The following is a 144,179-nucleotide window of genomic DNA, read 5'->3' on the forward strand; positions in this document are numbered from 1 at the left end:
CTTGGACGGTTGGACAAAACTGAAGCTTTCTTTGTTAGGCCGAATTGCTGCTATTAAGATGAATGTATTGCCAAAAATGTTGTTTTTGTTTCAAACACTACAGATTGTGGACAAGACGGAGTGCTTCCGGAAGTGGCAGAAAGATATATCTAGATTTGTCTGGCAGGGCAAAAAGCCCAGAATTAAGTTTAAGATATTAACAGACGCGAAAGAAAGAGGGGGCTTTGCCCTGCCAGACTTAAAGTTGTACTATGAAGCCGCAGCTTTCTGCTGGCTAAAAGACTGGCTACTTCTCGAAGACACTGACGTACTGGACCTGGAAGGTTTTAACAATGCTTTTGGTTGGCATGCATACTTATGGTATGACAAGGTTAAGATCAATAAGGCCTTTAAGAACCATATTGTCAGGAAAGCAGTATTTAATGTCTGGACAAAATACAAAGACTTATTGGAAAACAAAACTCCAAGGTGGCTTTCACCTCTGGAAGCTAAGGCCTGAAAAAGACCCAGTATGGAGGCCAAATGGCCAAAATATTGGGAAATATTAGAAAAAGATGGAGACAATTGGAAATTGCAGAGTTTGGAGAAAATGAAGGACAAAGTGCGAGACTGGTTACATTATGCTCAGATTAAAGAAGTTTTTAAAAATGACAAAAAGTTAGGGTTCCAGGTGGAGAAATCGAAGTTAGAAACAGAATTGTTAGAACCAAAGACTAAGGTACTATCTAGAATGTATAACTTGCTGTTAAAATGGAACACACAAGACGAAATGGTTAAATCGGCTATGATAAAGTGGGCACAGGACATTGGGCATAACATTATGTTCGAGGACTGGGAAAGGTTATGGACCACTGGGCTGAACTTCACTGCATGTAATGCTCTGAAGGAAAATGTAATGAAAATGATATATAGATGGTACATGACCCCAGTTAAACTTGCCAAAATATACCATTCGTCTGATAATAAATGTTGGAAATGTAAAGAAAATGAAGGAACATTCTTTCACCTCTGGTGGACATGCCCTAAGGTGAAGGCTTTCTGGGAAATGATATATAATGAGCTGAAAAAGGTATTTAAGTATACCTTCACTAAGAAACCAGAGGCCTTCCTTTTGGGTATTGTCGGCCAGAAGGTGCTAAAGAAGGACCGAACATTTTTTATGTATGCAACAACGGCAGCAAGGATACTCATCGCAAAAAACTGGAAAACTCAAGATCTACCCACACTGGAAGAGTGGCAGATGCAGCTGATGGACTACATGCAATTAGCCGAGATGACTGGCAGAATCCGAGACCTGGGAGAAGAGAGGATTGAGGAAGACTGGAAGAAATTTAAGATGTATTTACAAAAACATTGTAATTTGGTTGAATGTTAAGAAGGATGCAGGATTATAAAAAATTGGCCACCACTAAATTAGATTTTGAATTTGATGATAAGTGAGATTAAAGAAAACATAAATTTTATGGAGAATTGTTAGATTATACTTGAATGAGTGGATATAAGATCGTAAACAAGTTGATAATTTGCTTGGAAAAATCTTTTAACGATGTAAATGGGAGCGGGAGACGTGAGGGAGTCCAAAGAAGTGATGAAACTACGTTGTGATAGAAGTAAGATTGTTTATTATTGGTGCATTTGTATTTAAAAACTCTAATAAATATTTATTAAAAAAAAATACAGCAAAAGTGATAAGCGTAACCAATGCAAATGCATGCAGAAACGGGGAAAAATGGGGAGGAAAAATTGGAAATAACTGAGAATACAATACAGCATTTAACTATCAAATATATTTTTTAAAAGAAAAATAGGCAAGTCAATTCATCTCTCAATAAAGCCTCTCCACGTGCTTATCTGTAGAACAGGGGGTTTAGTGGGCCGTTCAGTTGAGTTAACATAGGAGAATCTTTAAAAGATTCTTTTAAAAATTGACATGGTTTAAGTCTTTATCTCACCATAGTGTGGAGCAAAATGGTGACCAGCTATTTCCTGTTTCTGAGGAACTTCAAGCCCTCCTAACTTATCTTCCTTCTTAGAGTTCTTCATCTTTAAACCAGATTTGGATTGGTGCACAGCCTTCCAAACAGAGAGCTGTCCTTTGTAGAATTTGACACATGGTCACTTCACGCTTTAGCTCAGTCTTGCCCAATCTGTTGTCTTCTAGATGTTTTGAACCACAGCAACCATCAGCCCCAGCCAGCATTGCCAATAGTCAGGGATGATGGGACTTGTAGTATACAGTGGTACCTTGGTTCTCAAACGCCTTGGTACTTGAACTTGGAACCAGAACGCTGCAAACCCGGAAGTGAGTGTTCCGGTTTGAGAACTTTTTTCGGAAGCCAAACATGCTCCATTTTGAGTGCCACGCTTCCGATTTGAGTGCTACGCTGAGGTCTGTCTGTTTTTGCTATTTCTTTTGCATTTTTGTTTTTGTGGTTTTTTTGTTTTGTTTTTGTGACTGTGTGGAACCCAGTTCAGCTACTGATTAATTGTGTGACGGCAGTACATTGTTTATTGCTTTCATTTTATGGATCGGTGGTCTCGTTAGATAGTAGCATTCATGTTAAATTGCTGTTTTAGGGGTTGTTTTTAAAAGTCTGGAACGGATTCATCCGTTTTGCATGACTTTCTATGGGAAAGCACGCCTTTGGTTTTGGAATGCTTTGGTTTTAGAACAGAGTTCCGGAACAGATTAAGTTTGAGAACCAAGACACCACTGTACAGTCATACCTCGGGTTGAAGTTGCTTCAGGTTGAGCGCTTTCGGGTTGCACTCCGCAGCGACCCGGAAGTAACGGAACACGTTACTTCCAGGTTTCGCCGCTTGCACATGCACAGACAGTCAAAATGACGTCATGCGCATGCGTGGAAGTGGCAAATCGTGACTCGTGCAGACGCGGGTTGTGTTTACTTCAGGATGCGAACAGGGCTCCGGAATGGATCCAATTCATATCCAGAGGTACCACTGTATATTTAAAAATACTTGGAGAGCAACAGGCAGTGGAGAGCTGCTTTGAGCTGTTGCTCCACGGATGGTGGTCCTTTATGCTACTTGGCAAATCAGTTTTGAAGCTAAGAGGTTCTCCCCAAGCACAACTCCGTGATAGAGCAATCATTTTGCATGCAGGAGATCTGGACTTCAATCTCCATCATCTTCATTTAAGAGGATGGAGTAGGAAGCCCCACTGGACTTTCCCAAATAGCCCCCTGGATCTCTGCCCAGGTCTGCTAATGGCAATTGTAGCTGTACTTTGGCACCTGCTGACAAGTCCCACTGCAGATTCTCATTGTTTCCTCAAGGAGATAAGAGCTTCGATTCAGACAGATGGAGGGAGTGGAGGTGTGAAAAGTGCACTGGCAAGGAAGTGACAGGGCAGTCATAGAATCATAGAATCATAGAATCATAGAATCATAGAGTTGGAAGAGACCTCAAGGGCCATCGAGTCCAACCCCCTGCCAAGCAGGAAACACCATCAGAGCACTCCTGACATATGGTTGTCAAGCCTCTGCTTAAAGACCTCCAAAGAAGGAGACTCCACCACACTCCTTGGCAGCAAATTCCACTGTCGAAGAGCTCTTACTGTCAGGAAGTTCTTCCTAATGTTTAGGTGGAATCTTCTTTCTTGTAGTTTGGAACCATTGCTCCGTGTCCGCTTCTCTGGAGCAGCAGAAAACAACCTTTCTCCCTCCTCTATGTGACATCCTCTTATATATTTGAACATGGCTATCATATCACCCCTTAACCTCCTCTTCTCCAGGCTAAACATGCCCAGCTCCCTTAGCCGTTCTTCATAAGGCATCGTTTCCAGGCCTTTGACCATTTTGGTTGCCCTCCGCTGGACACGTTCCAGTTTGTCAGTGTCCTTCTTGAACTGTGGTGCCCAGAACTGGACACAGTACTCCAGGTGAGGTCTGACCAGAGCAGAATACAGTGGCACTGTTACTTCCCTTGATCTAGATGCAATACTCCTATTGATGCAGCCCAGAATTGCATTGGCTTTTTTAGCTGCCGCGTCACACTGTTATGTCAAGTTTGTGGTCAACCAAGACTCCTAGATCCTTTTCACATGTACTGCTCTCAAGCCAGGTGTCACCCATCTTGTATTTGTGCCTCTCATTTTTTTTTGCCCAAGTGCAATACTTTACATTTCTCCCTGTTAAAATTCATCTTGTTTGTTTTGGCCCAGTTCTCTAATCTGTCAAGGTCGTTTTGAAGTGTGATCCTGTCCTCTGGGGTGTTAGCCACCCCTCCCAGTTTGGTGTCATCTGCAAATTTGATCAGGGTGCCCTTGAGTCCATCATCCAAGTCGTTGATAAAGATGTTGAATAAGACCGGGCCCAAGACAGAACTCTGTGGCACCCCACTAGTCACTCTTCTCCAGGATGAAGAGGAACCATTGATGAGCACCCTTTGGGCTCGGTCAGTCAGCCAGTTACAAATCCACTGAGTGGTAGCATAGTCAAGACCGCATTTTACCAGCTTCTTTACAAGAATATAATGGGGCACCTTGTCAAATGCCTTGCTGAAATCAAGGTAGGCTACATCCACTGCGTTCCCTTCATCTACCAGGGTTGTAATTCTGTCAAAAAACGAGATCAGGTTAGTCTGACATGACTTATTTTTCAGAAATCCATGCTGACTATTGGTGATCACAGTATTCCTTTCTAGGTGCTCACAGACTGTTTGCTTAATGATCTGCTCCAGAATCTTCCCTGGTATTGATGTCAGACTGACTGGGCGGTAATTATTTGGGTCCTCTCTTTTCCCCTTTTTGAAAATAGGGACAACATTTGCCCTCCTCCAGTCTGCCGGGACTTCGCCTGTTCTCCAGGAATTCTCGAAGATGACTGCCAGTGGTTCTGAGATCACATCTGCCAGTTCTTTTAATACTCTTGGATGCAGTTCATCTGGCCCTGGAGACTTGAATACATCTAAACTAGCCAAGTATTCTTGTACTATCTCCTTAGTTATTCTGGGCTGTGTTTCCTCTGCTGAATCATTTGCTCCAAATTCTTCAGGTCGGGCATTGTTTTCTTTATCGGAGAAGACTGAGGCAAAGAAGGCATTGAGGAGTTCAGTCAATCAAGTTCAGATAGATCCCGGATGAATTAAAGCAAAGGGCGGATTATTGTGACCGGGAGCAAAGCCACAATCACACAAATAATAATAATAATAATAATAATAATAATAATAATAATAATAATAATAATAATAATAATTTATTATTTATACTCCGCCCATCTGGCTGGGCCTCCCCAGCCACTCTGGGCGGCTTCCAAAAAAATATTAAAACACTATAATACATCAAACATTAAAAGCTTCCCTAAACAGGGCTGCCTTCAGATGTCTTCTAAAAGTCTGGTAGTTGTTGTTCTCTTTGACATCTGGTGGGAGGGCGTTCCACAGGGCGGGCACCACTACCGAGAAGGCCCTCTGCCTGGTTCCCTGTAACTTGGCTTCTCGCAGTGAGGGAACCACCAGAAGGCCCTCGGAGCTGGACCTCAGTGTCCGGGTAGAACGATGGGGTTGGAGACGCTCCTTCAGGTATACTGGACCGAGGCCATTTAGGGCTTTCAAGGTCAGTATCAACACTTTGAATTGTGCTCGGAAACGTACTGGGAGCCAATGTAGGTCTTTCAAGACCGGTGTTATATGGTCTCGGCGCCCGCTCCCAGTCACCAGTCTAGCTGCCGCATTCTGGATTAGTTGTAGTTTCCGGGTCACCTTCAAAGGTAGCCCCACGTAGAGCGCATTGCAGTAGTCCAAGTGGGAGATAACCAGAGCATGCACCACTCTAGCGAGACAGTCCGCAGGCAAATAGGGTCTCATCCTGCGTACCAGATGGAGCTGGTAAACGGCTGCCCTGGACACAGATTTGACCTGCGCCTCCATGGACAGCTGTGAGTCCAAAATGACAAAGATGTTGAGATGAGGCTATAAAGGGAGCACGGACTGAAGGGACCAGTCACTTCTGTTTCGTTTTTTTTTATAACATTTTATTAATTTTCCAAGAACGACAAAAATAAAAACAACAAAAATACACAATCAAAACAAAACAAAACAAAACAAATTGACTACCCCCTAGTCCCTTCCTTGGTTTCATTATTTATCAACATATTGCATGTCCATTGTTAAGTTTGAAAACCATTTAAATTACCTATTCATAACAAAATTACAAGTAGTCCTAAAATCCTGCTAATGTGTTAACCTCTGTATGATGTTTCTGTATACAGTGGTACCTCGGGTTAAGAACTTAATTCGTTCTGGAGGTCCGTTCTTAACCTGAAACTCTTCTTAACCTGAAGCACCACTTTAGCTAATGGGGCCTCCCGCTGCAGCTGCGCAATTTCTGTTCTCATCCTGAAGCAAAGTTCTTAACCCGAGGTAATATTTCTGGGTTAGTGGAGTCTGTAACCTGAAGCGTCTGTAACCTGAACAGTCTGTAACCCAAGGTACCACTGTATACGCAACAAAACATCTTCTATTCCTCCTTAAATTCATTGTCGTCTCTTTCTCTTAGTTTCATTGTCATTTTTGCCATTTCAGCATATTCCATTAATTTGACTTGCCAATCTTCTTTAGCTGTGACACTTTCTTCTTTCCAATGTTGTGCTAACAGCGTGCGGCCATAGTTGCATATATTTGGATCCTGGTAAGTCCACTCTTGTAATACCTAGTAGGAAAGCTTCTGGGTTTTTTTTTTTTTACCAAAGGTTATTTTAGACATCTTCTTCATTTCATTATAGATCATTTCCCAATATTTCTTTATAATTTTACAATCCCACCACATGTGAAAAAATGTCAGATGGGACCAGTCACTTCTGGTCACAGTTACAGAAGGTGGCCTGGCATTTATTTGTGTTCTGGGACCGAAATGAGGTTTTAGAAAATAATTCCTAGGAATGCCTGGAACGATTCTTTAAAAAATAAATTTTATTTATAATTTTCAATTTTACAACATTCACACACATCAAAGAAAGCAACCCCTACACTTAACACTGAATTCCCCCCTTCCATGGTTCTTTTCAGTTTTCTTTTACTGCTGCCTATTCTAATTATTCATTATTATTTCTTTTACAATTCCCCCCCCTCAGTTTATAATTCTACTACTAAATTTATTCTAATCCTTCTAATGTTTTGAGCTGCTTACAATAATTTTTCAAACATTCCACCATTTTTCTTTCCAGCCATACAAAATATCATTTGGAAGTGATTTTCCTTTTCTAATGCATGCATTTATTTTGATGGGTTATGTTTGGGTTCTGCCAGGAGGGGAAAGGAAGAGGGGGGGACCCAGTCTTGTTGATGTCTGTCGCCTTACATAAAAACCAAATAAACAAATCTTTAAAATAAAACCTAAAAAGAAAATAATTCCCTTTGAGTTGCCGCTAACAAAATCATCTCATTGACATGAGGACTTCTACATGTGCAATGAAACATTCCCTCTCCTACCACTTTCACTTACTGGTCACAATTTATGTGAAATCCTGAGCTCTGCGAGTGCAGCTTTCTCCTGATTGAAGTGGAGAGTGTTTGAGGACCAGGACCAAACCAAAATGCTTGTTTGCAAAGCTATTGTACTACAAACCTTACTGTATGCTTGTGAAACATGGACCACTTATAAACGCCCTTTCCAACTCCTCGAAAAATTCCATTAACGGTGTCTCCGAAAATTTTTACACATCACTTGGGAAGACAGGCGAACAAATACCAGTGTACTGGAAGAAGCAAAGATCACCAGTGTCGAAGCGATGGTTCTTCAACATCAACTTTGTTGGACTGGTCATGTTGTGTGGATGCCTGATTATCATCTTCCAAAGCAACTACTCTATTCCAAACTTAAGAATGGAAAGTGTAGTGCTGGTGGTCAACAAAAGAGGTTTAAAGAATCTCAAGGCAAATCTAAAAAAAATGTAGCATAAACACTGACAACTGGGAAACACTGGCCAGCGAGCACTCTAATTGGAGAATAGCCTTTTCCAAAGGTGTCATGGACTTTGAAGACACTAGAACTCAGGACGCAAGGGAGAAACGTTCTAAGAGGAAGGCACGCTTGCCAAATCCACACCGTGATCAACTCCCGCCCGGGAACCAATGTCCCCACTGTGGAAGGACGTGTGGATCCAGAATTGGCCTCCACAGTCACTTACGGATTCACTTTTAAGACTGTGTTTATGGAAGACAATCTTACTCGGCTAAGAGGGATCGCCAAAGAGAAGACAGTTTATACGGGGGTGGGGGGAAATAAATAAATCCCATCTCACCTCATTCAGGAGCTTTTACCCACTTACTGGGGCCAAGGACTTTGGAAGCATCTCTGGTTAGCCTGACCTTCCCAGACCCTGGTAAGCAGCCCTCTGTCTCATGGCATGAGGTGGGCTGGGGGTTCCCGGAGGTTCCTGATATTGCATGATTTGCATGTGGACCCCCAGAGCTGAACCCTCATGTAAAATGCAAGCCCACTGTACAGAAATGTGTGGTTTGAGCAGAGCTATCAGCTTTTGGCACCAGAAATCCAAATTTACGCACTTGTATAAGATACATGAATTGGAGAGATTTCCATTCTTCCCTCCAAACAATCCCCAAAGTTTCCTCTCCGTTTTTGCAAATCTGTATTTCATTTGCCTGTTTTGAAGCTTGCAGCAGACACTGCCAGCTGGAACGGAAATATATCGCCTCTCCGTTAACCGAGTCATCGACGGCGGTGTTCGACAAGACTTATTACAAGACCATTTACATATAGGGATGGTGCAATATTTTGAACAATGTCAGCCCGGAGGAGCCACTTAGTTTCTGAGCGAAAAGAGCTGTTGTCTTCCATGGCCTGAACGTTAACTTCCCTGAAACATTTGGCTGACCACTCCGTTGGAAGGACTCTGGATAAGACAGACCCTGGGCCTGATCCAGCAGGGCTCCCATTCAGCTGCTATTTTTTAAAACTTCTCCAATGCAATTTTAAATAAAACAGCAATTTATTTATATTCTTTAAAATGTTGGGTCCCAAAAATATCCACATCAAGTGTCAAAAACCAGGGAAAGAGGGGCATCTTCAACATTCTCCAAAAGCTGTGCAATGAGGGTGGCAGACACATATCTATGGGGAAGGAGTTCCACAACTTTGGGGCCACCGCAGAGAAGACCCACCTCTTACGTTCAAGTTTTTAATGTTTGATGTTTTATCGTGGTTTTAATATACTGTTGGGAGTTGCCCAGAGTGGCTGGGGAAACCCAGCCAGATGGGCGGGGTATAAATAATAAATTACTATAGTTGTTATTATTATTATAAGTGGGTCTGTCTCAAGACTTTGTATCACTGAGTTGTCCTGTTCAGTGGTTGGTTGAACAAAATGCACATGCCTCTAAGTGATTTACAATGGCCAATAAAAATGGTTAAGAATGTCCAAGGCATAGAAATCAAACCAGAACTGGCCATACTAAACATCTTCCAAGACAATAATGCCCCTTTACACCACAAAGAACTCATAACCCACCTACTTTCAGCAGCCAGAAACACCATAACCAGACACTGGAGAGACCTGTCAGGAGTAAGCCTGGACCAATGGTACCAGCGGCGTAGCGTGGGTTGTCAGCACCCGGGGCAAGGCAAGTAATTTGTGCCCCCTAACCTGGGGCAAGGCAAGTAATTTGCGCCCCTAACCCCTAACCTGCCTCCGCTGCCAGCTTCTTCTTGCTGCTGTCTGGGCTGGTCAGTTGTGGTTCTCTCCCGCGCACAGCGCTGCGCTGGGCGGCCGCTGTACTGTCCCTCCCCCAGATAGTCCCTCTCTCGCTCTCTCTCCGCTCCGCACCGCAACGCACGCCTGGCACCCTCCCCCTCCACAGTGGGCGGCGACCCGGCATCTTGGATCAGATTCGCACAGCCAGCACTGCAGTGAGAGAGAGTGAGTGAGCCAGGTAGGGGCAGAGAGCTGCGAGTGCGAGCGCGCCCCCCAAATGTTGTGCCCAGTGCGGCTGGCAACCCCTGCACCCCCCACGCTATGCCACTGAATGGTACCAAATAGTATGGGAATCAGCCTTACTAGAAAAATTAACCAATAAACAGAAACTGACACGGGGACAAATAGAAGAAGACGCCTTCACCCCGGTATGGCTCCCTTTTATCACATACACAGCTTAACAAGACAATGACAATAATCCACCAACAGCATATAAATCAATATGGCTAACCTGATCCAAAAAACCCATCCACCCCACTCACACATGAAAACAAAGACCAGCACAGCCAACCACAAATGAACAGCCACACCCATGGCCAACCCCAACCTCTCTCACCACCAAAGGAACACAAGTGAATAGCAAAAAAACCTGCACAAATGATGTTGACACAAAACCCCACACATACATTAAGTGAAATAGAAACATCGGCATCCACCCCACCCCCACCCACCATGGCCCCCTCCACCTCTTCCCCCCTTTTTCTTCCTAATGTAACCCTCATGTCTCAACAAATGAAACTGATCTGTAGAAAATGTAACTCGAAAAAAGAGACATTGCACATACTTTTGTAAACCAAGAAATCTTTAATAAATAAATAAAAACACACCCAAGTGAATACAATTAAAACTAAAGAGAGATTAAAACACACCAACATCTGCACGCCTGGATAAAGGTAAAGGTAAAGGGACCCCTGACCATTAAGTCCAGTCGCGGACGACTCTGGGGTTGCGGCGCTCATCTCGCTTTATTGGCCGAGGGAGCCGGCGTTTGTCTGCAGAGAGTTTTTCTGGGTCATGTGGCCAGCATGACTAAGCCACTTTTGGCGAACCACAGCAGCACACGGAAACATTTTACCTTCCCACCAGAGTGGTACCTATTTATCTACTTGCACTTTGACGTGCTTTCGAACTGCTAGGTTGGCAGGAGCAGGGACCGAGCAACAGGAGCTCATCCCGTCGCGGGGATTCGAACTGCCGACCTTCTGATCGGCAAGTCCTAGGCTCTGTGGTTTAGACCAAAGCACCACCCGTGTCCTGCATGCCTGGATAGCCTTGCCTACACAAAAGTGTTTTAAGCAGGTGCTGAAAAGAATATAGCAAAGGCACCTTCCTTGTGTCAATTAGCAGGGAGTTCCGGGGGTAGGCGCTGCCTCAGTAAAATATCAATTTTGTATGAGAGCGGAACAATATTGTGTGGCTGGCTGGCACCCTGTAACCCTTCCAGGACACTCCATTCCATTCCCCCTGGTTTTTTGTTCCCCACCCAACTGTCAATCAGCACAAACACTGGCGTTTCACCAGCCTGCCTGAGTGGTGGTGTCTTGGTTTCATAAGCAATGACATTCTCTGCCTGAAAAATGGATTCAGAGACAGAAAAGTGGGACCTGAACTCAAATGAATACAGCATGGAGGGTTCTGGCTCCAGCCAGCCACTCAGCTATGCCCATTTCCAGGCGACTCTATTCCGTTCCCTCTCCTCTGTGGTTTTCCGACTATCTTTTCAGCAATCGTTGGCCACTGAGCATGCTCATTCCTGGTTGGGCTGTTGGGGGTTTGCTTGCTCTTTGGTGGATTTCCCCGGCTCCCAAATATTTTGTGTACTACTGTGAATGGCTGGGTTTCTCTGAGTTTTCTATCATTTTTCTCTTGCGGGTGAATGGTGCAGTTTTGACCATACAAGCGTCGGCCCTTGGAGAAGGGAACTGACTAGTGGCATATTTAGGATAATGGATTCCCTGCACTCCTGCACTTAAAGGTAAAGGGACCCCTGACCATTAGGTCCAGTCGTGGCCAACTCTGGGGTTGCAGCGCTCGTCTCACTTTATTGGCCGAGGGAGCTGGCGTACAGCTTCCAGGTCATGTGGCCAGCATGAGTAAGCCGCTTCTGGCGAACCAGAGCAGCGCACGGAAACACTGTTTAACTTCCCGCCAGAGTGGTACCTATTTATCTACTTGCACTTTGACGTGCTTTTGAACTGCTAGGTTGGCACGAGCACGGACCGAGCAACGGGAGCTCACCCCGTCGCAGGGATTCGAACTGCCGACCTTCTGATTGGCAAGTCCTAGGCTCTGTGGTTTAACCCACAGCGCCACCCGCGTCCCTCGTGGACTTACTTGGAGGCAAAGGTCTAACAGTGCAATACTGCACAGTCTACTCAAAGGTAAGACCTTTGGAGTTTAATGGTGCTTAGCCCCTTAGCAACTTTTGCTAAAGCTGTGCAGGCCACATTCCACTCACTAATTGCAAGAAATTTTAAATGGCAGCTCTGTGAAAACTTCTTGGCACAGATAGGCCCCTTTCAAGGGAACAGAAGGCAAGCAAGGTATTCGTTCCAGGATAGTAAGAGCACTGCTGCCCTCTCCTGGCTCTCGTGACAAATTAATAGGCTGGCAACTGCCTGTCACAAGAGGCAATGGAGTGAAGTCAAACTGCTGTGTTTAGCTGCACTGAAGAGACCTCCTTGGGGCACAAACCTCGGGGCTGCCCAGATGACAAGACCCCCCTCTCAGCCTTGCTTATGGGGTCCAAAGGAAAACAGGGCAAGATGTTTGGCACTAGCTAGGCTTCAGGAGCTGCCGGAAAGAGGTGTACACGGAGCCATCCCACGGTCTTTGGAACTCCACTCTGGATTTTGGTATGGTTTACTCCAACACCTTTTCTTCTCCTGAAGATATCCCTCAAGGCAGCGGAGGTTTAGGATAAGAGTTTTCCTTCTCCTAAGCCGGCTCCCTTCCCAGGTTGACAAGCCCCTCACTTCCGTCTACAAAACATGCATGTTATGTACTGAGTTGAATAGGATCCAAAACGCAGCAGTCTTATTGGTCCTAGAACAATAGGATCCAGAACGCAGCAGTCTGATTGGTCCTAGAACAATAGGATTCAGAATGCAGCAGTCTGATTGGCCCTAGAACAATAGGATCCAGAATGCAGCAGTCTGATTGGTCCTAGAACAATGCAGAAGTATGATTGGTCCACAGGAGCCACCCAATCCAGCTCCAGGTAGAAGTGAATCCGCAAGCTGATTGGCCTACAGGAGAATCCTGGAATTAGCCAATCACGTGGTGCCCATTGTGTAAATAATATATATAAAGCAGATACTCTGGGGAAACTTCCATTCCTCCTCACCACTATGAGCTGAATAAAGAGCATGAAATCCACTCTTGACTAACGTTTGCCTAGTTTAATTAGAGTAGCAATTAGAGCTTTTTTTGGGGGGGGGAGGATATTTCCTGGTGTGCGTGGAAGGGAATCCCTTAACAGCCACATTCCTTCAAGGCTATGTGTTGCTGTCAACTATTGTTTTACCTGCAGCTTTTTGCCCCGCTTTTATTTCCTGGGTGGATCTCCTTTTTCTTTCCCAGCCAATCAGGGATCACAGCATGACCATGGTAACATTCTAAATTGTGTTACAGGTAATATTCTTATTGTGTTACGTCTCGTGGGTGCTTTGCTCTTCTCAGAAGGCTTGTGTGGAACGAGGGCCCACGTTCTGCAGAGACTGGATCCATAGAATCATAGAATCATAGAGTTGGAAGAGACCACAAGGGCCATCGAGTCCAACCCCCTGCCAAGCAGGAAACACCATCAGAGCACTCCTGACATATGGTTGTCAAGCCTCTGCTTAAAGACCTCCAAAGAAGGAGACTCCACCACACTCCTTGGCAGCAAATTCCACTGCCGAACAGCTTTTACTGTCAGGAAGTTCTTCCTAATGTTTAGGTGGAATCTTCTTTCTTGTAGTTTGGATCCATTGCTCCGTGTCCGCTTCTCTGGAGCAGCAGAAAACAACCTTTCTCCCTCCTCTATGTGACATCCTTTTATATATTTGAACATGGCTATCATATCACCCCTTAACCTCCTCTTCTCCAGGCTAAACATGCCCAGCTCCCTGGGCATGTTTACCCAGGATCCGACGGGGGAGAACCTCCAGAATGGATCCAGTCCCAGCAGAGCCTTCAAATTTAAAAGGCACTCAAACACAAGCCTTGATTGTCAAGGAAAAACCAGGAATGTACTTTCTGCCTGCCATTTTTTACTCTGTAGTGAAGGAATGGGTTTCCCAAACCCAAAACTGACTGTGCAGGCAGTTTGAAACGGGCACCAAAATCCCTATTTTTCCTTAGCTAAAATCCATTAACTTGAGCTCTGAGTCAATGTATAAACAAAAACCCTGGCTGTATAAACAAGTGCTCAGAGCCCTCTCCTTTATCAGTTGGTGACGGCAAGGATGACCTTGGCTGTTCCAGTAGCACAGGGATGACACGTCTAGGTCTTATCTTACGTCCTGACCACACTCTGATGCACAGACCTAGTCTGGGAACAGCGCCGGGAGACCTTCTTACTCCAAGATAATAATATAGGAACAGGAATACCCTTTTATGGTCAGGAGTACAGGAAGGAAAACCCTTTTATGGTTAAGAGTGCCGGAGCAGGAACATCTGTGATGTCAACCTGTGTGTACAAGCTGACGTGGCTGGATTCCTGGGGAAGGGGGGAGAGGGTGCCTGGAGGATATATATACTGCATGAAATTTCTCATTTCTTTGGACTTGCTGTGGACTGACCACACAAGTGCCTTCTGCTATCCAGAGAGCAGAATAAACTCTTTCTTTGAATCAACCTCGGTGTCATTTGACTTCCTCCCTCCCTTACGGGAGCAATGCAGACCCAGTCGGTGAACTCCAATAAGGAGTAGCTGTGTTTTCACCTGTACCACACCTGACGTCATATGATCCCAGCCAAAGGGAGAACATATGGTGTCAGGTGTGGGGCACGTGGCTTGGGGGACATAGCCACAAGGGCTAAATTGGGACTCACATGTGGCCTGTGGACTGGAAGAGGTCTCTCATGTCTGCTCTACAATATCATCTTCAGCCCCTCCATCTCCCATCGCCTCCGAAAGAAGACTGGATGGCAATTTCTGGCCTGAAAGGGTGGTTTGCCCTTTCAACACAGCACTCACTTTTTGAACAGACTCTTCAGCAAAACTCACCTCTCCACAGATATTGCTACTGGCATATCTTGACGCTCATGTCTTCGAACCTGTCCACAGCTCTCACAGTGGGAGATTTCTAGAAGTACTTTTACTTGTTTGTTTTGAGAAAGGAGTAAGGCAGAGAGGCAACAGAACCACAACAGTGAGGAATATATTGATCCAAATAATGCTGAGAGCCATTCGCTCTTGGAGGGGTGATGAGGTCTCTTCTCCTGCTGTGGGCCAAATCTGGTCCTTCTCTTGTGAGTGGCAGGGACTTTTGTCACTCCAGATGTCCTGGGAGCAGAGAGAAAGGAATATTATTGCACAGAGACCAACGGGTTGTCGTTTTCTTAAAATCTCAAGATGACAAGCCAACTGTGTCTACAGGTTAAAGGTAAAGGGACCCTGACCATTAGGAACAGTCGTGGCCAACTCTGGGGTTGCGGTGCTCATCTCGCTTTATTGGCCGAGGGAGCCGGCGTACAGCTTCCAGGTCATGTGGCCAGCATGACTAAGCCGCTTCTGGCGAACCAGAGCAGCGCACGGAAACGCCATTTACCTTCCCGCCGGAGCGGGACCTATTTATCTACTTGCACTTTGATGTGCTTTCGAACTGCTAGGTTATCAGGAGCTGGGACCGAGCAACAGGAGCTCACCCCGTTGTGGGGATTCGAACCGCCAACCTTCTGATCGGCAAGTCCTAGGCTCTGTGGTTTAACCCACAGCGCCACCCGTCTACAGGTTAACCATCACTAATCCACAGAGAAGCTATGATTCAAAACCTTTCTGCGAGCATGAAATGCATTTCCCCCCCTGCGCACTGTTATCTCCTATGAACATTTTGGTACACATCACTTGGCAGGAGAACCACATAGCAAAATCCAATTTCAAAAGATGGCTGAGATTTGGTTCGCGTCTTGTTTCAGAAAGTGCAAATTGGGAATATTAGCTTATCATTGTGAATCAAATCGCTTTTCTTCCCCATTCTTACTTCAGTCTACAGCTTCATTTTGCCCAGGCCTTCTTAGAGCAGAACAGCATGTTATGTGCCTAAATAAATAAATGAAATCATTCACCAGCTTTTTAAAACAACACTTCCTTGGTGTTTATGAGACACTTTGATTTGATACAAAGCTCATGTATTCACACAGAATGCAAACGAAGAACATGCAACTTATCATTTATGAAGGACCAGATGCACAGCCTGGGAGTCATTTTGGACTCACAGCTGTCCATGGAGGTGCAGGGCAATTCTGTGTCCAGGGCGGCTGCCTACCAGCTCCACCTGGTACGCAGGCTAAGACCCTACCTGCCCACAGACTGTCTCGCCAGAGTGGTGCATGCTCTAGTTATCTCCCGCTTGGACTACTGCAATGTGCTCTACGTGGGGCTACCTTTGAAGGTTACCCGGAAACTGCAACTAAGGCGGCAGCTAGACTGGTGACTGGGAGTGGCCGCCAGGATCATATAACACCAGTCTTGAAAGACCTACATTGGCTCCCAGTACGTTTCCGAGCACAATTCAAAGTGTTGGTGCTGACCTTGAAAGCCCTAAATCGCCTCGGTCCTGTATACCTGAAGGAGCGTCTCCACCCCCATCATTCTGCCTGGACGCTGAGGTCCAGCGCCGAGGGCCTTCTGGTGGTTCCCTCATTGCGAGAAGTGAGGTTACAGGGAACCAGACAGAGGGCCTTCTCGGTAGTGGCACCCATTCTGTGGAACACCCTCCCTTCAGATGTGAAGGAAATAAGCAGCTATCCTATCTTTAAAGGACATCTGAAGGCAGCCCTGTTTAGGGAAGTTTTTAATATTTAATGCTGTATTGTTTTTAACATTTGATTGGGAGCCGCCCAGAGTGGCTGGGGAAACTCAGCCAGATGGGCGGGGTATGTATGTATAAATAAATAAATAAAAGTATATGTTCAGGTGGCAAGGTTATGCACCCTCCCACAAACCCATTGATTCTCCCTTAAAAGTCCTCCCTACCCACCACCCCAGTCTCTCTTTCCCTCTCCCACATCTGATGCCAAATGGTAAGACTCCGTCCGTCTCAGACAGCATGGCAAACAGTAAGGGGCAAAGGGAGCTCTATAAATGGATGACACCACATTCAGACCCTTCAGGGGTTCCTATTTCCCCACGACAGTTCTGGATTTACCGTCCTGGTTTCTGATTTCAACCCGGAATGTCCTGCTTTTCCTTAGGATGTCCCTGTTTTCACTAGAGAAAAGTTGGAGGGTATGGAGTTAACTGACCCCCGAGCCATCTGAAGGCAGCCTTGTATAGTTTAATGTTTTGCTATGTTTTTATATATGTTGGAAGCTGCCCAGAGTGGCTGGGGCAACCCAGTCAGATGAGCAGGGTATAAATAACAACAACAACAACAACAACAACAACAACAACAACAGGACGTCCCTATTTTCATTGGAGAGATGTTGAAGAGCATGCACAATGGCTATGCCTGGTATAGCCTATCCCTTCTGGATCAAGAGTGGCTGGGGTAGAGGTAAAGGACTCCTGGATGGTTAAGTCCATTAAAAGGCAACTATGGGGTTGCAGCGCTCATCTCGCTATTCAAGCTGAGGGAGCTGGCGTTTGCCACAGACAGCTTTCCGGGTCACGTGGCCAGCAGGACTAAACTGCTTCTGGCGCAACGGAACACCGCGACAGAAACCAGAGCGCATGGAAACACCATTCCCGCCACAGTAGTACCTATTTATCTACTTGCACTGGCATGCTTAGAACTGCTAGGTTGGTGGGAATGGCGGAAATGACTGGCAGAATCCGTGACCAGGGAAAAGAGTCGGCGGAAGAAGATTGGAAGAAGTTCAAAGACTATTTGCAGAAATATTGTAAAATTAATGAATGTTAGAATGTTGTTGGATAGAAATTAAATGGTTTCCAGCTGTAATGCTAAGAGATTTGAAAAAAGTAAAAGAACTAATGGTGAGGATTTGCTGAACAAATAATCTGAATTGGAATATAAGAAAGGGAGGTGTGAGGAGGTCGGGAAAATAAGTTAAAAGAAAATAAGTGAATGGAAACTGTACGTGTTTTTAAATTGTTTTTATTTCTGTATTTTTATATTTTTGCATTTTTGTTGTTTCTTTTCTTCTTGTATTATTTTTGAAAATTTCAATAAATATCTTATATAAAAAAAAATAGAACTGCTAGGTTGGCAGGAGCTGGGACAGAGCAACGGGAGCTCACCCTGTCGCAAGGATTTGAACCGCCGACCTTCTGATCTGCAAGCCCAAGAGGCTCAGTGGTTTAGACCACAGTGCCACCCGCATCCCTACAGCGGCTGGGGAAACGCAGCCAGATGGGTGGGGTATAAATAAATCATCATCAACAACAACAACAACTTAATGATATCGAAAGGATGATTCTAGACGATTTTTAAAACTATCAAACCAATCTTGAAACAACAATTGCATTGCCCCTTCCTCTTTCCCCTGCTTTCTTGCTTCCAAAGTGGGATGCTCAAGGAATTTGATCTCTGCAAATTCTGAATCCCAGCGCAAACTTCCCAAGCGTGAATTGAAAGGTGGTTCTCCAACCGCTGCGAGAGGTACTTACGGGACCAACCTCACTCGTAGAGTTCTTGGACGGAAGCGACTTCCATGATGGTGCTGGGTTGCACCCACATGGGGGCAGACCTTTGGGTGATGCTGCTCCTGCTTCGGCCGGCAACTTTCCTCCTCAGCAGATCTCCGCCCCACTTCTTGAGCAGGCAGGCAGTCACCTCAGAAGCTGCCACTTGAACGCCATGGCTGGGTGCCTCCTCAAGCTTATCGAGCGCTGAAACAGGAGGGGCAGATGTGTCAGGGGACCAACTCTTCAAGTAACAAGAGCAGATATGCCAATAGAACCTGACTACCATTACTATAAGGGACGTGGGTGGCGCTGTGGGTTAAACCACAGAGCCTAAGACTTGCCAATCAGAAGGTCGGCGGTTTGAATCCCCGTGACGGGGTGAGCTCCCGTTGCTCAGTCCCAGCTCCTGCCAACCTAGCCAACCTAGCAGTTCGAAAGCACGTCAAAGTGCAAGTAGATAAATAGGTACTGCTCCGGCAGGAAGGTAAACAGCATTTCCATGCGCTGCTCTGGTTCGCCAGAAGCGGCTTAGTCATGCTGGCCACATGAGCTGTACACCGGCTCCCTCGGCCAGTAAAGAGAGATGAGCGCCACAACCCCAGAGTCGGTCATGACCGGACCTAATGGTCAGGGGTCCCTTTACCCTTTACCTTTTACCTCTACTATATACTGCTGCTGTGTTGGCTCGGTTTTTTTCCCTTTTAGCCTTCTGGCGTCCCGCAGAATTTGGCACCTGCAGGCTAAAAGGGAAAAAACCGAGCCAAAGTGGGAGTGGCGCATGCACTCTTGCTCACTCAGCATGCTCGTTTGGTGTTCCCCAAGCTCTCGTCTGGCGCCCTCCAGAACCTGGCGCCCCAGCACCCTGCGCCACTAGCATCTATGGGTAAGACGGGCCTGTCTGTGAGCAGGGAAGTCCACACTTTAGGGGCTGCTGCAGAGAAGGCCCTCTCCTGGGCCACCACCCTTGGACTTCTAAGGGAGGTGGATCTTCCAAGAGGGACCCCTCTGCCAATTTCAGCACCCAAGGGGGTCAAACTGGATGGAGGACCACATGCTGAGATTCTTGCATTGCTTTTTCCCCCCCAAATAATATTTATTCAAAATTTAAGAATTACAAAGAAAAAAGAAGAAAAGATACAAAATACAAAAAACAAAGAATATAACAACATCAAGAAAAAAATGAAAAAAGTACTCACTTAAAAAAAACCCAGATTAAACCTTTACAAAACTTTCCTCCTTAACTTATTTCCTTGACCTCCTCACACCTCCCATTTTTGTATTCTAGTTCAAATCGTTATTTCTGCAAATCCTTCCAACCTTATTTTCATTTAAACAATTTTATTTATTTATTTATTTTTTAAAAAAAACACTTTTACTTTATACAATCTTAACTCTCATTCAAACCTATGCACCAATACTTATTCTTAAAACATTTTTCTAAGGTTGAAAACGATTCCCTTCCACGAATTTCCTGACTCTCATAAAAAACAGAAAAGACAAAAAAGCAAATTATATTGTATATCCTTTGAGTTTCCCATTTCCATTCCACCCATACCCCCTTCCCGGTTTCAGTCCCCACCATAAATCCATCAACTCAAAAAACCATTAGTCCGGAGATCTTACGTCCGAGGCCCTTAAATCTCTCTCATGTCCCCTCTGCCAGATTTTTGATAGTCCTTAATATTGAAGGCCAGATCTCGGGGAGGCTCCAACCCAGCAGCTTCCACATTCCTTCCAGCCAAGCCTCCGTACTTAAAAGTAAAGCCTATGGGGTATTCCAAATCTTGTTTCATTCTCCCTTAAGATCCAAATGTCCCCAAAACTTCAGCTTCCAACTGAATCAAGTTTGTAATCCTAGGGTCATCTGGTCTCCCCATAAGGAGATCTCTCCATCTTTCACTTTCCAATTCAGGCCAAGCTTCCATCTTCAGAATCTTCACAAAATTATTTCCCCTTATTGCCAACATGTCAAAGCTCAGATTACAGCTCTCCTTTCGCACCTGCAGGGTTATGTCTCCCCCTTTCTTCTCTTCAGAGGCAACATAATTCTCCTTCTCCATTTCTCCTGTTTGTTCAGTTGAATAAAATTCCTGTGCCGAGTTCTTATCAAGTTCAATGATAGTGCTCACACTCGTGTCCAAAGTTGTAACGTTTGTAGTCAAAACACCAATTTGACCTTGCAGCTTTCCCAAGAGAAAAAATGTCCTATTCAGTTCAAACTGGATTTTCTTTCCAAAAGCCATTCTCTGCAATATTCCAAAGCTCCCTCTAGGGGAATTTAGATTTCTTTTTACTCATTCAGCACAGATCCAAAAGTCCAGTTAAATTGTACAGTCCTTCCTTCTTTCCGAAAGGAAACTTGTAACAAATGTAGACACACTATGTAACTACAAGCTGATGCCTGCCTTCAGGGATCATACTGTGAATTGAAAGGCTCTTGCTTCTATATTCTTTTAAGAGGTATCAAAGGGGACACCAGGAAGAATCCAGTCTGATCAAGCCAGACTGGATTGCTTAACTAAAGAAGAGAAGAAGAGTTTGGATTTGATATCCTGCTTTATCACTACCCGAAGGAGTCTCAAAGCGGCTAACATTCTCCTGTCCCTTCCTGCCCCACAACAAACACTCTGTGAGGTGAGTGGGGCTGAGAGACTTCAAGGAAGTGTGACTGGCCCAAGGTCACCCAGCAGCTGCATGTGGAGGAGCGGGGAAGCGAACCCGGGTTTTTTTCCCTTTCTGTTAAAATAAATAAATATTATTATTATTTTTTTTAAAAAAAAAGAAAGACGGTATACAAATAAAAAAAATGATGATGACGATGATGAAGGAAGGAAGGATAATATTGAATCAATATATCCTCTCTGACCATCCTTAACATCCCCACATATTTTCTGTGCAATTCGCTATTTGCATTGTTAGAAAACCCCTACAATGGAAGGGAGAAACAGGAGAAGCATTCTGGAGCAGGTCTCGTAAGCAGAGTTGCTGCCGCCCTCCTTGGAAACCCTGCGGAGGTGACTTTTGGGTGACTTACAGGCCAGCAGAAGCAGCCGCAAAGTTTCGTCTAGGTCTGTGAGCAGCATGCAGTCCAGAATGACTCCTGGAGGAAAGAAGTAAAACAAGGACAGGTCAGGTATCTGATGCCATCTTAGCTATAAAATCCCCCAAGCAGTTTAATAATAATAAAAATGATAATAATTTTTTATTTGTACCCCGCCCTCCCCAGGCCAGATCCGGGTTCAGGGAGGCTAATGTTGTAAACAAAAATTGCCCTTTTCCCTTATGGGGTATCGAAGAGCCCATATAGAGTCCTTACGTAGGTTCCCTATGGTACGAGAGAATAACAGAGGCCAACCAGAGAATACTGAGAAGCAAAGCAGCTTGTAAGCCTGATCTTTATTGATCTGTTGCAGCAGGGTGCTCCCCTCAAACGCAGGAAAGGAGGAGGAACCCAGAAAAATAGCACGCAAGGCCTTATAAAGACTTTTGAAACTGTCACCCTGTAGATCAAGACCACCCCCAGAAACATCATACCTACATCACAGAAGGGGTGTAACCTAAGACATCATACCTCAGATACATCACACCTACATCACAGAAAAGGCGGTCTAAAACAGAAATTTGAATATTGTTTTTCTCCTGTCCTTGTTTATCTCCTGTCTGGCCGGTTACTTGACTGGATTGCCTGGGGAGCCTGGCCAGTCTTTTGTAATGATAAATACTTAGTTCCTGGGCCAGGTCACAGGCTCACAGCCTATTCAAACACAGACATACCCTTAAGACAGGATTTGTGAAGGAAAAGACAATGGGGAGGCTTTTCCACTTTGACCTTGCAGAGAAAACATTTCCTCAGTTTAGGAATCAAAATGGCTTCAGGTCGGTCTTCCTGTGCTGATCTATGTACGTACTTGGTTAGTACATTTATGAACATTTCCATATATCTAAGACCTCAAAATTCCTATCACACTAACATCATAAAACTAGTTACAGATAGGTAGCTGTGTTGGTCTGCCATAGTCAAAACAAAAATTTCCTTCCAGTAGCACCTTAAAGACCAACTAAGTTAGTTCTAGGTATGAGCTTTCGTGTGCATGCACACTTCTTCAGATACACTGAAACAGAAGTTTCCAGACCCTTCTATATAGTGAGAAGGTGGGGAGGGGTATTACTCAGAAGGGTGGTGGGAATGGGTGATTGGCAGATAGCTGTGATGAGCCTGTTGACGACTCTTAACGACTGCAATAGGTCTTACAGGAAAAAGCAAGGGGTGAGAAGGTGAAAAATGGCTTTGTCATGTATAATGAGATAAGAATCCAATGTCTTTGTTCAGACCAGGTCTCTCCATGGTTTTAAGTTTGGTAATAAGTTGCAATTCAGCAGCTTCTCTTTCCAGTCTATTTCTGAAATTCCTTTGTAATAGAACAGCTACTTTGAGATCTTGTATAGAATGTCCTGGGAGATTGAAGTGTTCTCCTACTGGTTTCTCTGTCTTGTGATTCCTGATGTCAGATTTGTGTCCGTTTATCCTTTGGCGTAAGGTTTGGCCTGTTTGTCCAATATAGAGAGCTGAAGGACACTGTTGGCATTTGATGGCATACACAATGTTAGACGATGAGCAATTAAATAGTCCCGAGATGGTGTGTGTGATGTTGTTGGGGCCAGTAATGGTGTTGTCCGGGTGTATGTGGCAGCAAAAACTAACACAGTATACAGTCATACCTCGGGTTACAGACGCTTCAAGTTGCATGATTTGGGTTACGGACGCGCCGAAACCTGGAAGTACCAGAATGGGTTACTTCTGGGTTTCAGCGCTTGTGCGTGCGCAGAAGCACTAAATCGCGCTTTGCGCATGCGCAGAAGTGCCAAATTGCAACCTGCGCATGCGCAGATGCGGCGCTGCAGGTTGCGTACGCTGTGGGTTGTGAACGTGCCTCCCGCACGGATCACGTTCGCAACCCGAGCATCCACTGTACAAAGAACATAAGAACATGAAAACAGGCAACCGGTTAATTAAAATACATCTTAAAATTAGTTCAGAGCAAATTAAAATCTGGACAGATGGCAGTCCACAGGTAAAATTGAGAGTGGTTTAACAATCAATAGCCCTTTCCATGGAACTCTGGGAATTGTAGTTCCGGAAGGGCAGCAGGGGTCGTCCAACAACTCACACCGCCTGTCCCAAACTACACTTCCCAGAATTCTTTAGGGTTGGGGAGCCCAAAGTGGTATAATAGTGAAACTTACTGGGAAATAAGAAATCAAGATAACAAACTTTTTATAAAAGAATGGGAATGGTTGACTGAATATTTACAAACAAACTGTAGACAGATAAGAACATTGGCAGCCTAATTGTAATAACCTGCAATTTTATAAATATATTTAAAGGAGATGAATATGAGCAAATTGATTTAATTTGGATATGCAGAAAATATTAAAAATAAATTTAAGGAACTGCAGAAAGAGGGGGAAGAAAATGAAGTTTTGAACTGTTAAAATGATACTAAAGTGACTGAAATGTATGAAACTGAAAATCATAAATAAAATATTCTTAAAAACACACGAAGTGGTATAATAGTGTAACATGAGTGTGAGATTCCTGGACTTGTCATACTGTAAATCTGATGAGGACCCTCCTGTAAACTCCATCTAAGGGGGAAGGTGCAAATGAAGTACTTTAAATATTTAACAATAACCACCAATTTTCATGAAGATTTCATGTCTGCTGAAACTTATTTCCTCTCTCTCCCATGTGTGTGTGTCTCTGTGTGCATACATCAATATGACTAGAACAGGGGTCTGCAACCCGCGGCTCCGGAGCCGCATGTGGCTCTTTTACACCTTTGCCACGGGTCCGGGGCGGATACCAGCGAGGGGAGGAGGCGCATTGTGCGCCCCAACACTCCCCACTGTGGCGGGCGCTGTACTGGCTGTGACATCGCATGGGGGTGGTGCGTGCGTTAGTCACGCACCGTCCCGACGTCACCTTCCCGCCCGCCCGCCCGCCTGCTACATTGTAAGGGGCATGTACGCTGGTCACTGTTTTGAAGGGGAGTGAAGAACACACACACACAAAAAGGTAACTTGTTAATTTAACGTTTATTTCTATGAGGAGGAGTAATTCTGAGGGGTCAAACAAAGAAATAATAAAAAAGTGACAAAAAAGTTATTTTTATAATGACGAGTTTTGCGGCTCCCAGTTTTTTTTCCTTCGGAAATGGGTCCAAGTGACTCTTTTTGTCTTAAAGGTTGCAGACCCCTGGACTAGAACAATAATATCTAACCTGGTGCCTTGCAGATGTTTTAATCAATCAATCAATCAATCATTCAATCAATCAATTATTAGACTTATTAGTAGCTGGCTATCTAAAAGGTCTCCAAGTGATTTGCATTTAAAAACTTAAACATAATTACATTATACCATGGACCATTCACATGAAACACTGACGTTCTCATGCAAAGACCTACAACTCATGTTCACAGGCGGACAGAGAAAACTACGTCTCCCATCAGCCCCTGGTGGCCTGGCCTCTCACCTGACAACTCAAGGGCTCTGATCTGGATCTCTTCCCACCTGCTTTGGAAATAGGCTTTGGTCTTTTTCAAGAGCTCCCTCCTCATCCCTGGGTGGCTGTTTACCTGACATTGATCAAACACAACATTCTCATTAGCTTCCTTGGCTGCCAAAAAAAAGATAAATAAAATAAAAAGAGGCAATAGTGATACTACAAAATGACTCTCTTTTTTTATTTAGTTTTAGTTTTAGTTTTAGTTTTAATTTCCTGTTTAGGGAAGTTTTTAATGTTTGATGTATGATGGTATTTTAATATTTTGTTGGAAGCAGCCCAGAGTGGCTGGGGAAGCCCAGCCAGATGGGTGGGGTATAAATAATAAATAATTTTAATTTTAATTTTAATTTTAATTTTAATTTTAATTTTAATTTTAATTTTAATTTTAATTTTAATTTTAATTTTAATTTTAATTTTAATTTTAATTTTAATTTTAATTTTAATTGCTGTAGTGCCTTTTGTGACAAATTTTCCTTTTGTGAGTTTTATGACCCAACACCGTGCTGTGCATTTTATAGAAATGAAATATACAAACAAAATCAATAGGCATTTCCCGTCTCTTCCCTGTCCGCCCCGCCCCCTTTTCTGGAATATTGTGTGTGGAGTGGCCAGTTTCTGAATTCTTGAGGTCTCTTCTTAGGAACCAGAGAAGCATGTCCCCTCGCGGGGGGCTCTATGGCAGAAGAAAGCTGTGACAACTCAGCACTAAGGCTTTTAACCATACGGTTGGGGGTTCGAGCCCACCCAGGGACAGCTGTGGGCAGGATTCATGCATCGCAGGGGGGTTGAGCTAGATGACCCCTTCCAACTCGGCAACTCTTCTATGATTTCTCCTTCACTGCCACCTTCCTGCCACCCTGCCACAAGGACACTGCATTTATAGCAGGCCTAGGAAAACTCGGCCCTCCAGATGTTTTGGGACTACAACTCCCATCATCCCTGACCACTGATGGGAGTTGTAGTCCCAAAACATCTGGAGGGCCAAGTTTGCCTGTGCCTGACTGATAGCCTCCTCATTCAGGGATCTCTTTGTCTCTCACCAGCTGCTTGCACATGTGCATGCGTAAATTTGGGAGCCCCAAACTGCTGGTGGTGTACAGTTCTTCCAGATGGACTCTCAACTTCCCTTTGGCCAAAAATGGCACCGAATGTAGAAATGCAGCTCTGCAGGCCTGAAAGAAAGAAGAGAGAGGGTGCGGGGGGAAAGCAGAACTGTGCAGTTCCAGAATTATCAGTAGGCTCCTTCAAAGACGTGAATGCACTGCAGGAAAATAATAATAATTTACAGAAACCAAACTGTTGGAAGGAAAATACTGCTCTCTTTCCCTTATGGGGTATCTAAGAGCCCGTATAGAGTCCTTAAGTAGGTTCTCAATCGGAAGGAGAAAAATAACAGAGGCATAGCTGTCAACTTACAGATTTGAAAATAAGGGACCAGCAGCCTTGAAAATAAGGGCTCAGCAGCCAAAATAAGGGATTTCAGACAACCAGCTCCTTTCCTTTCCCCCATAACAGTCAATCGAAGGAGCCTCCAAAACAAATCCAAAAGCCCCCCCCCCACGAGATCGCCCCCCGCCATTGTACTCAACCACCTCCTTTCCTTTCCCCCACCATGTGCCCCCGCTCCAGACAGACCTTTTCCCCGGCAAGGGTGAGTGGGATGTCGATGACGTAACCATCCGATTCCAAGCACAGGTATGTTCAGCTTCTGAGCCCCTCCGAGCCAAAGGCAGAATGCCCAGCCAGCAGCCAAACGAAGCCTCAAGCGGTGGTTCCCACAGCGCAGCAACCCGGCAAAGGGGATGCAGCAAGGAAAACCACCGTCACCTCTCCGCTGGGAAGCGCTGAGCAAAGGCGAGTCCCCAGGCAGCGCGGCTGATTTGATCGGCACAAGGCATGCAAGCTCCACCCCCCAGTCGTTCTTAGACTCCTTATTGGGTGAGGAACGCAGCCAAGCAACACAGCTAGAGCCTCCCTCCTCCCTGGCTGGGAGGGAGGGAGGGAGAGGAGCTCCTTCCTTTGAAACCCGGGAAATTTAAGGGACATCATCAATAAGGGACAGCAGCTGGAAATGGCGCTGGGATAAGGGACTTTCCTGCCAAATAAGGGACGGTTGACAGCTGTGAACAGAGGCCAACCAGAGAATATTGAGAAGCAAAGCAGCTAGTAAGCCTGATCTTTATTAAACTGTTGCAACAGGGTCCCCCGCTCACCCCATGCAGGGAGGGAGGAGAGGAACCTAGAACAATGGTGTGCAAGCATTGATATAGACATTTGAAAATTGCCTCCCCTGTAGCTCAAGACCACCCCCCAAAACATCATACATGCAGTCTACAGCAGAAAACCTGTCTGCCAGGATACCCGATAACGGTCACTGATTGCTTTTTCCATGGGCATCCTGGGCATTCTTTTGTGATGTTAAATACCCAGTTCCTGAATCCAGGTCACAGGCTCACCTTATTCATACACAGATACGCCCTTAAGACAGGATTTGTGAGCAAAGAGACAAAGGGGAGGGAATTTTCCCATTTCCTTCCTCCTTGCAGAGAAACATTTGAGGTCAGTTTGGGAGAGTCAAAATGGTTTCAGGATTGCTCTCCTGTACTATTTCAGACACACTTATGTATGTGTTTGCCTTGTAAATTTATGGACATATGATTTATATACAGTGGTGCCCCGCAAGACGAATGCCTCGCAAGACGGAAAACCCGCTAGACGAAAGGGTTTTCCGTTTTGGAGGTGCTTCGCAAAACGAATTTCCTATGGGCTTGCTTCACAAGACGAAAATGTCTTGTGAGTTCCTGCAGTTTTTTCCCCTCCCCCCTTTTTCTAAGCCGCTAAGCCGCTTATCTGCTTATCCGCTAAGCCGATAAGCCACTAAAAGCCGCTAAAAGCCGCTAATAGCTGCTAATAGCGCTAATCCGCTAAGCCGTCAATGGGCTTGCTTCGCAAGACGAAAAAACCGCTAGACGAAGAGACTCACGGAACGGATTCTTTTCATCTTGCGAGGCACCACTGTATATGAGACCTCAGAACTCCTATAACATAAACATTGAGCATGACAGATTTACTTCTGTGTAGACACATTTAGGATTACACTGATCTAGGAGGTGCCAGTCTAGACAGTTATTATGAGAGATCTCTCAGAGATCAAATTATGCAGGAACCTCTATTTTGGGCCTCACCCTGTGCCATCATAATGTGACTTTGCCAGGAGGCAACGGCTAAGGAACTATCACTTTCCTTTGGTATTCAATGACCCAGATGGGATGGAGGGGGCTCTGGTCTTACCTCAGACACCTTGGGATTGGGGTCCCACTGGTGAATCAGAAGAGGCACCAAACTCTTCCTCGCTTGCTCGGCAAAAAAAGCTCTGTATCTGAATTTGGGCAAGTCAGCCAGGATGCCAAAGAGATGGAATGATGCCTCGCGAATCTCCGCTTCAACCTGTAGGCAGGAAAAGAAACAACCCGCAACCGATTATCATTCTTTATTTATAATTTCATAAAATGTATACACTGCATGATTGTAAAAGAAATCAGCAACTGCAAAGCAATTCACAAAACGATGAAACAATAAAATCAAGACAAAAATAAACTGCTGAAACAGGTTAAAATTCATGCCAGTGTGGTGTAGTGGTTAAGAGCGGTAGATTCATAATCTGGTGAACCAGGTTCTCGTCTCCGCTCCTCCACATGCAGCTGCTGGGTGACCTTGGGCTAGTCACACTTCTTTGAAGTGTCTCAGCCCCACTCACCTCACAGAGTGTTTGTTGTGGGGAAGGAAGGGAAAGGAGAATGTTAGCCGCTTTGAGACTCCTTCGGGTAGTGATAAAGCGGGATATCAAATCCAAACTCTTCTTAAGCATCTGGGGAAAAGGTAAAGGTAAAGGGACCCCTGACCGTTAGGTCCAGTCGAAGCTGACTCTGGGGTTGTGGCGCTCATCTCGTTTTATTGGCCAAGGGAGCCGGCGTACAGCTTCCGGGTCATGTGGCCAGCATGACTAAGCTGCTTCTGGCGAACCAGAGCAGCACATGGAAATGCCATTTACCTTCCCCGCCGGAGTGGTACCTATTTATCTACTTGCACTTTGACGTGCTTTCAAACTGCTAGGTTGGCAGGAGCTGGGACCGAGCAACGGGAGCTCACCCTGTCACGGGGATTTGAACCGCCGACCTTCTGATCGGCAAGTCCTAGGCTCTGTGATTTAGACCACAGCGCCACCCACATCCAAGCATCTGGGTAGGCTTGTCTAAATAATAATGTTTTTAGCAGCCAGGCACCAAAAAGTGTACCTATAAGAATATAAGGGCAGGGGATACGTACTGGGGAGGAAATGCATACAAAAATGTGCATATTGGAGAAATGTACACTAAACCACTGGTGAATTTTCATGCTTGTGAACAAAAATTGCAAACTGTACTGAAGATGCCTACTTTATATCAAGAGGCAGGGAGTTCCAAAGTGTGGGTGCTAAACTATCGAGTTCTTACAAATGTGGAATAGGTGTTATGTGTCACCTGTATCAGTGCTAATTTTTCCAATCAAAGTGGTTGAGTAGGCAACTAGGGGGTAACCCTAGCAAACTGGCAACCATATCTCAGTAGGAAGAATGTGAAACTCTTAATCTGAAAGTGATGGTTGGGGAGACAGGATCCTCAACCTCTTAATTCCAGTAGCTTGCAGAAAATTAGCTATCCGTGGTGTAGTGGGAAAGTTTGGAAAAGAAAGACAAAAATCCTCCAGAGACCTTCATATTTCTGAAACAAACTTTTTGACGGTTCAAACCACTTTTTTAAAGTTCTCAGTAACCTTTACGACAACCCTGTAAAGCAGGCCAGTGTTATTCTTTCCTGTATATTGAAGATGGTGGGAGAGAGGAGGGTGAGAGACTGGTTTGCTTACAGTGGTGGCCAAATTCGGCCCTCCAGATGTTTTGGAACTACAACTCCCAGCATCCCTAGCTAACAGAACCAGTGGTCAGGGATGATGGGAATTGTAGTCCCAAAACATCTGGAGGGCTGAGTTTGGCCATCACGGGCTTTAAGAGCATTGAGTGAATTTGCAACATGCTTTAAAGGTAAAGGACCCCTGGCCAGTTAAGTCCAGTCAAAGGTGACTATGGGGTTGCGGCACTCATCTTGCTTTCAGGCCAAGGGAGCCGGGGTTTGTCCACAGTCAGCTTTCCGGGTCATGTGGTTAGCAGGACTAAACCGCTTCTGGTGCAATGGGACACCGTGACGGAAACCAGAGCACACGGAAACTCCATTTACCTTCCCGCTACAATGGTACCTATTTATCTACTTGCACTGGTGTGCTTTTGAACTGCTAGGTTGGCAGGAGCTGGGACAGAGGAACGGGAGCTCACTCCATCACGGGGATTTAAACCACTGACCTTCTGATCGGCATGCCCAAGAGGCTCAGTGGTTTAGACCACAGCGCCACCTGCGTCCCTTAACTACCACCCAAGACCAATCCACAGCTTCCTGGAGGGTCCATTGCACAACATCACTGCAGAGCATCCCTTCTTTATAGCAGAGATGAGCTGGCAGCAAGCAATGGCAAGGGCTGTAGCTCATTGGCAGAACATCTGCTTCGCATGCAAAAGGTCCTAGGTTCATTCCCCATTGGCGTCTCCAGGCAGGGCTAGGAGAGCCTTTTGGCTTGAAAGCCTGGGGTTCAATGCAAACAACATTGAAGTAGATGGAACCATAGTCTGACTCATTCATTGCAAGGCAGTTTCCTATGTTCATCATGGGAAGGTAATTTGAAACACAAAGTCGGATCTCAGGAAAATTTGAAGGGTGGGGTTGAGGTTCTATCACTGGCTTACATCACTCAGGTAGGTAATGGTCTTTGTAGAGATGTCTTTGAACATGAAGCCCACATCCTGCCTTTTCAGGTAAGGAAAGACCAGGGCAAGGGCTCTGAGACCCTCCAGCACCACATTTGTGTCGTACAACGTTCCCAGGAAAATAGCCACAATGGTCCTCTTCTGCTGTTTCACCTGGAAGGGAGGACATTAGATGAGCACCCGTGATATGGCAGAGAGGCAAGAGTCCTTTTTCAAAACACTCATTTTATCTTCATGACGGATGCAATGATATACAGAACAAAAACGGGGAGGGGGGACTATAAAATCCATAATCCCTTATGTGAAATAATTTACGAGGCCAAATTAAATATACCGACCAGCAAGCACACAGGTACACTTTAGCATTTATTCTTAGTAAATACGCCTGGGGGGGAAAAATGAAGTCTAATTAAGTCTAAGTCAATACATATGTGGCTTCTCAAATAACCTCAACTGCCTCTTGGCTTAGTTTGGAGCGGCTGTGATTTTGCCTGCAGTACAGTGGTACCTTGGGTTACAGACGCTGCAGGTTACAGACGCTGCAGGTTACAGACTCTGCTAACCTAGAAATAGTGCCTCGGGTTAAGAACTTTGCTTCAGGATGAGAACAGAAATCGTGCATCGGCGCGGTGGCAGCAGCGGCCCCATTAGCTAAAGTGGTGCTTCAGGTTAAGAACAGTTTCAGGTTAAGAACGGACCTCCGGAGTGAATTAAGTTCTTAACCCGAGGCACCACTGTATATAGAAAGGAGCAAACCAGTGATATTTGAGGAAGCAGGCTAGCAGGCGGGAGCCTACACAACACCAAACACTGTTACTGTATGTAGGCTTTATTTTATTTGTTTTTTATCTTATATTTTGGAAATGTACATCCAGGTTTTTTTCCTTTAAATTTTTTTGGGCCCCCAAGAGAGTGGGGCCCCTAAGCTATAGCTTGCTTAGCTTATACAGTGGTACCTCGGGTTACATATGCTTCAGGTTACAGACTCCGCTAACCCAGAAGTAGTACCTCGGGTTAAGAACTTTGCTTCAGGATGAGAACAGAAATCGTGTGGCGGCAGTGGGAGGCCCCATTAGCTAAAGTGGTGCTTCAGATTAAGAACAGTTTCAGGTTAAGAACAGACCTCCAGAACAAATTAAGTCCTTAACCCGAGGTACCACTGTATTGAATAAAATTCTCCCACTGCTCTAATGAATCGTTTGGTCCTTCCATAAAGAGTTTGAAATACAGGGCAGGGTTCCCCATGCCAGCTGAAGCCCTCAGCAAGGACTTCCATTTGCATAATGGGACTTCCCCCCTTTTTCCCACATGCACCCCACAAATTGGCTTGGGGGGTGTCTGGAGAAACCCCAGTATAGTGCTAGGAGCAGGGGGAGAAAGAGGATTGCTCTGTCTGGCAAGCTGAAATATTAGAATCATAGAATTGTAGAACTGGAAGGGACTCAGAGGGTGGTCAAGTACAGGGGTTCAGCAACATTTTTCAGCTGTGGGCTGGTCCACCTGTTAGGATATAGTTCCATTCCACCTTAAAAGGGAACAGGCATGACTGCTGTGTGTCGTACTTGCTGGGAACTTCTGTTTGTATATTGCTTTTGCTTTTAGCTGTTTGCTGGAGACGAAGGGAAGCAGACATGTTTTTTCCTTTGTCCCTGAACTAAGCTTTGCGAGAAGCAAAGCTACAGGGAACCAGGCAGAGGGCCTTCTCGGTAGTGGCGCCTGCCCTGTGGAACGCCCTCCCAGCAGATGTCAAAGCGATAAACAACTACCTGACATTCAGAAGACATCTTAAGGCAGCCCTGTTCAGGGAAGTTTTTAACGTGTGATATTTTACTGTATTTTTGGTTTTTATGGAAGCCGCCCAGAGTGGCTGGGGAGGCCCAGCCAGATGGGCGGGGTATAAATAATAAATTATTATTATTATTATTATGCTGAATAAATGCTGTAAATATGCTTACACATGGCTCTGCCCACCACTTCTGCTGCGAGAAGATTCTTGCTGATAGAGCGTGCCGAGTCTCTAAATGTATCTGAGGCTTGTGTTGTTCTTTGATGCTGTTCCAAAGGAGACCGGTGATTGCCCAGCAGCCGGCCGTCTCCCCGGCAGTATCCCAACACCACCATCCCTCAGTCCATGTGGTGGCCCGGACTATATTTTTTTGGGGTGGGGTGGGGGAAATGAACACATTCCTCTGCCCCACAAATAACCCAGAGATGCGTTTTAAATAAAAGCACAAATTCTACTCATGTCGAAACACCAGGCAGGCCCCACAAATAACCCAGAGATGCATTTTAAATAAAAGGACACATTCTACTCATGTAAAAATATGCCAATTCCTGGACCATCCACGGGCCGGATTGAGAAGGCGATTGGGCCACATCCGGCCCCCGGGCCTTAGGTTGCCTGCCCCTGCAATGCAGAAATATGTTCCATATGGGGCTTGAACCTGCGACCTTGGTGAAATCAGCACCACGATCTAACCAACGGAACTATCCAGCTTGCACAGACAGAACGATCAGAAGACCAGGATGTTGAATTCCACAAAATACACAGCAAAACAAAAAGCAATAATAATAATAATAAATTTTATTTATATCCCGCCCTCCCCAGCCGAAGCCGGGCTCAGGGCGGCTAACAACACTAAAACAGTACAACATTATAAAACATTATAAAAATGGATTAAAATGAATTAAAATCAAAATTGATGGCAACCATAAACTAAAGTTTTGTAAAGATTGCCAGAGGAGGGAGTCAGGCTGCGCCCTGACCAAAGGCCAGGTGGAACAGCTCTGTCTTGCAGGCCCTGCGGAAAGATGTCAAGTCCTGCAGGGCCCTTGTCTCTTGTGAGAGAGCGTTCCACCAGGTTGGAGCCGCAGCCGAAAAAGCCCTGGCTCTAGTTGAGGCCAGCCTAACCTCTCTGTGGCTTGGGACCTTCAAGATGTTTTTATTTGAAGATCGTAAGTTCCTCTGTGGGGCATACCAGGAGAGGCGGTCCCGTAGGTACGAGGGCCCTAGGCCGTATAGGGCTTTGAAGGTTAAAACCAGCACCTTAAACCTGATCCTGTACTCCACCGGGAGCCAGTGCAGCTGGTATAGCACCGGATGAATGTGATCTCTAAGCGAAGACCCCGTAAGGAGTCTCGCTGCAGCATTTTGCACCCGCTGGAGTTTCTGGGTCAGTCTCAAGGGCAGCCCCACGTAGAGCGAGTTACAATAATCCAGTCTGGAGGTGACCGTCGCGTGGATCACAGTGGCTAGGTCAGGGCGTGAGAGGTAAGGAGCCAACTGCTTAGCTTGGCGGAGATGAAAGAATGCCGCCTTTGTTATAGCTGCAATCTGCGCCTCCATGGAGAGGGAGGTATCGAAGATTACACCCAAACTCTTAACGGACGGTGCTGGCACTAATTGCACCCCCGCAAGAGATGGGAGTTGCCCCCTCAGCCCCCTGTCGTCCCGTCCCAGCCAGAGGACCTCTGTCTTCGAAGGATTTAACTTCAGCCGGCTCCCACGTAACCATCCAGCCACAGCCTCCAAGCATCTGATCAGTGTGTCTGGGGCAGAGTCCGGGTGGCCGTCCATCAACAGATAGAGTTGGGTATCATCAGCATACTGATGGCAGCCCAGCCCAAAACTCCGGACAAGCTGGGCGAGGGGGCGCATAAAGATGTTAAAAAGCATTGGGGAGAGTATTGCACCCTGGGGCACACCACACACCAAGGAGTGGCGGGATGACAATTCCCCCCCAAGCGCCACCCTCTGTCCCCGACCGGAGAGAAACGAGCGCAGCCATTGAAGGACTGTGCCCTGGATCCCCACGTCGGCAAGGCGGTGGTCCAGGAGTTCGTGATCGACCATGTCGAAGGCTGCTGACAGGTCTAGAAGAATCAGCAGCCCCGACCCGCCTCGATCCAGCTGCCTGCGGAGATCATCTGTTAGGGCGACCAGAGCCGTCTCAGTCCCATGACCAGCGCGGAAGCCGGACTGGAATGGATCCAGAGCCGATGTTTCATCCAGAAACCTACCAAGCTGTTCAGCAACCTCTCTCTCAATCACCTTACCCAGGAATGGAAGATTCGAAACCGGGCGGTAATTGGATAGATCTAAGGGATCTAATGATGTTTTCTTTAAGAGCGGGCGCACCACTGCCTCCTTCAGTTCCCCTGGGAATGTCCCGGTGCCAAGGGACAGATTGATGATATCCCCCAGGGGGGCCCGCACCTCGTCTGGACACGCTCTAATCAGCCAGGACGGGCACGGGTCGAGAGGACATGTGGTGGGCTTTCCAGCTCGGAGGAGTCTGTCCACATCGGCTGGGGATATCCGGTCAAAGTGGTCCAATACTGAACCCGAGGGCAGTCAAGGGGCCTCCAGTTCCTTTATTGTATCCAAATTGGCAGGGAGGTCATGGCGGAGCAACAAGACCTTCTCCGCAAAAAAGCTCGCAAATGCCTCACAGCTGTGTGTCAAATTGTTATTTAAATTTGGCTGTCCTTCGAGGGACGTTAAAGACCGAATTATACTAAATAATTGCGCCGGGCGAGAGCTAGCGGATGCAATGGAGGCCGAGAAGTAAGACTTCTTAGCGGCCTTCACTGCCATCTCATAGGTTTTCATAAAGACCCTATAAGATGTTCTTGAGGCTCCGTCACGGGCACCCCGCCATACTCGCTCTAGCCGTCTGAGGTCCCGCTTCATTTTCCGGAGCTCCTCGGTAAACCAGGGGGCCCGGTTTCTGCGGGGTCGCAGAGGGCGCTTAGGTGCGATCTCATTGATGGCTGCCAGGAGCTGGGTATTCCAGGCCTCAACAAGCTCAGTCAATGAGTCGCCAGGGGGAGAAAGGTCCCGCAAGGCTTGACGGAATCTATCAGGGTCCATCAGCCTTTGTGGGCGAGCCCAAATTGGCTTGCCACCCAAGCAGGGTGGGGGTGGAACGTCAATCCTGGCTTTCAGGGCATAGTGATCAGACCATGGCACCTTCATCGAAGGAAACATGATCACATCTATACCGATGCCAAAGATCAGATCCAGCGTGTGGCCTGCTTGATGTGTGGGGCCCGAAACAAACTGGGAGAGCCCTAGTGTCGCCATGGAAGACACCAGGTCCAGAGCCTGCGAGGAGGGAGTGGCATCAGCATGGATGTTGAAGTCCCCCAATACCAATAGGTTAGGGAACTCCAAGGCCCAGCCGGCCACCGCCTCCAGCAGGCCTGACAGGGTGGCTGCTGGTGCGCTGGGTGGCCGGTACACCAGCCAGACAGCCAAGCTCACCTCGGAGCCCCACACTAGGCCAACACATTCAATGCCGGGGATCGATGGCGATGGTAGAGCCCTGAAAGGACAATCTTCCCGGATTAATAACGCCACCCCTCCCCCCCGGCCCACAGTCCGCGACTGGTGGAGGACGGAGAAACCCGGGGGCGCCATCTCTCGTAAGGTAACAGTATCCCCTTCGCGCACCCAGGTCTCAGTCACACATGCCAGGTCAACCCCCTGCGAGGTGAAGAAATCTCGCAGGGTGGCGGTTTTGTTGCCTATAGACCTGGCATTGCACAACACCAGTGACGGAGGTGAGTAATCCTTGCTCACCCTACCCTCGTCTCTCGGGATGGGGCGCAGATTGGAAGGGGTACGAGCATATCCGTATCTCGATCCCCTTCGCCTATGACATCTGCCCCCACCGCCAAATAACCAATAACCCCCCTTCTACAAGCACATTAAAAAAAACCATAGGATGTTAATCAGCCGAATGCCTAGCTAGAGAGGAACATGTTCATCTGGCCTCTTCGTTGTCTGCCTTTAGGCACCAGGGGAGCCTCCCTGGGGAAAGTATTCCACGAGCAGGAAGCCACTGCAGAAAAGGCCCTGTCTCATGTTGCCACCCTCAGCTGATGCCTTTGACGCACGGGCGTCCTGCAATAATGCCACCTTTAAAAAGCAAAGCCTCACCTTGTCTGCAGCCACGAGGAGAACATTTGCCAGGCCCTTGATTGCCATCTGGCGGGTGCCCAGGTTCTGGTCCCCTGCCCTCTTCATCAGGAGGGGAAGAATGGATTTCAAACGCACCCTTTCTCCTAGCATGGGGTCCCGAATCGCCTGCAAATAAACAGACAATTTCATTTAGTTATTTACCGTATTTCGTTGCATTTATATACCTATTTATTATTATTATTATTATTATTATTATTATTATTATTATTATTATTAAGAGTGGTACCTAGGGTTACAGACGCTTCAGGTTACAGACTCGGCTAACCCAGAAATAGTACCTTGGGTTAAGAACTTTGCTTCAGGATGAGAACAGAAATTGTGCGGTGATGGCGGCAGCGGGAAGCCCGATTAGCTAAAGTGGTACCTCAGGTTAAGAACGGTTTCAGGTTAAGAATGGACCTCAAGAACAAATTGAGTTCTTAATCTGAGATACCTGTGTGTGTGTGTGTGTGTGTGTGTGTGTGTGTGTGTGTATAAACAATTTTAACAAACATATTATCAATCAATATATCCATTTACATTTGCCCCCCTTTTTTATTCCCCCCTCCCTCTCCCCCCCAAGGACTTCCCTCAGCTCCCCTCTCTAGTTTCTTTGCACATATTGTTCTCTGCATATTGTAAAATTTTACACATCATTGCCTTATCTATCATTTATTCAACTAATAAATTTGTGGTTGTCTTTTTAGATAATCTGTAAAAAGTTCCCATTCTTCCCTGAAGTCATGATTGTCCTTGTCACGCATTTTATATGTCAACTTGATCAATCCTGCATAGCTCATCAGTTTTTCTTTCGTTGGGATTTCCTCATTCTGAGGAAGAGAGATATACTTTCGATTATGGAAGTCCTTTCGATTCCTCTTGCCAAATAAGAAATGTTCCATGCTATTGTTTTCTCTCTGCTACTGCCCTACGCAATGACAACAAAGAGCCATTCCTGGAAACAGTGAATCACATCCAATGCTACTCCTACTCAGAGTAGAACCCCTGAAATTCACGGGAATTGCAAACTTAAGTTCATTAATTTCAATGGGTCTATACTGATTAGGACTAGCACTGGACCCAAGCCAGAGCCCTCCGTTCTTATGCTCAAATACCACGGCACCTTTTGAAAGGAACACCTGAGATGCCCAAGTCTTACCTCTGAAAAGAAGGCAGTTCCTGTCAGCCGAAGCTTTTCGGACTCGGACGTCATCCAGGGGATTGCATTCTCAATGATCTTGTGGTCCAGAAGTCGATTCTGAAACAGATGTCTGGAAGAGAAAAGAAACATTACAAGATACTTGTTATGTACTGAAGTTCTCACCCTGGGCCAGCAGGGGGATACTGTAGATAGTTTTCACTCAGGTCCACATATGCAAATAAGGGATTGAAAGTGACGTTCAGTGATTGGATAGTTACAGAAAATGGTTACTATTGCGTTGTACTGGAGCTCTATATAAGCAGGCTGGCTGAACCCTTCAGTTCAGTTCTTTTCTGGCCTGTGAATAAACAAGAGCTGTTTGAAGAATCGCTGTGTCGTCTGATATGTTCACGCACAATTTAACAATACTCACCTCCACAGCTGTGTGGGTTAGTGAGGGACTCTGAATTGGGGTAATTCAAAATACGAGCTCCCCTATTTCAGAGCAGCTTCATCCCAATACGATACGATACGATAATCTTTATTGTCATTGTCCCATACAGAACAAAGAAATTGAAAATCTACATCAGATATTCAGAAACCAACAAGCCTGGGAGGGGGCCGGTAGGACTTCCGGTTCCGGTCGCGGCCCGAGAGGGAGCGCGGAGAACCCGCTCTTGGTTTTCTCCGGGCGTTGCGAAGGTTTGGGGAGTCGCTAGGGCGCAGCGAACCCAAAAACCCTAAGGGGGGAACCCTTAGGGACAGGTTCCCAGCAGCGTGGAAGTGGTCGTGTTGCCTCTTCGCGTCGGTAAGACGAGAAGACGGGGACCGCTAGCGCAATTGGGAGAAATCTCCGACTTCGCAACGTGACGCCTCGAGCTCCGTCCGGGAGTGGCGACGGGCTTCCTAAAGAGAAGAAAGGGACCCACAGCGTGTTGTAGCGCTCTTATAGAACGCGTAAAGTTAATAGCGGAGCTGCGTGCGGCCTGGAACTTTTAGAATAATGTTTGGGAGTTCACTTGGTGACGGAGGTAAGATGGCGCAGATGGAAGTCGGCGGTATGAGGAAGTCCTGCAAGGTCTGACTGAGTGAGTGCACCTTAAGTCGTGAATTGTGAAGTAAGGTTAACTTGCCTAAAAGAGACTATAAGAACTAATAAAACAATAAAGACGTCTGGAACCTCAGCGGATAATAGGGACCAAATAAGTGTTTGGGGAATTATAACCAGCTTTTCTGTGTTTACACTGAGTTCGCAGCGGGACTTTTGTTACGTTGCTGTTTTGGAGCTGCAGCACGTTTAACTTATATTTTCTTAGAACGGATATAACGAACATTCCGGGTGCCTTTAAGCCGCCCCTGGGAGGAATATAGACTGTATAGATTGTATATTGAAGAACACCGAGGAGCTAACGGATTTGCTCAGGAAATGCCGTGGAACCCTGAGGAGCTGACGAATAATTACAGGAAGAAGGTGGGGGAACACGGGACGGATTGGAGAGAGTGAACTGAAAGACAACGACAGGATTTTATGTTGAGCCACGCCGTACCATACCCCCCCCTTCCAGATTTGTCTTGAAATTTATGCCGTGGGGGTTGGGAGACTACGTCGGGATATAACCCTGAAGGGACTGGTTATATTTTGGTGGAGAAAACCGCTTTATTTCTGCTCTATTTCTGCTTTATTTCTGCTTTGCTTCGACCTATAATTGTGGAGACTGTTGAGTTTGTTGAAATTTAAGGGGGGAGCCAAGGGGGAGGGGAAGTAGGAGCAGGAGGGGACGGAAATTGGGCGGGGGAAGATTTGAAAATGACGGGGAAAGATGGGAAAGAATGGAAGAAAGGGGGTGGAACCCCGGGGGAGAGGAGGCCGTCCCGTCATGAAGAAATTAAAGATTTAGATAATTTGTGGGCAAAAATAAAGGAGGAATTTAAACAAAATGTAATATATATGGAAAGCAAGCTAGGAGAAGTACAGGAGATGATTGATAAAAAGATAGAAGGAGCAGTTGGAGAACTCTCAGCTAAAATTCAAGACCTCTCTGTTAAGTCCAAAATGATTGAAGAATCTAATAAGAAGCTGCAGAAAGAGATGAGGGAACAGAAAAAAGAGACAATGAAGATGAAAGAGGAGTTAAGAGAATTAAACAGTTCACAAGATAGGATCTGGGATAATCTAGCCATGGCAGAGATGAGACAAAGGCAGCTCCACCTGAAATTCAGGGGAGTAGTAGAGGAAAGAAATGAAGATATAAGGGCGAAAATGATCACAGAACTCTCTAAATGGCTAGGTATAGGAGAGGAGGAGATGGCTCTTTCTATAGAAAATGTGTTTAGGATGTCAAGACCGAAACATCTTAAAGCTAATAAATTTCTAGGGGACTGTTTGGTGATCTTTAACTCGGTGGAAATGAAGAATCTGATCTTAAGAAAAAGCTACCATAATAGATTAAGAATTAGTGGAAGACCAATTATCATCTATAAAGAAATACCGGTCAGGTTATTACGCAAAAGAGAGGGATATAAACAGGTGGTAGCGGCTCTGAAGAGAAATGAGATACAATTTAGATGGGAGTTCCCAGAAGGGATTGCTTTTTTCTATAAAGATAAAAAATTTAGGTTGATGGACACATTGGAGGCTGAGAAGTTTTTGAGACGATATGAGAAAGATTTGGGAAGAGCGGAGAACAGATCTAGGAGCAAGGAGAAAGAGGAGGAAGAGGGGGGAGGAAGCGGTCAGGAGGGAGGGCGGGGAGGGGAGGAGAGGATAGTGGAAACAGATGAGGAGGAGGATGAGGCCGTGGTGGGAGCGGAGACGGCAGAGGAGGGGGAGCTCTTAGGGAACAGAGGCGGCAGGTTTTAGTTTGTGATCCCGGCGGTTTAATCCATAACAGATAAAGGAAAACAATAACACATACATTAAAATTTATATCCTGGAATGTGAATGGGTTGAATGAGAAAGTTAAAAGGAATAAAATCGAGAGAGAGTTGAAAAATAAAAATTATGATGTAATTTGCTTTCAGGAAACTCATATCGCGAAGAAACATAAACATATATTGATGAATAAAAAATTGGGAGTAGAGTTTATTAACTCGGAGGTAAATAAAAAAAAAGGAGTAGTGATATACGTAAAAGAGAAGTGGGAACCCGTACAAATTTGTAAAGATGAAGAGGGAAGAATCTTAGGGATCCAACTAAACTTCCGGGGGGAAAAAAATCAACGTTGTGACGGTTTATGCCCCTAATAAAAACAGAGCAGAGTTTTTTGAGAAATTGGAAGGTATTCTATTAGAGCTAGAAACGCATAAGTTAATTCTGCTTGGGGACATGAATGGGGCCCCAGCATCGAATCTGGATAGGAGTGAAAAGAGAGGGAACTCAAATAGAGGGAAGTTGCCGAAATCTTTTAAAGATCTAGAGGGAAATTTAGATTTAATTGATATCTGGAGGCATAAAAACCCCACCCTTAAACAGTTTACTCATTACTCAGAAGCCCATCAAAGTTGGGGAAGAATTGACCAGATTTGGATGACAAGAAATCTTACTCTGAGTGTAAAGAGTTGTGAAATCTTACCTAGGACACTGTCTGATCATTGTGCTCTGGTTATGGAAATAAAAAGTGGGCTGAAGGGTCAATATAGGTGGAGGTTGAACGAATATTTAATGGAAGTTGAAGAGGTGAAGGAAAAGGTTAAAGGTACTTTAAAAGAATATTTGGATTTAAATCTGAAGGGGGAATCTCCCATAGATATTGTATGGGACGCCAGCAAGGCGGTTATGAGGGGTACCCTAATTCAACAGAACAATTATAGGAGGAAATTAAGGGAACAAAAGAAAGAAGATATCCTTACACAATTAAGAAATTATGAGAGGAAACTGGTTACAAACCCGGCAAAGGAGGATGCCATTCGAGCCTCTAAAGTGCTGCAGTCTCAATATTCAGCTATATTAAATCAAGAAACAGAATGGAGAATTAAGTTTATGAAGCAGAAGTATTTTGAATCGGCTAATAAAATGGGGAAGCTACTCGCGTGGCAGTTAAGAAAAAGAAAGAGACAAAGTGTGATAAATAAAATAATAATGGAAGATAATACCATAGAAGACCCAGAAGAAATAGAAAAAAGGTTTGCTCAGTTTTTTGGAAAGTTGTATGAGAGAGGAGCGGAAGAAAGTATAGAAATTAAAAATTATTTGGACCAGAATAGAGGGAATAGTGGGAAATATATTTCGGAGGAGGACAGAATACTATTAAACAAGGAGATCACAGTAAATGAGATTAAGGAGGCTATTAATAGGATGAAAAATGGAAAGGCTCCTGGGCCGGATGGTCTGTCCTCAAAATATTATAAAACACTAGGGGATCTCCTGGCGCCGGTGCTTAGAGAGGTTATTAATAACATCCTTCAGGGAGGAAAAATCCCCGGTTCCTGGAAGGAGGCATATATAGCTTTGGTCCCAAAATCAGAAACTGAAAAAACAGATATAAAAAATTATAGGCCAATCTCACTGCTTAATTGCGATTATAAGATCTTCGCTGATATCATGGCAAGTAGACTTAAGAAAATATTAATGAAACATATACATAAGGACCAAGCGGGATTTCTCCCTAATAGATATCAGAAAGATAATGTGCGCCATATTTTGAACATCATTGAATATTTAGATATGAGGATAGACACACCGGCAGTACTAATTTTTATAGACGCCGAGAAGGCGTTTGATAATGTCTCCTGGGAATTTCTTTTATTATGTTTGGAAAAGGCAGGTATGGAAGGCCCCTATTTGAAAGGTATCAAAGCAATATACTCAGAACAACAAGCCATGCTGATTATAAATAACAATTTGACCAAACCCTTTAAGATTATGAAAGGTACAAGGCAGGGCTGCCCATTATCCCCCCTGTTGTTTATAATGGTTTTGGAAGTTATCGCAAACAGAATAAGAGACGAAGCAAACGTGAAGGGGATAAGAATTGGGAAGAAAGAATTTAAGTTGAAGGCTTATGCCGACGACTTAGTTCTATCCCTGGAGAACCCAGTAGACAGCGCTTGCAAGGTAATAGAATTATTGGAGGAATTCGGCAGGTTGTCAGGATTCAGATTGAACAGGAAAAAAACAAAAATGTTAACAAAGAATTTGGCTGACCGGGACAAAACCCAATTGGAGCAAAAGATTGGTATAAAAATTGTGAATAAAGTAAAATATTTGGGAATTTGGCTGTCGCCGAAAAATATAAATTTGGTTGAAGATAATTATGATAAGATTTGGCAGGAAATTAAAAAAGATCTGGATATCTGGCACAGGCTGAAGCTTTCATGGACAGGGAGGATGGCGGCGGTTAAGATGTGTATTCTGCCGAGGCTACTGTTTCTGTTCCAAAATATACCAATAATTAAAGGCACCACCCGATTTAGGAACTGGCAAAAAATCTTGACTAAGTTTATTTGGCAGGGGAAGAGAGCCAGGATAAAGTTTAAATATCTAACTGATGCAAGAGAGAGAGGTGGTTTTGCAGTGCCGAACATAAGGCTGTACTATGAGGCAGCTTGTCTATGCTGGATAAAGGACTGGGCCACCCTTAGAAATACTGATTTACTGGATCTGGAGGGTTTCGATATTAGGTTTGGGTGGCATGCCTACCTGTGGCAGGAGAAAGGTGAGGTCCACAGAGGGTTTTCTAATCATATAATTAGAGGTTCACTTTTGGAGGTGTGGAATAGATATAAAAAACTGATTGAAAAAGGGATCCCTTGGTGGCTCTCCCCTGTTGACATTATTAAAATAAAAAAAACAAACATGACGGGCGTAAGATGGACCTATGAGGATCTTTTAGTTAAGACAGAAGAGGGATGGAGGGTGAAACCGTATGATGAGTTGAAAGACAAGATAAAAGAATGGTTACACTTCCACCAGATTAACGCATTGTGGGGTGAACATAAGAAGCTGGGGATGAGTGATAAAAAATCAAGGTTCCAGGTGGAAATTTTAGAGAGTAATGACAAACACCTCTCCAAATTATATAAACAATTACTGGAATGGGATACAAGAGAGGATTTGGTGAAGGGAGTGATGGTAAAATGGGATAGAGACCTAGGATATAATATCGAGTATAATAAATGGCAGACACTCTGGAGGAAAGGTATGAAATTTACAGCGTGTGCATCTCTCCGAGAAAATTTAGAGAAAATGATGTACCGCTGGTATTTGACTCCGGCAAAATTAGGAAAGATGTATAAAAATGCCGACAATAACTGTTGGAGATGTAAAGATAAGATTGGGACCTTTTCCCATATTTGGTGGACCTGTGATGTAGTGAAGGAATTCTGGGGAAAGGTTTACGATGAATTGAAAATTTTTTTGAAGTACAGCTTCCCCAGAATACCTGAGCTGTTTCTCTTGGGTATGACTGGTGAGGAAATAAAAAAACCGGATCAAACTTTCTTTCAATATGCTATAGCCGCTGCGAGGATTTTGATTGCGCAAAAATGGAAATCCCCTGACATGCCCACGATTGGAGAGTGGCAAGTGAAGCTATATCAATATATGGAATTGGCGAGATTAACTCAGAAAATTAGGCAAAATAATATAATGAAACTTAAAGATGAATGGAAGAACTTTTTAATTTATATTGAGAACAATACGGGAATTAGCAATATAACAGCAGACGATAATTAATACCTTCGATGTACAATGCTATTGTAAGTTCTACTGCGAAGACTGTATCATGGTTATGGTTATGTAATCCTAGACCAAGCTGGATGGAAGTCGGTTTTATCGTTTTTCTTTTTTCTTTTCTGTTTTTTGAATCTTGTTTTCTGTTATCCTTTCCTTTTTCTTTTTTTGTAACTTTTTTCTAAATAAAATTAATAATATTAAAAAAAAAAAAAGAAACCAACAAGCCTGCTATCCCTGCTATCTCAACCAGGTTAGCCCCCTAAAAACTCCAATACCCCATAATTAAATACAATATACTCTCATTAAGGACGATCTTAAAAGGTAAAGGGACCCCTGACCTTAGGTCCAGTCGTGGACGACTCTGGGGTTGCGGCGCTCATCTTGCTTTATTGGCCAAGGGAGCCGGCGTACAGCTTCCAGGTCATGTGGCCAGCATGACTAAGCCGCTTCTGGCAAACCAGAGCAGCGCACAGAAACACCGTTTTGAGTGTTATGCTGAGGTCTGACTGTTTTTGCTATTTATTTTGTGTTTTTGTTTTTGCGGCACTTTTTTATGTTACTGTGTGGAACCCAGTTCAGCTACTGATTGATTGATTGATTGATTGATTGTGTGACTGCAGTACATTGTTTATTGCTTTCATTTTATGGATCAATGCTCTCGTTAGATAGTAAAATTCATGTTAAATTGCTGCTTTAGGGGTTGTTTTTAAAAGTCTGCATTACTTTCGATGGTAAAGCGCCCCTTGGTTTTGGAACGCTCTGGTTTTGGAACAGACTTCCGGAATGGATTAAGTTTGGAAACCAAGGTACCACTGTTTACAATAATAATAAATTATTGCTGTTATTATTGTTATTGCCATAATCATCCCCATAACTGGCATTGCCTGGGAATTCTAAGAACCCAAATAACCAGTGCAGTTTGAAATCAGTGGTTAAAATCAGTGCAACTTTAAAACCATCAGTCTACGGATTCCAATTATTTCCAAACAGACTTCTTGAACTTGGGGAGGATTGTGCAACATTTGGTTAAAATCAGTGTGTAGCCTTATTGGAGTTCACCGATTGGGTCTGCGTTGCTCCGGGACAGGAGGAAGGAAGTCAAATGACACTGAGGTTGGTTCAAAGAAAGAGTTTATTCGGCTCTCCGGATAGCAGAAGGCACTTGCTTGGTCAGTCCATAGCAAGTCCAAAGAAATGAGAAGTTTCATGCAGTATATATATGCAGTATATATATCCTCCAGTATATATATCCTCCCTCCTTCCCCAGGAATCCAACCACGTCAGACTATGTACACAGGTTGACTTCACATATGTTCTTGCTTTAGTTTTCTTAACCATAAAAGGGAATCCCTTCCTGTACTTCTGACCATAAAAGGATCTTCCTCTTCCTACTCTTATCTTGGAGGAAGAGGACATCATCTCTGAGAACATGCTCTGGTGTTGTCCCCAGACTTAGGTCTGTGCGTCTTTTATGGTCAGCACATAAGATAAGGCACAGACGTGTCTTCTCTGTTCTACTGCTGCAGTCAGGGTCATCCTTGCCGTCACAAACTGATAAAGGAGAGGGCTCTGAGCACAGCCGGGTTTTTGTTTATACATTGACTCAGAGCTCAAGTTAATGGATTTTAGCTAAGGAAAAATAGTTTCAAACTGCCTGCACAGTCAGTTTTGGGTTTGGGAAACCTATTCCTTCAAGTGTCATTCCGAAAGGTTAAGTCCACCATCTTGATTGTTTGGGCGGGGGGGAGGCTCGTTTAATTTCATTGTATACAGGTTGGACAATGACAATAAAGGTATTATTATTGTTGTTGTTATTATTGATTCTAAATGGCGGGCCATTGTCCAAAAATCTGCTCCTTGATCTCAGGAAGCATCCTGCATAATTTGATTGCAATCTCTTAGAAGGTGACCAAATGCATAGCAAACAATTTCCCCAAATATATAGCAGATACAGTGGTGCCTCGCAAGACGAAATTAATCTGTTCCGCAAGTCTCTTTGTCTTGCGGTTTTTTCGTCTTGCGAAGCACGGCTATTAGCGGCTTAGCGGCTATTAGCGGCTTAGCGGCTATTTACGGCTTAGCGGCTTTAAGAAAAAGGAAACAAACTCGCAAGAACTCGCAAGACGTTTTGTCTTGCGAAGCAAGCCCATAGGGAAATTCGTCTTGCGGAACGACTAAAAAACCGGAAAACTCTTTCGTCTTGCGCGTTTTTCGTCTTGCGAGGCATTCGTCTTGCGAGGTTCCACTGTAACCTGAAATATTTCATTGATGGCTTGCTGAACTCTGTATAGGATAACAAAGGAATGTGGCAGTTCCTCAGCTCCATAGTCCACTGCTCCTGAATACAAGGGGAAGTGTGGCAAACATCAAATGAAGGATTTAGTTCACTAAGAAATCCCAAGTCCCTCACCTGGCCAGCAGAGAAGCCCCCTCCTGGTGGCTTCTAGGATCACCAAGTGAAGTCCAGATGTTCACCTCTCCAAACTCTGCCAGTGATGGATCAGTAGTAAGCTTCAACACGAGAGCCTTCAGACTTGCCACAGAAAGTCTGTGGAGCAAAAGGGCACAGAAAGGACATCTGAATCGGAAGAAGGTCAGATACTTGAAGCAGAACAGGCCAATACAGACTGAAAATAGTCTGCCACTTCTGGTCACCTCTGGTCCTAAAAGCACTGAGCCAGCAGCTGCGGGTGACTTATTGGGCATATTTCAAGGGGTTAGGATTAACGTGCAAAGCCATAAATGGCTTGAGATCCAACTACCTAAACCTGCCTTTCCCAATACCAACCATTTTGGGCAGGGGAGGGCTTTTTGATTGTGCCACCCTCTGCAACAGGGTCTTCTTGGTGGTGGCTCCCCCTTTGTGGAACCTTCTTCCTGGTGCAATGTGTCTGCCTCTCTCATTATTAACATTCAGGAGCAATTAAAAAACAACACACAATTCTATTCATTTGGGAGGTTTGATGGCCGAAAGCTATGGCTCCTGGCAACCTGGAAATTAATAACTGAGGGTTATGTGACTGTTTTTAAATGTTTGTTGATGTACTTGATGTTTTCATTGTTTGTTGATGTACTAAATGTCTTTATTTTATTTTATAGCATTTTGCTTTCCTAGCTTTTTGCTGTCTTGGGCTCCCATTGGGAATAAGGGCAGGATAGAAATTAAAAATAAAAATAAAAAGCCTGTATTGCATGGAAAGAAGTCATAAAGATGGAACTCTGCATGTGCAGCTATCTAAGAGGAAGCCCAAGGTTTGCACATCTGTATGCTATGTTGTTAGTTGTTAGTTCAGTTCTTTTTTTTTTTTTTATAATAAATTTTTATTGAAGTTTTTCCATAAAAAAAATAATAAACCAATCCATTTATATATCACATATTTCACATTGTTTGGACCTCCCTCAACTTCTCTGACAATCTTTCGTAGTTCAAATCCTCTCCTCACATTCCTTCTTTAGATATTGCCATTAAATGTTATATTTCTATCCTTGCTTGCCTTTTGGCAATACTCCTTCTATTTTCACAAAGCTTCTTTGAAACACGCTAGCGTTGTACTATCCTCACATATGTTTTTCAAATACTCTGTAAATTTCCCCCAGTCCTCAATGAATTTCTGGTCTTTTTGGTATCTGATTTTCCCTGTTAATTTGTCTAACTCTGCGTAGTCTGTTAGTTTTGACCTCCATTCCTCCAAAGTCGGAACCTCTTCTTGTTTCCACCTCTGGGCCAACAATGTCCTTGCTGCGACGGTAGCATATTGAAACAGCTTACAGTCTCTCCTACTTATATCCGTTCTTGTTATTCCCAGCAGGAAGAGTTCTGGTTTCTTAACAAAGCTGTTAGTTCAGTTCTTGCAGGCAGACAAGAGAGGCCTCTGTGTATGCAAATTTACTTGTTCAGAAGGGCTGCTGTCACAGGAAGCCATAGAATTGTAGAGCTGGAATGGACCCCTAGAGTCATCTAGTCCAACCCTCTGGAATGCAGGGATCTCAGCTAAAAAATCCCTGACAAATGGCCACCCAGTCCCTGCTTACAAGCGTCCACAACATCCCAAGGGAGTCCATTCCTCTCTTAAACAGCCCTTGCTGTCAGAAAGTTATTCCTAATGTTTCGTTGGAATCTTCTTGCTTGTAGCTTGAATCCAGCAGTTTGGGTCCTACCTTCCACAGTGAGAGAAAGCAATCTTGCCCCACCTTCTGTGCTGGGTTCAGGGGTAACCCGAGAACTGTGGTCCAGGACCAGTCTAGAATCCGGAGTTTCCACTAGGAGTCAGTCCGACAGGGCCAAGGCAGGACACAAGGCAGGAAACCAGGCAATGACAGGTACAGGATCTCAGGCAGGATCTAGCATACAGCAATGTTACTCCCGCAACCTGGGGCAGGGTCCAACTGTTGTAATCTCTAGCCAAGTCCGAGGAATGTGCCATTCTCCAGGCACCCGGCTTGGATTACTTGTTGACCTCCCTGTCTGCGACTCCCGGCAGGAGACAGGCGGGGTCTCTATCGGCGATCCTCCTCAAACGTGAGAAGAACACACCACTCTTCCCTCCTCCCTGCCTTCCCCAGGAGGGGGAAAGAGACAGACAGAAATGTATTTACATGCCTTTATTTCTGTCTATGCAGCAGTACAGAGAAACACGTCTGCACTCTCCAAACACCAACAGCAGAGAGAGAAACTCCACCCCTGTACTTCCAGTACATGTCAGGTGACACTCTGAGCTAACATCCGGTGCTCAGTACAGTGAATAGACTGTCCTTTCGATCCCACAGTACAGTCCCAAACATCAACATCCTGTTTGGCTTTCCAGCCAGCTGCAGCTCGCTGCATTGCTCCTTTTTCGTAACAGCCTGTTATCTTTGTTGGAGTAACGGCCGGTCCTGATCCCCCGGCGACTCACCCCCCTGTTTTGCCTGAAGGCAAGCACTCCTCCTGTGAGTACTCAGGTCTCTCCTTCTCTCAGACCTCAGTCTCTGCAGCTCAGGAGACGTTGGTGGGTTACTAGACCCAGAGGCCGCCTCAGCCTCCCCTGACCCAACTCACCTAGAGCAGCTGTGAGTGATGGCCCAGCTGAAGGCAACAAGGTCATCCCCACATCTGGAGCCAGGGCAGGCTCAGGCCCCTGACTCGGCCCAGCTGGGGTTTGTTGCAGGGGAACCTGTGCAGACTGGGGTTCTTCAGGATCAGGCCCCAGACTTGGTTCAGGTGATGCCTGAGGCAAAGGATCCGGTGCAGACTGAGACTCCTCTGGTTCCGAGTCCGAGTCCCAGGCCATCACACCTTCCATGTGACCCAGCCGTTCAGTTATTTGAAGACAGGTATCATATCACCTTTCAGTCTCCTCTTCTCCGAGCTTAACATACCCAGTTGCCTCAACTGTTCCTCATAAGGCTCGGTGCCCATACCCAAGATCTTTTATTTATTTATGTTATTGTTTTATTTTTTCCCATGCTTATTTCCATGCTTATTACATACAATGATAATAATAATAAATACCAAAAATGGGTACAACTTAAGAGGGGAGGGAAAAGGAAAGAAAATAAAATTTACACAATCTGATAATAAGATAAAAATTATGACATTTGTGATTGCAATTTCACGTTACAATAAAAATAAAAATCTCATTACCTTTTATACCTGACCTCCCATTTATTCCTTAATTCTTTTTACATAAATTTACTGCCGTATCAAAATACTATTTTTTAGATTAATATTTTCACAATTTATAAATGTTTATATTTATATAACCAATTAATAAAAGCTGCTGGGATGACTCAAAAGCTGCTACAGATTTTAACATGGTATAATTCTGTTTAAGATATGTTCTGAAGGCTTCCCATTTTGATACAAATTCGATTCTCGGTTTATTTGTTTACTTTTTCAGATAGAATACCTGATTCAGCATATTCAGTAATTTTTTGTATCCACTCTTGTCTAGAAAGAATTCTGTTGCTCTTCCACCTTGTAGCTATAAGAACTCTCGCTGCCACTGTTGCATACGAAAAAAGATCTTTAATTTTTTTTAGGAATATCTGAATCAGTAATGCCCAACAGGTATGCCTCTGGTTTCCTAATAAATGAGATTCTTAACATTTTTTCTAACTCAAAGCCCAGACCCAAGATCTATAATTTTCCAGAGGAGGCCCGTGCAAAAAGAGGTGGGCAAAGTGGGAGACTGACCTGCAAGGGTTGCCTTCAGACAAATGCTGCTCTCTCAGAAACAGCCTACGGCGACCCTCGTAAAAGGGCATCCTCTTCTCCAGGGTTTTGCTGACCTGCTTTAGGAGAGTGCAGAACAGCTCCGGGAACAGCTCCTGGATGCCCTCTTCGGTGTGTAGCACAGACAGGACCTCGTAGATGGCGCAAGTAGCCTGAACAGAGAAACAGCAAGAGAATGAAAGCACACCTCGGTGTGTGAGAGGACGTCTTCCAGTAAAACGGCCATCAAAGAACTGAATCATGGAATTGTAGAGTCAGAAGGAGTTCCAGTGGTTAGATTGAGGTTGAAACCTGACAAGACAGAAGTACTGTTTTTGGGGGACAGGAGATGGGCGGGTGTGGAGGACTCCCTGGTCCTGAATGGGGTAACTGTGCCCCTGAAGGACCAGGTGCGCAGCCTGGGAGTCATTCTGGACTCACAGCTGTCCATGGAAGTGAAGGTCAATTCTGTATCCAGGGCAGCTTTCTACCAGCTCCATCTGGTATGCAGGCTGAGAACCTCCCTGCCCGTGGACTGTCTCACCGGAGTGGTGCATGCTCTGGTTATCTCCCGCTTGGACTACTGCAATGCGCTCTACGTGGGGCTACCTTTGAAGGTGACCTGGAAACTGCAATTAATCCAGAATGCGGCAGCTAGACTGGTGACTGGGAGCGGCCGCCGAGACCACATAACACCGGTCTTGAAAGACCTACGTTGGCTCCCAGTACGTTTCCGAGCACAATCCAAAGTGTTGGTGCTGACCTTGAAAGCTCTAAACGGCATTGGCCCAGTATACCTGAAGGAGCGTCTCCACCTCCATCGTTCTGCCCGGACACTGAGGTCCAGCACCGAGGGCCTTCTGGCGGTTCCCTCACTGCAAGAAGCCAAGTTACATGGAACCAGGCAGAGGGCCTTCTCGGTAGTGGCACCCGCCCTGTGGAACGCTCTCCCACCAGATGTCAAAGAGAAAAATAACTACCAAACTTTTAGAAGACATCTGAAGGCAGCCCTGTTTAGGGAAGCTTTTAATGTTTAATAGGTTATTGTATTTTAGTGTTCTGTTGGTAGCTGCCCAGAGTGGCTGGGGAAACCCAGCCAGATGAACGGGGTATAAATAAAACAACAACAACAACAACATCTAGTATCAAGTGGCAGAGGAAACAACCCCACAGCAGGTTGCGAGGAATGGATAAGACAAGGAAAAGTCCTTACCATCTTCTTTTTATTCAATATTTACAGAGAGGCTTGGAACTCAGCCTCTTGGAGTAATGGCGTTGTCCCGAGTGATTCTCTCCCCCCCTTTTTCTCCCACTTCCTCATTCATCATCTCCTCTATGGGTGGTGCTGAGGGCCCTTTGCTTCTGAGCTCTCCTACTTTCAAGGCTCGCCGGGTTCTGGGAGGGTCGGGTCTGGAATGCTTTCTAAGGGCACTGTGTCCGTCAGCTGTTGCCCTCCTGGTGGTTCCTCTTCCTCCTCTCCCTTTCTTTCCCAGCTTTCCCCCTCATCTGCCTCTGAGCTGTGACCTCCCTCAAACGCCTGTTGTAATTCTGAACTGTCTTCTTCAGGCCAAGGAGGCCGTCTCCACCATTCCTCCTCTACCCAGTCCCTGACATCTAGCCCAAATTCTTGCAATGCAGGAATCATAGCTAAAGAATTGCTGACAGGCAGCTATCCAGCCTCTGCTGAAAAACCTCTGATGAAGGAGAGTCCTGATTTTCTGACTGCTGTATGGAAAAGCACATGAATGTGACCTTGGAAGAGTTTGTAAGTAAAGCATTTTTAACTTACAAAATGTGTGGTCTCTTTCTATGTTAAGAGGGAAGAGAGGGACTCTGGAAACAACATAGGAGAGAAAAATTTTTGCTGGAGTTCTCTCACCAAAGACTACTTGCCCCAAACCTGGATCTTAGGCATCCAGGAATTCTCTTTTTCATATATACCTATATTTTCCTCTTCAACCAAGAACAAAAAAACCCCATCAGATTTCTGGTGCGTGTGAGGCTACCCCAGTAGCCAGGCTCTCCTGATACTCTTATGTTGTTTACATTAAGTGAGCTGAAATCTCTCCCCTCTAAGAATCCCTCCCTGTTTCCCAACTGCTCCTCCCTTCTTCTCGCTCACCTTGAGAGGTCCTTCATCTGCAAATTCCATGCTCTCATTGCTGCCTGAGGAGAAAGGGGCTTCCAGACTTGAAGGCTCTGCCACCCTGGCCGCTAACTTGCATAAAATCAGTAAGGCCTGGGAAGGGTCTTTGCCTAGGGACCTCCAGAGTTCACCCGTTTCACTGCAATGCAACAACACGTAAGTTGAAGAGGATTTGTTTCCTCAGAAGCACCGCTCACTTAAACCCAGTGGGTCCAATTTGTGGGCTGAAATGCAGATGCAGTCTCCCCCCAAATGTACAAAAGCCTCAGCTTAATGCTGGCATGCACCTGTCCATCGGGAGACGGCGGCAGAATAGGCTCTCAATCACGGTGTCCAGGTGAAAATGGGAGACAGCAGCCACAGCTTCCACAAGGACCTGCCGCAGATCTTCCTGCTTGATGGTGGGCAAGCGGCTGTAGAAAATGTCCAGGATCTCTGAAACCTGACAGGAGCAATTCAGGTGCATGCATTGCTATCAGCAGTCCCACTCGTATGAGTCAATTGCATTCTAGAAATTCCAAATACCTTCTTAGAAATTTAGCGCTACTCTGCTTTCTCTGAACAAAGGAGCATAAGAACCTGCTTTGTCCTGAGCCAGGCCACTAGGCCTGCTGGCTCTCTATCATACTCACAATGGCTCTCCAGGGTTTCAGAGAGAGGCATTTCCCCAGCCCTGGTGCTTTTGAATTATGGTGCTGGAGGAAACTCTTGAGAGTCCCATGGACTGCAAGAAGATCAAACCTCTCCATTCTGAAGGAAATCAGCCCTGAGTGTTCACTGGAAGGACAGATCCTGAAGCTGAGGCTCCAAGACTTTGGCCACCTCATGAGAAGACTCCCTGGAAAAGACCCTGATGTTGGGAAAGATTGAGGGCACAAGGAGAAGGGGACGACAGAGGACAAGATGGTGGGACAGTGTTCTCGAAGCTACCAGCATGAGTTTGACCAAACTGCGGGAGGCAGTGGAAGACAGGAGTGCCTGGTGTGCTCTGGTCCAGGGGGTCACAAAGAGTCGGGCACGACTAAGCGACTAAACAACAACAACAACATATTTCTATACTCTTATATAGCCCAAGGGAGTGGGTTGGTCCAAGGAATGTGCACACCATGAACAGATTAACATTCCAATCTTATTTGGGGGAAAGGCTGTAGCTCAATGGAAGAGTACCAAGTTCAGCTATACCTTGGTTGCCGAATGCTTTGGAACTCGTACATTTCGGCTCCTGAACGATCAAAAACCGGAAGTGAGTGTTTTTGAACGATTTTTGGAAGACAAACATCCGGTGTGGCTTCAGCGGCTTCCAATTGGCTGCAGGAGCCAAGCTTGGGTTTCTGAATGTTTTGGAAGTCGAATGGACTTCCGGAAAGGATTCCGTTTGAAAACCAAGGACCCAGTGGCGCTCTGCTGCACTAAGCTGGTTAGGTCAAAATTTAATTTCGGTTTATGTTCGTTGGTTGCTCGAAAACAGGGGTGAGGAACTTCAGCCATGGGGGCCACATGCACCCCAAGCCTCTCTACCTGGCCTCCAGGGCTCTCTTTGGCCACACTCCCTTCTACAAGGCCACACCCCTCCCTGGCCCTGCTCTGTGTCCTCTGCAAGAGCTTTTACCTGGCTGGATCTTTTGGAGTGATGGGTACGTGTAGGAAGAGCCTACCCACGGGCAGAATGTGCGAAGGTGAGAGTCGCACCCATCACTCAGCCAACTTGCCCATCCAGCCCCACCCACAACTGGCATGTGCCCCTCACCCAAGGAAGACTATGAAACATGATCCCTGCCTCTGCTCAAAACCTAAAGCCAAGTTTCCACACCAGCCAAGGCCTGCTCCAACAACCAACTGTAGATTGGTGCCTTTGGAGACTTGTCCGACACATGTCAAACAAAGCTTATAAAAGCCCCCCTGAAGGAATGGGTTTCCCAAACCCCAAACTGTCTGTGCAGGCAGTTTGAAACTGCACCAAAATCCCCATTTTTGCTTAGCTAAAATCCATTAACTTGAGCTCTGAGTCAATATATAAACAAAAACCTGGCTGTGCTCGAAGCTCTCTCCCTTATCAGTCCGTGGCGGCAATGAGTGACCTTGCCAAGTTCCAGTAGAGCAGGGATGATGCGTCTGTGCCTTATCTTATGTGCTGACCACAAAAGACGCACAGACCTAAGTCCGGGAACAGCGCCAGAGCGTGTTCTCGGAGATGACGACCTCTTCCTCCAAGATAAGAGTAGGAAGAGGAAGATCCTTTTATGGTCAGAAGTACAGGAAGAAAATCCCTTTTAAGGTTAAGAATACCAGAGCAAGAACATATGTGATGTCAACCTGCGTACATAGGCTGACGTGGTTGGATTTATATGGGAAGGAGGGAGAGGGTGCCTGGAGGATATATATACTGCATGAAACTTGTCATTTCTTTGGACTTGCTGTGGACTTGATCACGCAAGTGCCTTCTGCTATCCAGAGAGCAGAATAAACTCTTTCTTGGAATCAACCTCGGTGTCATTTGACTTCTTTCCTCCTATCCCGGAGCAACGCAGACCCAATCGGTGAACTCCAGTAAGGCTACACCCCCATTGTGGCAAGTGGTCACCTGTGCTCCCATAGCGTCTCCGGAGTCCCAAAGGATGGTTAGCAGCCAGCGGCCAGCAGAAATGGCGCACATTTCATTTCCGGACACCAGGTCTTCCAGGATGACCTCGATGAAATCCAGGGCTTGATCTGGTGGGAAATGCACGCTGACCACCTGTGAAAATGCCAGGATTGTGAATCTATGATCACAATAACAATTGCACTGAAATGCATTTGCAGTTCATTCTGACCCTTGAGGGGGAAATCGTCAAAGAAATGGAAGTGGCATGTACTCCCTCGAAGGTGATGGGTTTTCCTTTGCTGGAGATTTTAAAACAGAGCTTGGATGGACACGTGTTGCGGATTCTTCATCTCTGATTTCTCAGGGTTGGAAATAATAATAATAATAATAATAATAATAATAATAATAATAATTTATACCCCGCCCTCCCCAGCCAAGACCAGGTTCAGGTTGGCTAACACCAGGTATAAAAACAATTGAGTGAAATACAACTTAAAAACTAGATTAAAATACAACATTAAGACATTAAATTGCAGCCTCAATTTCAGTAGAAACTCAAATCAAAAACTTTTTGGGGGGATGAAAACGTCAAGTCTTCACCAAGGCTAACTATCCAGACTGGTCCTACATGGGCCAGAAAAAAGCCAGGGAAGTCCCCAAATAGGAGTTCCATCACAGAAGGAGAAAGGAAAAAGGAAAAAGGAAAAAGGAAAGAGGGGAGTGGATCAAGTTGATTCCAGGCCAAAGGCCAGGCGGAACAACTCCATCTTACAAGCCCTGCGGAAAGAAATCAGATCCTGCAGGGCCCTGGTCTCATGAGACAGCATGTTCCACCAGGCCGGGGCCAGTGTTGAAAAGGCCCTGCCTCTGGTTGAGGCTAGTCTGACTTCCTTAGGGCCCAGGACCTCTAGGGTGTTGCTATTTATGGACCTTAAGATGGCCCTTGGGGTCCCCTCCAACTCTGTAGTTCTGTGATTTAGTGAAATCTGGTCCACAGATGTTAGCCAAATGATTGGGAAATTCACCTTGGCCATTCTGCATGAAGCTTCGAATAGAGCGCTGGGGACCTCAGCCTTCAGGTCATGACAGGCAGCCAGCATTTCTTCCTCCTCCTCTGCTGTGACTTTTGACTGAGCTGGAAAAGAAAAGGCAAGAAGGGAGTGTTAGGATATAGTTCCATTCCACCTTCAAAGGAACAGGCATGATTGTTGTGTGTCACATGCCTGTTTACTTCCAGCATAGTCTGCTGGGAACTTCCGTTTGTATATTGCTTTTGCTATACTGCTGTGTGCTTGGACACGAAGGGAAGCAGACATGTTTTTCCTTTGTTCCTGAACTACGGTATGCTGAATAAACGCCCGTAAATAATGCTTACACATGTCTCTGTCCGCCACTTCCATTGTGGGAAGTTACTCACAATTCAAAGTACTCATTTTTACATCCTTAAGATATCAATGACTTCCCTTCTTCTCTCTCCATGGTTCGTTTTACATATCATAAATCCCTGCGTATTTTACAGAAACTATACCATTCAGTATTCCATTATTGCATCCATCAAAACCTATTTACACTGTTGAATTTATCTTAATGCTGCCAACATTTTCAGCTGTACACAGTTATTTCCCATATTTTCCATAAACGTTTTCTTTGGTTGGGACCTTGCTTGTTTTCCATTTTGGGGCTAACAAGACACGGGCCGCAGTAGTGAAATACATAAATAACATTTTTTGACATCTGGGAATCTCAGTCTGAATTATCCCCAACAGAAAGGACTCTGGTTTTTTGGGCAAAGTACCGTATTTTTTGCTCTATAGGACGCACTTTTTCCCCTCCAAAAATTAAGGGGAAATGTGTGTGCGTCCTATGGAGCAAATGCAGGCTCTTTGGCTTCAGCGATAGCAACGCGAGGCCTCCGAAGCGCAGAGGGAGCGCTTCCTCCGCTCTCCGGAGGCTACACGTTGCTTTCGCTGAAGCCTGAAGAGCGAGAGGGGTCGGTGTGCACTGACCCCTCTCAATCTCCAGGCTTCAGGGATAGCCGTCTGAAGCCTGTGGAGCGCAGCGCGGGTTCCCGCTGCGCTCCGCAGGCTTCGGGTTCCTTTTGCTGAAGCTGGGAAAGTAAGACTCTCCTGGCTTCAGCAGAGAGGGAGAGCTGCGCAGCGCCCCTTCAGCGAAGCGGGAGGAGAAATGGAAGGGGCTCCATTTCTCCTGCGCTTCGATGAAGGCGCGCTCAGCAGAGAGGGGGAGAATTTTTTTCCCTTGTTCTCCCCCTCTAAAACAAGGTGCGTCCTATGGTCGGGTGCGTCCTATAGAGCGAAAAATTCAGTACTTTTAAACACCCCCCCCCATTTCATTATGGATCATTTCCCAATACTCTTTTACCCTTTTGCAAGTCCACCACATATGAAAGAATGTTTCCTCAACTTCTTTGCATCTCCAGCACTTATCTGATTTAGTCTTATACATCTTAGCAAGCCTAGTAAAGGTAAAGGTCAAGGAACCCCTGACTATTAGGGGCCGACTCTGGGGTTGCGGCACTCATCTCGCTTTATTGGCTGAGGGAGCCAGCGTACAGCTTCCGGGTCATGTGGCCAGAATGACTAAGCCGCTTCTGGCGAACCAGAGCAGCGCACGGAAACACTGTTTACCTTCCCGCCTGAGCAGTACCTATTTATCTACTTGCACTTTTGACGTGCTTTCGGACTGCTAGGTTGGCAGGAGCAGGGACCGAGCAACGGGAGCTCACCCCGTTGTGGGGATTCGAACCGCTGACCTTCTCTTTGGCAAGCCCAAGACTCAGTGGTTTAAACCATGGTGCCACCCGCGTCCCTACTCAAAGTTAAATACCACCCGTAAATCGTTTTCAAATAGTTCTCCTTCAAAGAATAATAATATGTTGTTGTTGTTGTTGTTGTCATTGTTGTTGTTAACCCAGAAGCAGGTCCCTTCCTCTGGTTTCCTCTGTCATGGCTGGTAGCCAGTGCTACTCGTTTTGACTCAAGAAAACCATCATTTTATAGTTCAAATCGGGGGGAAATCAAAACAGTAAATGGACAAAAGTACAAAGATTCACAGATGGAATATGCAGAAACGGCAAAACTTGCAGGAAGATTAAGAGATAACAATGACAGAACAAAAAATTCCTTCCAGTAGCACCTTAAAGACCAACTAAGTTAGTTCTAGGTATGAGCTTTCGTGTGCATGCACACTTCTTCAGATACACAGTGTATCTGAAGAAGTGTGCATGATACACCTGTTGGTGTATCTGAAGAAGTGTGCATGCACACGAAAGCTCATACCTAGAACTAACTTAGTTGGTCTTTAAGGTGCTACTGGAAGGAATTTTTTGTTTTGACTATGGCAGACCAACACGGCTACCTATCTGTAACTGGAACAATAACAGAGACTTTAAAAAGGACTGGAATCCGTTCATGTTGTACTTACAGCAATATTGTAAAGAACTAGACTCACTCGCAGGGTTTGGCAAAAGCAAAATGAATGAAACTAAGCAAAATGAATGTAAAAAAGTTGGAATAATGATATGAAAATATACAAGTATAATATAGGGGATGAACGGTATTGTATAAAATTAAGAATTTCTAAGAGCACTTATGTAGAAGGCTATGAAATCAAGATATAGAAGTAGTAAATTTTTTGGAAGACAACAGGGGGGGAGTTGAGGGAAGTCGTTGGGGGGAGGGGGAAAGGGATTTTTTCACACTTTGTGTTTATTGTTGATGACTGTTGAATACAACTTTGTAAAATTTAATAAAAATACTATTTTTTAAAAAAGTACAAAGATTCACAAAATGTTTAGGGGTATGCGTCCCCCCAGAAAAAAAGGACTGCTAGTAGTCATTGATAACTCTCTCCTCCATAAAACTACAGTGGTGCCCCGCAAGACGAATGCCTCGCAAGACAAAACCTCGCTAGATGAAAGAGTTTTCCGTTTTTTTGAGGTGCTTCGCAAGACGAATTTCCCTATGAGCTTGCTTCGCAAGACGAAACGTCTTGCGAGTTCTTGCGAGGTTTTTCCCTTTTTCTTAAAGCCGCTAAGCCGTTAATAGCCGCTAAGCCGCTAAGCCGTTAATAGCCCCTAAGCCGCTAAGCCGCTAATAGCCGTGCTTCGCAAGACGAAAAAACCGCAAGACGAAGAGACTCGCGGAAGGAATTAATTTCGTCTTGTGAGGCATCACTGTAAATTGATCACTCAACCAGTCATCTAACCAACCAACCAATCAGAAAGGGGAGTGAAGGCTGGGGGTTCACACAGCCCCCGTTCAAAACATCCTCACCTTGTATGTGCAAAAGGCAACTAATGCACTGGGCAGCCCACTGCCGACATCTGACGGAGCCATCACAGGTGTAGGGGGCAAGGAATGCAACCAGCGACCCAAACTGCTGGAAATTTTCTCCATCCTATAGAAAAAGAAAGATTTTTTTAAAAAATCTGTTCATTTGAGCCTGCCTGATCTTTATGACCTGCAACAGAGGCAGGGTGTGTTTTTTGGGGGGGGGTGTGTGTTAGGATTCTTTCCCCGTGTTGCAGTCATGGGATTGTTTATATCACATGACGGCGTATGTTTTCATTCCACATTGTGGGAAGTGAAGGAGACCAGATGTTTTTATTACTGGGTTGTAGGACATTTGTCCCTTTGTTCTCCCTCTTTGCTGTCTGATGCTGAAGAGGAAGGAGCTGAGACAAGAAGCTCCGAGTGTGTACCGTATTTTTCGCTCTATAAGACGCACCCAACCATAAGACGCACCTAGTTTTTAGGGGAGGAAAACAAGAAATAAGAAGCCTCCTGAGCGAAGAGGGAGCGCTCCTCCCTCTTCGCTCGGGAGGCTTTGCGGGGCTATCCCTGAAGCCAGGAGAGCAAGCGGGATCGTTGTGCACCGATCCCTCTTGCCCTCCTAGTTTCAGTGAAAGCAAGCCTCCTGGCTCCCCCCGACCTCCCGCAAGAGCCGCGTGCTCTTTAAAGGGAGCACGGCTCTTGGGGGCTTTTCTGGGAAGTGGGGGAAGGGACAGAGCAGCGCGCTCTGTCCCTTCCCCCACCTCCCGCAAAAGCCGGGGATAGCTGCGCAAAGCCTCTGCAGGGCATGAAGGCTCCCCACTGCTCTGTGGAGGCTTCACACGGCTAAGCCAAAGGCTAGAACAGTGAGAGGGAGCACTGCGCAGAACTCCCTCTCGCTGTTCTGGCTTCTGGGATAGCCCGCGAAGCCTGCATTCACTCCATAACATGCACGCACATTTCTCCTTACTTTTTAGGAGGGGAAAGTGTGTCTTATAGAGCGAAACATACGGTATATGTAAATAAACGTAGTTTAGCCGAAAAGCTGTGCTACTGAGTCTGAATGCTGACTGCCTATACTCTGCTGATACAAAGTGTGTTGATGCCTCTTGGTATCAGTTGCTGTGATGTTTGGGCTGGAGAAAGATTTTGAAGCTCCCAAACGAACGACCAGGTGGGAGAGAACATGCCAGTCGAGCATGTGTCTCTCCGGACTCCTACTCGTGTGTAGGACCTCCTGACAGGGGCTCCCCCCTCCACGCCACTTGTGAGATGGATGGTGACCAGGGCTGGGGAGAAATCTGATTCTGATTGACTTTCAACGAGAAGCTACCTGATTTGCCCCTCTCGAACCAATGTGTGAACTTTCAAAAGTCACCCTTCTCTGAATTTTGCACTGAAATTCTCTGCCCACATAACGTGTACAAGCATGGAAACATTAGGGGGGAGTGTGTACAAACATGGACATATCAGTCAAAGTAAGAGGGAAATTATATTTTTTGTGGGGAGGGGTAGAAATCCTTACAAAAATGTGTACATTCAGAGCCGTTCGCAATTTGTTTCTGTGAGCGTAAGTTTTAAGTCATTTTTAAGATTGCATTTTAATGGTGTTGCTTACAAATAATAATAATAATAATAATAATAATAATAATAATAATAATAATTTTATTTATACCCCGCCCTCCCCAGTCAAGGCCGGGCTCAGGGCGGCTAACAAGCCATAATAAAAACAAGTTGAATGAATACAACTTAAAAAACAAGATTAAAATACCACAATTAAAATACTGAAACATTAAAATATTAAAATGCAGCCTCGTCACAGGAGGAGAAAGGAAAAATAAAAAAGAAAGAGGGGGAAGGAATCAAATTGGCTCCAAGCCAAAGGCCATGCGGAACAACTCTGTCTTACAGGCCCTGCGGAAAGAAATCAGATCCTGCAGGGCCCTGGTCTCATGAGGCAGAGCGTTCCACCAGGCTGGGGCCAGTGCTGAAAAGGCCCTGGCTCTGGTTGAAGCTAATCTAAGTTCCTTAGGGCCCAGGACCTCTAGGGTGTTGCTATTTACAGGCTCTCCGTGGGGCATACCGGGAGAGGCGGTCCCGTAGGTACGAGGGTCCTAGGCCATGAAGGGCTTTAAAGGTCAAAAGCAGCACCTTAAACCTGACCCTGTACTCCACCGGGAGCCAGTGCAGCTTGAAAAGCACTGGGTGAATATGCTCCCATGGCAGGGACCCCGTGAGGAGCCTCGCTGCAGCATTCTGCACCCGCTGGAGTTTCTGGGATAGTGGGCAGAGATGTACAGACTGAGCAGCTGGCAAGCAGGTGAAGAGAAGGAAACTCACGGGGAGCTGAAAGTTCTCCTGGAAGGCAGCGAGGGTCTGGGAGCTTGCCTGCAGCGCCCTCTCCCTGCTACAGTCCGATACGGTGAACCAGGGGTCTATGAGCTGTTGGCGGAGCAGGAAGGCAAATGCAACTGATATTAGAAAATCTATTTTTGTTAAATTCCTATCCTGCCCTTCGTCTGACAATCACAGGGCAGTTTGCAATATAAAAACACAGTGCCAGTTTTGTCCACCACATTAGCTATGGCTATTCTCACACAGGGCCTTGCCACCGTGATGTTGTCGTTGGAATTCTACTCAATATTGTTCCAGAGCAGATTCCAACATATAGTTAGCAGAGTAAAAACTTAAACACGTTGCAGGGCTCCCCCCAGAATAGATCAGAAGCAATTGTATTTCATCCAGCAGAGCTTTACTGCTACTGGGACACGGGTGGTGCTGTGGGTTAAACCACAGAGCCTGGGACTTGCTGATCACAAGGTTGGTGGTTCAAATCCCTGTGACGGGGTGAGCTCCCGTTGCTCGGTCCCTGCTCCTGCCAACCTAGCAGTTGAAAAGCACGTCAAAGTGCAAGTAGATAAATAGGTACCGTTCCGGCGGGAAGGTAAATGGTGTTTCCTTGCGCTGCTCTGGTTCGCCAGGACCCGGAAGCTGTACGCCGGCTCTCTTGGCCAATAAAGCGAGATGAGCGTCGCAACCCCAGAGTTGGCCACGACTGGACCTAATGGTCAGGGGTCCCTTTACCTTTACCAGCAGAGCTTTACTGCTACTGAAGGCAAATGAGCATAATGGTCACAAATCCAGTACATTCAGGATTGGCGCTGTCCATAAGAAATCTAGTTGCAGCAGACTTAATTTAAACTTACAATAACGTATAATACAGCCATACCTCGTGTTGTGTCCGCTTCATGTTGCGTCTTTTCGCGTTACTTCCCGTGGCAATCTGGAACTACTGGAACGGGTTACTTCCAGGTTTTGCCACTCACGCATGCGCAGAAGTGTTAAATTGCGCTTCCCGCATGCGCAGGAGCACCAAATCACACCGCACGCCTGTGCAGATGCAGTGTTTCAAGTTGTGGGCATTTCACATGACGGACGGGCCTCCGGAACAGATTGCGTCCGTAACACGAGGTACCACTGTAAGTCTAAAACCTTAACGCTAAACATAGTATGCAGCAGACTTAACTTAAACTTACAATAACTTATAATAAGTCTATAAACCTAACACAATATACAGAACGCCACACCAGAAGGAAAAGAGATAGAGAAAGTGAAGCCCAGGCTCCTTCTGGCCTCACTATTATAGTCAGCATGACCTCGACAGAGAGAGATAAGAGAACCAGTTTAAACCAGCTGTACTCAGCTTCTCTGAAGAAATAACCCAAACATCATGAAGTTTCTTTCACACAGAGAAGCTTCCAGAACCCTCTTGAATTAAGCAGAATAGGAAGGATCTCTACACATCAGATGAAGACTTTCTGCACTAAGAAATGCAAACTGACAGGTGTATGCGTTGGTAACCCCACAGCAAGACGACTGCAATGTTCTCTAGGTGAGTCTCCCCTGGAAGATGGTCTGGAAGCTAAAATAAAAAAGGCAATTCATCCCCGAGTGGATTTAGCAGAGCAGGGGCACCTGTGAAGGCAGGGAAGTCGTGGGGGAGGCCTTTGAAGCACCTCCAGCTGCCTGAAAAGGTCTCTGAATTGGTTGCTTAATCCAAAGCAATGAACACCAATAGAGTTTCTCCTGCGGCTCACCTGGAACATCTCGACCATCAGCTCAGGTGTTGGGTGGTCCTCTACGATGCTTGTCACGAGTTTCCTAAGGGCGTCCATGGAGCAAGAGTACAGGGACTGAAAGCATAATAATAATAATAATAATAATAATAATAATAATAATAATAATTTATTTATACCCCGCCCATCTGGCTGAGTTTCCCCAGCCACTCTGGGCAGCTTCCAATCAAGTGTTAAAAACAATACAGCATTAAATATTAAAAACTTCCCTAAACAGGGCTGCCTTCAGATGTCTTTTAAAAAGAAGATAGCTGCTTATTTCCTTCACATCTGATGGGAGGGCGTTCCACAAGGCGGGCGCCACTACCAAGAAGGCCCTCTGTCTGGTTCCTGTAACCTCACTTCTCGCAATGAGGGAACCGCCAGAAGGCCCTCGGAGCTGGATCTCAGTGTCCGGGCAGAACAATGGGGGTGGAGACACTCCTTCAGGTATACTGGATCGAGCCCGTTTAGGGCTTTAAAGGTCAGCACCAACACTTTTTATTGTGCTTGGAAATGTACTGGGAGCCAATGCAGATCTCTCAGGACCGGTGTTATATGGTCCCGGCGGCCGCTCCCAGTCCCCAGTCTAGCTGCCGCATTCTGGATTAATTGCAGTTTCCAGGTCACCTTCAAAGGTAGCCCCACGTAGAGTGCATTGCAGTAGTCCAAGCGGGAGATAACCAGAGCATGTACCACTCTGGCGAGGCAGTCCATAGGCAGATAGGGTCTCATCCTGTGTACCAGATAGAGCTGGTAGACAGCCGCCCTGGACACAGAATTGACCTGTGCCTCCATGGAACAGCTGTGAGTCCAGAATGACTCCCAGGCTGTGCACCTGGTCCTTCGGGGGCACAGTTGCCCCATTCAGGACCAGGGAGTCCTCCACACCTGCCTGCCCCCTGTCCCCCAAAAACAGTACTTCTGTCTTGTCAGGATTCAACCTCAATCTGTTAGCTGCCATCCATCCCTATAATGCAAGTAGGGAGCTTGGAGGGCCAAGCTAGCTGGGACGTCTGAAGATCCATGACTGGATTGCCAGCAGTGGTTTTTTTAAAAAAATGCTCTAATAAGCAGCTGCAGAGGTAAGTGGCACACTTTTATTTTTTAATTTTAAATGAAAAAACTATCAAAGATAAAACGATTGCACACAGTCAAAGAATCATCTCCAAATACTCCACAGTGCTTTATCAAAGTGTATATGCTAATATCATCACAAACTTAACAAACATAAAAATAAGATATAACAATCTCCATTGCTTGAACTGTTGTCCGCAGCTCAAAAGATATATTGTATCTGCAGCAGTGCTGGTCTGCAAGGTTTATACAAAAGCAGAAGCGGGGAGGAGGAAATAATAATATTTAAAATATGTACTTCATGTGCTCCAAATTGTGCTGTGGGCCAGGAAAAAAGCGCTGCCTATAACCATGTTCTAGCAATGCCACATACGTAATATAACTATGCCAGGTTGATTGAAAAGCAGTGATTTTCTTGTCTGTTCGGCTGTTGTGGACAGGGCTTGTCAGTTGCCCATTAACATCATGTCCCAGAGTTGTGTGATCTCAAGCAGGGGTAGGTCTACACTGGTCAGTTCTAACGTTAAAAATGCGTTATAAAAATGTGACACCAGAGGGTGCTGTAGTGCAGCAATCCGTCGTCAATGGGAAATTGCATTGACAGCTATTATTATGTGTGTGTTTTTACAGCGTTTTACAATCGGTGTAGATCCAGCCTAGGTCTGCGTTCCTACTTGGCGGTGCTAGAGATTGAACCTGGATCACGTGGCTGTTGGATCAGACCAAAGGGAGCACAGTGGTGCCTCGCAAGACGAAATTAATTCGTTCCGCGAGTTGCTTTGTCTTGCAATTTTTTCGTCTTGCAGAGCGCGGATTCCCCGGGTATTAACAGTTTTCAGAAAAAGGAAGCAAACCCGCAAGACGTTTGCGTCTTGCGAAGCAAGCCCATAGGGAAATTTGTTTTGCAAAGCACTTCGAAAAACGGAAAACCCTTTCGTCTAGCGAATTTTTCGTCTTGCGAGGCATTCGTCTTGCGGGGCACCACTGTATTCTGTTCTCATAGTGGCCAGCTAGATGCCTCTTGGAAGTCTGCAAGCAGGACATGAGCAGAAGAGGATTTTCCGCATCTAATGCATTTTCCCACATTCAGTATACACAGTATGCGAATTTTTGTGTGAATTCTCGGTTGAATAACTGCACCATGAAATTTGGAGAGGTGAGAATGACTCTCTCTCTCTCTCTCTCTGGGGGAAGCTTGTATTAAAAGGTGAGCTAAATTGAACTCCCACCCAGTGCCGGATTTACATATAAGCTAAACAAGCCATAGCTCAGAGCCCCAGTCTTTTGGGGGCCCCCAAAAAAATTAAAGGAAAAAACCATTGGATGTACATTTCCATAAGATAAAAAACATATAAAATAAAACCTACATACAGCAACAGTGTTTTGTTTTGTGTAGGCTCCCATGATGTAAGTAATGGGCCCTGCCTGCTAGCCTGCTCCCTCAAATATCACTGGTTTGCTCCTTTCTATATATAGGGTGCCGACATTCTGCATGGACTGGTTGCATGGAAACATGTGCAAATGGCTTTAGATATCTATTAGGTCCATCAACTACCATATAGCATATATTCAACACACAAAAACAGCGACAATTTGTTGTTGACAAAGGACAGCTGGACATATCAAGGGACCCATTACCTTCAGTAGCTTAGGGCCTCATCAAACCTAAATCTGGCCCTGGTCCTGCCCTTTGGTATGATCTGGGCAGTGGCCAATCAGATGCATCCAGGAAACCCCCATGTGGATGAGAAAAGAAGATCTGGAAATAAACTTTTGCCACCTACCTCGATCTTAAGAGCATCCCCCGCCGTCTCTTTCAGCTGCTCCAGGGAAGGAAGAGGAAACAAACTTTTGATGCTCTGATCGAGGAGATTGCGAATTTCCTCCATGGCCAAACATGGCTTCAGTTTGCTGGCAGGAGGAAGGTGGACTGATAAGTCACACAGGAGAGACTTGTGGACATCTGAAGAATAGTAGGCTGGACCTCAGTTTGGTTGTGGAACATTTGCTCCCACAAGAGGTAGCGATGGCTGTTACCAAAGTCTCTTAAACAACCCAGACAGAATCCAAAGAGGAATAGCTCAACTGATAGAACGTGAGACTCTTTAATCTCATGGGTCATGGGTTCGAGCATTGAGCAAAAGATTCCTACATTGCAAGGGGTTGGACTAGAGGACCCTTGTGGTCCCTTTATACTCTATGATTCTGTGAAAAGAAATTATGTGGAAAACTGCTAAGAAACACACCTACCTCAGGAATGCCAGGGCAGTGATGGCTTGGGGGCGAAGTGCAGTATTCAGAGAGTCCAGCGGTTCCTCCTTGATGAAATCCTGTGAACGCAAGATGGGCAAAGGGCAAAAGGAATTGAGGGTGGGGGAAAACCCTTGAGGGGCAGAGAGATTTCCTCCACTGACGTGCCATGGCCTCTATGGTTTCCAAAGGATACCAATAAAGGATCAAGCACTCTTTGCTAAGCCAGTGATTACCATATTTTTCGCTCCATAAGACGCACCTGACCATAAGACGCACCTAGTTTTTAGAGGAGGAAAACAAGAAAAAAAATATTCTGAATGAAACAGTGGGTGTATGTTTTTTGTGGTTCGTGCTGTGGCCACAGCCTCCTTTATTGCTAGAGTCCCTTATCTTCCTCCCCGATCGCTTGCTGACCAGCTGCTCAGCGGCTTTGTTTCAACATCCCCTTCCCTCTTTCTAAAAAAGAATGCACGATCTGCTTTTTGCCCCTGGGCAATTCAGCTCCAGGGACCATGCATTCGCTCCATAAGACACACAGACATTTCCTCTTACTTTTTAGGAGGAAAAAAGTGCATCTTATGGAGCGAAAAATACGGTAACTTACCTGAAAGGCTAAGGGGCAATCAATCCATGAGAGAAGGATACAGAGGCAACATTTTAGGAGCACCAAGGTGGATCTTGAATGGCCGCTGCTGCATTTAGCCACAAAAGTACATTTGCACTACGGGGCTGACCTCTGGGAAAATAATACCGTTCTGCAAATTTGGAGCAGGAGCTGGCTGTGCACAGTGCCGATTGGCTGGGAGCCCATGATGTCATCAGGAAACCTACCCCCTTACAATCCTAGGAGAGGTTCTGCACCTTTGTTAAAAAGTTTCATGCAAAGGCCTCTCTGAGTGATTGGGGCTGCCATAGCCTCAGGCAGAATGTCAGGTTCCTCACCAACAAGATGTCCAGGAGCTCCTTTTTGCAAGTTAAGGTGAAGTTCTGGAAGTCTTGGGTCTCGCAGATAGCCTGGCAGATATCTGTTGTGCTCTCAACAAAGGCCAGCTTGAGATTGGAGTCCTGCGTTGCCGAAAGAAAAGATGCAAAACCCCCCCCCCAAACTATTATATTAGGAAACATTGCTCTGCAGAAACGGATACAGTATGCAAAAATGTTTATATATGGAGGAATTTTCAATAAAATTTGGGTGAATTTGCACAAAGGGGAGAGAGCTCTAGTGCTGCTTTTAAGTTTTCCATTGGGGGCAGCTGGTTGGCCACAGTGAGAACGGGGTGTTGGGCTAGGTGGCGTGGGTGGCGCTGTGGTCTAGACCACTAAGCCTCTTGGGCTTGCTGATCAGAAGGCTGGCGGTTTGAATCCCCGCGACGGGGTGAGCTCCCGTTGCTCTGTCCCTGCTCCTACAAACTAGCAGTTCGAAGCAGGCCAGTGCAAGTAGATAAATAGGTACCACTGTAGTGGGAAGGTAAACGGCATTTCCATGTGCTCTGGTTTCTGTCACGGTGTCCCGTTGCACCAGAAGCAGTTTAGTCATGCTGTCTGTGGGCAAATGCCAGCTCCCTCGGCCTGAAAGCGAGATGAGCACCGCAACCCCATAGTTGCCTTTGACTGGACTTAACTGTCCAGGGGCCCTTTACCTGTTCAAGACTCCAAGTCAGATAATTCGTTGCTCACCTTGTTCTCAATGCTGACGCCCAAAACCTGGACAAATGAAATGGACAAATTGCCTGGACAAATTGCCAAATAACAAACACAGCACAACAGTCAGCCCATTATCATCTTCTTCTATTATTACTATTACTATTATTAAAATTTGTATACCCTCCTTCACCTGAAGTTCACAGGGCACTTCACAACTTAAAAATACAAAACGAGAAGCCAAAATACACAACGAAAACAATAATATGCACAAATAAACCAATAAACCCCTTCTCACAAACACATTTAAAAGGACATAGGTTTTTGGGTCACCTTTCCACCCTGCCCTCCACAAAGACCTACAATGAAGGTTTCGAAGGACCTCTTAGTGCTGGCACATGATGGGTCTTTGACTAAGGCCCATTGAACTTTGCCACCCTCTGGAACCAGCTCTGTGGCAAAGACCACCCTCTCTTTTAAAGCACTTGCCTGGCAGCTCTTCCTGTAATAGCAGAGGACATTCTTCATTATGTCGGCCTCCGCCCTGGACAGGAGGAGCTCCTTAGGGGCTTGGAGAGCCACCTTGCCGTAGGTGAGCATCAGCGTTTGGTGGACGTGACCCCGTCTGCCCTGCTGGTAGTCCTGAGCAACAGAGAAAGTTACAGGGCATGGGTGCTTCTTGTCCCATTTTGGCTGCCTCTGCATGAGCTGTTTCTGGGCTGCATCAATAGGAGTATAGCATCTAGATCAAGGGAAGTAATAGTGCCACTGTATTCTGCTCTGGTCAGACCTCACCTGGAGTACTGTGTCCAGTTCTGGGCACCACAGTTCAAGAAGGACACTGACAAACTGGAACGTGTCCAGAGGAGGGCAACCAAAATGGTCAAAGGCCTGGAAACGATGCCTTATGAGGAACGGCTAAGGGAGCTGGGCATGTTTAGCCTGGAGAAGAGGAGGTTAAGGGGTGATATGATAGCCATGTTCAAATATATAAAAGGATGTCACACAGAGGAGGGAGAAAGGTTGTTTTCTGCTGCTCCAGAGAAGCGGACACAGAGCAATGGATCCAAACTACAAGAAAGAAGATTCCACCTAAACATTAGGAAGAACTTCCTGACAGTAAGACCTGTTTGACAGTGGAATTTGCTGCCAAGGAGTGTGGTGGAGTCTCCTTCTTTGGAGCAGAGGCTTGACAACCATATGTCAGGAGTGCTCTGATGGTGTTTCCTGCTTGGCAGGGGGTTGGACTCGATGGCCCTTGTGGTCTCTTCCAACTCTATGATTCTATGATTCTATGTTTAACTTTAAACCTGAAATCACAAGCCTTGTTTTCACTTTTTGCAGAGAATCTAGACCACACCGTTGCCAGATTCTTGCCACCCAGTGTTTTCAGCCCTGTCCTCCTTTATTTTTTGCCAACCTGATTTGCGGCTATTGTTCTTCCAGCCAACAAAGAACTGAAGCACCAGCTTTCTCGATGCAAACTGGCAAATGTCCCCCCCCCCGAGCTATTGTACCTTTAATTAGTAGCTTCCTCCTTACAGATCCTATTGCTTCCTGTTCGGCACGGCAGCAGTAATACTGACAAGGAGCCACTTTATCAACCTTTAATTACGGTACTTATTCCGTTTGTTCTCTCCCTCCCTCTCTCTCCCCCTCCCTCCCTCTCTCTCTCTCTCTCTCTCTCTCTCACACACACACACACACACAGAGAGAGAGAGAGAGAGAGAGAGAGAATAACTGATCTCTTTTTTAAAAACAACAGCAACATCATGAATTTATTTTAAGGATTATTTCCACAAGATCACTCATCTGATCTGAATTTGGGAGCTAGCTCTCTCTCTCTCTCTCTCTCTCTCTCTCTCTCTCTCTCTCACACACACACACACACACACTAACTGATCTCCTCTTTTCTTAAAAAAACCCCACAAATTTGTTTTAAGGATTATTTCCACAAGCTCACTCATCTGAATTTGGGAGGGGTAAAGGACCTCATGAATCTCTGCAAAATATGCAATGGCCTTCACTAAAATGAGCTTGTAAACACATCACAGCAACTTTATCCTCTCCCTCAGCAAGTCCCATATGACACCCCAAAGGAGGTTTTTCAAAGAGGAAGTGTGAGGAGGAAACAGAGATGGTGCCGTGCCCCTGTAAGTCCATGCAGGATGCTCCACGGGCAGCAAGCCAGGTCTGGGCTAGCGGGAGCTCATGTCTCTCCTGGCGCTGTGCAGAGATAAAGCAGAAATGCTGACAGGGAGGCCATGGGCTTGAGGAGGAATTAAAAAGAGGAAAGCTGAAAGAAGCAGCAGGGGAGAGAGGAGTTCTTGGGAGGCGTTCCACTCTGCTTGCAGAGTAAGCAGTTTAAGGGAACAGAGATAAAAAGGTGGTGTCTTCTAAGGCAGCCCGGAAAGAAATGTCAGATGAGAAAAGGGATTTGCAGAGCAGGGAAAGCCCTCAAACCTAGAATAATAGTAAAGGAACAAGAAATAGAGAGATTGGAGTCAGAATCATAGAAGGGAAGGGACCACCAAGGCTCATCTAGTCCAGGCATAGGCAAACTCGGCCCTCCAGATGTTTTGGGACTACAACTACGTGGAGCTGCCCTTGAGACTGACCCAGAAACTCCAGCGGGTGCAGAATGCCGCGGCAAGGCTCCTTACGGGGTCCTCGCAGCGGGATCACATTCGCCCGGTGCTATACCAACTGCACTGGCTCCCGGTGGAGTACAGGATCAGGTTTAAGGTGCTGGTTTTAACCTTTAAAGCCCTATACGGCCTAGGACCCTTGGACCTACGGGACCGCCTCTCCTGGTATGCCCCACAGAGGACCTTACGGTCTTCAGACAAAAACATCTTGGAGGTCCCAGGCCACAGGGAGGTTAGGCTGGCCTCAACCAGAGCCAGGGCTTTTTCGGCTGTGGCCCCGATTTGGTGGAACGTGCTGTCCCAAGAGACAAGGGCCCTAGGGGACTTGACATCTTTCCGCAGGGCCTGCAAGATGGAGCTGTTCCACCAGGCCTTTGGCCAAGGCACAGCCTGACCCCCTCCTTCTGCAATCCTCATAGAACTCTAGTCCAATGGTTGCCATTAATTTGATTTTGAATTGATTTTAGAATGAATTGATTTTAGAATGCATTTCAATTGATTGTGATTTTATGTAAACTGTGTTACTTTTATTGTTGTCAGCCGCTCTGAGCCCGGCTTCGGCTGGGGAGGGCGGGATCTAAATAAAATTTTATTATTACAGTGGTACCTCGGGTTACATACGCTTCAGGTTGCAGACTCCGCTAACCCAGAAATAGTACCTTGGGTTAAGAACTTTGCTTCAGGATGAGAACAGAAATCGTGCTCCTGCGGCGCGGTGGCAGCAGGAGGCCCCATTAGCTAAAGTGGTGCTTCAGGTTAAGAACAGTTTCAAGTTAAGAATGGACCTCTGGAACGAATTAAGTACTTAACCCGAGGTACCACGATTATCCCTAGCTAACAGCACCAGTGGTCAGGGATGATGGGAGTTGTAGTCCCAAAACATCTGGAGGGCCAAGTTTGCCTGATCTAGTCTAACCCCCTGCAATGCAGGAATCTCAGCGAAAGCATCCATGACAGATGGCCATCCAATCTCTGCTTAAAAACCTCCAAGAAAGGGGAGTCCACCAGCTCCCAAGGGAGACCGTTCCCCTGTTGAACCGCAATTACTGACAGAAAGTTCTTCCTGGTGTTTAACCGGAATCTCCTTTCTTGTAAGGCAGTTCTTAAACCCGCGACGTTTAACCCAGGAGAGGAGTCTCTCTTCCGTTACCTTGTAGCGGCTGATGATAGAGGACATCTTAATTTTCAGACCCATCCCAGCTCCAAATTCCTGCAACGTGGCTAAGGTCAGATCTAAATGTCCCACGGCCGAGAAAGAAAGAATCTGGATGATCTTCTGTAAAGAGGAATAGAAATATAAAAGGATCAGCTAGCCAGCCTTGTCAGGTCTCAGTGCTTTCTGTTTTTTTGTTTAGTTATGTTTGGGACGCGGGTGGTGCTGTGGGTTAAACCACAGAGTCTAGGACTGCCAATCAGAAGGTCGGCGGTTCGAATCCCCGCGACGGGGTGAGCTCCCGTTGCTTGGTCCCTGCTCCTGCCAACCTAGCAGTTCGAAAGCACGTCAAAGTGCAAGTAGATAAGAAGGTACTGCTCTGGCGGGAAGGTAAACAGCATTTCCGTGCGCTGCTCTGGTTCGCCAGAAGCGGCTTAGTCATGCTGGCCACATGACCCGGAAGCTGTACGCCGGCTCCCTTGGCCAGTAAAGTGAGTTGAGCACCGCAACCACAGAGTTGGTCATGACTGGACCTAATGGTCAGGGGTCCCTTTATCTTTATGTTTTAAGTGATTTTTATACACTGTAATTTTTATTTTATTTTTTGCAATTGTTATGTATTCTGCTGAGGAGCTTGGTTGAGAAAGAGAATACAGAAATATCTGAATTTTTTTAAAAATGAAATACATACTAATCCCAGAGACAAAAATGGATGCCATGAATTTGAGGTCAAACATTTTGGTGATATCTTTATGACTTTTCCAGATCACTTCCTGGTTTGACGCTGTGCGTCTGTGCATGATCGCACACATGTCGGTTGCGCCAAAAATGGGAGTTGCCTGAGCCATGAAATTCAACTCAGTGTTGATCCAGAGCAGAACTCCAGTGTATAGTTAGCAGAGTAAAAACTTAAAAACGTTGCAGGGTTCCCAAAAAATAGACCAGAGGCAATTGTTTTTCATCCAGCAGAGATTCACTGCTACTGAAGGCAAATGAGCATAATGGTCACAAATCCAATACATTCAGGATTGGTGCTGTCCATAAGAAATCTAGTTGCAGCAGACTTAACTTAAACTTACAATAACTTAAAATAAGTCTATAAACCTTAACACTATATACAGAACACCACACCAGAAAGAAAGAGAGACAGAAAGTGAAGCCCAGGCTCCTTCTAGCCTTACTTTCATGGCCTTGAAAGAAGAGATAAGAGAACCAGTTTAAGCCAGCTGTACTCAGCTTCTCGTAAGAAATAACCCAAACATCATGAACCTTCTGCTTGTTTCTTTCACACAGAGAAGCTTCCAGAACCCTCTTGAATGAATTAGAATAGGAAAGATCTCTGCAGATCAGAGCAATACTTTCTGCACTAAGAAATGCAAACTGACAGCCTAGATCTTGTATTATACCACCCACGGCATTTTTGGTGGGAGGGGGCATTGGAAGAAACTGCCACTAGTAATATTGTACTTTTGTGTGGATGTTAATTGCAGACGGTTTGAGGAGCCCGTTCTGGTCTGAGAAGCAGGGAATGTAGCAAAGAGACAAAGCAAAGAAATCACAACGGAAGGGTTCAGAAGTGGTCCCACCAGCATCGCACCTCTCTCTCAAGCTGTTCCATATAGTTCGCATTTTCTATCAAGTGCTTCATCCGACTCTGAACAAAGGCTGGGTCTTCACAACAGGTCAGGGCAATTCCCAGAGATTTATAGAGGAACCTCTGAAAAGGAAGAATAAGGAAAGGACAGGCTAGGTCAGGGGTTGGCAACCTAAGGCCCACGGATCAGAAGGGGCCCACGGGGGTCGTTTAACCAGCCCACGAGCCACCCCCCAACTGAGTCGCCCGCTTGGTGAGTCCCTGCGCGCTGTGCTAAACCAGTGCAGCATGGTACAGGGACTCACTTCTGCGGTGCCGGAAATCACGGGCGCAGGCACGATCCAGCCCATGGAGGGATCTCCGCTGGAGTGAACTGGCCCAGGTGAGGTAAACCTTGATGCCCCCTGGGCTAGATGTTGATGCCACCGATCATAGTAGGTGCATCGTGGGAGAAGAGAAGAAGAGTTTGGATTTGATATCCTGCTTTATCACTACCCAAAGGAGTCTCAAAGCGGCTCACAATCTCATTTTTCTTCCTCCCCCACAACAAACAATCTGTGAGGTGAGTGAGGCTGAGAGACTTCAGAGAAGTGTGACTGGCCCAAGGTCTCCCAGCAGCTGCATGTGGAGGAGCAGGGAAGCGAACCCGGTTCACCAGATTACAAGTCCACCGCTCTTAACCACTACACCACACTGGGAGACGAACAAAGGAAGTTCGGTTATACCATTGGTCCATCTAGCTTAGTATTGTCTACATTGCAGGACTGCCAACTTGGTCCAGTGACTGTGGGTGCCCAGGACCGTTGGTGCCACGCAGTGTGCATGGCCCTGAAATTTGTGAGTGCCTGGCCCCTTCATGGGGAATTTTGTGGGTGCTCAGGCACCCAGGGCCCTGGGGAGTTGACACCCATGCTACACTGACTGGCAGAGGCTCTCCAAGGTGTCAGAGGAAGCTCGGGCTTCCCCCGCCCCCAGCCCTGCAAGCTCCGGGAGCGGCGGCGAGGTTGTGCGCAATCTTGCCGCCACTCCTGGACCTGTTTTGGGTGCTGGGGAAGCTCAGGCTTCCCCTGGCCCAGCCCCGCGGCAAAAACGAAGCCACGCACAGTCTCTCCCAAGCCTATCAATGTCTCTAAATAACTGCATCCATATTTCAGACATCACGATATATCGCAATGTTTAGTTCGTGATATATCATGATGCTGAAAACCGGATATTGCCTAACCCTAATCCAGACTTTATGTCTTTTGTTAATTAATTTGCAAAGGAACGAGGAGAAATGCCTTCGGAGAGATACACACCCTTTCGGGGGACTGCTGGGCGTAGCTCGTCATCTGACTTTCCAGTTCTCTGCTCAGATTCTGGGTCCAAGTGTTGTCATCAATGGTTTCCAAGGTCCTTCTCAGGAACTATGGACAAAAAGCAAAAGTAGGAACAAAATAGGTGGTCTACCATCACTTCCCCAAAGTCCAGGGAAATCTGAACGTATGGCAACTGATGTAGGCAGTGCCGTTTTGGCCCATTTTACTCAAAAATAGCTCCCAAACATCCAATTTCTTTTTGCAAAAGAAGCTCCCTTCCTCCAACCATAGTCCTTGAAAACAGTTGTTGTTGTTGTTTAGTCATTTAGACGTGTCCGACTCTTCATGACCCCATGGACCAGAGCACAACAGGCACTCCTGTCTTCCACTGCCTCCCACAGTTTGGTCAAACTCATGCTGGTAGCTTCAAGAACACTGTCCAACCATCTCGTCCTCTGTCGTCCCCTTCTCCTTGTGCCCTCCATCTTTCCCAACATCAGGGTCTTTTCCAGGGAGTCTTCTCTTCTCATGAGGTGGTCAAAGTCTTGGAGCCTTAGGAGAGTTACTGTTACTCAACCCAAATTATATAGGTTTTGTAGTGAAGGCTGTGTCCTTGCAAATGGATACTGCAGAATTTCTACCCCAAGTCTTTAGGAATATACTTCCCATCATTACCTAACATTGACCATGCTTGCTTGAACTGCTGGGATCCCAGCAACAAACTGAGCTGGTTGGACCAATGGGTTGACTCAAGAGCTTAAATCAGTGATGGCCAAACATGGCCCTCCAGCTGTTTGGGGACTACAACTCCCATCCTCCCTAGCTAACAGGACCAGTGGTCAGGGATGATGGGAAATGGGATGATGGGAAGTGTAGTCCAACAACAGCTGGAGGGCCAAGTCTGGCCATCACTGGCTTAAATGAAGGGATAACCAGCCAGTATCCAGGCCTGTTAAATCGTCAGACCTGCCCTACCACATCCCCACCTGTTGCAGGTGAATTCTCAGCACTTCCTTACCTGCAGCAGCTGTTTCTCCCATTCCTGGCTCCTGATGTCAGTGCTTTCTATGAGAAAAAGGGGAGGAAAGTGTGCCCTTTAGCTGAAACATGAAACCACTGAATTAATAGCGAAATAACATCATAATAAGAACATGGCAATGTGCTTGTTTTCTAAAACGTCCTTCGGGTCTCAACATTCCAGGCCATTTCAGGCTTCAAAGGTTAATACCAGCATCTGTTGCAAGTGCCAAGTAATACGCATTCCACTATTGTAAGGACTTGATGTTACAAGTCACTGGGTGACCTTAGGCCAGTCACTGCCTCTCAGCCAAACCTACCTCACATGGCTGTTGAGAGAGTAAAATGGGGAGCAGAGAACCATGTATACCACCTTGAGAAGAAGGTGGTATATAAACACATTAAAGTAAAGGTAAAGGTACCCCCCCCGGGACGTGGGTGGCGCTATGGGTTAAGCCACAGAGCATAGGACTTGCTGATCAGAAGGTCGGCGGTTCAAATCCCCGCAACGGGGTGAGCTCCCGTTACTCGGTCCCTGCTCCTGCCAACCTAGCAGTTCGAAAGCACATCAAAGTGCAAGTAGATAAGAAGGTACTGCTCTGGCGGGAAGGTAAACAGCATTTCCGTGCACTGCTCTGGTTCGCCAGAAGCGGCTTAGTCATGCTGGCCACATGACCTGGAGGCAGTATGCCGGCTCCTTCAGCCAATAAAGCGAGATGAGCGCCGCAACCCCAGAGTAGGCCACGACTGGACCTAATGGTCAGGGGTCCCTTTACCTTTACTTAAAGGTACCCCTGACCGTTAGGTCCAGTCACGGACGACTCTGGGGTTGCACGCTCATCTCGCTCTATAGGCCGAAGGAGCCAGTGTTTGTCCGCAGACAGCTTCCAGGTCATGTGGCCAGCATGACTAAGCCACTTCTGGAGAACCAGAGCAGCGCACGGAAACACCGTTTACCTTCCTGCTGGAGCGGTACCTATTTATCTACTTGCACTTTGATGTGCTTTCGAACTGCTAGGTTGGCAGGAGTTGGGACAGAGCAACGGGAGCTCACCCCATCGCGGGCATTCGAACTGCCAACCTTCTGATCAGCAAGTCCTAGGCTCAGTGATTTAGACCACACTGCCACCCGCGTCTCTATAATCACATTAGATAGGCAAATATGACCACCTGACAGCCAGATATTCAACTTTACTCTCAGGTAAAAAAGAAAAGGGTGGTTGTCACTGGTGGAGGAAGAGGAGTCCGGGGGGAGCGCACCGCCCCTGGCAGCGCCATCCTGGTGGGGTGCCATCATGGCTGGTCCCCTGGCTGTGCCCCCAGGACATGCGCCAGCCCTGCCCCCACCTGCTCTCTGCCCCCCTCTGCCCCCCGGTGCCGGAGCATGAAGCTCCGTCACTGGTGGTTGTGGTTCTGTCTATCTGGCCAGGGCGAAAGTGTTTCTGGGTGGCCATGCGCAAAGGAGGCTTACCTGTTTTTATCATCGCCTTACTTAGGAAGGATTCCCAAAGGAATGGGATTTGTTTGGCCCACAGCTTGGTGATGGCCGTGTGGATGTTGCAGTGCAGGGCGTGTAAGAGTTGCAGCGCCCAGCTCCCTCTTTGGTTCGGATTGGATGCCAAAACCTGTCGGCAGGAGAGCGTGAATAAGGATGTTGTTTCCTCCACAATGCTGCAACTGCTAGACAACTCCAGGCAGCCCAGACTTGCTTGTGCTCCTGGCTAGAACAAGCTTGCGGTTAGAATGCTCGTAAATAAGGCAGCTTGCCGCTGGAATATGGTTTATTTTAGGGTCGGCAAGGTTTACCTCACCTGGGCCAGTTCACTCCAGTGGAGATCCCTCCTTGGGCTGCAAATTCCAGCATCTGCGTCTGTGTAGACGTGATTTCTGGCACCACGGAAATGAGTCCCTGTGCCATGCCACACTGGTTTAGCGCAGCGCGTGTGGGGACTCACTGAGCGGGCGGCTCAGTTTGAGGGCAGCTCATATGTCAGTTAAACGACCCCCGTGGGCCGCCTGTGGCCCATGGGCCTTAGGTTGCCTATCACTGGTTTATTTGTAGCTTAAAGGCGCCCCTGACCATTAGGTCCAGTCGTGGCTGACTCTGGGAGCATCTCGCTTTACTGGCCGAGGGAGCCAGCGTACAGCTTCCGGGTCATGTGGCCAGCATGACTAAGCCACTTCTGACGAACCAGAGCAGCGCACGGAAACGCCATTTACCTTCCCGCCAGAGGAGTATCTATTTATCTACTTGCACTTTGACATGCTTTTGAACTGTTAGGTTTGCAGGAGCAGGGACTGAGCAACGGGAGCTCACCCCGTAGTGGGGATTCGAACCGCTGACCTTCTGATCAGCAAGTCCTAGGCTCTGTGGTTTAACCCACAGCGCCACCCGTGTCCCAGTAGCTTAGGGCCTCATCAAACCTAAATCTGGCCCTGGCAGTACACTTAAATTGAAGTTCCTATATTGGTGGTCAATAAATATCCAGGGGAAGGGGATCTGATATATTGAAATGCATCACACTTGCTTATTTTATTTTTCAAGGGGGGGAACCCCTGCTTTTTTTACTCATTCCTCACCAGAAGCCTTGCTACCAATCCGTGGGCGCTTGGAAGGCCTACTAAAAAGAAAAACAAGAAGAAAATTCAGTATGCCGGGCTTGGAAGGTCGGTGTGGTTTTCTGCCGTTGGCTTCATATATAGCTCCCACAGTGGCCCACTAGTGGGAAGAGAGTGGAGGGTGCCTCTCAGCGCATTGCCCTCATTCAAGCACGTGGACCGGACTTTGACTTTGGCTGCCAGGGAGACGGAGGCATCAGGCAGACCTCCATGACGTCTCCGGACGATCTCCGGTCTCCCGTAGAACAGCATCAGTCAATTAGCGACACAAGCCTCAGACACATTCCAAGACTCGTGCACACTCTTTCTGCAGAGTTTCCACAACGGAAGACTCAGCCAGGAGAGCATATTTACAGCTTTATTCAACATAGATCAGAACAAAGGAAAAACATGACTGCTTGCATCCATGTCCAGGAAAAACAGCCGGAACAAAAGCTATATGCAAAACGGAAACTCCCAGTGGACCAGGAAGTAAACAGGCATGTGACACACAACAGCCTGTTCCTTTTTAAGGGAAATATCCTAACACGGACAACCTCCTTCCACAAACCTCCTTTGCAAGAGCCAAGGAATAGTGTCGCGTCGTCCTCTCGGCCCAGGGCCATTTCTTTCAGGCATCTACAGAGCGGGGTCAGCGTCGGGGTGTATGGAGCTGGTACAACGAAGAAGAGGAGCCGTGGCCACAGAGCCTGCAAAGAGGAGGGAGATGCGATTGGGTTTTTTTGCTCCGATTGGCACTGGGTCCTGTTTTACTGGAACCACTGTGATGATAGGCTTAGCTAGGGCTGAGATCAATACAGTGGTACCTCAGGTTACATAAGCTTCAGGTTACATATGCTTCAGGTTACAGACTCCGCTAACCCAGAAATATTACCTCGGGTTAAGAACTTTGCTTCAGGATAAGAACAGAAATCATGCTCCAGCAGCATGGCAGCAGCAGGAGGCCCCATTAGCTAAAGTGGTGCTTCAGGTTAAGAACAGTTTCAGGTTAAGAGCAGACCTCCAGAACAAATTAAGTTCTTAACCCGAGGTACCACTGTACTCATCAGCTGGGGTCAACGCCAGATTTCGGGTGGTTCCCCTGCACAGGGGGCAAACAACAACAACAACAACAACAACAACAACAACAACAACAACAACACAGTGGAACCTTGGTTTTCGAACGTAATCCGTCCCGGAAGACCATTTGACTTCCGAAATGTTCAAAAACTGAGGATCAATGGGCTGGCTGCAAAGTCAATGGAGAGGGGGGGGGGAGAAAAACGCACATTGGAAGCTGTTCAACTTCCAAGAAGCGTTCGAAAATGGAAGCAATCACTTCCAGGTTTTTGGCGTTCGGGTTCCGAATCATTTGGCTTCCGCAGGAGGCCCCATTAGCTAAAGTGGTGCTTCAGGTTAAGAACAGTTTCAGGTTAAGAATGGACCTCCGGAACGAATTAAGTACGTAACCCAAGGGACCACTGTACCGATATTTATTCGGGTAGCTACTCAAAGTTAGGCCCAGTGAGTACCAAAATGAAATATAGCGAAAATAAGAAATATATTTTGGCGGTGAGGGTAAACTTTGTCCTTGCTCAAGACATCATATTAACAAAGTCTGCCTCTGTTGGGGTGGAGAAGCTCAGGCCTTGGGGCTCAAATCCCCAATCCTGAAGCCACAGCCTCCTGGAGTGATTTTTGCCTCTTGCTTGCCCCAAAAGAGGATGGAGAGATGTTGAGCGTTCGTAGATGCCTCTGTGCAATGCTCCACCCACTTATGCCTTGGGCCCTGCCCACCACCGACGTGCGGCCCCCAGTAGGATCCCCGTAAGGGAATCTGGCTCTCAGACTGCATCTGTCAATTTCGCTTTTCTCTATTTCTCATTGTTCCTTTCTTTTTTCAATAGATTTTATTAAAGTTTGAAAGAAAGTATGCAAAGGTTGATTTTAAGTATCCAATACCTTTTTTAAAATCAAAGATAAAAGAAACTAATCTAAATAGAAACACCTGAGGGGTTTCTCATTTTTTCCAGTATCAAATTCAGTTCTCCCCATTTTGCAATTTCTTTTAAAGACCTCATGAAAATTCATCAGCGTTTGGGTGCGAATTTTTCCTAATGAACCCATTTCGTATGCAGTTTTGACAAACGTGCTCATCTTTGCAAGCAATTTCCCCGAACACAATGCATTTTTAAATGTTATTTTCACTAACACCTAACTGTCCTTTGGCAAACTTCACCCTAACACGAGCATTTTCAAAGGATATGTGAGTTTCGGTTTACACCTTGCATCAGAAAGAGCTAATTTGATCGCTTAGCCCAGGGGTCAGCAAACTTTTAAAGCAGGGGGCCGGTCCACTGTCCCCCCAGACCTTGTGGGGGGCCGGACTATATTTTGGAGATAAAAAAATGAACAAATTCCTATGCCCCACAAATAACCCAGAGATGAATTCTAAATAAAAACGCACATTCTACTCATGTGAAAACACCAGGCAGGCCCCACAAATAACTCAGAGATGCATTTTAAATAAGAGGACACATTCTACTCATGTAAAAACACGCTGATTCCCAGACCGTCCGTGGGCCAGACTGAGAAGGCGATTGGGCCGGATCCAGCTCCCGGGCCTTAGTTTGCCTACCCATGGGTTAGCTTTTACATGCAAGCTGAACTGAATCTCTCCTCTGCGGTATGTGGCAAGGAGCTGTTATGGAAAAATCTAGTCGCAAGGCTGCTCAGTTGCCCAGCTCATTGGGCAGAGCCCGTGGGTCCCTGTGGAATAAAGGAAGGATTCCAGCCAACCAGAGCAAATAGCTGTAGACCAAAGTTTATTGCGCAATAGGTTCAAAGAGCAAATTTGAACCCCGAGGATGGATGGGGTGACCAGGACTTTTAAAACTTTCCCACCGTATTCGTAAAGCATCATTGCTACATCACTGACATGTCACAAAAGGGGAGGGGTTCACCTTGGCAAACATGTCCAGACAAGTCTTTGATACAAGATTAGCATAAGCAGACATGGCAGGGCAAGACTCAGGTATAAGATTAGCATAGACAAATATGTCTTAAGTACCCACCACCCAAAAGTACAATAGAAGTTCCTTTGCATGTCTGGAGCCGGAGGCGAGTCAGGTGATTAGATTTGGCTTCCTTTGGCTAACAATGAGCCCAGCAATTCTCACCTCTGAGAACTTCCTGGAGTCCCTTTTCAAGGGGAAAATAGCTTTTGAATGGAGGAAACTGGGAAAGGAGATGATTTTATATTATTTTTAAAGCTAGGTAACTTCCCTGCGCTGTCAAGTTGAAAGGATACATTCAGGTATAATATTTGTAATATTTAACTTTAAAGATGTGCCCCCCCCCTAATTTCTGTAACAGAGCTCTCACAGACCTGTGCTGTGACCCAGGAGGGCTCTTCTTCCGTGAAAAACTCATACGAATCACTCACTTTGCTCATCCCTTCCGCAGAGGTGTTCAAATTCTCCAAGACGTTGATGCAGAGTTCCTGAATCCGTTCTTCTTTCTCCTTCTGCTCGACTGCGGGGTCTTTCCCGTGCTTTGGCAAGAGAGGCAAATACAGTGGTACCTTGGTTTAAGAACAGCTTAGTTTATGAACAACTTGGATTAAGAACGCTGCAAACCCGGAAGGAGGTGTTTTGGTTTGTGAACTTTGCCTTGGAATAAGAACATGTTGAGTGTGTTCCATTTGTTGTTGTTTTTTAAATATAATTTTATATTAGTTTTTTTAACATATCGTTTTCAACAGTAATTAAACATACTTTTACAGTACATCTTATTCAAATTTTTCCATCAATCCTGTCTGAAAATTTTCCAATCTAATCTCTCAGTATGCATTTCTTATCTTCCCTATTACATTTCAAACTCATAACCAATATCTCTATCTTTTTCTACTTTGTAACACTTCGTATATTTCTCCTTACAAAACTTCTTGTAGTCCTACTAGAGTAATTTGTTGATTACAGTTGCTCTTCAAATAATTCATATACTTCTCCCAATCTTCTGTAAATCTCTGGTCCTGCAGGTTTCGAATCCTTCCTGTCATTTTGTCCAATTCTGCATAGTCCATTAATTTTGTGTGTTCCATTTGTAAATTGAGTCGCCTGCTGCTATGGGAAAGCACGCCCTGGTTTAAGAACGCTTTGGTTTAAGAATGGACTTCCGGAATGGATTAAGTTCGTAAACCAAGGTACCACTGTAAGTGGCTCGACTGAGGAGAAGAGGCTTTTGGAAGAGGGGAATGGGAACTTGTGGTCCAGAAAACCGGGCTCAGGGCGGCTAACAACAAATTTAAAACACTTAATTGATGCAACAAAAAACAGTATAAAATACAGTATAAAATGTGAATAACAATAAATTCAGAATTAAAAAATCAATTTAGGGGGGAAATCCATCCAATAAACATTAGATGATCACCAGGACTAGCTGGCTTAATTAGTCCTATTGGGCCAGCGAGGAGACCAGGGGAGAATTAGCTGTGGGATCCCAGAGTGAGTAATCTTCATAAAAGGGGGAGAGGAAGGGAAGGAAGGGGAATGAAAGATCAGGCTAAGTTCGAATTGAAAGCCAGGCGGAATAGCTCTGTCTTACAGGCCCTGCAGAAGGAAGTTAAATCCTGCAGGGCCCTGGTCTCATGGGACAGAGCATTCCACCAGGTCGGAGCCATCACTGAGAAGGCCCTGGCCCTGGGGGAGGATAGTCTGACTTCCTTAGTCTCCTATATTGTCAGAGCATTTTAGCGGCATGTTTCCTGACTTACTTGATGGCTGATGTGGACAGTGAACTGGCTGAAGATGTAAACAACCATCTCCCACACGGGACATCCCTCGACGTTTTGAGAGCAAAGAAGCTCTTTGATGAAATGCAGGAGTGCTTTTCTCACCTGTGGCAGTGGGGAAAGCAAAGTCATCTCACCTTTCGAAAGGCGATACCGCAACACCATTCTACAAATCTAGGGAGCGATGGCATTTGGAATCCTGTGTGTGAGGTTTTGGTCGCCTGAGCTCCCAAAGGAGTTGGAAAAGGTTAGGGCCACCAAAATGATCAAGGGGATGGAAGTTGACGCTCCTACGACGAAAGGTTGAAGTGTTTGGGACGTTTTAGTGAAAAGGCATGTAAAAGGAGACATGAGGGACGTTTGTAAGAATTATGCATGGAGAAGGAGGATAGAGGAAAGATTTTCTTCCCCTCTCATAACACTAGTGGACATGCAATGAAATGGAATGATGGAAAATTCAGGAAAGGTAATAGAAAGAGCTTCTTCATGCAGCAGAGAGTTAACTTATGGAACTTTGTCATGGAAACCACAGCAACTAATATTCAGAGAAATTCTACCTCAAACAGTGGAGGGAGAAGAAAGCTGTGACATTTACCGTATCTGTTCCGAATCTCCCAGCATTTCAGCAACTCAAAAAGAGCCCCTTCCCTGGTCTTACCCCTTCACGGTGGTCGTCCAGAAGACATTTCACGGCTTCCACAATTGGCTGTTTCTTATTTCTGCTCTCACACGCTAAAAGAAGCAGAAGATGCAGAGCGGATTTCAGTGGGACTCCAACATGGACATTTGTCAGCTGTATCTCATAAAAGCATCCGTTAAATAATAATAATAATAATAATAATAATAATAATAATAATAATAATAACAACAACAACAACAACAACAACAACAACAATAATAATAATAATAATAATATATTATTTATACCCCACCCATTTGGCTGGGCTTCCCCAGCCACTCTGGCTTACTTTCAACAAAATATTAAAATACAGTAATGCATCACACATTAAAAGCTTCCCTAAACAGGGCTGCCTTCAGATGTCTTCTAAAAGTCTGGTAGTTGTTGTTCTCTTTGACATCTGGTGGGAGGGTGTTCCACAGGGTGGGCGCCACTACCAAGAAGGCCCTCTTCCTGGTTCCATGTAACTTGGCTTCTCGCAGTGAGGGAACTGCCAGAAGGCCCTCGGCACTGGACCTCAATGTCCGGGCAGAACGATGGGGGTGGAGTATACCTTCAGGTATACTGGGCCGAGGCTGTTTAGGGCTTTAGCACCAACACTTTGAATTGTGCTCGGAAACGTACTGGTAGCCAATGTAGGTCTTTCAAGATGTGCCCTTCCTTGCAAAAAATGACGCGCCCTTCCTTGCAAAACCCGCCCAGCCCATTCCCAGCTCTATCTGCCCATCTCAATGGTCCCAAACCTCATGCTGAACTGGAGCTAGGAGCATTGGATCATCAAGTTTGAAGGCATCTCAAGGGGTACCCAACCTCTTCCTGGTTCAGGCTATGGGCTACTTACAGTATCCCTGGTAGGTGGCGTTAAAAAAAACCAAAGCAAATCATGCAAAACTGAAGCCTGACCAACCCTACCTAAAAACTCTCTGTAAATGATAATGTTACTCTTCTATGCACCTAAGCCGGTTATATGGATCGTGGACGCTGCTACTTACGGCCGTCATTGCCAACAATCATTTTCAGATGCATTAAGAACCCCACACGGATATATTCCGAGTCCTCCTTCATCTGAGCCTGCAAGAAGTCCAGAGTATCGACGGGACAGCAGCCGACTGCAAGTAAAGGAATGGCAAATTTCGGCAAGTCAGATTTCCCATCATCCCATCATCTTACAGACCATCATAATCATTATTTTGCAAGTGTGTATGTGTGGGTTTGATTCAGCTCAAATTTAAAAGCTAGCCAACCTAATTCACCATTTCCAAAACAAGATGGGAACACCAAGACGTAGCAATCTTTTGCCCTTCGCCCTTCTCTGAATTTTGCGATGTAGTTCTCTGGCCAAGCAGTGTGTAGATAAATGCATCTACCGCAGGGAAGTGTGTTTCAAAATGCACACATTTGTGCATTTTAATATTTTGTTGGAAGCCGCCCAGAGTGGCTGGGGAAACCCAGCCAGATGGGCGGGGTATAAATAGATGATGATGATGATGATGATTATTTCATATTGATGAAAATTAGATACACAAATGTATTTGGGGACATAGCTTTGTCAAGGTGTGTTATTAGGTCAAATTGTGAATGCAAAAATGTGTCCATTAGGAGAAATTTGAACTAAAATGGTGAATTTTTGTGAGCACTAGAATAGATGAATAGATAGATGATAGATAGATAGATGATAGGTCTGATGTGGAAATGTGGAGAAATGAAAACTGGAAAATGGGAAACTGACAGAAACTACAACTGACAGATTCAACCAAGACCTAAGACTTGACATTTCTGAGGAAAACCAAGAAGGAAATGATATTTTCAGGTCTCTGGTCTGGGGGTGGAGAAGCCGGAGCCCTCTTTTCCTGTAAGACTCCAACTCCCATCAGCCCAACATGGCCTAGTGAATATCTGGGTTTGCTGTTGTATTTTTGTATCTTTATTTTAGACCTTGTGTGCTTCATGCGGAAATTGCTCAGCTTGGTTGTGTGTTTTTTAATGTTTTATTTATTGTTTTGTTGCAATGTATTTTTTTTTCATGCTGCAAGCTTCGTTGAGCATGGCTTCAACTGTGGAACAAAGGCATACACATGAAAGGAAGGAAGGAAGGAAGGAAGGAAGGAAGGAAGGAAGGAAGGAAGGAAGGAAAAAGAAGGAAGGAAGGAAGGATATTTAGGGGTGATGGGAGCTGGAGTCAGGCAACACTTGGTGGGTGCATTTGTGGGGGGGGGGCACAGGTTCTCTATTCCTGCTCCGGCTCTTACCCAAGTGTGCAAAGGCTTCCATAAGGACATTCCGGTGATCCATGCAGAGCTCCCGGTGTTCAGAAGAAGACTGTAAGAAGAAAGAATAAAAAGGCTGCTGGCTTGAAGAAACCATCTTTTCAGATCAGGAAAGGGCCAGTCATGGAAGAAGGCCCCCAGCCTGGTTGGAGGATGGATGGCGGCTAATGGATTGAGGTTGAATCCTGACAAGATAGAAGTACTGTTCTTGGGGAATAGGGGGCGGGCGGGGGTGGAGGACTCCCTGATCCTGAATGGGGTAACTGTGCCCCTGAAGGACCAGGTGCGCAGCCTGGGAGTCATTTTGGACTCACAGCTGTCCATGGAGGCGCAGGTCCATTCTGTGTCCAGGGCAGCTGTTTATCAGCTCCATCTGGGATGCAGGATGAGACCCTCCCTGCCCGCAGACTGTCTCACCAGAGTGGTGCATGCTCTGGTTATCTCCCGCTTGGACTACTGCAATGTGCTCTATGTGGGGCTACCTTTGAAGGTGACCCAGAAACTACAACTAATTCAGAATGCGGCAGCTAGACTGGTGACTGGGGGCAGCCGCCGAGACCACATAACACCGGTCCTGAGAGACCTACATTGGCTCCCAGTATGTTTCTGAGCACAATTCAAAGTGTTGGTGCTGACCTTTAAAGCCCTAAACAGCCTCGGCCCAGTATACCTGAAGGAGCATCTCCACCCCCATTGTTCTGCCCAGAAACTGAGGTCCAGCGCTGAGGGCCTCCTGGGGGTTCCCCCACTGCGAGAAGCCAAGTTACAGGGAACCAGGCAGAGGGCCTTCTCGGTAGTGGTGCCCAGCCCGTGGAACTCCCTCCCACCAGATGTCAAAGAGAAAAACAACTACCGGACTTTTAGAAGACATCTGAAGGCAGCCCTGTTTAGGGAAGCTTTTAATGTTTGATGCATTACTGTATTTTAATATTTTGCTGAAAGCTGCCCAGAGTGGCTGGGAAAACCCAGCCAGATGGGCGGGGTATAAATAATAAATTATTCTACTCATGTAAAAATACGCTGATTCCCAGACTGAGGCATCTAATCATAAGCCTGCATTTTTATCAAAGCTTATATCTTTGATCAGGGCCTGTATTTTAAAATGAGCTTAAAGATTTTCAAATGTTTATGCCAGGCAGAAGACCAGCTGCCTAAGAACCTTGGCAATGTTTTTCCTCCTAGACAAGGGGGCCCCCTGATTTATAGCAGAAAACAATTCTCAAAGTCGTAAAAAGGGAATTACAGGCTGAGTCCGAGGACACTGACCTTGCATGTTACAGAATATAAAAAAGGCTGAGAAAACATAAATTAAGAGTTGATAAATAGTAAAATAAAACCATGTGCCTCCCATTAAACTTGAGCCATATTTTCCTAAGGTTGAAAGGTCAAGAGCAATGGAAAAGCATCAAGCTGGCAGAAAGGGAGAGAGTATTTTGGGAAATCTTTTTCTAAAGTTGTTTCTTTCTTAAACTGAGATCCTTTTAAGATTTCTTTTCTTCTAAAAGGTTATTTATGATAATGTATTAAATATATTGGCTTAAATGTAATTATGCAAAGGATTTAAGAAATGATAGATTCTTATTTCATATAGTTGGAAGAGATCACAGGGGCCATCAGCCCAGCCCCCCTGCCAAGCAGGAAACATCATTAGAGCACACATATGGTTGTCAGGCCTTTGTTTAGAGACCTCCAAAAGAAGGCGATCTTTCAATGATGATGTGAACTCAAGATCCTTGAAGATAAAAAGTTAAGATTAACCATCTGTTTTGGAAGGCAATAGGGCAAGGAGGGCAAGAGGTGAGCTGGTAATTAAGGTTCCTTGTTGAGACACATGTAAGATATATTACTACTTATTTGTCATTTATAGATAGAAGAATATATAGCTTTTTGTTTCCCATAAAAGGGAAGGGAAATGGGTGTATCTTTTGTGATTGGTTCTAGCAAACAGCCAATAGGAATTTCAACCAGGCTGATTGGACAGAGGCAGCCACAGGAGGAGCAAGGGGGCTGGATTAAGGAAATATAAGTGCTGGCCAGAATGGCAGGAGGCCAGGCCAGAGCTTGGTAACCATATACCACTGTGCCTCATATTTATTTGTCTGACAAATAAATTATTATTTTAATTTCTGTATTGCTGCGTTGAATATTTCATTCCAGCTAAGCGTTAACCACAAGCAGGGTGCTACAAGACCATCTGCTGGCCGGATTTAGAAGGCAATCGGGCCGGATCCGGCCCCCGGGCCTTAGTTTGCCTACCCATGCCCTTAGGTTTGGTTTGGCAGCTGCAGCTATTGTTACTATTTTACTATCATTATCTAAAACAGTGTTTCCCAACCTTGGGCCTCCAGCTGTTTTTGAACTACAACTCCCATCATCCCTGACTAGCAAGACCAGTGGCAAGGGATGATGGGAATTGTAGTCCAAAAACAGCTGGAGGCCCAAGGTTGGGAAACACTGATCTAGAAGACATCGGAAGGCAGCCCTGTATCGGGAAGTTTTTTTAATGTTTGACCTTTTACTATGTTTTTAAATGTGCTGTAAGCTGCCCAGAGTAGCTGGGCAAGCCATCCAGATGGGTGGAATATAAAAATAATAAGAATTTGTACAGAGCTCTGTTTGGTGGAGATATGGAGCAGGGCCTTCTCCGCTGTGGCACCTGCCATGTGGGATGTTGAGATCAGACAGGCACCAAAAATGGGGTGCTTCTAAAAACTTATCATTCAAGTTGATCACTAGCAATAGTTCCTGTTACCTTTGGTTACTGTGCTGTTGCTGTTTTATTTAAATGTGGTGTGTGTGTGTGTGTGTGTGTGTGTGTGTTCTTATAATGTTGAATCGCTATTGTATCTCCTGGAAAAGCTCCTTTCAATATGCATGGGGTTGTTTTTTTTTTTAAAAAAAAGGTCTAAAAGCACATTAAATAATAAAATGAATAAATAGGAACAAAATAGGGGGAGGGCCAAAATTCAGTGGCAGCTCATTGGCTATGCATACAAAGGAAGGACCTCAAATAATAATAATAATAATAATAATAATAATAATAATAATAATAATATTTATATCCCGCCCTCCCAGCTGAAGCCGAGCTCAGAGCGGCTAACAACAGTAAAAATAACACAGTTTACATAAAATCACAATCAATTAATTGAAATACAGTCTAAAATCAATTCATTCTAAAATCAATTCAGAGTCAAATTAATGGCAACCATTGCGTTAGAGTTCTATGAGGATTACAGAAGGAGAGAGGGGGTCAGACTGTGCCTTGGCCAAAGGCCTGGTGGAACAGCTCTGTCTTGCAGACCCTGCGGAAAGATGTCAAGTCCCACGGGGCCCAGTCTCTTGTGACAGAGCATTCCACCAAGTCAGGGCCAGTACTGAAAAGGCCCTGGCCCTAGTTGAGACCAGTCTAACCTCCTTGTGGCTCAGCACCTCCAAAGTGTTGTTATTTGTGCACCGTAAGGTCCTCCATGGGGCATACCAGGAGAGGCGGTCCCGTGGGTATGTGGGTCCTAGGACGTATAGGGCTTTAAAGGTCAAAACCAGCACCTTAAACCTGACCCTGTACTCCATCGGGAACCAGTGCAGTTGGTAAAGCACTGGATGAATGTGATCCCGCGGCGAGAACCCGTAAGGAGTCTCGCTGTGGCATTCTGCACCTGCTGGAGTTTCTGGGTCAGTTTCAAGGACAGCTCCACTGCAGTCCTCAGCACCTTCAGGTAGAATTGAAGAAAAGCAAAGAAAGTAAAGACAAATTGGGGAAGCCCTTTCTGAAACCCCGGAGACCTGCCATCAGCTAATACTGAGCTAGATGGACCAGTGAGCTGACTCAAGGATAAGGCAGATTCTTATGAAAGCTACCAGATGACATGGGAACGATTCCCCTTCTTGGCTCTGTCTTTCCACTGTGAACCGTTGGTGCTTGAACCTTTCGATTATCTTCTGTTGCCCTGAAGTACTGCGAGGGACAACCTGGAAGAGATCAAGAAACGTCGGTACCTAGGTCGCTTTGAAACCATCCCTAGTTCGCATTGCCGGCACGGTAAAGGTAAAGGGACCCCTGACCATTAGGTCCAGTCATGGCTGATTCTGTGGTTGCGGCGCTCATCTCGCTTTATTGGCCGAGGGAGCTGGAGTACAGCTTCCAGGTCATGTGGCCAGAATGACTAAGCCGCTTCTGGCAAACCAGAGCAGCGCACGGAAACGCCGTTTACCTTCCCGCCGGAGCGGTACCTATTGATCTACTTGCACTTTGACGTGCTTTCGAACTGCTAGGTTGGCAGGAGCAGGGACCGAGCAACGGGAGCTCACTGCATTGCGGGGATTCGAACCGCCAACCTTCTGATCGGCAAGTCCTAGGCTCTGTGGTTTAACCCACAGCACCACCTGCGTCCCTAAAGGTAAAGCGACCCCTAACCATTAGGTCCAGTCGTGGACGACTCTGGGGTTGCGGCGCTCATCTCGCTTTATTGGACTCTGGTGCTAATTTTACCATGTTGGCTGAGAGGTTCCCAGTAGAGGCAACTCTTGGGCTGTCAACCCATGGAACTGGAGGCCATGTTGACTCTTCTGAGGTCTCTCTGGTAGGGATAAAATTGGCCCAAACCACCCCTTTGCACAAACGACAAGTGTACAGAGCACCCAGGTCATTTCCAAAGGTGACACGATTGGCGATGTCTCGCTTGACTTGGGCCTGCGGTGCTAAAGTTTACAAAGGTCACTTGGGTCAGAAAAATCATCGGCTTCCCTGATGTCTTACCTGCTTGAATACAAAGTCACAAACTGCCTGGGATATCTTCTTTGGGATTGGGGGTTTGTACTCCTCGCAGACATCCAAAAAAATATTAAGCCTCTAAAAAAAAAATAGAAAAAGAGTCGGTTCATGCCCTTATAAACATCTATGACACAGCCACATTTGTAATTGTGGGATGTTATCCATTGGCGCGGATGTGGGTGGCGCTGTGGGTTAAACCACAGAGCCTAGGACTTGCCGATCAGATGGTGATTGGTTCGAATCCCCGCAACAGGGTGAGTTCCCGTTGTTCGGTCCCTGCTCCTGACAACCTAGCAGTTTGAAAGCACGTCAAAGTGCAAGTAGATAAATAGGTACCGCTCCGGCGGGAAGGTAAACGGCGTTTCCGTGCGCTGCTCTGGTTCGCCAGAAGCGGCTTAGTCATGCTGGCCACATGACCCGGAAGCTGTACGCCGGCTCCCTCGGCCAGTAAAGCGAGATGAGCCAGGGTTACCTTTACCTATCCATTAGCACAGTCAAATACAACATTCCTTGTTTCCCTAAATAGGCAGCGGGAAGTTACTCCAGCCAGTATAGCTTCCTGTTCCACTGGTCTGGAGCGTCCTCCCCCTGCGTGTGACCAGGGAGATGGGCATGACTGTGGCTCACTCCATAAAAGAGCCGAGTCACACAGCCATCTTTCTCTCATTAATAATAATAATAATAATAATAATAATAATAATAATAATAATAATTTATACCCCACCCTCCCGGGCCAGAGCCAGGCTCAGCGCGGCTAACACCAGTAAAATTACAGTAAAAACATAATAGGGGGGAAAAATCCCAATTTAAAAGACAGGTTAAAATGCAAGTCTTAAGGTGGTTAGATTGGTCTCAACTAGGGCCAGGGCCTTTTCAGCACTGGCTCCGACTTGGTGGAACGCTCTGTCACAAGAGACTAGGGCCCTGCGGGACTTGACATCTTTCCTCAGGGTCTGCAAGACAGAGCTGTTCCGTCTGGCCTTTGGTTTGGACTTGGTCTGACCCTTATGTTTCCCTCCCCTTATGGTTTTGATCTAAGGGCTATTATTAAAATGAGGCTGCATTTTAAATGGCATTTTAACCTGTGTTTTAAATTTGTCCCCCCCCCATTATGTTTTTATTGTAATTTTACTATTGTTAGCTGCCCTGAGCCCGGCTGTGGCAGGGGAGGGTGGGGTATAAATAAATTATTATTATTATTATTATGAGTTAGGAAAAAATGTTTAAGATAGCTTTCATTAAAAAAAAACCCAGAGGCTTTTTTGTTAGGCGCTGTGGGTTAAATCACAGAGCCTAGGACTTGCCGATCAGAAGGTTGGCGGTTCGAATCCCCGTGACGGGGTGAGCTCCCGTTGCTCGGTCCCTGCTCCTGCCAACCTAGCAGTTTGAAAGCACGTCAAACTGCCAGTAGATAAATAGGTACCACTCTGGTGGGAAGGTAAACGGCGTTTCCGTGAACTGCGCTGGTTCGCCAGAAGCGGCTTAGTCATGCTGGCCACATGACCTGGAAGCTGTACGCCGGCTCCCTCGGCCAATAAAGCGAGATGAGCGCCGCAACCCCAGAGTCACTCATGACTAGACTTAATGGTCAGGGGTCCCTTTACCTTTACCTATAGGCACTGAACAAACAAAAGAAAACAAAAGACTGTTTATGTATGCAATGACAACAGCAAGGATGCTTCTAGCCCAGAGATGGGAAAAAGAAGAAGTATGAATCAGAGAAGAGGGGCAGACCAAGCTGAAGGAATATGCAGAAATGGTGAGACGGACGATAAATATCAGCAACCAGGAAGACCAAGTATTTTTTAAAAGACTGGAATAACTTTTTAATATATTTGAGAGACCACTGTTGAAATCATTGGCAGCAATACAAGGACACTTGTAACGTAACATGAATTTTAGATTCTATGATTACATAATAGATAGATTACCGTATAAGATGCAGATTTTATTTTTTTTAAGAAATGGAATCCATGGAAGGAAGGAAGGAAGGAAGGAGGTCTGAATGTTCGAAGGAACCTTATTTATTTTTGGAATTGTTGTGTTTGTTGTGTACAACCTTTATGTAAAACCAATAAAAAATTATTTTTTAAAAAATACAAGCTGAAGAAACAAAAAAGATCACACACCTTATAACAATCTGATCCAATACAAACATGTCATAATAAAAACTTAACTTTAAAATAAATGACTTCTATCAAATAATGTAATACTCAATAATCCATTAGGATACAATTGTGTGCAATAAAATTACATATCAGCAAATAATAATACTTAAACAGAAATTCACTCTTAGCGATTACAATAAATAATTCCTAAAATGTAACTGATAAAAATAACAGCAAGTCACAGTGCAGAAAATAACACAAATTGAAAAGCAAAGACGCACAACTTATAAAATTGGTTGTGTTTTTTATATATATATAAAAATATCCCTTTACTTTGGCAATGAGGAAAGAATCCAAAATCTTGCTGTCTCGGAGGACTTGCGGGATCTTCTTGATGATCTCTTCTTGCTTCGTTCTGCAGCGGACCAGAGCTCCTAGCATGGGCCACTGAGCTTTCATCAAGGCTTCCTTCACCTGCAAAAGGACACACACATGGAAAGATTTTCCGTGGAGCTGAGTGCTGCTTTCAAACCAGTGCAAAGGTTCTCCAGTGGGTGGTCACAGACCAGAATGAGGAGCTCTTGGAGGAAATTGATTTTCCAAATCCATATCGTATGGGGGTTTGGGCCCGATTTTGGCACAGAAACTGCTTTCACTGTGTATGACAACCTTTTCCAGGAGAGACATAGGGGAAATGTCTCCCTGTTAATTCTCCTCGACTTCTCAGTGGCTTTTGATAACCACTGACCACAGGGTCTGTCTGGAGCAGCTGTCTTGTATTGCAATGTTGCGAACCGCTCTGAGATCCATGCATGAAGGGCGATGTACACATTTATTCAAAACCCAATGGCGACGATTTAGTTTAATTAATAATAATAATTTATGTATGCGGGACACGGGTGGCGCTGTGGGTTAAACCACAGAGCCTAGTGCTTGCTGATCAGAAGGTCAGCGGTTTGAATCCCTGCGACGGGGTGAGCTCCCGTTGCTCGGTCCCTGCTCCTGCCAACCTAGCAGTTCAAAAGCACATCAAAGTGCAAGTAGATAAATAGGTACCACTCCGGTGGGAAGGGAAACGGCGTTTCCGTGCACTGCTCTGGTTCGCCAGAAGCGGCTTAGTCATGCTGGCCACATGACCTGGAAAAACTGTCTGCGGACAAATGTCGGCTCCCTCGGCCAGTAAAGTGAGATGAGCGCCATAACCCCAGAGTCAGTCATGACTGGACCTAATGGTCAGGGGTCCCTTTACCTTTACCTTTTTTATTATTTATACTCTGCCCATCTGGCTGAGTTTCCACAGCCACTCTGGGCGGCTCCCAATCGAGTATTAAAAACAATTCATTCAACAGAACTGATGAACTTGAGCCAGGGGTACCAGCTTTGCAAAGTCTGACAGTTCATTTATACCTCCAGCGCCCCCTGCTGCTCCCTAGCCGCTTAATAATAATAATAATAATAAATTTTATTTATATCCCGCCCTCCCCAGCCGAAGCCGGGCTCAGGGCGGCTAACAACACTAAAACAGTACAACATTATAAAACATTATAAAAATGAATTAAAATCAAAATTGATGGCAACCATAAACTAAAGTTTTGTAAAGATTGCCAGAGGAGGGAGTCAGGCTGCGCCCTGACCAAAGGCCAGGTGGAACAGCTCTGTCTTGCAGGCCCTGCGGAAAGATGTCAAGTCCTGCAGGGCCCTTGTCTCTTGTGAGAGAGCGTTCCACCAGGTTGGAGCCGCAGCCGAAAAAGCCCTGGCTCTAGTTGAGGCCAGCCTAACCTCTCTGCGGCTTGGGACCTTCAAGGTGTTTTTATTTGAAGATCGTAAGTTCCTCTGTGGGGCATACCAGGAGAGGCGGTCCCGTAGGTACGAGGGCCCTAGGCCGTATAGGGCTTTGAAGGTTAAAACCAGCACCTTAAACCTGATCCTGTACTCCACCGGGAGCCAGTGCAGCTGGTATAGCACCGGATGAATGTGATCTCTAAGCAAAGACCCCGTAAGGAGTCTCGCTGCAGCATTTTGCACCCGCTGGAGTTTCTGGGTCAGTCTCAAGGGCAGCCCCACATAGAGCGAGTTACAATAATCCAGTCTGGAGGTGACCGTCGCGTGGATCACAGTGGCTAGGTCAGGGCGTGAGAGGTAAGGAGCCAACTGCTTAGCTTGGCGGAGATGAAAGAATGCCGCCTTTGTTATAGCTGCAATCTGCGCCTCCATAGAGAGGGAGGTATCGAAGATTACACCCAAACTCTTAACGGACGGTGCTGGCACTAATTGCACCCCCGCAAGAGATGGGAGTTGCCCCCTCAGCCCCCTGGCTTAGCGCCCCCCTCCAAGCTAATCCCATCGGCCCGGAAGGGGAGCTACTCCCTGCTTTGGGCGCGGCTGTGATAAGATGAAACTTTCTTGGTTCTCACCTTCGGTTCCTCGTCATTCACCCAATCACCATCCAAGCGTTGATAGATGGGAATGATGGGGCTGCAAAGCTGAGCTTCTGTCTCTCTTGGGAATGAACACGCTCTCCAGTTTTTGTAGTAATAGTTGATTGCCGCACAGAAATGTTCCATAACTGAATGAGTGAGAAAGAGAGAGAAAGTGTCTGAGAAGCGATTGCTTGGCACTGAAGCAATCGAAAGTCGGAGGTAGTGGGTTCACACTTGGCCACAATGGAAGACTGACCCTTCGCTCTGTCCCAATTCCTAGGAGTGGGGTTAAAAAAATACAGTGGTGCCTCAGGTTAAGTACTTAATTCATTCCGGAGGTCCGTTCTTAACCTGAAACTGTTCTTTCCCCCCCCCCCAATAGATTTTTATTGGGATTTCAAAAGTTACAAAAAGAAAAAAGTAAAAAACATCAATTTAAACAGAAAAAAAATACAAACACAGAACAATACAAAAAACACACACGAAAAAAAGATGCAGATAATTAAAAAAAATCAATCTTTTACATAACTTTCTTTCCTTTGCTTATTTCCTTGACCTCCTCACACCTCCCTTTTTTGTATTCTAATTCAATTAGATATTTCAGCAAATCCTTTCCATCTTTGTTTTTATCCTAATGATTTATCTTAATATGCTATAATTTTACATTCTGTTCTTTCACCAATTAACAATCCATTTTTACTTAATTCTTTATATCATTTCTGCTAAAACCACATTACTTCATTCCAACATCCTTCTAACATTCCTTAATTTTACAATGTTTCACTAGATAAACTTTAAATTTCTTCCAATCTTCTTCCACCAACTCTTCTCCTTGGTCTCGGATTCTGCCAGTCATCTTAACCTGAAACTGTTCTTAACCTGAAGCACCACTTTAGCTAATGGGGCCTCCTGCTGCTGCCACACTGCCGGAGCACAATTTCTGTTCTTATCCTGAAGCAAAGTTCTTAACCTGAAGCCCTATTTCTGGGTTAGCGGAGTCTGTAACCTAAAACGTATGTAACCTGAAGCGTATGTAACCTGAGGTACCACTGTATTTGTCTTGAGGTGGAAATACTGTTAGGCCTGTTATTACTCAGACCCGTGTCACGGGCACAACAATGGGACCTGATCACAAGACTGGCAAGAACCAGTCAAATGGGAAACTAATGGCGGACTGTTACAGTGAAAAGCAACTCTGACATGTACAGCAAAAAGAAAAAGGTGTTGAGTCAGTTGTATTTCATGGGCTGTAGTTGGATGAAAAATGGTGACATGCTGGGCTAGCCAAAGGTGGTTGGGGAGAGGGCAACCAAAATGGTCAAAGGCCTGGAAACAATGCCTTATGAGGAACGGCTAAGGGAGCTAGGAGAAGAGGAGGTTAAGGGGTGATATGATAGCCATGTTCAAATATATAAAAGGATGGTTACAGATAGGTAGCCATGTTGGTCTGCCATAGTCTGGTGACTTCTGTTTCAGTGTATCTGAAGAAGTGTGCATGCACACGAAAGCTCATACCTAGAACTAACTTAGTTGGTCTTTAAGGTGCTACTGGAGGGAATTTTTTGTTTTTATATAAAAGGATGTCACATAGAGGAGGGAGAAAGGTTGTTTTCTGCTGCTCCAGAGAAGCGGACACGGAGCAATGGCTCCAAACTACAAGAAAGAAAATTCCACCTAAACATTAGGAAGAACTTGCTGACAGTAAGAGCTGTTTGACAGTGGAATTTGCTGCCAAGGAGTGTGGTGGAGTCTCCTTCTTTGGAGGTCTTTAAGCAGAGGCTTGACAACCATATGTCAGGAGTGCTCTGATGGTGTTTCCTGCTTGGCAGGGGGTTGGACTCAATGGCCCTTGTGGTCTCTTCCAACTCTATGATTCTATGATTCTAGGGCAAACAACAACAACAACAATTTATTATCTATACCCCGCCCAATCTGGGCGGCTTCCAACAAATATTAAAATACAGTAATGCATCAAACATTAAAAGCTTCCCTAAACAGGGCTGCATTCAGATGTCTTCTAAAAGTCTGGTAGTTGTTGTTCTCTTTGACATGTGGGGGGAGGGTGTTCCACAGGGCAGGTGCCACCACCGAGAAGGCCCTCTGCCTGGTAACTTGGCTTCTCGCAATGAGGGAACCACCAGAAGGCCCTCGGAGCTGGACCTCAGTGTCTGGGCAGAACGATGGGGGTGGAGACGCTCCTTCAGGTATACTGGGCTGGGGCCGTTTAGGGCTTTAAAGTTCAGCACCAACACCTTGAATTGTGCTCAGAAACGTACTGGGAGCCAATGTAGGTCTTTCAAGTGTTATATGGTCTCGGCGGCTGCCCCCAGTCACCAGTCTAGCTGCCGCATTCTGGATTAGTTGCAGTTTCTGGGTCACCTTCAAAGGTAGCCCCACATAGAGCGCTTTGCAGTAGTCCAAGCGGGAGATAGCCAGAGCATGTAGCACTCTGGCAAGACAGTCCGCGGGCAGGGAGGGTCTCATCCTGCGCACCAGATGGAGCTGGTAGACAGCTGCCCTGGACACAGAATGGACCTGCGCCTCCATGGACAGTTGTGAGTCCAAAATGACTCCCAGGCTGCGCACCTGGTCCTTCAGGGGCACAGTTACCCCATTCAGGACCAGGGAGTCCTCCACACCCACTTGCCTCCTTTCCCCAAAAAACAGTGCTTCTGTCTTGAACGAAGGGGAATTTTCCCCACAGTCTGGCACTGGAAGGAGCACAACAATGGTGCCAGGCGAACCGCCCTGTAAAGAGCATTCTACAATCAGGGGGCCACCACCAAATAGGCCCTGTTGTCTCATTGCCTTCCAAACTTCTCTTGGAAGGGGCGCACAGAGAATGGCACAGATGATGGTCTTTAAGGAACAGTTAGCAGTTGTAGGGGCTATACTGGAATGGAAGGAAGATGATGATATTCCATCCCCCACCACCACCCCAAAAAGAAAAAGAATCACTCACCGTAACATATTGCTTCTTTCATGTGGCTAGTCATGGGCCACTTAATCATCATCCTTAAATACACACAGGTCAGTGACAAAAACGGGATACACCTGAGTGCTGAGTGAAGAGACACAAGCAATCTTTCGTTAGAGGATGGTAATGATTTATTACAATTTAGGATCATGAACTCTGGGCAGCCCTTCTGTTGGAGATGCTTCTATATGGGACTGAACTTCAGCTGGTTTTGGTATGCAAACACACAGTCTTCTGTTGCAGTGTGGCCCTTCCTGAGGTTAGATCCCCTAGTGTGGCCTGGGTGAAATTAAACAGAACCAGCTTTGTCAAGTCACTAGTCCTCAGTAAAAAAAAAAATCCTTTTGACAATTTAGAAAATTTAGAAAATATTTAAAGTGACTTTTCCTCAATGGTCTTTACGCTGAAATTTGAAGGTGCCTGGCTCCTTAATGGGGAATTTTGTGGGTGCTCGGGAACCTGGGGGCGCAGGAAACCAGCACCTATGGAAGGGGGAGAGAAAATCCCTCTTTCCAAAGGAAGAATGGTTGATGGAAATCTTGGAAGATGCAGAGAGGGTGAAATAGATGGCGCTGATAGAAGATACAAATTTATTTATTATTTTTAAATTTAATTTATTTAACATAATTATTACAAAATATACTCAAAATATTGCAAATACATACATATTTCGGATAAGCACACACACATATATAAAAAAGAAGAAAAGAAGAAAAGAAGAAAAGAAGAAAAGAAGAAAGAAGAAAGAAGAAAAAATAAAGAGAAAAGAAGAAGTAAAGTTGGAAGAATTTTTTCCAAATGTATTCTACAAATATCTCAATATGAAAATAATAATAAAATTTATTGATTGAATTCCATCGCACTGCACTTCCTATATACAAGATTGTATCTGTTATTCCGTATTTTTCCCATACTATCTCACACAAATATTCTAATCAATAAGTTTTCTAAATCTTTCATAAATTTATTCTAAACACAACCAATACCTCACATTTAATCTTTGTCTACATAAATAATCATTTAAACATTTCCATTGTTTCTGGATTATATTTTTTGGTTTTTGTATTATCAAATTTAGAATCTTTTTAAAGAAGACTGGAAACTCTTTTCTTGTCTGTATAAAAAGTTATTTCCCATATGCGAAGACCACAGCAGAGTTTAAAGTGTAAGAAAACAGAAGAAAAAAATTAAGACGGAACCCTAAAATGCAATTGTATGTATTTTGAGTTATAAACAGCGATGACGGGCAAGTGGGAAGTCACTAGTTTTGTTGAATTGGAATATAATTGTTGAGTAACAAATGCAATTTACTATACGGAAAGAAGATTATTACAATATTATATTGTATTGTAATATTATTACAAATAAATAAATAAATCACAAGTCCTCAGTGTTTCCCCCCACACCCCATATGTAATTTGCATCCTATCTGAGATGGGAATCAAGCCCTTTTTTCCTTCAATGGGAGAACATGCAACAGTGAAGAACTGGAGGGAGCCCTACCGTAGCGAGAGGCCAGGTTCCCCAGGGTTCTGAAGACCATGTGGTGAGGGAGGATCCCAGTCTTGACATTCTTTTGAAGTCTGTACATCACGTCATTGAAAAGAGAGCTTGCCAGAGATAGGAGGACATCATTGGCTTGCTGGACGATTCTCCCAGACGAATCTTCCTAAGGATGCAGAAAGTCTTGTGGGTTGTGGTGGTCAGTCTAGATGATGCTGCCCAGTTCTTGGCCTTCTGTGCCCAGTGAGGGTTGGGATCTAATGGGGGAGCTTGTTGAACTTCTCAGACAAGCTTCTGTGTAAGACAATGACCTGAGCTGGTCACTTAATTTTTTTTTCAACATCCCCAAAGAACAATCTAGGTTTGAAGAACTACAATTAAGTCATGGCTGGCCTTTCCTCCCCCACCTTAGTCACCTTTTCTCGAAAGATTCCATCAACGGTGTCCCTGAAAATTTTTACACATCACTTGGGAAGACAGGCGAACTAATACCAGTGTACTGGAAGAAGCAGAGATCACCAGTGTTGAAGCAAGGATTCTTCAACATCAACTTCGTTGGACTGGTCATGTTTTGTGGATGCCTGATGATCGTCTTCCAAAGCAACTACTCTATTGCAAACTTAAGAATGGAAAGTGTAGTGCTGGTGGTCAACCAAAGAGGTTCAAAGGCTCTCTCATGGCAAATCTAAAAAAAAAATGTAGTATAAACGCCGACAATTGGGAAACACTGGCCTGCGAGCGCTCCAGTTGGAGAACACCCTTGACCAAAGTGTCATGGGCTTTGAAGACACTCGAACTCAGAACGCAAGGGAGAAACGTGCTAGGAGGAAGGCACGCTTGGCAAATCCACACCGTGATCAACTCCCGCCCAGAAACCAATGTCCCCACTGCGGAAGGACGTGTGGATCCAGAATTGGCCTCCACAGTCACTTACGGACTCACTGCTAAGACCGTGTTCACGGAAGACAATCTTACTCGGCTACGAGGGATTGCCAAAGAAGAAGAAGAAGAAGAAACTAAAAGGTCTCAAATGTAGCCCTAACTAGATGGGATAGAGAGTCAGACACAAGGCTGCCATTTTCAAAGGCAACTCTCTCTTCTTTGAGATGTACAACAGTCACTCTTAACTAACCAGAAAGGTCCCTGAAAATTCTTGTGAGGATATTCAGATTAAAGAGTTACAGTCAACATTCATCCTACTTCAAATGTTCTCATTGACATTATTGGAATTGACTGCCTTAGTAGAGCATGTCATTTAAGGCGGCGAAACATAATTTTTGCAAATTTCATATGTGAGGGGTCTTAAAAATAATTTTGTGTGCGTGAGGAATTCAAATCTGCTATTATTTTTGTGACTGGACAATATTTAGCTTGGTGAGTCTACGTTTGATGAAGAAGCAAAAAACTGCTTTTGGAAAACCAAAGAATTTTAATTTTGCCTACTGGAAGGTTATGCTAAATAATAATATGCTAAATAATAATGTCAGGTTATGCTAAATAATAATATCAATAATAACTGCAAGTACTTGGCAATCATTTAAATGATGCTATGCAATTTTACACGTTTTACTTACCAAGCAAAACTAAATTATATTAATGTAACCAAAAATATATTTTGAATTCCCATGTCGTGTTATAAGCACCACTAATTTTTTGGAATTTGAAAGTTTAAAAATTCGACACGCCCTGCTCCCTTTGGCCCATCTGCTCTGAGTAGGGCTTTGATACAACCCAAACATGATGTCAATTCTGTTCCTACCTCCTTTAGCATCTCCACCAACACATGGATGGTGGCATCAATGTTCGGTGGTCCAGCCCATTGGATGAGACTTTGGGCAGCCAGGTCAGCATTTTGCTCAGCGCTGCAGCAGATGTAGTTGTAAATTTCTGAAAGGCAACACGGGTCATTGTACTGGTTGTCACGGATGGGTGTGCGTATCTGATCTGCTGGTTATGAAGAACCACGAATGCAACAAGTGCCTCTTCCTCAAGCTTTGAGGGCAAAGCAAGGTGGGTGTGGTGGGTGTGGTTCTCCCCAGGTGTCACCTCTGAGGGGGGTGACAAAATGCTGTGTGGCACTCAACGCCTGTGAGAGATGCTTTGGAATCTCCGCTCCGCCAAGCCGATAAGGCCTCATCTTCCTCTGAGCTGAGCCTTTGAAATCGCCTCCGACATGTTTAATGGCCTGAGCCTTTCATAAGGCCTCAAGCACCTTCTATCCAGCAGGGTTCCCAGGATAGGGAAGGATGAGAGGTCTGAGCTACATTGTAAAGAGTTTCATTTCTAAACTATGCAGAACAGAAAAGACATCCTCTCTCTATGAAAGCAGAGAGCAACTGAACAAAGGAACAAAAGAAACAAGAAACCACTAACGTCACATCCCGTCTCCTTTCCCATGAGAATCCCAGGAATGTAAACAGACTCCTGTGACTCCACGCAGCTGCACAGTGATAAGAACAGAAATAACAGCGCAGGCTTCCAAAACAGTCCAGCTGCTGGCTCAACCTCAGCTGTAGGGCAGCAGGCAGACTCCTTGTCGCAAAGCATGCAATCTCTGCAAAATAAGCTCAATAAAGCTCACCAACTCTGGCTCCCCTCCAGTGGCGTAGCGTGGGTTGTCAGCACCCGGGGCAAGGCAAGTAATTTGCACCCCCTAACCCGTGGATTTGCGCCCCCTAACCCTAACCCCCAGATGTTGCGCCCGGTGCGGCCGGGCCCCCCCCTGCACCCCCACGCTACGCCACTGCTCCCCTCCCAAAAAATATGAAATAAAGTCAAACCATTTTTTGCAGGCAAAAATAAAAATATTCAATGGGGGGGGGGGACAAGAAATTTTCCGCATGGGGTTCCACCTGACCTTGCTACGCCACTGCTCCTTTTTGTCCTAATTAACTTAATTTGCTCATTTATTCATCTTCTTTAAATATATGCTCTTGTGAAACTGCAGGTTATTACAATAATCCTGCCAATGTTGTTATCTGTTTACAATTTATCTGTAAATATTCAATAAACCATTTCCATTCTTGTATAAAAAGTTTGTTATCTTGATTTCTGATTCTTCTGGTAAGTTTTGCCATTTCTGCATATTCCATAAATTTTTGTATCCATTCTTCCTTTGCTGGGACTTCTGCTTCTTTCTATTTTTGGGCAAGTAGCATTCTTGCTGCTGTAGTCACATACATGAATAAGTTTCTATACAGTTTAGGTCGTTCTGTCCCTATAATTCTCAAGAGAAAAGCTTCTGGGGTTTTTTTTACGAACGTTATTTTAAACATCCTTTTCATTTCATTCTATATTATTTCCCAATAAGCCTGTCAGCGTTATGAGAATGAAAACAACAATATGCCCCCTCCAAGCTGTAACAAGATGTAGCTGTTTGCAAGTGTTACATTTAGTTTGACGTCATCCTGCACACGCAGTCTTCAGTCCTCTCCTGGGAGAGGGGGAAATGTTCTATTTATTTTGCATTTAAAGACGAACCTACCAAATTTTCACTTGTTCAAAACTATATGTGAACCAATGCACAACCGTTCTGCAGAATTTGCACTTCTCCGAAATCCGCAGTGGAGTTGTCCAAACAAGAAACGTGTATGGTAATATTATTCTACGGTAAAGTGTCTCCACAGAAGTATGACTTAAAATAACATCAAAAATTGCATTATATTAGGGGAAATTGCTTTGCAAAACTGCACACAAAATGTGCATGTTAGGAGAAATTTGCAACAACAACAAACAAACGATGAGCTTTCATAGAATCATAGAATTGTAGGATTAGGAGGGATACTCAGGATCATATCATTCAACCAACAGCAATGCAGGGATATGCAGCTGTCAAACTTGCAACCTTGTCATTATCGGCACCTCACTCTAACCAGCTGAGCTATTCAGTTTCACAAGGTCTTTATAAATTGCAAACTGAGACGGCAATGCAGAGAACTGAAGATAGGGGAAATGAGTAACTGAGTGAAATTGAAACGGACAGTTTCACTCATTCCTCCTCTCTCCTCACATGTCTTCTTCCTTCTCAGATACTTGCAGCTTTAAAAGTTCTTGTCGGGGAAGGTTTGTAAAATGGTGAGTAGGTGACAATCTGGGCCATTTTGCAGGTGAAAGCTCTACGGTGATAACAAGTTCTTGCTTGTTTTGTTCTTGCAAGAATTAAGTAAAGTGTGGTGTGTTTTTTTAAAAAAAGAAAATAATTCTGATTGTCAAAATGGACATTGCTATTCCTCAAGGATCAAGATGTGCTAAGTAGGAATGATGGGAATTGTAGGCCAATTGGGGGAGGCTAATTCAAAAGTAGAGACATCACCTTGCCAACAAAGGTCCGTATAGTTAAAGCCATGGTTTTCCCAGTAGTGATGTATGGAAGTGATAGCTGCACCATAAAGAAGGCTGATCGCCGAAGAATGGATGCTTTTGAATTCTGGTGCTGGAGGAGACTCTGGAGAGTCCCATGGACTGCAAGAAGTTCCAACCTATCCATTCTGAAGGAAATCGGCCCTGAGTGCTCACTGGAAGGACAGATCCTGGAGCTGAGGCTCCAATACTTTGGCCACCTCCTGAGAAGAGAAGACTCCCTGGAAAAGACCCTGATGTTGGGAAAGATGGAGGGCACAAGGAGATGGGGACGACAGTGGACGAGATGGTTGGACAGTGTTCTCAAAGATACCAGCATGAGTTTGACCAAACTGCGGGAGGCAGTGGAAGACAGGAGTGCCTGGCATGCTCTGGTCCAGAGGGTCACGAAGAGTTGGACACGACTAAATGACTAAACAACAACAACAACAACAATTCAGAATGACTGCCTCACCTACCTCTCATTGTCTTTAAGTCACCAGATACATCCATGACAGACACCGTCAGTCAACTATCACACCAGTTCACAGGCCAAAGGGCTGCCTCACAGCTTTTCCAGGAACTCGGAGCCAAGTAACAGGGCAAGCCTGTGCATGTTTACTCGGAAGTAAGTCCCACTGAGTTGAAGGGGGCTTACTCCCAAGTAAACGTGCACAGGACTGCAGCCCGAGTGGAAAGCAAACACAGCCGGGGATTCCATTGTGATATGGGTGGTGATGGTGTCATACTTTACTAAAGCAACCTGACCAATGACGGCCCTGGAATCGATGGGGGATTGTTGACACCATTAAGACCTGGAGATTATTGCCTCAGACCTGCACATCAGCCCTGTGTCCTTGGATATACACACCAGTGCCTCTAGCAGGAAAGTTATGGCGAAGTTATGGATGGCGGCTAACAGATTGAGGTTGAATCCTGACAAGACAGAAGTACTGTTTTTGGGGGACAGAAGGCGGGCAGGTGTGGAGGATTCCCTGGTCCTGAATGGGGTAACTGTGCCCCTGAAGGTCCAGATGCGCAGCCTGGGAGTCATTTTGGACCCACAGCTGTCCATGGAGGCGCAGGTCAAATCCATGTCCAGGGCAGCTGTTTACAAGCTCTGGTAAAGTGTTGGTGCTGACCTTTAAAGCCCTAAACGGCCTTGGTCCAGTATATCTGAAGCAGCGTCTCCACCCCCATCGTTCTACCTGGACACTGAGGTCCAGCTTTGAGGGCCTTCTGGCGGTTCCCTCGCTGCGAGAAGCCAAGTTGCAGGGAACCAGGCAGAGGGCCTTCTCGGTAGTGGCACCCACCCTGTGGAACGCCTTCCCACCAGATGTCAAAGAGAACAACTAGCAGACTTTTAGAAGACATCTGAAGGCAGCCCTGTTTAGGGAAGCTTTTAATGTTTGATGTATTACAGTATTTTAATATTTTTTTGGAAGCCGCCCAGAGTGGCTGGGGAAGCCCAGCCAGATGGGCGGGGTATAAATAATAAAATTATTATTATTATTATTATTATTATTATTATTATTATTATTATTTCTGACATTCCATATCTTGAATCCCATCAGCCCCAGCCAGCATTCCCAATGGTCTGGGATGATGAGAGTTGTAGTTTACCAGCACCTGGAAGGCCACTGATTCCCCATACATGGCTTATACCAATGCCCACACATTTCCCTTTACAAAAAGGGAGGAGAGAGAGAGAGTATATGAACACCAAAACAGTGTTCAGCTTATTTTTCAGCTGCTATTCTGTTCATATTGTTTTCTAGATTATAAATGTTTTATTTATGATTTGTTAATCATGCCTTATGCTGCAACTGTGATGTTTAGCCTATGATTGTTGTTGTTTTTTGTCGCTGGCTTAGTAACAGTGTTTTATAGATTGTAATTATTTTGCTGACAATTTGTTAATTATATGGTGTTAATTGAATAATAGAAAAAGTTTTCAGATGGGTGGTTTTTTCTGCAGGTATCTTCTGCAACATGTCACTGAGTACAATACAGTGGTAAAGGTAAAGGTAAAGAGACCCCGACCATTAGGTCCAGTCGTGGACGACTCTGGGGTTGCGGCGCTCATCTCGCTTTATTGACCAAGGGAGCCGGCGTACAGCTTCTGGGTCATGTGACCAGCATGACTAAGCCGCTTCTGGCAAACCAGAGCAGCGCACGGAAACGCCATTTACCTTCCCGCCGGAGTCGTACCTATTTATCTACTTGCACTTTGACATACTTTGGAACTGCTAGGTTGGCAGGAGCTGGGACCGAGCAACGGGAGCTCACCCCATCGTCGAACCACCGACCTTCTGATCAGCAAGTCCTAGGCTCTGTGGTTTAGACCACAGTGCCACCCGCGTCCCTGTAATACAGTGGTACCTTGGGTGAAGTACTTAATTCGTTCCGGAGGTCCGTAGTTAACCTGAAACTGTTCTTAACCTGAAGCACCACTTTAGCTAATGGGGCCTCCTGCTGCTGCCGTGCCACCGGAGCACGATTTCTGTTCTCATCCTGAAGCAAAGTTATTAACCCGAGGTATTATTTCTAGGTTAGTGGAGTCTGTAACCTGAAGTGTATGTAACCCGAAGTACCACTGTAATAATGAACAGGTGATGGATTTCTACTGGAGAGTCCACACATGTTGTTCTGCTGCGTGGTGATGTTGGAGATACTGTTCTTCCCGAACACCACCATGTTACTGCCACTTGGAGGGGAACTCCAGCACTACAGTGCAACAAAGCTGTGCAAAAACAAAACCAGGAATATTTGGGATTATGACAAACAGGGTTCCCTTGCCCCTTGAGTGTCTTCCCAGTTCAAGTGGGGTTGGTGGAGGGGTTCAGGGTGGGCTTGACACAAATTTGCCCCACGTTGACAGCGGGAACATCGTTCCCAGATTTCAGGATACATCCTCCAACCAAAAAATGTGTGCAAAAACAAGTATAAAGTAATTTTGCAGCATGAACCAGTGGCATAGTGTGGGTTGCCAGCACCCAGGGTTGCTCAGAGGGTAGGGGGTAGGGACAGAAACAGAGTACACATGCGCATTCAACTGCCTAATGGCATCCACAACACCCAGGAGATCTCAGCAGCAGAGATAAGATAAAGAAGAGCCATTCTGTTGTCCAGAGAGGTCACTTCCTGGTTCACACGGAGAAGCCGTTTTCAGTGAAGCCCAGTGACAGAAGCACTCAGCTGTAGTGAGGCAGCACCTGGTGTTGAAATTTTGCGCCTCTAAGAAAATTGTGCCTGGAACAACCGCCCCTGTACCCACATCCATGCTACGCCACTGATCGCCGAAGAATTGATGCTTTTGAATTATGGTGCTGGAGGAGACTCTTGAGAGTGTTGGCTATTTGCAGTATGGTAGGTCCGTATAGTTAAAGCTATGGTTTTCCCAGTAGTGATGTACGGAAGTGAGAGCTGGACCAGCAAGAAGGCTGATCGCCAAAGAATGGATGCTTTTGAATTCTGGTGCTGGAGGAGACTCTGGAGAGTCCCATGGACTGCAAGAAGATCAAACCTCTCCATTCTGAAGGAAATCGGCCTTGAGTGCTCACTGGAAGGACAGATCGTGAAGCTGAGGCTCCAATACTTTGGCCACCTCATGAGAAGAGAAGACTCTCTGGAAAAAACCCTGATGCTGGGAAAGATGGAGGGCACAAGGAGAAGGGGACGACAGAGGACAAGATGGTGGGACAGTGTTCTCGAAGCTACCAGCATGAGTTTGACCAAACTGCGGGAGGCAGTGGAAGACAGGAGTGCCTGGTGTGCTCTGGTCCAGGGGGTCACGAAGAGTCGGACGCAGCTAAACGACTAAACAACAACAACAACAAAGCGCTGCAAAGAGCTTGCTGGGAAGACAATGCATTAAAAAGGGACTCAAAAATAACTTAAACAAGGTTTTTAATAATAAAAACAAAAACTCCATTTACACTAAATACATCAACAACAAACCAGACCCAACCACCAACCCAGGGTAACGGGAGAGCAAGTGCTGCTCCTTTTTTTTTTTTTTTAAATAAATATTTATTAAGGTTTTTAAATATAAATGCACACATAATAAACGATCTTACTTCTATTACAACAATTTCACCACTTCTTTGGACTCCCTCACGTCTCCCGCTCCCATTTACATCGTTAAAAATTTTTTCCAAACAAATTATCAACTTGTTTACAATCTCATGTCCACTCATAAATATAATCTAGCACTTCTTCCAAAAAAATTTTATATTTTCTTTAGTCTCACTTATCATCAAATTTAAATCTAGTTTAGTGGTGGCCAGTTTTTTATAATCTAGCATCCTTCTTAACATTCAACCAAATTACAATGTTTTTGTAAATACATCTTGAATTTCTCCCAGTCTTCCTCCATCTTCTCTTCTCCCAGATCACGGATTCTGCCGGTCATCTCGGCCAGTTGCATATAGTCCATCAGCTGCATCTGCCACTCTTCCAGTGTGGGTAGATCTTGAGTTTTCCAGTTTTTTGCGATGAGAATCCTTGCTGCCGTTGTTGCATACATAAAGAATGTTCGATCCTTCTTTAACACCTTCTGGCCGACAATACCCAGAAGGAAGGCCTCTGGTTTCTTTGTGAAGGTGTCAGAGCCACCCTGGGTCCCAGCTCACAAGAGACCAAAGTCCAGTCCAAGCTATATACAAAAGGTTTTATTGAAGATCATTGTCGTCATTACATCCAAACTCCGTGGCTCCGCATCTGTTACCCTTAGATGTTAGAAGTCCCCTCTGAGTCCGTCCCTCCCCTGCACCAATTTAAGAGGCTTGTACTGCTCCACCTTTTCCTCTCTTTCCTTTTCCGCAGGGTCTTCCTGCCCCCCTGTCTTCCCTCTTTCCGGGACTCCCCAGAGGCTGAGTCTTCTCCCGCCTGCTCCCCCCTCCTTCGTGCTTTGGCACCAGGCTCCTCCTCAGAGCTCTCCTCATTTCCGCGCGCCTCTATATTTGAACTTGGCGCGCGTACGTTGCCTCTGACCTTCCTTTCTACAGTTACGCTGCTCTCGGTACTACACTCCTCCCTTTCAGGCAGGACGTCTTGCTCCGAACTCCTCCCCCTTCCTCCTTCCTGTCCTGCTCTTTCTGACACACTGGCAACTCCCCCCCCTCCACTCCGTTCCGACGGGGGAGCTGGTCCCGCTTTGCCACTCCCACTGGGGATTCCCTCTTCGTTCCCCTCTTTCTGACTGATTCCCTCTCTATTGCCCCTTGGCCTGACCAGGGGGGCTCCCTTCTGGGAATCCTCTGATTCGCTAGACGGACTTTGGGACAACCTCGGCTCGTTGTCGTCCTCTTCCTCCTCGCCCTCGCTCTCTGTCTCCTCTCTCCCTAAAACCCTGACATCCATCCCCCCCTCGAAGCCCCCCCTTCCCCCCTTCCGCTCATCGGGTGCAGGTTGTGGAAGCTGCCGCTCTTCGGAGGCGGACGCAGGATACAGATTCTGCACCTCCATCTCCTCTGTTTGCAGTTCGTTGTACGAGTGTTCGAATTCGGGTTCTTGACCCAAGGTGTTCTCTTCTCCCTCCTCCATTGGTACCTGGTCCGGTGCTGCCTGCCAAGGTCCCGTCAGCCATTTCCTGCGCCAGTCCTCCTCTGGTTGCTCGTCCCACCAATAAGAGGGTTCTGTGTCCACCCCCGAACACGATCCCCTGGGCGAGTTGGAGTCCGGCGACCTTTCTTCAGCTGAAGAAAAGCCGTGGAAAGTGCTGCCTGAACATGTGGGCGTAAAGAGCCAGTCATCAAAGTACTCGGCTGGCATGGGTCTATGAGGGAAAAGGGCATGGAACTCGTCTTTTAAAAGAGGTTCGTCTAAGGCGTAGCCCGGCACCCAACCATTGGCACTGACTGGGGCACCCTCTCTGACTAGAAAATATTCTACTCCCTCTTGCCCCCATCTCGAGTCCAGGATCTCTGTGACCTCGTTGAGTGGTTCGGCCCTAGGCGCCCTCTCCCTCTCCTGTGACTTAGTGTGTTGTTGCGTGACTGTGTCAGACTCCTGAAACCTGTGCGGTGCCTTGAAGGGAGTGAGCACCGATCTATGAAAGACCGGGTGCACTCTGGAACCTTCGGGGAGGGCTAGTCGAAAGGCTACAGGGTTGATTTTAGCCTCCACCTGGTACGGCCCTAACTGCCTGTGCCCCAGCTTCTTCTTGGCCAACGACTTGGCTGGCATCGCTTGGGCCGCTAACCACACCCAGTCCCCCACCTGGATCTCCTCTCCCTCTCTCCTGTTTTTGTCAGCCTGCACCTTATATGCTTGCTTGGCCAGCTCTAAATGTCTCCGCAACTCTTCGTGCACCTCCTGCAGCTCCGCTGCAAACTGGTCGGCTCCTTGCAAGTGAGAAACAATAAACCCCACTTTCTCCTCCTCATCTTTAAAGTCATGACGAAGCAAGTGCAATGCATACAAAACGTCTGCTCTGAAACTGGGGTAGTGCTTCAGGTTCCCATCGAAGTGGGTGACTAGGCTGCCCCCCCTCCGTCCAAGTCCAATCCCCTCTGATCTGGACCCTGGGAACCCTTCCCTGCTTGCACGTTCCCACCTTGTTTGCAGGTCCTGGCAGCGCTTCTCCATTTCGTCATGCTTCTTCTGAGACGCAAGGACTGCAGCAGTGAGTTCGGAAACTGTAGTTCGCAGCGCTGTCAACTGCTCCTCCGCACTCATGGCTGTCACCGTTCGTGAGCTTTGCAAAAAAAAAAATTTTGCGTTCTTTGGAGGGGACTTTCTGTCAGAGCCACCCTGGGTCCCAGCTCACAAGAGACCAAAGTCCAGTCCAAGCTATATACAAAAGGTTTTATTGAAGATCATTGTCGTCATTACATCCAAACTCCGTGGCTCCGCATCTGTTACCCTTAGATGTTAGAAGTCCCCTCTGAGTCCGTCCCTCCCCTGCACCAATTTAAGAGGCTTGTACTGCTCCACCTTTTCCTCTCTTTCCTTTTCCGCAGGGTCTTCCTGCCCCCCTGTCTTCCCTCTTTCCGGGACTCCCCAGAGGCTGAGTCTTCTCCCGCCTGCTCCCCCCTCCTTCGTGCTTTGGCACCAGGCTCCTCCTCAGAGCTCTCCTCATTTCCGCGCGCCTCTATATTTGAACTTGGTGCGCGTACGTTGCCTCTGACCTTCCTTTCTACAGTTACGCTGCTCTCGGTACTACACTCCTCCCTTTCAGGCAGGACGTCTTGCTCCGAACTCCTCCCCCTTCCTCCTTCCTGTCCTGCTCTTTCTGACACACTGGCAACTCCCCCCCCTCCACTCCGTTCCGACGGGGGAGCTGGTCCCGCTTTGCCACTCCCACTGGGGATTCCCTCTTCGTTCCCCTCTTTCTGACTGATTCCCTCTCTATTGCCCCTTGGCCTGACCAGGGGGGCTCCCTTCTGGGAATCCTCTGATTCGCTAGACGGACTTTGGGACAACCTCGGCTCGTTGTCGTCCTCTTCCTCCTCGCCCTCGCTCTCTGTCTCCTCTCTCCCTAAAACCCTGACAGAAGGTATACTTAAATACCTTTTTCAGCTCATTATATATCATTTCCCAGAAGGCCTTCACCTTAGGGCATGTCCACCAGAGGTGAAAGAATGTTCCTTCATTTTCTCTGCATTTCCAACATTTATTATCAGACGAATGGTATATTTTGGCAAGTTTAACTGGGGTCATGTACCATCTATATATCATTTTCATTACATTTTCCTTCAGAGCATTACATGCGGTGAAGTTCAGCCCAGTGGTCCACAACCTTTCCCAGTCCTCAAACATAATGTTATGCCCAATGTCCTGTGCCCATTTTATCATAGCCGATTTAACCATTTCGTCTTGTGTATTCCATTTTAGCAGCAAGTTATACATTCTAGATAGTACCTTGGTCTTTGGTTCTAACAATTCTGTTTCTAACTTCGATTTCTCCACCTGGAACCCTAACTTTTTGTCATTTTTAAAAACTTCTTTAATCTGAGCATAATGTAACCAGTCTCGCACCTTATCCTTCATTTTCTCCAAACTCTGCAATTTCCAATTGTCTCCATCTTTTTCTAATATTTCCCAATATTTTGGCCATTTGGCCTCCATATTGGGTCTTTTTCGGGCCTTAGCCTCCAGAGGTGAAAGCCACCTTGGAGTTTTATTTTCCAATAAGTCTTTATATTTTGTCCAGACATTAAACACTGCTTTCCTGACAATATGGTTCTTAAAGGCCTTGTTGATCTTAACTTTGTCATACCATAAGTATGCATGCCAACCAAAAGCATTGTTAAAACCTTCCAGGTCCAGTACGTCAGTGTCTTCGAGAAGTAGCCAATCTTTTAGCCAGCAAAAAGCTGCGGCTTCATAGTACAACTTTAAGTCTGGCAGGGCAAAGCCCCCTCTTTCTTTCGCATCTGTTAATATCTTAAACTTAATTCTGGGCTTTTTGCCCTGCCAGACAAATTTAGATATATCTTTCTGCCACTTCCGGAAGCACTCCGTTTTATCCACAATCTGTAATGTTTGAAACAAAAACAACATTTTTGGCAATACATTCATCTTAATAGCAGCAATTCGGCCTAACAAAGAAAGCTTCAATTTTGTCCAACTATCCAAGTCTCTCTTAATTTCAGACCAACATTTTTCATAGTTATCCTTGAATAGACTCAGGTTTTTTGCTGTTATGTTTACCCCTAGGTACTTTACCTTTTTAACCATAGTTAATTCTGTTTCTCTCTGAAACCGTTCTGACTCTATGTCTACAAGTGCTGCTCCTTATATACTACACCCAATTGCTGACACAGCTTAATCAATACAACTCAGCAGCACCTGCTATATTTCACAGCTGTAAGACTGGGTCTCGTGGTTTGCTCTGGCCCTTGCTCTGGTCCCTTAAAGACACACACATTGGGTGGAACAATGATGAACCTTTACATTTAAAGAAACCATTCAACAGAGAGTCCCATGGACTGCAAGAAGATCAAACCTCTCCATTCTGAAGGAAATCAGCCCTGAGTGCTCACTGGAAGGACAGATCCTGAAACTGAGGCTCCAATATTTTGGCCACCTCCTGAGAAGAGAAGACTCCCTGGAAAAGACCCTGATGTTGGGAAAGATGGAGGGCACAAGGAGAAGAGGGCGACAGAGGATGAGATGGTTGGACAGTGTTCTCGAAGCTACCAGCATGAGTTTGACCCAACTGCGGGAGGTAGTGGAAGACAGGAGTGGCTGGCGTGCTCTGGTCCAGGGGGTCACGAAGGGTCAGACACTACTAAATGACTAAACAACAACAGCATGAACACAACATGAAAAATGCATTAGGTTAGGGAACAGGTTTGCAAAAATAGCGTCTTTTCCTTCGCTGGAGCAGTTTTTTGCTCCTTCTAATTTCTCTCCTCATTGCTTGTTTTAGTATTCCTGTCTCCTCTCCTCTCCTCGCTGTCTTTACCTCCCCCCTCCCAGGCAGCCTCCTTTATCGCTAGCGTCCCTTATCTCCCTCCCGATCGCTTGCCAATCAGCTGCTCAGCAGCTTCGTTTCAACACCCCCTTCCCTCTTTCTAAATATAAAAAAAGCATTATTTGCTTTTCGCCCCTGGGCAATTTGGCTCCAGGGACCACGCATTCGCTCCATAAGACACACAGACATTTCCCCTTACTTTATAGGAGGAAAAAAGTGCGTCTTATGGAGCGAAAAATACGGCATATTAAAAGAAAGGCACACCGGAATGCTTGCAGAGACAGAATGCTGATATGAGCTTGGTCTGATCTCTTTCATTGCAAAGCTGGCTGGGAAACAACGTCTCTTAACCGTTTGTGAGCTTTGCAGCTAAGCAGAGTTCCACCCTAGCGTTTCTCAGGTACTTAAGCTTTTCCCCAACTGCGGCATCAACTCCTCCACCTTCCAGGAAGTGCCCTTCCCCAGATGTAAAACATTGGCAAGCCGTAAAACAGCGCTGCTAATTAACACTCGGATCTTGGAATCCACTCTGAGGTCAAACGTCCACCAGCATTTGCCGGCAGAAAAGATCCCAGATGTTTCTCTGTTTGCTTAGGCAGGCTCCCAAATTTATTGTACTTCATTAAAAGAAAGAAAGAAAAACGGGAGATCTGGCAACGTAAAAGCATTGCTGCATGTAGAACACACACCCCTACTAGAGACGTGACGGTCCTGTAATATTGCCCTCCGACGGGGTGCGGGTGGGTGTGGAGCTGAGTGATTTAAGGTACCCCCCCCCCAGCCCTGACTGAAGCCTTTCCACTGGGTTCCTCGCCTTTGCCTCCCAGTATCAATGAAGGAATTAAATCATGACATTAAAACACTGAGAGGCTGTTTTCATTGGCGTGGGCCAACATGATCTAATTCAAATGTCACGAAACGTCAGCCATGCCTGGTCCCCTCCTCGATGGATGGATGAATAATAAAGACCTCTTCTCAGCCAAGGACAGTAAATTTAATAATCTCCGTGACCCGATACTGTTTGAATCCTTAAAAGATTTATAATAATGGAGCAATGTGTCTGAAACCTCCCCCTACCAAATCGTATGCTCCACAGCCACCCCCCTACCACAGATTCCTGACACACTACTGTCAAGACCTTTCTTGTGCCAAACTCTCCAAAAGATATTGATTATGCCTTATCGGTCACATATGCCCCAAGTTTCCGACGTTTGGAGTCCTCCTTGCAGTGAGCCACTTGCTCACAGGTGGTCTGAATTTGGGCAAAGCCCGAACGGAGATTTAATATTTCATAAGTGCCTGCTCCATCTCAGGGCTCTGTTATTGACACCACATGGGACGCCAGGAAATTAGGTCTTTCTGGGAACGGTTTGCAGAAGTATGCGGCCCGTCAGGCCCTTTCTCAGGGGTGCATTAAGGAGAGAGAGGCTCACGGTTTCAAGCAAACGAACCTTCTCCAGATGTCCGCCACAGCAGCGCTCCAAATTTCTCTCGTGATGGACGCGGCGGGCTTGACAGAGAGGATTACGGGAGATAGGCGGGAGTGGGGTACGGTATCACAAACTCGCTGAGAAGAACAACACGGGCGGAAACTCCTGAGGGGCTCGAGCCAAGGGGTCCAAAATGCGTTGTGGAAAAAGCAACATGGGGTTCATCTTGTGCCTGAGCATCAAGCAGCCCCCCTTCCCTCACCCCCTCAAGATGAAATAAGCATGCGGTGAAATTCCTCTCTCTCCCCCGTTCTCCGCCAGCCCTCGCAGCTACACTCAGGGACAGCCTGCTTTAATTCTTCCTCTTTGCGATACTGTTTATGTTACACACATTGAAGTTAGGACATGTCTTTAATAAGATGGAAATTGGAAGCGAGACGTGAAAAAGTGGGGGGGGCTGCGTTGGCCGGTCGCCAAGGTTCAAGAGCGCAGTTGGGGGGCCGCTGAACGTGCACTCACACACAAAGAGAGAGAAAGCAGATGGAGAGACGCAAATAAGACACAGAGGCTGCATCTTCAGGGTAGGGAGTTCTCTTGAGCGCCAGGAGGGAGGCGGAATTAACAGGATGATTCCTGTGAGCTTTTCTGACAGGGCCTAAAAACACCTTGCTCTTCCAGGAGGCAGTGCATAGCCGTCAAGTGTCCCTGTTTTCCCGGGACATTCGTGGAATTACAGAAGCTTTCCCTGGCTTCTTTTTTTTTAAAAAAAATAGTTTTTATTAAGAATTATTTTATTAAGAATGAGAGTCCCATGGACAGCAAGAAGATCCAACCTCTCCATTCTGAAGGAAATCAGTCCTGAGTGCTCACTGGAAGGACAGATCCTGAAGCTGAGGCTCCAAGACTTTGGCCACCTCATGAGAAGAGAAGACTCCCTGGAAAAGACCCTGATGTTGGGAAAGATGGAGGGCACAAGGAGAAGGGGATGACGGAGGACGAGATGGTTGGACAGTGTCATCGAAGCTACCAGCATGAGTTTGAACAAACTGTGGGAGGCAGTGGAAGACAGGAGTGCCTGGCGTGCTCTGGTCCACGGGGGTCACGAAGAGTTGGACATGACTAAACGACTAAACAACAACAACAACATTAAGAATTTCAACATAACAAATTATCAAAAACTATCATCTTCACACACACCCCATTTTCCCCTCCCCCCTCTCCAAGAAGAACCCTCCCCCCTCCCTCCCTCCCCCAAGACTTCCTTCAGCTCCTCTGTCTGGTTTTCCAACACATGTTATTCTCTGCATATTGTAAAATTGTAAAGGTCCTTAAATTATCTGCCTCTTATGTTAACAAACAATAAATTTCTGTATGTCTATTCAAAACCTGCCAAGGAGTCCAATTCAGGACATAATATACAATTTGAAGACTGGGGGAAATTGTGGAGAATAAATTTAAAATTTACAGACTGTTCTCTTTCGAAAGAAAATTATATGAAAATGATGTATAGATGGTATATAACATATATAACACCAGTACAGATTGCAAGAATGTACAAAACCGGGTCAAATGTATGGTGGATGTGTAAAGAAAAAGAAGGGACTTTTTACCATATATGGTGGGAATGTAGAGAAATTAAATTTTGGGGGGAAACGATATATAATGAGTTGAAGAAAATGTTTAAATTAACATTTGTAAAAAAAAACCAGAAGCATTTTTGTTAGGGATCGTAGGAAAAGACCTGCCAAGGAAAATAAAGAATCTGTTTATGTACGTGACAACGGCGGCAAGAGTCTTAATGGCACAAGGATGGAAGAATGAGGAAACCCCCGACAAAAGAAGAGTGGCAAGAGAAATTGATGGACTCTGCAGAATTGGAGAAATTAACACACAAACTGCGAGACAAGCTTTCCACGTCTTCTGATTTCACCCGGGAATGTCCCGTTCTCCCCCTCCAGTGTGGGATGTAAACACAGGAGCAGTCAATGACAACATTCCTAGATTGTACATGTTAGAACATGGGGAGGGATGTCTGTCCAGCAAGCAGGTAAACTTCCTGGGGACGGACTTCCTCCGCATGTGACCAGAGGTGGGTGTGGCCTCACCTGTGCAGGTAAATGATAAAAGCACAGGGCAGGCAGCCATATCTCTCTCTCTCTCATCTTCATCTTCTGAAGGAGCAATATGCCCTCTTGGCTCTCAGCCAAGAGAGGACAGTACTATCTTGCTATAAGATAGATTCTAAGTGTATGTAACCTTTTTTAAGCTGTCTGCCTTCTGGGATCATATTGTGAACAGAACGTGAGTAAACTCTTTTATACTTTTATAAAGACTGTGTCGTGTCTTGTATTTTAAGAGGGAACAAAAGGGGAAATTACCAGAGTAATTATTATAGAGGTTCTAGCGAACCTGTGCAAGCGTTACCGTTGCGATCTTAAAAGGGAATGTCATAAACTCTGCTGATATTTTGGGAACTTGTTAGCACAAGTTGGATAAGGAGATAATTAGTCAATATATCCTCTCCTGCACCCCAGAACATTCCCACATCCAGCGCCGCCGCCACCAGACATGAGAGGAGGATGAGCCAGCACTTGCGCAAAGTGGAACTCTTGTGCGCAGGGAAGACATTTCCCCGCCGGAGCAGGGACAGCGGACATGAGTAACGCTCTTGCCGCCCCCTCAACTGCCACCAAACATAGCTGTCAACCTTCCCTTTTTTTGCGGGAAATTCCCTTATTCCTGCGCCATTTCCCGCTGCTTCCCGCTGCTATCCCGGATTGTTAGATATCCCATAGACTGTCCCTGGGACGGGTGAGGCTGCTGATCCCTTATTTTCGAGGCTGCTGATCCATTATTTTCAAATCTGAAAGTTGAGAGCTATGCCACCAAAGCTGCCACCTCTGTCATGGCGGCATGAGGTGTGTTGTAGGCCAAGGAAGGGCGCGAGGAGGGAAGAGAGCCAGGGCCGGATTTAGGTTTGATGAGGCCCTAAGGCTCCTGAAGGTCATGGGGTCCTTTATATGTCCAGCTGTCACAAATTGTCGCTGTTTTTTTTGTGTTGAATATATGCAGTGTGGTAATTTATGGACCTAATAGGTCTCTAAAGCTATTTGCACATGTGGCCATGCGACCAGTCCATGCAGAATGTAGGAACCCTATATATAGAAAGGAGCAAACCGGTGATATTTTAGGAAGCAGGCAAGCAGGTGGGGCCCATGACTTACATCACAGGAGCCTACACAACACAAAACACTGTTGCTGTATGTAGGTTTTATTATATTTGTTTTTAATCTTATATTTTGGAAATGTACATCCAGGGTTTTTTTCCATTAATTTTTTTGGGGGGAGGCCCAAGAGAGTGGGGACCCAAGCTACAGATGTCAAAGAGAAAAACAACTACCAGACTTTTAGAAGGCATCTGAAGGCAGCCCTGTTTAGGGAAGCTTTTAATGTTTAATAGATTATTGTATTTTAATATTCTGTTGGAAGCCGCCCAGAGTGGCTGGGGAAACCCAGCCAGATGGGCGGGGTATAAATTTATTATTATTATTATTGTTGTTGTTGTTGTTGTTATTTTTTATTATTATTATTATTATTATTATTATTATTATTATTATTGCTTGTTTAGCTTATACGTAAATCCGGCACTGGGAGAGAGTGGGCAGCTGCCAGCTAGGGGCTGCGACAGGGGAGGCTGACACACGTCCCAATTTTCTACTGAGAAATGTTGGAGGAGACGGCAATGACGGCCACCAGCTGTCTTTAAAGGATTAGAAAAAGTCATGGAGGAGAGAGCTATTGATGGCTACCTTTTGGCATTCAAATTAAACCTCTCCCACTGGGATTACTTCTTGCCTTGAGGCCTGCCTCTTCTCCATTCCTTAAATCCCTGGATTGTCCCTGAAGCATACCAAGGAGGCGCTCATCTTTCCAAAAAAGGGCAGGGAAGGAAGAAAAAGAGTTTGGATTTGATATCCCGCTTTATCACTACCCGAAGGGGTCTCAAAGTGGCTAACCATCTCCTTTCCCTTCCTGCCCCACAACAAACACTCTGTGAGGTGAGGCAGCTGCATGTGGAGGAGCGGGGAAGCAAACCCGGTTCACCAGATTACGAGACTACCGCTCTTAACCACTACACCACACTGGCTCCCAAGGACATGGCAGTGGACATGGCAGTGACGGCCACCAGCTTAGATGTCTTTAAAGGAGGATTAGAAAAAGTCCGGGAGGAGAGGGCTATTGATGGCTACCAGCCACGATTGCTACCCTCTGCTTCCACGGTTGGAGGCAACAAAGCTTCTGAATACCAGAGACTGGAAACCACAGAAGTGGAGAGATGCTCTTGTGTTCAAAACCTGCTTGTGGGTTTCCCCCAGGCATCTGGTTGGCCACTGTGAGAACAGCATGCTGGACTAGATGGGCCATTGGCCTGATCCAGGAAAACTCTTAGTAGGTTCCTTTTTGTGCATTCAAGAAAAAAAGATTGTTATTCTTTTAACATGCCCTCGGTTGCCTTCGATGACAGCATCCTCAGTCAAGGATGGATCTAGACACATCCAAAAAGCGTTTCAGGAAAACGTGTTATAAACCTCAGTGGGAAATCACGTTGGCAGAAGATGGAACTCCACAGCGCCCTCTGGTGTCACATTGTTATAACGCATATAAAACGCTTTTTCTTCACTAGCGTAGCTGAGTACAGTATCTGATCACTTGTGTTGACTCACACACTTCTATTCCCTGACCTCCTGTGACATCAACATGTCACATTGTGACATCATACCAGTCACCATGTGATTCCTGATTGAACGGGACCCAGCCCTGTGTGCTTTTATTTTCTTTATTTAACAGATTTATAACAAACTTTTTTGGGAGAGGGGAGTGGAGGAATTCTATTGTCTTTTGCAAAGGCACCAGGAACAGAAGACAATTTCTTAGGGTTTATGCCAATATGTGGATTTCAAAAACAAAAACCTGTCCTTCCAGTGAGCACTCAGGGCTGGTTTCCTTCAGAATGGATAGGTTTGAGCTTCTTGCAGTTCATGGGACTCTCAAGAGTCTCCTCCAGCACCATAATTCAAAAGCTTCAACACTGAAATTAGTGGACCTAAGTTGATTTCTTAAGGAAATCAGCCCTGAGTGCTCACTGGAAGGACAGATCGTGAAGCTGAGGCTCCAAGACTTTGGCCACCTCATGAGAAGAGAAGACTCCCTGGAAAAGACCCTGATGTTGGGAAAGATGGAGGGCACAAGGAGAAGGGGACGACAGAGGACGAGGTGGTTGGATAGTGTTCTCGAAGCTACCAGCATGAGTTTTTTTTTTAAAAAAATATTTTTTATTAAGGATTTTCTTGTTTTACAGAAGTGTAGTGCCTCGTATTTTTTCCCCCTTCTTCTTCCATGTAACATTTTTACAAATCCGTTTCATTTGTTGAGGCATTAGGGGGAGAAGAAAACAGAAAGAAAAAAGAAAGGGGGGTGGGGAGAGGGAGGATGGATGGGGGTGGGGTCGGGTGGCGGTGTTTCTATTATGTTTAATGTATGTAGAGTTTGGTGTCAGCGTTGCTTGTGTTGTTCACTTGTGTTCCTTTGGTGGTGAGAGAGGTTGGGGTTGGCCTAGGGTGTGATTGTTTGCTTGTGATTGGCTGTGGTGATCTTTGTTTTCGTGTGTGAGTGAGGTGGGTGGGTGTTTTGGATCAGGTTAGCCATATTGATTTATATGCTGTTGGTGGATTATTGTCATTGTCCTGTTGGGCTGTGTATGTGATAAAGGGGAGCCATACCAGGGTGAAGGCGTCTTCTTCTGTTTGTCCCCGTGTCAGTTTCAGTTTATTAGTTAATTTTTCTAGTAGGGCTGTTTCCCATACTATTTGGTACCATTGGTCCATGCTTACTCCTGACAGGTCTCTCCAGTGTCTGGTTATGATGTTTCTGGCTGCTGAGAGCAGGTGGGTTATGAGTTCTTTGTGGTGTAAATGGGCATTGTTGTCTTGGAAGATGTTTAGTAGGGCCAATTCTGGGGTGATGTCTATTACTTGCTTAAAACAAAACAAATTCCTTCCAGTAGCACCTTAAAGACCAACTAAGTCAGTTTTTGGTATGAGCTTTCGTGTGCATGCACACTTCTTCAGATACTTCTTCAGTGTATCTGAAGAAGTGTGCATGCACACGAAAGCTCATACCAAGAACTGACTTAGTTGGTCTTTAAGGTGCTACTGGAAGGAATTTGTTTTGTTTTGACTATGGCAGACCAACACGGCTACCTATCTGTAACTATTACTTGCTTAGTTATTTTACATATTTCTTGTATGGCTGTTGTCCAGAATAGTTGAATTTTGGGACACTCCCACCACATGTGAAGGTATGTGCCTGTGGAGGTGCACCCTCTCCAGCATTTTGGTGAGGTTCCTGGGTGTATTAGCGCTAGTTTCCTTGGTGTTAGGTACCACCTGTAGGTGAGTTTCAGTTTGAGTTCTTTTCTTTTCGTTGATATGGATTTAAAGAGGGGTTTAGACCACATTCTGGTCCATTGAGTGGGGTTAATCTCATAGCCTATGTCATTCTCCCATTGTTTTTTGATTGTGTCTAGGGGATTTGCGGGATTTTGGAGTAGTATTTTGTATATTGCGGATACCGTCCCTTTACCGTTTCCCTTTGTTGTTAGGAGGAGGTTTTTGAAGGTTGTCAGGGGCCTAGTTGCTGCTGATTTTACTGTTGGGTTGTTTAAGAAGGCATGTAGTTGGTGTTGTGTTAACCAGGTCATTTGGGTGTCTTCTAGTTTGTCTTGTATTTCTTGTGTTGACAAGGGTTTGTTATTTTTATAAAAGTCTATTAGGCGATATAAGCCTTTGGTTCGCCAGGTTTTTGTCTGGAGGTTTTGTGCTGCATGGTAGAATAATGGGTGGTACGCCAGGGGGATTAGTGGGGATGGGGTTGGGGATAGTTTGCCTATTTGTGTTTTCCATGCTTTGAGCATGGTCTGTGTGTACCTGTTAAGTGTTGTGGGAATTTTCTTTAGTTTGTTTGGGAGGAGTGGGTATGTTGTGGTGCAGGTGTTTTCAATTGTGTCCCTCTCTAGGTGTACCCATTGTTTTGTCTCATCTTCTAGTATATATGGGATTATATGGCGTATTTGGTTGGCATTGTAATATGCTTCTATGTTGGGGATTCCCCATCCTCCTCCTGAGGTGGGGAGGTGCAGGTATTTGGGGCTTATTCTTAGTTTTTTATGTGAGAAGATGAAAGAGTGTAGTTTTCTCTGCCAACTGCGAAGTTGGGTTGAGGGGATCCAGATTGGGAGGGTTTGGAATAGGTAGGTTAGTTTTGGGAGTGTGATCATTTTGATCATGGCTATTTTGTCTGAGAGAGTGAAATTCATGTTATTCCATCTCTTTAGGTCTTTGTTAATTTGTCGCCACAGGGGCTTGTAGTTGTGGAGGTACAATTTATTGAGGTTTCTGGTTATTTGTACCCCTAGGTATCTGAACTTGGTGTGGCAAAGTTTTATTTTGCTACCAGCATGAGTTTGACCAAACTGTGGGAGGCAGTGGAAGACAGGAGGGCCTGGCGTGCTCTGGTCCAGGGGGACACGAAGAGTCGCACACAACTAAACGACTAAACAACAACAACAAATTGGCCATCAATTTGAATGGATCTACTTTGGAGAGGAGGAGGAATGGATGCATTAAATTGAAACTGCATGGGTTTTCCCAAACTTGGGTCTCCAACTGTTTTGGGACTACAATTCCTATCACCCCTGACCACAGGACCTGCTAGCTAGGGATGATGGGAGTTGTAGTCCCAAAACAGCTGGAGACCCGAGTTTGAGAAACGCTGTGTTAAATTGTTCCCAGGATTTGATGCATGGCCCCACTTGGACTGTAACTTCCCAAACTGATACATCACTGGCCTCACACGCGCTGGCCGGGACAAACCCTTCACTTTGCATTTGCCTCTGTGTGTTAATTCTGCGTTAATGCTCTCCCAAGGCCTCCTTGTCAGCCCCGCAGATGGAGAGAGGCTGTGCTATCGTCTCTCTAAATCACGTGTCTCGCAGCGCAGGAGCTGGAAGGCCAGAGGGCCCTCAGGGACGCATTTGCACGTTATCCGAGGTCCTTTGATGAGATCTTCTGCAGCGGACAGCTCGCCTGCCTTCCAGATGTTACAGTTTAACGATCCATGTTTAGACATGGGGATTTCCTCGGTCTTTGGAGATGAGCGGCTGGTCGACGCGCCTCGCATCACCCGCATCGTGCGCTTTCCTCTTCCTGTAAGCTAGAGGACGAAGGATGTTGGAGGAAGCGGCTTCATCAACAAATAATGCAATTCCGTAAAGAAATGCTCTTTGCTGGGTGATCTGCTCAGGCCCTTTGGAATGCAAATTTGCTGTTAAGAAACTGGGATCACTGGTCTAAATTAGCTGGGTGAGTGCAAGGCGGACCATTAAAAAGCTGTGTAGGGGAGGAATACTAAACTCTCATAGAATCATAGATTAATTGTGATTCTTCCTCATTTCATTTCACTTTTAATTTGTACGTTGCCCTTCTATATTACCATAAACAGGGCGGTTTACAAGCTGCAGAAACAATGAAGACCGTAGACCTTATAACAATCTGATCCAACACAAACATGTCATCACAAAAACATAACTTGAAAATAGACAACTTATCACAAATAGGGGATGCAGGTGGCGCTGTGGGTTAAACCACAGAGCCTAGGACATGCCAATCAGAAGGTCGGCGGTTCGAATCCTCATGATGGTGTGAGCTCCCGTTGCTCAGTCCCTGCTCCTGCCAACCTAGCAGTTCGAAGCACGTCAAGGTGCAAGTAGATAAATAGGTACTGCTCCAGCGGGAAGGTAAACGGCATTTCCGTGCGCTGCTCTGGTTCGCCAGAAGCGGCTTAGTCATGCTGGCCACATGACCCGGAAGCTGTATGCCAGCTCTCTTGGCCAATAAAGCGAGATGAGCGCCGCAACCCCAGAGTCGGTCACGACTGGACCTAATGGTCAGGGGTCCCTTTACCTTTACCTATCACAAATACAGTAATATTCAATAATATTGAAAATAGCCAGCAGGGGGAGCTGTTGGCTTTCAATACTCATCCCAAATTTGCTTTCCGGATGGCAGAAGAAGGCAGAATTTTGGGTCCACGTCACAGAAAACACTGTATGTGTCCCCTCCATGCATGTATGATGTGACCAGGCTGTGCCAGGGCGGTGGGTGGCAGTACTGTAATCTAGACCCAAAGGCTGCACCCTTTGAACATTCATCAGGGCACCCCTGGGAGTCTGGGCCAGAGTTAGGTGAGCCGAAGAAGGCAATTCGCTTACTATTTGCACCAAGCCTGTCAGATCCAGAGGGCTGCCTAATCCAGGGCTATAGGTTGCAGCCCCTTTGCCCTAGTGGGCATCGAGGCCTGTGCAGACAGCATTCCAAACCCTCCAATTAAAAAGGTTCATCCCGTTCTACATCACGAAGCTTCTCCCTCGTTGGATCTCGAAGCACATCAAGATTATATACACGTTGACACCTGTCACCTTGAGCCAATGGCAACCTTTCCACTGATCCTGCCTCACAGAATGGCTGTAAAGGAAAAACATGCAAGTGAAGGGATTGTGTACAGCGCCTTCCACAGATAAACGGAATGAAATTAAAATTTGGCTGCACGTTGCCTTGAGTCCCTGTTGCGTGGCTGGGATAACCCAGCCAGATGACTGGTGGGGAAGTAATAGGAATAAGAATAAGAATAAGAATAAGAATAAGAATAAGAATAAGAATAAGAATAAGAATACCCCTCCCATTTGACTGGCTTTCCTTAGCCACTCTGGTCAGATAAACCGATAGATGACAGACAGAGCAGAAATCAGTGGCCAGATTGCTCGTCGGAGCAGGACGGTTTAAGCATATTACACTGATCGTGGTCCAATTGCACTTAGCTTCCAGGTCCAATTCAAAGTGCTGGTTTTGACCTATAAAGCCTTCTATATATAGGGTGCCTACATTCTGCATGGACTGGTTGCATGGCAACATGGGCAATTGGCTTTAGATACCTATTAGATTAGGTTTTACCTAATAGGTATCTAAAGGGACGCGGGTGGTGCTGTGGGTTAAACCACAGAGCCTAGGACTTGCCGATCAGAAGGTTGGTGGTTCGAATCCCCTCGACGGGGTGAGCTCTCATTGCTCGGTCCCTGCTCCTGCCAACCTAGCAGTTCGAAAGCACGTCAAAGTGCAAGCAGATAAATAGGTACTGCTCTGGTGGGAAGGTAAAGGGTGTTTCCGTGCACTGCTCTGGTTCGCGAGAAGTGGCTTAGTCATGCTGGCCACATGACCCGGAAGCTGTATGCCGGCTCCCTCAGCCAATAAAGCGAGATGAGTGCCGCAACCCCAGAGTCGGCCACGACTGGACCTAATGTTCAGGGGTCCCTTTAGGTTTTACCATATTGCATATATTCAACACAAAAAACAGCGACAATTTGTTGTTGGCAAAGGACAGCTGGACATATCAAGGGCTTCATGACCTTCAGGAGCTTAGGGCCTCATCAAACCTAAATCCGGCCCTGGCTACAAAAGATCTGAGAGGCAAAGGGATCTCAGGAGCCCCTGTGCCAGAGAGAGAGACAGAGAAACAGACACACACACACAGAGAGAGAAAGACTGGGGCATTTCCACAGCCCTAATGCATTCAGCAGACCCTGGACCGAAGGGCCTGCAGGAACATCTGGGATGCTTTGAAGCAGCCCCTGCCTCTGAGCGGCCTGTGCTGTGCTAAGCCGAAAACACATCCTCCCGGGATGTCAGGTTCGCTCCGCTCTCCTCGCGTGCCAGCAGCAACGGCAGCACCTGCGAGCGGCAGATGATGAGCCCCCACTTGGCAGCTGACGCTTCCAGATGCCACAGCCTCCTGCTCTTTCTCTCCCCCCCCAGGAAGAACATCTGGGCCCCCAAGAGCTTCCTGCTGGCACCTGAGGCCACACGGCTGTCTCTTGCGGTGGTCTTGGAGCCGGCTGGGACGGAGGGCCTCTTGCCTGCCAAAAGGACATTTGGGAGAGAAATCCGGTTCCCCGGCCCAGCATCCCCTTCGCCCGAGAGCTGGCAACAACCAACGTCCAGGAGGTTCAAGCAGAGAGGGACGTTCTCTTCCCACCTGGCCCTTGACCCTTTCTAAAAGCAAGCCACCATTTCTAAAAAGAAACATTTGCCTGGGTTTCTTTTCTATTTAAAAAAGGAATACTTTTTTTTTATGGTTCCCATTTCATGGCTTTTTTTTTTTTTTTTTTTTTGGGCAAACAAAACATTGTCCTGTTTGTTTGTTTTTTTAAAAAAAATATGCATCAAATGCTACTGCTTTGCAACACATACGGATGTCTGCAGGTTGGGATAATTTGCTGTACCTGCTAAGAATGAAAATGTAAAAGAGATGCAATATATATTGTATTGTATTGTCTTTTTTGTTTTTGTTTTTTTCTCTTCTGTCTTCTTTCCTTTTAAAAGTAATAAATATTATTTTTTTAAAAAAGAGAGAGATGAATCACACACAACACCACACCCTTGTTCTAGAGTTTGTTTTAATAATAATAATAATAATAATAATAATAATAATAATAATAATATATTATCATTATTATTTATACCCCACCCATCTGGCTAGGTTTCCCCAGCCACTCTGGGCGGCTTCCAATAGAATGATGATGATGATGATAATAATAATAATAATAATAATAATAATAATAATAATAATATAAATTAAAAAACATAAAGCATTAAAAATTTCCCTAAACAGGGCTACCTTCATATATCTTCTAAAAGTTTTGCAGTTCTTTATCTCCTTGACATTGGATGGGACGGCGTTCCACAGGGCAGGCACCACCACCGAGAAGGCCCTCTGCCTGGTTCCCTGTAACTTGGCTTCTCGCAAGGAGGGAACTGCCAGAAGGCCCTCGGAGCTGGACCTCAGTGTCTGGGCTGGACGATGGGGGGTGGGGGTGCTCCTTCAGGTCTACTGGGACCATACCTAAGTAGATGGGATGGCTTACCCTTCCCCAGTCATATGATTCTTGCATTCCAAGGGGTTGGACCAAATGGTGCTTTCTGTCCCTTCCAGCTCTGTATACCTGTGGTTCTATGTGCAAAGCAGGGTCCTTGCGTCTTGTTAAGTTGTGGGTGAACTTATCAGACGACACAGCGATTCTTCAAACAGCTCTTATTTATTCACAGGCCAGAACAGAACTGAACTGAAGAGTTCAGCCAGCCTGCTTATATAGAGCTGTACTACAATGCAACAGTAACCACTTTCTGTAACTATCCAATCACTGAACATCACTTTCAATCCCTTATTTGCATATGTGGACCTGAGTGAAAACTATCTACAGTATCCCCCTGCTGGCCCAAGGTGAGAATTTCAGTATGTAACATCTCTCATTCTCCAGCCAAAGGGAGAAGTAGGCAATAGGCCTTGAAGAACCACAATGAAGATCTTCACCAAAGAGTCTTTGCTGAGCGCTTCTTCCGCTTGAGGTTAGCACCCAAATGGCAGCGCTCTCTCTCTCTCTCTCTCTCTCTCTCTCTCTCTCTCTCTCTCATTGTATCTGTCTGGCACCCTGCCATAATACCTGTGCCGGATTTGCGTATAAGCTAAACAAGCTATAGCTTAGGGCCCCACTCTCTTGGGGGCCCCCAAGAAAATTAAAGGGGAAAAATCCCTGGATGTACATTTCCAAAATATAAGATAAACAACAAATAAAATAAAACCTACACATAGCAACAGTGTTTTATGTTGTGTAGGCTCCTATGATGTAAGTCATGGGCCCCGGCTGCTTGCCTGCCTGAAATATCACTGGTTTGCTCCTTTCTATATATAGGGTGCCTACATTCTGCACGGACTGTTATGTGTAAATGGTTATAGATACAGTGGTGCCTCGCAAGACGAAATTAATTCGTTCCGCAAGTTTTTTCGTCTTGTGAGTTTTTCGTCTTGCGAAGCACGGTTTCCCATAGGAATGCATTGAAAATCAATCAATGCGTTCCTATGGAAAGAGCCTTCAGACCAGGTCCGGGGACAGTCTGTCTCCCGACCTCTTCTGAAGGCTGGGGGGGGGGACAAGGGCTTTTCTTCCCACCCCGAGCATTTTAAAAAACCCCGGGAGAGCAGAGGACTTCTCCGCTGTCCCGGGGTTTTTTAAAATGCTGGCGGGCGGCAGCGAAGGGTTCGCTGCCGCCCGCCAGCATTTTAAGATCGCCCCGGCCAGCGGACTTCTCTGCTGTCCCGGGGCGATTTTAAAGCCCCCGGGAAGGCAGGCGGGGGGGAGCAAAGACTTTCGCCCCCCGCCAGCCTTCAGAAGAGGTCCAGGACCTCTTCTGAAGGCCAGCGGGGGGCAAAAGTCTTTGCTCCCCCCCTGCTTGCCTTCAAAAGCCGTCCAGGATAGCGGGAAGCGCTTCCCTGCTATCCCGGACCGCTTTTAAAATGCTGGCGGTAGGGACCAAAGCCTTTCGGCCCCCGCCGGCCTTCCTGGACCTCTTCTGAAGGCCGGAGGGAGGGGGAAAGGCTTTGCTCCCCACCGCCAGCATTTAAAAGAGGTCACCGGAGATTTCCCTATGGGCTTTCTTCTTGCGAAGCAAGCCCATAGGGAAATTCGTCTTGCGAAGCGCCTCAAAAAATGGAAAACCCTTTCGTCTAGCGGGTTTTCCGTCTTGCGAGGCATTCGTCTTGCGGGGCACCACTGTACCTATTAGGTCCATAAATTACCATATAGCATATATTAAACACACAAAAAATTGTTGTTGACAGCTGGACATATCAAGGGCCCCATTACATTCAGTAGCTTAAAGGTAAAGGGACCCCTGACCATTAGGTCCAGTCGTGACCGACTCTGGGGTTGCGGCGCTCATCATGTGGCCAGCATGACTAAGCCGCTTCTGGCGAACCAGAGCAGCGCACGGAAATGCTGTTTTCTTTCCCGCTGGAGTGGTACCTATTTATCTACTCGCACTGGTGTGCTTTCAAACTGCTAGGTGGGCAGGAGCAGGGACTGAGCAACAGGAGCTCACCCCGTCACGGGGATTCAAACCACCGACCTTCTGATCAGCAAGTCCTAGGCTCTGTGGTTTAACCCACAGCACCACCCACATCCCATTCAGTAGCTTAGGGCCTCATCAAACCTAAATCTGACCCTGGTCCTAGGACTAACCCGTAGTGAGGCACAGCCCAAATTACACCTCGCCTGCTTCCCGTTTTTGAACCTACGGGGGTCACGAGACCCAGGCCCAGGGTGCCTGTCATTTCTGCCCGCCACCACCCTTGCCCACCTCCCTGTCTCAGAAGCGCCGTCCCGATAAACCCATTCTGTTGGTGGTTAGGAGGAAGTGATCTCATGGGCTTGCCTCTTCGCCCACAAAAAGGTTTCGGCTGCGACGTGACATTCCACCCCTCTTGCTCTGGTTTACACCAAAATCCAGCCCCGTGGCCTGCAGATCCTCAGCGTTAAGAGCAGGGAGAGGCTGACCTTGACAACCTCATTTCTCATTCCTTTCTTGTTATAGGTAATATAGTCGAGAAATGTGGTTTTAATTAGGGCACTAATGAAAACTGAAAATCCAGACAGACACTTGACAAACTCTGGTTCGCTTTATATTACATTTGTGCTAACTACAAAGTATTCAGCTGGGGGTAACTTTATCTCCCCTTCCCTTGAGCATCCGCCTGACTTAAGCTGGATAATTAATGTGTACTTTGGCTGGAGGTCAGCTTACAGTTGGTTGAGTGGTGTTTTTCTGGCATATATATATATATATATAATTTTAAAAGACGTTGTAATGAAACAAATATGTTTATTACCTCTTTGCTTGCATCCAGAGGGAACGCTCAGACCTGTGGAGAGAGATGCACTGACCAGAGGAATAATAGAAGATCTACTAACAAGGCAATATTGCATGTTTCGTTTTGTTGAGGCTGCACCAGCTTTAATGGCTAGCAGAGACGATGGCGGCCGCAATTGGTGGCACCGTTTGGAACCGTCCCGGTTCAAACAGCGCATGAGAGGGGGCGCTGGTGGGGTCGTCAGCGTCGATTTATTATTTTGGTCACAGACCAGTTCCAGCTCACATACAATATCAGGGAAGTCATAACACACAATAGGAATACAGTACATTTAAATTTGCAATAGGGCATAACAGGGATGATACAGATATAACAGCAGTTTAAAACATACAATATCAGCTAAATCTTAATCACTAAAATATAACCTAAAATTGTGATTTAAAGCTTTAGTCATCATGGGAAAGGTAAAGGGACCCCTGACCATTAGGTCCAGTCGTGGCCGACTCTGGGGTTGCGGCGCTCATCTCGCTTTATTGGCCGAGGGAGCCGGCATACAGCTTCTGGGTCATGTGGCCAGCATGACTCAGCCGCTTCTGGTGAACCAGAGCAGCGCACGGAAACGCCATTTACCTTCCCGCCGGAGTTGTACCTATTTATCTACTTGCACTTTGACGTGCTTTCGAACTGCTAGCTTGGCAGGAGCAGGGACTGAGCAACGGGAGCTCACCCCGTCACGGGGATTCGAACTGCCGACCTTCTGATTGGCCAGTCCTAGGCTCTGTGGTTTAACCCACAGCGCCACCCGCGTCACAGTCATTAAGGTAGCACGGCTTGTTCTCAAAGTTTTACGGCAGTCGCAAAGAATTTGGCCTGGTGGGGTCATAGATTTGCGTACTTAAATTTGTACCCCACTTCCCCACCGAATGGTATAGCAAGAAATCACATATCAGTTGCCAGTCCATTTCCAGGCCCAATTAAAAGTGCTCAGGTTAGTTACAGCCTCTCCCAGGTCTGCAGAGAGAAGTCCAGGGGTGGTGGCCCAGGACAGGGTCTCGTTGGAAGCAGCTCCTAAGTAACTTTTGCAGAAGACGCACCTTTTCGCCCTGGCCTTTGACACCTGAGATGTGACTGTAATCAACTTTAAACTGATTTTAATATGTTGGGCCCTGCCCTGGGGCCTACTGGTGAAGGACAGGTAATAATAATAGAATCATAGAGTCTGAAGGTCATCTCTTCCAACCCCTGAAATGCAGGAATCTCAACACGCGGTCCCCTATCCAGTTGTAAACCATACCAGACCCTGCTTAGCTTTGCATATGTGCTAGCATTTTTATTGCTGCATAACAATTATAATTAAAATTAATTATAATGCAGCTAAAACATCCTATTGTTATGTACTGAGTTGAATAAGATCCAAAATGCAGCAGTCTGATTGGTCCTAGAACAATAGGATTCAGAATGCAGCAGTCTGATTGGTCCTAGAACAATAGGATTCAGAATGCAGCAGTCTGATTGGTCCTAGAACAATAGGATTCAGAATGCAGCAGTCTGATTGGTCCTAGAACAATGCAGCAGTCTGATTGGTCCGCAGGAGCCACCCAATCCAGCTCCAGGTGGAAGTGAATCCACAACCTGATTGGCCTACAGGAGAATCCCGGAATTAGCCAATCATGTGCAGCACATTGTGTAAATAATGTATATAAAGCAGATATTTTGGGGGAACTTTCATTCCTCCTCACCACTATGAGCGGAATGAAGAGCATGAAATCCACTCTCGACTCCAAGAATATTTCACTATAAACTCAGAAATGGCTCGCCAGGAGAGGTGGAGCTGCAATAGTAACTGCTTGGGAGGTGGGAAGAGGTCAGTGTGGTGCAAACACAACAGCAGAAGAGCCAGATTGGTTCCGCTGATGCGTTTGAACCACGCCAACCTGCCCACTTGCCTTGCTCTGTAAGCAACAGCGAATCACCTGCCAGGAAGCTCTGCCCCAGTGGTGAGTTGCTACTGTATGATAGCCAGCTAAAACCACGTCTACATATTTACAAGTCAATTTGTGGACCATGTTGTTGTTGTTTAGTCGTTTAGTCGTGTCCAGCTCTTCGTGTCCCCCTGGACCAGAGCACGCCAGGCACTCCTGTCTCCCACTGCCTCCCACTGTTTGGTCAAACTCATGCTGGTAGCTTCGAGAACACTGTCCAACCATCTCGTCCTCTGTCATCCCCTTCTCCTTGTGCCCGCCATCTTTCCCAACATCAGAGTCTTTTCCAGGGAGTCTTCTCTTCTCATGAGGTGGCCAAAGTCTTGGAGCCTCAGCTTCAGGATCTGTCTTCCAGTGGAGCACTCAGGGCTGATTTCCTTCAGAATGGAGAGGTTGGATCTTCTTGCAGTCCATGGGACTCTCCAGAGTCTCCTCCAGCACCAGAATTCAAAAGCATCAATTCTTCGGCGATCAGCCTTCTTTATGGTCCAGCTTTCACTTCCATACATCACTACTGGGAAACTACTACTTGTGGACCATAGCCCTGGCTAAATAAAAGAAAGCATCCTTCTGACAGAGAAGGGTCATTAGAGACAAGACGAGGAGCCACCACAGAGAAGTTCCTGCCAGTTGTGCTTTAGATCCTGGTGGGACAGGGGGATGGCCTTCTGGATCAGGTCAGGGGCCAATCTGGTCCAGCATCCTGTTCTCGCAGTGGCCGACCAGATGCCTTTGGGAAGCCAGCAAGCAGGATCCGAGCACAAGAGAATCTCTCCCCTCATGAGGTTTCCAGCAACTAGGATTCAGAAACCTCGGTCCATTATATCTGAAGGAGCTTCTCCATCCCCATCATTCTTCCCGGACCCTGAAGTCCAGCGCCGAGAGCCTTCTGGTGGTTCTCTCACTGTGAGAAGTGAGATTACAGAGAACCAGGCAGAGGGCCTTCTCGGTAGTGGCACCTGCCCTGTGGAACTCCCTCCCACCAGATGTCAAAGAGAACAACAACTACCAGACTTTTAGAAGACATCTGAAGGCAGCCCTCTTTAGGGAAGCTTTTAATGTTTGATGTATCACAGTGGTACCTCAGGTTAAGAACGTACCAGTAATTCGTTCTGGAGGTCTGATCTTAACCTGAAATTGTTCTTAACCTGAGGTACCACTTTAGCTAATGGGGCCTCCTGCTGCCACAGGCAATTTCTGTTCTCATCCTGAAGCAAAGTTCTTAACCTGAGGTACTATTTCTGGGTTAGCGGAGTCTGTAACCTGAAGCGCCTGTAACCTGAGGTACCACTGTACTGTATTTTAATATTTTGTTGGAAGCCACTCAGAGTGGCTGGGGAAGCCCAGCCAGATGGGCTGTGTATAAATAATAAATTATTATTATTATTATTATTATTATTATTATTATTATTATTATTGCTGCCTCTGACTGTGGAAGCAGAGCCATCATCTCCATTGATAGCCTTCTCCTCCATGAACTGCCTAATCTTCTTTTGAAACCCTCCAAGACTGTGGGCACTACGGTCTCCTACAAGACCGACCCTAGTTTAAGTAAGTAGCAGCAATTTGTTCTCTTCCTCACTGAGTTCCTCTTCCCACTAGGCTGGGGTGAGGCTGCACCCAGTCTGCTGTCCATTAGAGCTGGCATGGGGAAGCTGTGGCCCTTCAGAAGGTGGACTCCATTTCCTATCAACCTTGGCCATCATGGATAATGGTCAGGGATGATGGGATTTGCCAAAGCCATGGGTTCGCCATCCCCGTATTGGAATAAACCATTATTTTGCGCAGGGCACTAAGCCTGCTGGCATCTTTTGCAAACTGTGAGTGCACCCCACCCCACTGATAATCCTTCGCAACATGCCGTGTTGACGCAATTGGGGGGGGGGTGATTCGGAGGGGGGAGTTTGGAATCCACCTTAAAGTTCTATTATCTGGTGCGCTTTGGAACTCGATGCATTATCGGCGGCGATTTAAAATGCAAAGACAACCCAAAAGTGACAGGGATTAATTTCTCCACACAGAGACTTATTCAAAATTCTGTCTGGATTAAAGCAGGAAACGCATTCTTTGCCCTCCTATTAAAATACCGGAGGAAAGATTAGATTTTGCTCCAGTAGGTCTCAAACGTTTCTTTGTGGGGAGATGAGATCGTACATGTCCGTTTGCAGTACCGATATTATCCAGGAGGTGTCACAAAGCCGCCTGAAATCTACAGTGTTGTGAATTTGATTTATAAGGTTGATTTTTCATGCCCTTAAAAAAAAAAAAAGGGAAAAAAAAAGTCCTAAAATGTTTTGAGATGTTGGCTGCCCTCGCCTGTGCAATACCTGATTTCAGTTCAATCAAGCATGCAGCCCAGCACATGCAGAAGGGCAGGCGAGGTGGGAGTCTGCCCATAAAATAGCCGAAAAACTCCCTGTGAACCACATTCCTGATCCGTGTCAAAACAGCCTATATTTATTTCCCAGATTTATATCCCTTCCTATGCTGTAAAAACAATTCCAGCGTGGGCCGCGGCACACAGAATGGGTAAAAAACAATTAGAAACAATCGCAAAAACCGTACAGAATCACAACATGCACAATTTCACAAAGGAAAAGCATGTATCTGCCCAACTTCCATGGATGTGGGAATAATCCTGACTCAAAAAGCCTGGCAGAAGAGGAATGTTTTTAGCCGGAATGGATAACCAGCCTAAATCAGAGCTTGCCTTATCCAGAGAATCATAGAATTGGAAAAGACCCTAAGGATCATCTAGTCCAACCCCCTGCAATCCAGGAATATACAGCTGTCCATTATGGGGATCGAACCTGCAACTTTGGCGTTATCAGCACCATGCTCTAGCCCAAGGGTAGTCAAACTAAGGTCCGGGGGCCGGATGCGGCTCAATCGCCTTCTAAATCCAGCCCGCAGACGGCCCGGAAATCAACGTGTTTTTACACGAGTAGAATGTGTCCTTTTATTTAAAACGCATCTCTGGGTTATTTGTGGGGCATAGGAATTGGTTCATTCCCCCAAAAAATATAGTCCAGCCCCCCACAAGTTCTGAGGGACAGTGGACTGGCCCCCTGCTGAAAAAGTTTGTTGACCCCTGCTACCCAGTTGAGCTTATTATTAATATTTATTAATTAAATCTATGTACCACCCTTCATCCAGCGATCACAGGGCAGTTTACAACCTACCTTATTGTGGGAACACAAGGTGCCATCACTGAGCAGGCCCTGCTATGATTCCCAGTAGCTGGGTTATGCTCAGTGATGGTCTTACTGGAAAGTAAATCCCAATAGTTCCAGTGTTTGATGGCAAGTGGAGTGCTGAGGCACGTATCAGTGTTCTAGAACAGCCTCCCCCAGCCTGATGCTTTCCAAATGTTTTGAACAAGAAAGGAGATTCTGACTAAACATCAGGAAAAGGTTTCATCCTCACATGTTCTTACCTTCCCTTCACCCTAAGGTCCCAAGATGGGTTACAACAATGAAAACATGTCCAAAAATTTATGGAACAACACACACAGAGGGTGTCTGAGGTGCTGGTAAAAGCAAAAAAGGAATACCTTATGCATTTTGAGCAATACGGTCCTCCTCAGAAGTAGAATCTTGAGACATTCTCAAGAAATAACCAAATAAATTGCTTGCAGGTAGCCTCAGAACCCAGTGAGAAGATTCTGTAAAAATGGATGCAGAAACTTCAGTTGATCATAGAAAGCAAATGACTGAATGGAATGGGAAAGTTGGTCCTTTCTCTTCTCTCTGCCCGTTGAATTAAAAGCATGCCCATCATAACTTTGACATCCACATTTACCAGTATGTCCTGCCCTTCTTTGACGGATGATGCCCGTGGTTTCTCCTGAGCTCTCCCTCAGCTATTCCCCCTTGTTGGAGGACAGAGCTGTGTATACTACATAGGTAAAGAAAAAAGAAAAAAGGTAAAGGACCCCTGGATGGTTAAATCCAGTCATATGCGACTGTGGGGTTGTGGTGCTCACCTCACTTTCAGGCCAAGGGAGCCGGTGTTTGTCCACAGACAGCTTTCCGGGTCATGTGACCAGCAGGACTAAACCGCTTCTGGCACAATGGGACACTTTGACAGAAACCAGAGTGCATGGAAACGTCATTTACCTTCCTGCCACAGTGGTACCTATTTATCTACTTGCACTGGCATGCTTTCGAACTGCTAGGTTGGCAGAAGCTGGGACAGAACAATGGGAGCTCACTCCGTTGAGGGATTCAAACCGCCGACCTTCTGATCGGCAAGGCTCAGTGGTTTAGACCAGCGTGCCACCAACATCCCTTACCTTGTATACTACATAGACTATCTTGGGCCCCCTAACCTGGTCTGCTCTCTCAGGTGCAGGGAAAGATGCTACCCAATTGCTTGTTTAGAACAGGGTTACCCACTTGAGTAAAATATTGGAGGATAAGCCCCAGCCTGCATAATCGATTGCAAGATGTGGCTCATGCAAACCATTTGAATGGCAATGCTCACCAACTTTGTGGGCCCCTGAGCCCCTCAAATAATTTATTGGAGGGGGGCTGAAGGGACCTCAGCTCCTAGGAGTTGGTTCCTGTGGTTTGGAACAAGATTCAGCTGCCACTGCTGTTGGCTTCTGTGTGTGAAATGGGGAGAAGATATCTCCTTCTCCTTAACTTCTAGCAGCAAAAGGTCTTCTGCTGACCCTGGGCATCTAGACATTGTGTTTTGTACTTGTTGAACTTTTGAGTGGTCTCCAAGGACAGCCCCATGTCCGTCACATTACAGTAGTCCAAACCAGATGTTGTCAGGGCATGAAGAACTGAGGTCAATCTATCTCTCTCTTGGAGGAGTCACAGCTGTGATTGTATCAGCCATGGCTGACGGAAGGTTCTTTGTGGGTTTGTAACTATAGGACCAGATCCAAGGGAAACCCTATAGCTGCTTACCCCATCTCTACCCAGGAAATGGCCAATGACTGAGCAGGCAGCCCAGGATGGATTCAAAATGGCAAACCCGGCTATACTCAATAGGAGTATTGCATCTAGATCCAGGAAAGTAATAGTGCCACTGTATTCTGCTCTGGTCAGACCTCACCTGGAGTACTGTGTCCAGTTCTGGGCACCACAGTTCAAGAAGGACACTGACAAACTGGAACGTGTCCAGAGGAGGGCAACCAAAATGGTCAAAGGCCTGGAAACGATGCCTTATGAGGAACGGCTAAGGGAGCTGGGCATGTTTAGCCGGGAGAAGAGGAGGTTAAGGGGTGATATGATAGCCATGTTCAAATATATAAAAGGATGTCACATAGAGGAGGGAGAAAGGTTGTTTTCTGCTGCTCCAGAGAAGCGGACACGGAGCAATGGATCCAAACTACAAGAAAGAAGATTCCACCTAAACATTAGGAAGAACTTCCTGACAGTAAGAGCTGTTTGACAGTGGAATTTGGTGCCAAGGAGTGTGGTGGAGTCTCCTTCTTTGGAGGTCTTTAAGCAGAGGCTTGACAACCATATGTCAGGAGTGCTCTGATGGTGTTTCCTGCTTGGCAGGGGGTTGGACTCGATGGCCCTTGTGGTCTCTTCCAACTCTATGATTCTATGATTCCATGAGATATCTGCTTGAATTTCTGAGCAAATGGTGGCTCCCCAAGCCTGCAATAGCTGCAGAGAGAACTGATGAGGCCTCTCGTACCTGGAGTGGAGGGTTTTTATGGTGGCCAATACTCAGAAACTCATTCCAGCAATAAATTTACTTGCCTTTGAGTTTACAAGGCTATAAACATCGAAGACCTTTGACCCCGGCATTTACCAAATACGTTTGCTGCAGTTGTGTTTATGGACAACTATTTATAGGGAAGTATTTTGCACCAAATTCCACATGCAAAGGAATAGCCATTTAATTTTGCAGCTTTCCTTTTGCTCTCCATCTTTACTTCCTGACTGCTTTGCTTTGCTTTATTGAGGGAATCAGGCTCCAGGAAAATTGGCATTTGACCGGGAGAAGTTAATTTAGAACTCATTTCAGTTTCCAGAGAAGAGTTTAGGTACACTCAGATTGGGGGTTTGCCAGATATTTCATTTCAGTTCCGTTTTCACACCACCCCAAAGATTTGGGGGGCCACTGACCACATCTCTAAATTTCTCATGGACCATCGTGGTATGCCAATAACAAGATTAGATTAATAAGAATCATGAAAGCGAAATGTGTTTTTCTCTACGTTTGCATTTCCCCCTCCAGAAATATAAAATAAAACCGTGGCATTGTTTACGTCAGGGCCAGGAAGAAGCTATGGATTGGGGTACCGAACCCTAATTGAGGATCCTTGAGTCCTGTTTCTGAAAGAGAGAGCTGGTTGCTCTGGAACCAGAGTTTGTGCTCTAGGTTCAGCCACAGCTGCAAGGGCAACAGGTAAAAAAATACGGAAGAGAGTAGACGGCCAGGATCCCAGCATTCATCCTGCTCTGCCTTGTTTGGGCTCCAAGCAACCAGGAAAGTGGGTTCCAGCTGAGGTAGCATTTAGCAAAGTGGTGCAGCAACAGGCAAGAATGGTTGGTGCATTCAGGGCTTTTTAATTTAGAGAAAAGATTAGTAAGAGGTAGCATGATAATTTATACAATTACGCACGGCTCGAAAAAAGTGGATAGAGAAAAGTTTCTTCTCCCTCTCCTGTAACATTAACAACAACAGCAACAGCAACAGCAACAGCAGCAGCAGCAGCAACAACAACAACAACAACAATTTTTATTTATACCCCGCCCTCCCCAGCCAAGGCCGGGCTCAGGGCGGCTAACAAGCAATAATAAAAACAAGTTGAATGAATACAACTTAAAAACAAGATTAAAATACATTAAAATATTGAAATGCAGCCTCATCACAGGAGGAGAAAGGAAAAAGGAAAAAGAAAGAGGGGGAGGGAATCAAATCAGCTCCAAGCCAAAGGCCAGGTGGAACAACTCTGTCTTACAGGCCCTGCGGAAAGAAATCAGATCCTGCAGGGCCCTGGTCTCATGAGGCAGAGCGTTTCACCAGGCTGGAGCCAGTGTGGAAAAGGCCCTGGCTCTGGTTGAAGCCAATCTAACTTCCTTAGGGCCTGGGATCTCTAGGGTGTTGCTATTTATGGACCTTGAGGCATTAGAACTTATGAACATCCAATCACAGAATCCTAGAATTGTAAAGTTGGAAGGGACTTGCCAAAGGTAATGTCTTCGTTCACAAAATAGGTAAAAAGGTAAAGGTAAAGGACCCTGGACGGTTAAGTCCACTCCAGGGCGACTATGGGGTTGTGGTGCTCATTTCATTTTCAGGCCGAGGGAGTCGGCGTTTGTCCACAGACAGTTTTCCGGGTCATGTGGCCAGCAGGACCTAACTGCTTCTGGCGCAACGGAACACCGAAACCAGAGCAGCGCACAGAAACGCCATTTACCTTCCCGCCGCAGTGGTACCTATTTATCTACTTGTGCTGGTGTGCTTTTGAACTGCTAGGTTGGCAGGAGCTGGGACAGAGCAACGGGAGCTCACCCCGTCGCGGGGATTCGAGCTGCCGACCTTCTGATCGGCAAGCCCAAGAGGCTCAGTGGTTTAGACCACAGCACCACCCACGTACCTAAAATACCCTCTGCCCACTTTTGCCTCTAATCCTGGCTCTCCTAGGCACATGGTTCTCGGGATGCTGCCCAGAAGGTAACATGGCCCTAGGATTGAAGAAACCTCCCTCACCCCCTGCTGTACTCAAAGGCGAGCCAAAGTATTGTCGTGGCCTCTCTCTGTGAGCTTTTTGTGCGCCCGTTTCTCATGGAAAGAGGCAGCTGTTACAGTGCGGATGTGGCACCCTTAAACCCCGGCCAAAATGAGAATAGTATTTTGCTGGCAAAGGTTAGCAGCCTTAATGCAAAGTGAAGACTCCAGAGGGGCCTCTTACGCTGCAGGTTTTATACTTTAATGAGGCAGATATTTAATCAATTTTAGAGTACATTGGTATCTGCGTTTTGCATGTGTTTCAAATAACTATGAAATTTATACGCAGATGAAGTAATTCAAGCATGGCCGCACTTCAGAAGGGCATGTGGTCCTTAGCCGAGTGTAACACAAAGAAGGCAGGGGACCCATCAAAGGGGGCTGGAGGGGAGGAATTTCTTGCAGCTGGGTGACACTCCCAAGAAGCCCGATATGCTTTCGTTATGATTCAAAACCCAGCCTAGAAACAGTTGTTGCTCATGCACCCAGATTTCCTTTTCTCTCTCCTTCGCTAGTAAGGCCGAGGACCAAGGCAGATGCAGCTGGGGTCGCATTCAGACCATGCATTTAAGGCACAGATACAGGCCTGTCTTACACCTAGAGGCTAGTGGCGCAGGGCGCCAGGGCGCCAAGTTCATGAGGGCGCCAGGGAACACCGAACGAGCGCGCTGAGTGAGCGAGGGTGTGTGCGCTGCTCCCGCTGAGCATCAGCTCAGTTTCCCCCCTTTTAGTCTGCAGGCACCGAATTCTGCGGAGCGCCAGAAGACTAAAAGGGGAAAAACCAAGCTGGCGCTCAGCGGGGGCAGTGCACACACCCTCGCTTGGCGCAAGTTCGCTCACTCGGTGTGCTGCCTGCCATGGCCACTTTAGCACGAAGCGTCCAGCTGAGCTGGGAGGCACTGCGTCCAGCCTCCGCCTCTTCCCTGCCATAGGAGCTGCCCTCCAGCCACTGCCCGCCTCCTCCAGCCCTAAAAAAGGTTGACAAGTCTGGGAAAGGGGGGGCGCCGGAGGGATCTTTGCACCACAGCACCGGATATGCTTAAGAAGGCCCCTGCTGGGAAATGCAGTTTATTCACATAGAGCTACAATTCCCAGTGTGCTGAGCAAACCACAGTTTCCAGGATTCATTGTATGAAGCCATGTGTTTTCAACGTATGGTGCAGACAGGACCTAAATATTGATTTATTCATGTGTCTGCCTTGTTCTCTGGTGGCTCTGATGTGGGGCAGCGTGATAGGCCCGGCCTCTTGCAAGAAGGATACCAAGAGAGGAGAGGCTCAGCACCCAGGTCTTATCTTTTTATATATATATAATATTTATTCAGATTTTGAAAGTTACAAAAAAGAAAAAGAAAAAAGAAAAATAACAAAGACATAAAAAATACACACAAACAATTAAAAAAGAACAAATCAGACCTTTACATAGCTTTCTTTCCTTTGCTTATTTCCTTGACCTCCTCACACCTCCCTTTTTTGTATTCTAGTTCAATTAGGTGTTTCAGCAAATCCTTTCCAGCTTTGTTTTTATCCTAATAATTTATCTTAATATATTGTAATTCTCGTCTTTCACCAATTAATAAATCAATTTTAACCTAATCCTTTATATCATTTCTGCTAAAACCACATTACTTATTCCAACAACCTTCTAACATTCCTTAATTTTACAATGTTTCTGTAAATAAACTTTGAATTTTTTCCAATCTTCTTCCACTAACTCTTCACCTTGGTCTCGGATTCTGCCAGTCATTTCCGCCAGTTCCATATAGTCCATCACTTTCATCTGCCATTCTTCCCAGGTGGGTAAATCTTGTGTCTAGCACCCAGGTCTTATCTCACCTGCTTACCAGGCAGCAGATTTCTAGAAATCGCCTATGTTTGTGCCATTGCAGTCCCATTCGAATTTTACTTCAGAAACTAAGTTTGTGGCAGAGAAGCATCATTTCACAGGTGGGCAACTTAGACTACCATTTGGCTGTGTTTAAAGAGGGGCAAATCTGTCAGTTTTGGTTTCATTGTCTCATTTTCCCACTTGTAACGTTGGTTCCTTATGTTTCTGCAGTGATTTGCAATTACCTTTATTTTTAAAAAACCCGAATGAGAATTCATTAGCATTTTAGTGCGAATTTCTGCTAATATACGCAATTCCACTCGATATGCACATTTTTGCAAAGCTACTTCTCCTTATAGAATGCATTTCTGCGTGTTATTTTCACTATTTATTTTGGTTATTTTCACTAACCACCGTTCTACCCGTACACTGAGGTCCAGCACCGAGGGCCTTCTGGCGGTTCCCTCGCTGCGAGAAGCCAAGTTACTGGGAACCAGGCAGAGGGCCTTATCGGTAGTGGCACCCGCCCTGTGGAACGCCCTCCCACCAGATGTCAAAGAGAACAACAACTATCAGACTTTTAGAAGACATCTGAAGGCAGCCCTGTTTAGGGAAGCTTTTAATGTTTGATGCATTACTGTATTTTAATATTTTGTTGGAAGCCGCCCAGAGTGGCTGGGGAAGCCCAGCCAGATGGGCAGGGTATAAATAATAAATTATTATTATTAATATTCACATTTCTATGCATAATTTACCCTAGCAATTCCATTTTTGTACCTATCAGAAGGCTGGAGAAGGGCACTGCAAAATTCAGGGACGTGCTAATTGGGAAGAATGGCTGTGTTTCGATTCATGTATTCCCCTTTGAATGTGAGCTGAATTGAATTCCACCCCTACCTTTAGTTGTACCTTTTTTTTTAAAAAAATATTTTTTATTAACAATTTTTTGTTTAAATCAGAATATCAATAAAACAATACAATATCACATCTCTTAACATAGATCTTTTCACTTCTTTGGACTCCCTCACATATCCCGCTCCTGCGTTCCTGGTTATAGTTTTATTCAGCAAATTTATCCCCTTATTTTTAATCTTCATCGCTAATTTTCCAATGTTATATCTCAAATTTTGACTATCGTTTTGTTCAAATCTTAAAAAGTTTAGATATAACCCACATATTCCAAAATTTTTATCATTTCTTAAATTTATCTTATCTTCATAATTCACTTCCTTAAACTCAATGGTGCCCAGTTGTTTATACTCTAGCATCCTTCTTAACATTCATACAATTTACAATATTTTTGTAAATAAATCTTAAATTTCTTCCAGTCTTCTTCCACCGTCTCCTCTCCCAGGTTACCTTTAGTTGTACCTTGACCGCAAAGACTGGGGAAAACCGTGTTTCTCCATCCTAACCTAACTTTGCTGCCAAGGAGTGTGGTGGAGTTTCCTTCTTTGGAGGTCTTTAAGCAGAGGCTTGACAACCATATGTCAGGAGTGCTCTGATGGTGTTTCCTGCTTGGCAGGGGGTTGGACTCGATGGCCCTTGTGGTCTCTTCCAACTCTATGATTCTATGATTCTATGATTCTCTTCTCATGAGGTGGCCCAAGTATTGGAGCCTCAGCTTCAGGATCTGTCCTTCCAGTGAGCACTCAGGGCTGATTTCCTTCAGAATGGATAGGTTTGATCTTCTTGCAGTCCATGGGACTCTCAAGAGTCTCCTCCAGCACCAGAATTCAAAAGCGTCAATTCTCCGGCGATCAGCCTTCTTTATGGTCCAGCTCTCACTTCCATACATCATGACTGGGAAAACCAT

General features: G+C 45.9%; 1 protein-coding gene across 6 annotated transcripts; it reads right to left on the reverse strand.

The window, feature by feature from the left end:
- Window positions 1-15,077: 15,077 nt before the first annotated feature.
- On the reverse strand, window positions 15,078-105,889 carry LOC309339814 (maestro heat-like repeat-containing protein family member 2B). 6 transcript variants are annotated; one of them, XR_014155553.1, is made up of 44 exons: window positions 105,662-105,889; window positions 102,604-102,731; window positions 100,845-101,010; window positions 99,327-99,425; window positions 96,359-96,510; window positions 94,278-94,418; window positions 91,822-91,914; window positions 90,924-91,034; window positions 87,048-87,117; window positions 85,791-85,907; window positions 84,778-84,851; window positions 84,102-84,224; window positions 82,773-82,910; window positions 79,899-80,037; window positions 79,310-79,350; window positions 78,201-78,354; window positions 76,731-76,777; window positions 75,713-75,820; window positions 74,418-74,537; window positions 72,818-72,943; window positions 69,509-69,661; window positions 69,056-69,082; window positions 68,321-68,443; window positions 67,376-67,455; window positions 66,910-67,036; window positions 64,031-64,126; window positions 62,274-62,375; window positions 59,937-60,060; window positions 56,670-56,779; window positions 55,645-55,797; window positions 53,351-53,505; window positions 53,040-53,202; window positions 50,900-51,090; window positions 47,135-47,272; window positions 38,070-38,181; window positions 36,890-37,036; window positions 30,925-31,098; window positions 28,383-28,538; window positions 26,132-26,263; window positions 25,059-25,161; window positions 21,560-21,625; window positions 18,517-18,729; window positions 15,920-15,978; window positions 15,078-15,222 (listed from the first exon to the last, which is right to left on the reverse strand). XR_014155553.1 is itself a non-coding variant. In XM_081858281.1 (43 exons), exons 1-42 carry the CDS (start codon window positions 105,693-105,695, stop codon window positions 18,518-18,520), a joined length of 4,995 nt encoding a protein of 1,664 aa, XP_081714407.1. In that variant the 5' UTR covers window positions 105,696-105,889; the 3' UTR covers window positions 15,078-15,222; window position 18,517. The 6 variants fall into 6 exon arrangements, 4 of the variants coding, with proteins under 4 accessions (XP_081714407.1, XP_081714405.1, XP_081714406.1 ...); XR_014155554.1 differs by having other exon boundaries at window positions 18,508-18,729; XM_081858281.1 differs by lacking the exon at window positions 15,920-15,978 and having other exon boundaries at window positions 82,773-82,880.
- Window positions 105,890-144,179: the final 38,290 nt, after the last annotated feature.

Source organism: Podarcis erhardii, assembly GCF_964252035.2.
Source record: "Podarcis erhardii genome assembly, chromosome: 1".
In the NCBI taxonomy this organism is placed as follows: Eukaryota; Metazoa; Chordata; class Lepidosauria; order Squamata; family Lacertidae; genus Podarcis; species Podarcis erhardii.

Bases quoted from the DNA above. Each gene is read 5' to 3' on its own strand.
- LOC309339814 (XM_081858279.1), bottom strand. From the start codon at position 105,695: ATGGATGTATCTGGTGACTTAAAGACAATGAGAG. The intron at 75,821-76,730 runs GTAAGGAAGTGC...TTTTGTCCATAG, and splicing joins GGGAGAAACAGCTGCTGCAG to TTCCTGAGAAGGACCTTGGA. The intron at 56,780-59,936 runs GTGAGGATGTTT...TTTCTTTTCCAG, and splicing joins TTGCCTTTTGCACATACAAG to CTCAGTCAAAAGTCACAGCA.